General features: G+C 39.9%; 3 protein-coding genes across 5 annotated transcripts; 1 reads left to right on the top strand and 2 right to left on the bottom strand.

The window, feature by feature from the left end:
• Positions 1 to 2,890: 2,890 nt before the first annotated feature.
• On the top strand, positions 2,891 to 20,921 carry LOC121941055 (sex comb on midleg-like protein 2). Of its 3 annotated transcripts, none has more exons than XM_042483766.1 (15): positions 2,891 to 3,019; positions 6,519 to 6,616; positions 7,202 to 7,276; positions 7,780 to 7,850; positions 8,416 to 8,650; positions 9,615 to 9,703; positions 9,811 to 10,054; positions 15,012 to 15,277; positions 15,823 to 15,916; positions 16,014 to 16,217; positions 16,881 to 17,042; positions 17,172 to 17,300; positions 18,433 to 18,651; positions 18,737 to 18,894; positions 19,585 to 20,921. In XM_042483766.1, exons 2-15 carry the CDS (start codon positions 6,595 to 6,597, stop codon positions 19,708 to 19,710), a joined length of 2,094 nt encoding a protein of 697 aa, XP_042339700.1. In that variant the 5' UTR covers positions 2,891 to 3,019; positions 6,519 to 6,594; the 3' UTR covers positions 19,711 to 20,921. The 3 variants fall into 3 exon arrangements, with proteins under 3 accessions (XP_042339700.1, XP_042339699.1, XP_042339698.1); XM_042483765.1 differs by having other exon boundaries at positions 2,892 to 3,019; positions 18,430 to 18,651; positions 18,740 to 18,894; XM_042483764.1 differs by having other exon boundaries at positions 2,892 to 3,019; positions 18,430 to 18,651.
• Positions 20,922 to 27,291: 6,370 nt separating this feature from the next.
• On the bottom strand, positions 27,292 to 42,360 carry LOC121941107 (retinoic acid-induced protein 2-like). The gene is made up of 2 exons (XM_042483827.1): positions 42,237 to 42,360; positions 27,292 to 29,406 (listed from the first exon to the last, which is right to left on the bottom strand). The coding sequence occupies exon 2, from the start codon at positions 29,327 to 29,329 to the stop codon at positions 27,704 to 27,706; it is 1,626 nt and encodes a 541-aa protein (XP_042339761.1). The 5' UTR covers positions 29,330 to 29,406; positions 42,237 to 42,360; the 3' UTR covers positions 27,292 to 27,703.
• Positions 42,361 to 52,899: 10,539 nt separating this feature from the next.
• nhsa (Nance-Horan syndrome a (congenital cataracts and dental anomalies)) lies at positions 52,900 to 138,141 on the bottom strand. The gene is given in 10 exon segments (XM_042483697.1): positions 52,900 to 54,377; positions 55,579 to 55,699; positions 57,254 to 60,046; positions 61,756 to 61,887; positions 64,032 to 64,224; positions 67,809 to 67,871; positions 68,816 to 68,949; positions 70,348 to 70,357; positions 70,359 to 70,501; positions 137,719 to 138,141. Coding segments are annotated over 10 exon segments (4,488 nt in total). The 5' UTR covers positions 137,999 to 138,141; the 3' UTR covers positions 52,900 to 53,758.
• Positions 138,142 to 144,179: the final 6,038 nt, after the last annotated feature.

Below are 144,179 nucleotides of genomic sequence, written 5' to 3'. Positions count from 1 at the left end.
TGTATGTACAAGAAAACAGTACAAAATTTGTGCTTTGTCTAAAGAAAACATGAGCAATAAAATAAGAAATTAAGAGCCTGATAACAAGCTGAATCCAATAAACATTTAATAATCACACAAAATAAAACTGCAGACTGCCGTAAATAAATTGATTTTCTTCAGTTATTAAATTTTAATTTATTTTAAAAGAGGTCACACAGCTCAAATAATGAAAAATGAACTGTTTTGGGGCTTTTTGGCGAACAAAAATCGACTCATTTAAATGCCAAAAGAGGATGAAAAACCTTGTATACAGTACATTTTTGGGAAGATGACTAATCATATCTTTCCCGCGTCATCATAAAAAGGTTGGGTGATTTCTGAGGAGTACAAAGCAAAAAGTAGACAGCTGTAAGGGTCCTGTGTGTATTTTTATCCATGACCTCATTCAGACCAAATCTGAGCTATTGACATTTAAAACACTGTGTAGGATCTCTGAAGATTTTTCCATAAACGTGGTATCACATCACATGAAACCATGCTGCCACCCACAGGATGAATCTAAAACTTTGTCCATTTGTGTATCTGAATAGTCTGTAATGTTTACTAGGCCCCCAAATTAGTGCTAAAGTTTATTTCAGTATTTAGTTAATTTTCTTATTGATCATAGGCATGTGTTGTTTAATGTAAGGTCATACTTTTTATCAACCAAAGTATTGTTAACACATCTATATCATAGTCATCACAGTCATCACCTTAATTATATGTTTTAGTAACGGGGTTTTTGTTTTTTTTTTGAATGATAATGAATGAGATAAAAATATCCCAGAGCAGTTATTGCAGCTTAAACGCTCATTAGTGTGCCAGCATGGGGTGAAGTAAATTCTCTCTGTGAAGATGTCATCGTCTCATCAGAAAGCAGCGATGGAGAGTTTTATCTTAAAATAACGAGGATGACTTTGTAAAGAAGATGAGTGGTCAGAGCATTTCATGCAGACTGACTTTATGAGCCAAATGACTCGATTTTTCAACCAATTTTAAGAATGTGACAAAGGTTTTCTGTTATATTTGCTCCATCATAGGTCAGGTATTTAGGTATGTTAGAGCAGTGAGGTTGACATAAAGTAACAAATTTGGACTAATTGCTTTGTAAAAATTAACAGGCATTTTTCCACATTTTATTTGGAGTTCAATGTCAAGTATTTGTGAAACTGAATATATATAATAAATATAATGATGTTGTGTTTTGTTATGTTTCTTTGTGGATGATTGATTTAGATATTGCAGTTTTGAAACTGGTAATGGATTTGCTATGTAAAGCTCAATTGCCTTGTTCTTTTTATCCCTTTGAAACCTGGATGGGCATGACTTTACCTTTCTTCTATTTTCAAACATAAATAAAAAAAAAAAAAAGTTTGTTAGACTTGGTAAGAAGTGTTCTACAAATTGCAAGAAATTAGTTGATTTAGAAAGTTGTTTTGTTTTTTAAACAAAAACTGGGTGAAAATGCTCAAAAAACTATATTTATGATTCTTTTTAATTAACAATTTTTTCAATTTTTTTAAGCAGATTTTTTCCAGGTAATTTCCTTTTCTGTTTGTTTTTACTCTTTTCTTCTTTTGTTTTGTTTTTTTTTAAATTTTTTGCTAATTGTTAGGTAAATTTCTTGTGCTTTTTTTGTTTGTTTGTTTGCTTTTTAAATTTTGGGTATTTTCTTCCCAAGCTGCTAACTGCCATCTACAAAGTTTCTGATCTGTGTGTCTGTGTGCGTGCAAGTGTGTGGAAGAGGGTATTGTTTTACTGTATTAGGAACTTTGTTACAATTTTGTTTGTATGAAAAGTGTGTGATGAAGTGTGTGAACTGATGTATTAAGCTGTAAACAGTAGGCTACTTTACATTCCTAGTTTGTAGTCTCGTAGTTAAGATGGGGCTATTTGAAATCATTTTCATTTAATTTGGTTCTTTAGTTCATTAAATGCCTCATACTATATGTCTGGGTGACACTATAAAGGATAGGTATACCCTATTTCTGAATTGCAATAATTCCAAGATTAAACTACAATAATTACAAGAATAAATCAGAAATTAGTGCAGAATTTGCTTTATTATTGCAGCTACTTCGGGAGTTTCCAAAGTGTGCTGACACCTGCTTTAACGCTGGCACTGACGACTTCCGTTTGATTTGTTGAGAATAATGTAGATTTTAGAGGAAAATTGTGGGCGGGGGAAAACACACGTGTCTGAAAGTGACATGGGACAGTGAGTCTGAGTCATGCTCTGCTATCGTGATGACGCACTTCTCTACTAATTTTCTGCTGGCATACAAAGAAACGTCCCTAACTTGAATAGAAATTGAATGGTTTCATGTGGCCTTTTTTCCGATTATCTTACACTTAATTCTCCAAATTTTATAATCAATAGTAATTTAATAGCTACTGCTTCTTCCTCCCCCCCTCTTTTGAACAGTGCCACATTCGCTTTAGTCTTTTCTATCTGGCAAAAACAGTTATTTTGTTTAATAATATTTGTTTAAGTATTACTTTACTTATTTAATTGTATTTTTTCTCCTTCACTTTATTTTTTTTTAAATAGCAGCCTTTGTCTTGAGCTGTTATTGAACACGGTGTCAGAGTTTCAGTGGTATCGTTGGAATTCAGTGAACATTATTTTTTATCAGTTTTTAACCACAGCAGATTCATCAGAAAAGACCCTGCAAAGAGGGGAAAAACTGAAGACCGATCACTCCTTTCACTTTCTGGAATCTTAAACGACAGATCGATTATCGCAGACGGCGATTGGTTAAAATCTGTGAGCTTTTATCTGATTGGCTGTGAGGGTGAGTGTCATGACAGTTCATTGGACTTCTGCTCTGAACCTCCGGGCCTCTTACTTTTCTTCGAGTCTGTCTTCTTCCAACACAATACAGTCTTTGGCATAAATTACATGCGTGTAAGCAGCATACACTACATTCGTGAAAAAATGGCAGCTGACGATTAGGGAGAAGTGTGTGGATCTTCACTCGGAAAAAAGACGGCACTTGTAAGTTTTTTCTTTTCTCTAATTAATACAGAGTTTCGGAAAAATGTTAGATGAAGCCACACGACCCCGTTTATGTGTAATTCTCCTTGATAATGTGGAAGAAACTGCTCTGAGAGGGTTAACGCTAAGGTTAGCCAACGTAGTTATTAGCCAGCAGTGGTTGTCAACATTGGGCCCTGACTATTACCTGGAACCGTATAACGTTAGTATTACACATCAAATACGTAGTACAAGAGCTAGTACGCAATATTTAACATAATAACCGCTTAATTCAACTGTCATAAAGAAAATTAATTAGCGTTTTAGCTGTCTCGATATTTAGCTAGCTGTTACTAGCTAAGTTAACATTAGATGTGACATAATCAGCCAGCTAACAGTTAACGTTCATAGGTAGGGTTAGCTTCAGGACGCGAGGAAAAACACGGGAAAGTGTGCAAATATAAGGCACATTTTTCGTTAAGTTATAATGTTAGTTATTGTAACGTTAGCTAATAACAATAGCGTAAATATAAGATTAATTCGGCTAATACAGCGGTAACGTTAGTTTCATTAAAACAGTAATAACGTTGGCAGATATCTAATTTTAGCGGTATTTTTAAGAAGTTAACCAGTATTTTTTACCGTTATCAGCCATCTGACTTTCCTTATTTTTCACCCTCAAGATGTGGGACGGCTGGTTACATTGCCTTGTTACCAAACTACTCTCATTTAATTTTATTTTTTTTCTTCTTGTTAGTTTGTTTGTTGCTTGTTTTCTGATAGTTATATTATACATTATTGTGTATTGCACTGTTTTATTTTCTATTTTTCGGACCCCTTGAAAACGATGTTGTGGTGTAATGTTGCAAAGTAGTTTAAAGTATTTTTAGGGGAGTATCTGTACTTGACTTAAGATTTAATATTTGTGACAACTTTCACTTTTACTTCACCACATTTCTAGTGACATTTAACATTTTAGCAGTTTTCTTTTAGTATACTTATAATGTATTATATTATAGTCTTTATACTGTATATTCTATGAATATTCTTCACATATTATGGACAGGGCCAATAAACAGCATAATATCGCAATATTTTATGAGGCTTTATTGTATTTATACACAAAATACCACGCATAATTTTTTAGTTATATACATTATTAATGTTGAAAATATAAATTAAACCTTTGTCAGCCTACTAAAATAATAAATAACTGGCTATTCCATCAAGAAGATACATTTTGCTTCATTATAACAGTAATTATGTTGTAATGTAACATTAATTTAGTGATAACAAAGTATTATATTACTAAAATAAAAGTATTATTAGCGATTTTACAATACTTTGTTACAGTAGTTAAGTATTATTTGGGGAGTATCTGCACTTAAATTTAGATTTTATATTTGTGGCAACTACATTTCTAGTAATTTTTAACATTTAAGTATTTGTCTTTCAGCGTATTTATAGAGTATTATAATATAGTCTTTATGGTGGATATTCTACATATATTCTAGAGATATTTGGGGCTGGGGCAGTAAACAGCAAACGGCATAATATAGCAATATTTTGCGCTGCAATATTGTATCATACACAAAATACCAAGTATCAGTAACTAACCCTAACAGTAATAACGTTGCATAACCCTCAGTATTAGTGTTATATGTTATAAGTCTTGTTATTTGATTTAATTGTTTTGTTATTGTAGTGTTGAATGTTATGTATTGCACTTCCATTTTTTTTAAAAAAAACTTTTCCATCACTTTTCAAGGACCCATATTAACTTTTTTTTCTTGTCCCATTAGCGCAGCATTTTTCTAGCGTTAATAACATACTGATATAAAGAAAGAATTTCCCAACTCAGGATCAGTCAAGTGCATTTATCTATCTATCTATCTGCCCATCTATCCACATCAAGTACAGTGTCACATGGGCAGTCCCAGTACAACATAGGCCTGTCGTTTACCTAAAAAAAACTCCCTGTTTCAGGCTTCCTGTCTCTGTGGGAGTGTCCATTACTGAAAAAACACGCTTGTGTATTTTATGGAAGAAAAAAAAAAGGGTAATTTTTTTTCTTTGTTAACAGCAGCAACATGTAATTTTCCCTCGTGTTCCCTGTGAGAGTTTATTTTCAATGATACTTATCTTTTTGCTTCCAAAGGGAATCAAATTATCATTTCATCACTATTGATGCATTTTGGACGTTTGTCAGGACTAAAAAAAAATGCAACTTAAAGACTTCATTTTGAACTCTCAAAAAAAAGTTTTTTTGTTTGTTTGTTTTAGATTTTATTTGTTAAGGGACTGTTCATTACTTATGAGAGGGGAGAGTGTGATTCAAAACACAGGGGGCACATCAGATAATTTAATTTTTTTAAGCGGTGTGAAAGGAATTGTGTTTTTTAATTTGGCTTGGGGAGGGATATTACACTTTTAGTGGTTACATTTTGTTTTTTTTAAATACTATCAGGACCCTTAAACCTGCAGGTGGGTTTTATTGGCGTGTTTCTTTAAATAATAATCAAATCACACCATTTATCATAAACAGAAACTGTGAAAATGGTTATTTTTGGTGGAGGGAGAGTCATGCATTTTCCTCCAGTCACTCAGGGAGGCCCATGGAAAAATATTTCATGATAGGGTCATGATAGATTAAAAAACAATGTCACACCCTAGACATCCCCCCTACTTTGATTAATAGTTAGGATTTAGGATTAATAAGTACAGTTTCTTATTGATAATAATTCAGAGATTAATTTGAAAAAAACAATAACTGCAGCTCAAGTATGTACTGTAACTAGGGATGTTCCCAACGACTATTTTCCCAGAAGTTTACACGTGGACAAGTCGACTAGTCTAAACACAACAGAACACTCAGAAAACAGTCAAATTTAGCACAGTTTAGTCTATAAGATTAACCATTGTCCAAGAGCCGTTTCAAAATGCCAGTAAAATATGTGGCACTGTGCAAATTGCAGATTATCCCACAAAACATGACAGCAACTCACTACAAGTTAAATAACATTGAAAACAATATTCTTTAGGGAAATAAATATTTAGCAAATATACCTGATTATTACAATGACATTTTCACAGGGTGAACACAGTCACAAAGAATAATAATAATTTTAATGAGTTAAACTGACTAGTATTGTTTCTGGTGCTGACAACAACGTTTAATCAACTAGTTGACTAATCACGCACATCCCTAACTGTAACTGCTTCAAATGTGGCTCGGCATGGTGATTCCTATTGTGAAGTTATGAAAATAACTATTTTAAAAGGCAGCCAGCTGGTGTCTGCATATTTCACCACAGGCAGCTGTATTCATATACAAACAGTAATGATTTCTACTCACTTCCTCAAATGTTGCATGCACTGAACATCAAAACCCTTGTATTTAATAGTGTGAGGCAAATGAATGATATTTTAATTATTCTTTAGATTAATGAACTAATGACTCCATTTCAAAGTGCTTTGTGTGTCGTGCATTTCATATTTTTCACCTTTTTTTTTTTTTCAGAATAAAACTACACCAGCACAGAAGCCTTACCTGGTCATCATCGTCGTAAAAGTGTTACCATTGGTCATTAGTCACCATGGGAAAGACGCCGCTAAAAGGCAAGAAGACGTCACATTACTATGCTTTTAAAGACAGTGTTCATGATTTTGCAGTTATTGTTTTTTTTTTTTTTTGAGGAGTGCTTCAATCAAGCGCATTAAGTGAAACACCTCTGTGGGTACACAATAGGACTGCAGGGACTTCATAATGTGACAGCATACAGCTTCATTTGTGTCGTTATGATTGCAGGCTACTGAAAGCACTTCAGAGCTGTTAATTAGATATTTTTTGTGTCATCGGCTATGATGACTCTCTTAAGGCTTCAGCACAATATTTTACAAATGGGCTCACATTTTAGTATTTTATTCAAGGTCTGACATTAACTCAGCTAGAAATTCATATTTAGTACCAGTTTTCAGGCTATTATTCTTTGACTCATGTAAAACTATGTAAATGAGGGAAGTTATTACATGGTAATTATAATTTTTCACATTAGAAAAATGTTCATTGTTGAGAAGCGCTAAGTTCAGAGTAGGAGCTTGTCAGGCAGGACATGATGAGATTTTTGAGGAGATCCATTAAAGCTGCATATTACTATTAAGATTTGTTAAAACCATGTTTCTATTTTTTTAAATCATTTTTAGATCAGAAAGAAGGCAAAAAGGAGAAATCAGGAAGAATGGTTCCACTAACAGGTACACCCCCTACAACAACTAAAGGTAATTTTTAAAAACTTTTTCCTTGATTTTTATTCCCTAAAATTACTTTGACTGAACACAAAAAAAAGAGCTGTATGAGTGTTTACTTTACCAGAAGATCCTTATAGTTATTAAATGTTGTGATGGTAACTTTTTAAATCAAATGCAATTTCTAGAGAGAGCCAATTTCACCCTTTCAAGCAATTCCCTAAACACTACTTGCAATGGCACAAAAAGATTGTCGTTGATATTTTTGGTCTCTCTGAACAGCTCAAACATGACACTAAGAGTTGTGTGTATTTTAAACTACAAGAGACTATATTGTACTACAACTTCGGCTGTCTATACTAAAGAGTTTAACTTTGAAATTCAGGTTGTAGTTAGCAGTTAATAGTGTGACATTCTGCTCAAACACTTACTGGATTACTTTATCTTTAATCTTTTTTTAAGCAAAATATTTAAACTGTTGCATTTAACAACCATTGTTGCTGTCAAAACATTTGTGCATGTGTTTCTTTTTTTAGATGCTTTCAGCTGGGAAGAATATCTAAAAGAAACATCTGCTGTACCGGCTCCACCAGTCTGTTTTCGTCAGGTATGTCGAAAGATAGACCCAGGACAAAGATAGACCCAGTGTTAATATTTGTAGATTTAAAGTTATTTGGTAAGAATTTGCTGAAATGTAGCCTTGGATAAAATAGTGCCTATTTGTTAATCTTCCTTTTTTTTTTTTTAGAAAGGTCTGCTTTACACTTCCAAATAGTTCAAACTGAATCTGTTTGTGGTTGACAACAATTAGCAAATAGGAGAAGTTTGACACCTCAATTGAAGTTGTACTGAAAGTCTGCTCTGCAAAAACAGACTTTAGTGAAACAACCATGGCTCTGTGAGTTGCTGCAAGTATCATAAACTGGTTTTGTCCATCCTCCAAAAGTTTTATCATTATAACTCTGCCGAAAATATACCAACACACAAAAGCATACCACTTTTCTCCCCTGCACAGTTACACAACATTTTACCAAATTCTTTGGCACATAACTAACAGTCTGGTGGCATTATCTGCATCTGTCTGCAGCACTGGAACAATTAAATAATAATGTGTGCAGTGTATTTGATTTGTGCTTACAGTATCAGAATTTTCATTTTTTTTGTACCTGCAGGCAAGAGTCCCACCCTCCAACGACTTCAAGGTGGGGATGAAGCTTGAAGCCCACGACCCGCGAAACTCCACCTCCGTTTGTATCGCCACCGTGATGGGTTTGACTGGGGTTCGTCTGCGTCTCCGTCTAGACGGAAGTGACAACAGCAATGACTTCTGGAGGCTGGTGGACTCCTCTGATATCCAGCCCATTGGCACTTGTGAGAAGAATGGAGACATGCTGCAGCCACCACTGGGTAAGAGAGTCAGGAGAGAAGCACGTTGTTGTTAATTATAAAAACTTCAAGACAGTTAGGGGAAAATCTTTGCAACTCTCTGCTGAACATAGTGGCAGAGTTATAAAACGTGTCCAACAAGAAAAGAAGAAATGTTAGACTGATATAATTGAACTGAAAATGATTGCCCTTTGAGAAAATGTCACTCTGACTCTTATGTGGAAGTGAAAGAAAGTTTCCCTGCAGGCATCAATTTTTATGATGATTATCATTTTTATGTCTTAAAAGAATCCAAAGTTGACAGAAAGTTGAGGAATGTGCTGTTTATGTTGTCTCAAAGAGGAACTCTTTTTCCTATGTACTGTTTCTAAGTGACCACAGAAAACAATTATTTTTTTCTTTCAAGTATTGAAAAGACTGCTGCAGCTAGCAGCAGCAAAACAGGCTAAAATGTAACCACTCAGTGCAGGTGTGGCCTGTCAGGTTAAAGTGCTTGTTTTCTGCTACTGACAGGCTCAGATTGTTATTATTATGAGAGTCTGACAACAACAAGGAAAGAATCCCTACTGAAAAATGAAACGTCTTTGTGTACCTTTCGACTGTGTGGACATATCCTGAGTGGTTACACTGCAGCCTGTTTTGCCACTGCTGGCTGCAGCACACTATCTCACTACTTAACCAATTTAAAAAAAAAGTTGTTCCCATGAGTCACTGAGACGCAATAACGTGGGAAAATAGAGCCCACGTTTCCCTTTAAACACAGTTGTGTTCACATAGATGCAACATTAAACTGTCCACAGTTTAAATTCATTGAAATCTTTGAACTTTTATAGCTTTGATAGAAATCTGAAAAACAACATTGTAGTGGTCACTAAATAAGGAATAAGGAAAATTACCCACAGGAAACACACAGTATGTAAATAATTCTTAATTTGTGTGTCCTGAATTAGCCTTTGTTTCTAAATTTCTTTAACTTCCTCCCAAGGATTTCGGATGAACGCCTCCTCATGGCCCATGTTTCTGTTAAGAACCCTAAATGGAGCTGAGATGGCACCAGGAACAGCCTTTAAAAAGGTATGTGTCACTTAAGAAAGCTTTGAAAATTGTTTTCATTTAAACATTTTGGCATCATCTTATTGGCAGTGTTGGTGTTTAAAATGAGGATGTTGCACTGATTTCAGGAGCCTCTGAGGCCCTCCCAGAACAACTTTAAGCCAGGCATGAAGCTGGAGGCCGTGGACAAGAAGAACCCGTACCTCATCTGTCCTGCCACCATCGGAGAAGTGAAGGGCGAGGAGGTATTTATCATGTTCGACGGATGGCGGGGCGCCTTTGATTACTGGTGCAAGTACGACTCCCGGGACATCTTCCCTGTGGGCTGGTGCTCCCTCACGAAGCACAGCCTCCAGCCACCAGGCAACAGTGGTGAGTGTCCTCCTCTAGGTGGCAGCAAGTCTGCAAAAACAATGAGATATGAAGCAGATGCTGTTGTTTGTAATCAATATTTCCTTCATGCGCATTTAGTTGCGGTGGTTCCCCCACACAGTCGGTAAATTACACCCACAGCCAGAATAATATAAACACAGCTATCATAAATCATCTGGTCTTGGTGCTTAGTCTGGCAGAGAAAAATATACACAGTCTAATCTTTAGCAGGTGCTGGACTTACAGAAAAGAGAGTGTGAATAACGCCTCTTTATGTAAGTGTGATCTAATAACACAACAGTAACACATCTCTCAGAGGAGGTCTAAATAGCCTTTTTGCAATCATGTGATGATTATGACCCGCAAACTTCAGATGGAGGGCAGGAAGTGATAAATCTATACGCTGCATGAATTTGAAACAGCGGAACATGACTACATAAAAGAGCAAGATGAACCTGCAGGCAGCATGTATCGTCAGCAAATTGAGACAATACAAAATAAAGAAAAGATATTTTTCCACAACTTCTGGATCTGCTCCAGACTTTATCACAATACTATCATTACGCAGCAAGCCGATGAAAGCGTACGAGAGTTTAGTGGACTGTAACTGTTTTTTGTGCAGTTTGATACATGACTGAAATGACCACCGTGTTGTTTTTCGTGAGTACATGTGCTTGAGTATAACTTTTTTTTAGTTTGTTCCTTGCACCACTGTCAGGCTAATGTCTAGTGACAGGGTTCTCACACATGTTCATGGACAGCATTTCAAAACTTTTCCACGACTTTTCAGGGACCAATAATACATATGTATATATATATTTGCAACAATTTACCATTTTTCAAATCTATCAGAATGAAATATAATTTCAGCAAGCTGCCATACATGAAAGAGAGAGACAAAACGAGGGGAGAAAATGAAGAAACAAAATTTCACACACAAATTAGAGTTACGTTACGTCAATCATTACAGTAAATAAATTTGTGTTCATTCTACATTAAATGTAAGGTTATGAACAGAAGATCATCAAAGTTTTACGACACAACAACATTTCTTGACTTTTCCTAGACTTTCAATGATTTTTACAGATTTCATGACTTTTTCAGTCCTGGAAAACATGACTGTTAAATTCCATGACTTGTCCAGGTTTGTCCAACTTGTGTCTCGTTTAACACAAAGTTTTAACGTTAGTATTTGACATTAGTTGACCCTGCTCATCCAGACTGAAGAGGACGGTTTTGAGCCACATCTGCTGCTATCTAATTTGTTGGTTTGGTTTTTTTTTTACTTCTCCCCTTTACATCCTACTATTTTTGGGACTTAAATGGGCTTTTTTGTCTTATTTTTTTTGATTGGACCAGTCATAAACAATGCAAATCACAGGCATTTGTTCAGTGTTAGTTTTTGGGTCCAGTTTCCTGTCCTCCATCTAGACAGCACACAGATGTATGATGTCATATGCAAAGAAGCTATGGAAATGTTTTTGAATTTACAAGGACATGGACGCAGAACTACAGTTTAAATGAATGAATGATCACGTGGTCGTGGTTTGCAGAGGTTTGTGATGATTCTGCAGCACGGTTGGTAGTTGTTCAAGTGACAGCATCTTCACATTTTCACTACACTGTCGGTAAACTTCATAAATGATGATGTATGGAAATTAATAATTGTCGTTGAATCAGGAAAACTCAGTCAAGCTCTGCTGTTGGACAGTCTTGAGATATTGATATTTTCCTTGTTAGTAAAACTTTCCAAAGCTCTTTTTCATGTTGTGTGTTCTCACACAAAACATGGATTTCTTTTCTCTGTGCTCCTGAGTCGCCACAGTGTCTGCACTTTGAAGAAAGTTTGGTTGCTTAGGAACAAGTTTAGTGTCGCGCTTTAAACACGGTCCTCTTGATAAATTGGGGCTACATTAAAAAATGGGAGGGTCACGAGCACTGAGCCAGCGGTCGTAGGAGACGTGCTGTGTATTGCATGTGAAACACTGCAGATACACTGTGGAGCTCTGCTGGTGTGTCACTGTGTTTGAGGTGGGGGGGCAGAATAACAGGAGATGAAGAATGAGGATTTATGTTCTTTACATCATACCTGTTTACATGGAAAAAATACGCACACATAAAAGCTGCTCAGTCCAGTCTCTGATTTCTGCTTAACTTCGTTTGTGATTAAGACTCTGGATGGAGATTACCGACTACAAAACACAAAAGTAACTCACACACAGGCAGGTGGTGTAACGGTACAAATGTCACTGTTCAGTTCATTCCTGTATAGGAGTTATGGTTTGTTGTGAGATTGATACAGCGCAAAAAAAAAGTCAATTGCACAAGAACATTTTTCTTTTCATTTTGAAAGAGACAGTTTAAATAATATATTATAATATAATAAAATAATATTTTGTATGAAGTGAAATAACACTTCCTCAAAAGGCAACAGCTCACGGCAGGCTATAAAACTGAGAAGCATCTGTTATGCTGCTATGCTTAAATTTAAAATACAAAGTAAATAGAGTAATAAAAAATACAGCTAGTGCATAAGAAGGAGCGTTTGAATTTGTTCCATTTTTGGCTATCTTTAAAAATTTAAAGGACCCAAACATTTATCATCCCACTGATCTGCACATCTGGGAGATGCTGTCAGAATATGCATTAGTGTGTTTGATGTGTTTATATATTCAAAGACCCTACAACGGCAAAGCTGCTGGATATTGGAGACACTCGCAGATGAGCTGACCATGGTGCTGATAAGATCGCCTCCAGAAACTGAAACTATTTAAACGAGTAACCACTATCATGTTCACTTTCTGATGTTAATGACGAAACAAAGTTTCATGAAAACCAGTACAGAATTAAGCCAGTTACAGTCAATTTTGCAGTGAAATCTGCATCTCTCAATACACAAGGATTTGTAAACCCTCCCAATATAGCGCGGGCACAGACGCATTGCGGCAAGCTTAGAGCAGCAACCAATGAGGTTTCTACGTTTCTATATCTATGTTTGTACTAACCTCAGAACATGTTGCTAACGACGTACTTCTAAAAGTGCATTAATTTACATATTGTTTATTCTGCGTGAGCCCCATACTGTGATGGTTTAGTAGATATAAACAAACATTACAGCCCTTCAAACTTGTTGCTTTTTTAATGTACTCGTAACTGCTCATGTAAGGTTCAGCGTGGATCTGACTCTTCGCCTACCACCCCTGTCTCTCCACACCCCCACCATCTAACCCTGATCAGTCTGCTTCATCCGACTCCTCCGTCAGCGTGGGCTTTGTTTTGAGCTTATGCTGCGTTTTGGAGTTCAATTTATTATTTGACTCTGTGTGTGTGGGTTTTGTGAGGGGATCTACAGAAACAGCAAAAAAATATTTACTAGCTAGTAAATGTTGGTGGTGTTTTGTGTGGGTACGTGTTGGCACAAATGTTTTCCCTTTCAGCACATTGTGAGTTACACTTTTACTCTGCTTCTGGTTTTGGCTGTAGGTGCTGCTGTTATTTGTGGACAGTCAGGTTAACTAGCTGGTGTTATAATGTGGCTTTAACCCTTTAACACCTGGATCGATGTCAGTTTTCTGGTGCTGCATTAAGATGCCTTTCATTAGCATTTAAACCTCTGAAACTGGAGAAAATTGGTTTGATTTCTTTCAAAAACACAGGAAAAAAACATAACGAGCAACTTAAAAAAGAAATGTCCTGCAAACTGCAAAAAAGAAGAAAAAATACAGAAAAAGTGGGAACAAGGTATTAATTTTTTTAGCACTTTCTTGTGGTCATTTTCATTTTTGATTGTTTTTTACTTCTTTTTTGTCTTCTTTTTAGGAAATTTTCTCTTAACTTTGTACTGATTTCTTGCTTATTTTTGGGCCATTTCTTGTTAAGTTACCCGTCACCCTCTTCAGATGTTTTTGAAAGAAATTAAGCTATCTTTCTCAACTTCAAAGGGTTAATACTACATATGAAGTTATTATTATCAGTTTGATGTATAGTCATGCCAGTTATTACGTCAGAACACTAATTGAAGCTGTGTAACATAAACTGGAGCACTTCCCCTGCTGTTTGCAGTAATAAGATGCCCCTGTCCAAACCCAGATTGGCAGCAGTGTCTCTTTACTTTGACTTTAATCCCAGACACCAACAGCAGCTCAGCGCACTGCGGTGGTCACTGGGTCAAGACAAAATGACACATAATTAGTCTTTCCTAATTAGCCAGGAGAGACTCTACATTCAGGTTGCAAACTGTCCTTCATTTTTATAATCCTCTCTCTTGTGACGTCAGCGTAGTCCATCCGAAACCTATAGAGCCAGCCCGCCACTGTTAATGTTGTATCGAGACGACTTTTCTTCCTCTTTTCTCTGTTACGCTGATTACGCTTATTTTTTGCATATCAGTGTTCATGTTTTTTTAATTTATTTTTTTTTAGCCCTAATTTGTCAAATACTATGTGTGTGATCTGTACTTAGTCAGACGACAGATGCCACTTTTAAACTGAAAGTGTCTGCCCAGTGCAGCAGCAGCAGAGTTGCAGGGCAGACCCAGCTGGCAGCGGATGTCAGTGTAATGTCAGAAAGACATCGGACTCTTACGTTAGACAGATCTTAACTTTTGGTTTGAATGATAATCGGATTGACGATATCTAAAATGTCCAACAACGTTAGTATTTCTTGACTTATGTTTGTAAACAGTATGATGTTTTGCAGAAGTTGGGTTTTGTTCTTCATAATTTACAGCTAAATGTCAGTGTTGTACATCAAGACCACATTGGCATGAGACAATTATAAGACTTTGGGTTTTTGTTGCTTAACGACACAATTAAAAACCAACAAAACATCGTCATCAATTGTCAGTATTCCACATCAATTTTACGTTGGCATACACATGCACATTAAAAGATTTGGTGAGCTTCTAGTGTTGTAGCTTTGCTTTTTGATACTAATTTGTTGCATGTTGTCGTTACAGTTACCCTGCCAAAGAACCTGCAGATTCTCCCAGCGTCTCCCTCCAAGCCCAGCAGGCGCTCCATGCATTCCCCCTACAGACTCCCCAACCCCCTGCCCCCTTTGCCCGTCAGGAAAGGGGTAAGAGGCCGTCGGCCCAAGAGTGAGACCATCGCTCTGCTCAAAGCCGTGGCAGAAGCAGCTGCCGCCCAAAACGAGCCTGTACCTGAGAACACAGAGCTTGTGTCCCGGCCCCACAAGAAGAGAGGCCCCAAGCCTGGAAGCAAGGTGAGACCCTGCTGGACAAACACAAACTCCTCGGTGAAGACTTTTTACTGCCATATTCCTCATGTTAACCCCTTATACCCTGAGCAAATTGGTTTGAGTTCTTTCAAAACATGGGGAAAAAAGGCAATAAGCAACATGGCAAGAGATGTCCCACAAAATGCAAGAAATTGAATAAAGGTGATAAAGATAATGACCTTAGAATGAGTTTTAAAAGAGGCATAGACTTACTAGTAAATTATCAAAAACAAGGGGAAAATGTCAAGAAAAATATATTATAATCAGAATAATTCTATATTTAAAATTATGTTACAGGGAAAAAAAATATTTTCTGCAATTTTTTCTGGTCATTTTCTTTTGTGTTTTGTTTTTTACTTGTCTTATTTTCAGGTAATTTCTTGTAACATTTTACTGATTGCTTGATTTTGCTTTTTTCAGGCCATGTGTTGTGAAGCTGCTCATTGCCTTCTCCCCATGTTTTTGAAAGAAATAATTTTGCTTGGGTTTCAAAGGGTTAAAGTGCATCTGCAAATGAATGTGTTTTTCAGAGAAAGTCCAAAATTCTCCAAAGCCCAGCACAGCTGCCCAGCATCCAGGTTCCACAAGAGAGCCCTCCCAGCCTCAACTCAGTCGTTTCTACAGGTACGAATTAATGTTCGTTTGCCTTCCATAATCAGCTGTTGAATTAAAGCCGTCAGTAGAACGTCTCATTTGCTCACTGTGTCTCGTGTCCTTCCAGTGTGTGTCTATGTGAACAAGCACGGAAACTGTGGTGCCCACCTGGACAGGAAGCAGATGCAGCATCTGCCAGACCACTTTGGCCCGGGGCCAGTGAACGCTGTGCTGCAGCAGGTGGTCCAGTCATGTATAGACTGCGCATACCAGCCTAAAGTCCTTCTCAGTGCTCTGCAGACTCACTCAGGAGGAGGAGAGGTGGTCAGAGGTAAAGACACACACAGACAAGACGTCATCAGTCGCTGCGTTATTGAAAGTATCTTTCCTTTGATATAATTATTTAAATAAGGGCTAGGAGATATGGCTTTAAAATACTGCAATATTCTAGGGCTATATAGCGATATACGACATATATATCCATATTTTTAAATGTTTGTTAAACTAATGTTGACTACTAAAATACAAAATAATTGAGTGAACTGCAGTTACAATAAAGTTAAAAAAGTAGCTACTGCCATAAAATTAAGTTGAATAGATATTTTATAAAATACGGTTATAAGGAAGTTGAATTAAGTTCTTATATGAGTATTGTTGTAAATAAATAGTCAAAGCGGGACCCATGGTGCTTTTAATTTGAAGTGCTGATGTTTTTGCTGTGGACTTGAAGTTTTGGCAGAGAGCTGTAGGAGAGAGTGTGAGAACCAAGACGCTGATGGCTTATAAAAACAACGTGAAAATTTATACTCGATGTTTGCGTTATAGTCATTTTATATATCGAACATGGAGCAAGCCGCGATACCCCGAGAATATTAGATGTATCGCCCACCCCTAATTGAATCAGTAGTTTAATGTTTTTTTTCGATGGCTTCACAAGTAGCCAAACCCTTAAAGTGGCAAACAGACCAGTAAATCATGTTGTCTTTCATCCCAGTGAGAACAGACGGGGGAGTTCGTGTGGTCAAACTACCTTCAGCCTCCAGTGCTTCCTTTGTACTGCGGTTCTTGGAGACTATGTGTCGTCACCTGCAATGTGACAACCTGTTCAGCAGCCAGCCGTTCAGCCACTACACCGCTTATGACAGGACCAAGTCAGGTAAACCATCGCTGCTCTGTCAGGGGAAAAGCCCCTTTTGAATTATAGTTCTCATGATAAACTGAAACATACTAAAACCAAGGAGGTCAATAGTTACTTATAGAGCCTGTCCTTGTTTCTGTGTTTCAGTGAAAGAGGAGGCGTTGGACGCTCCGTCTCTGGCTCGGGGGAGTAAACGGAGTCTCTCTGGAGTCTCCCCACCATACGCAGCTCCTCTGTCACCTAAACATTTACGTACTGAAGCCCACCCTTCAGAAGGTAAAGCTCACTTTGCACATGCTTTTACGCTTGCAAATTTTTTATACTGACTGAAACTGTTTCCTTGCTGACCTTGATAGTGCTCCCTCCTCTAAGTTGTATCGATTTTACTGTATGTATGTTCCTACACATGAAAGCAAAGCAGCTTAAAACACCACTAAATCCCATCAGATGTTTTCTTGTCGCTGAATTTGAATTGTCTGTAGCGCTTGTCTCTTTGGCTGTTCGATCAAATAAAGTACATAAAAGCCCTCCAAAAATTACCTTAACATGAAAAAATTTAAAAATAAAAACAATTTGCTGTCTCCGTCATAGGGCAGTTGATCTTGACTTCTCCCTGGAGGTAAAGGAGACATTTTCAGTTGCTGTTCTTCTTTGAGCTAGCTGCTAACAACTGCTGGCTGCTTTTCAAATCCTCCAGCAGTGGTTTGCACAAAAGTTGTCAAACCTTCACACCACCCTGTCCTGCCGACTGTCCTTTTTAAACAGGAGTCAGTCCCATTCTGGTGCTACCTCCGCTGCCGGCCTGAAGGCGAGAAACAATGCTCAGCCGTTTTGTGTTCATACCTTCTACACAAAACACTGACGCAGAAAAGCCGCACAACATTCCTGCCTTGAACAGGCAGTTTAAAAAGGAGCTTATAAATCGAAGTTTTGGTATTTAACCCTTTGATTCTTCAATCGACATCACTTCTCGTCTGCTTGTTCAGTTCCCTTCACAAGTATTAAATCTTTGAACCCTGAGGAAGTTTGTTTTATTTTAATTTTTTTATTTATATTTGAAAAAATGGGGGGGGAGATAATGAGCGTCTTGTAAAGAAATGTTCTTCATACTGCAAGAAACTGAAAAAAAAGATACAAAATATGTCTAGAAAACTTTTTTTTGATAATTTTCTGGCAATTTTCTTGTACATTTTATCAATTTATTGCTTAGTTCATTATTGCCTTCTTCCTATGTTTTAAAAGAAATAAAGCCAATTTGCTCAGATTTCAAATGATTAACATAATAACATTCATATCACATGTATTCTGTATGTTGGACAATGTCCCCACAGAGGCAGATGACAAGTGTTTACAGAAGCATTAAAAGCACAACATTTGAATGCAAGTTGCGTTTTTCTCTCTCCAGCAGAGACTCTGCCTCATGAAGAGAACGGCCTAATAAAAGAGCAGCGCTACATGGACTCAGCCTCAAACTCCATGAACCCTCGGCCCCAAACAGTGCGCAGTACATCCGAGTACCACCCTCAGGCCAGCAGCCACTACCGCACAGGAAACGGCACAGCCATGAGACGCCACTCCTCCAACCCTGCAGAGCTCAGCTCCTCACAGCCGCTCAGACGAGTAGAAGGTATGGTAACAATCTGAGGAAGTATTCATTGATATATGATCGTGTCTGCTGCCTCACATGCTCAGTGTGTGTTCTGCTTTGGTAGCAGCCAGCTCCACCACAGGTCCTGAGGCTGCAGCGTCTGAGCGGGAGAGTCTGCCCAGTAAAAACCCCTCCTCCTGGTCCATTGAAGAGGTGATGCAATTTGTGAGAGATGCTGACCCTACAGCATTAGCTCCACATGCTGAACTATTCAGAAAACATGTAAGTTCAACTCTACTGAAAAATGTTGCCTTTTTCCCACAAAAAAACACCTGCAAACATCTGGCCTTAATGTAATGGGAACGGTTACAACTGACAATCAAATGACTTTGCTGTAGTCACAAGTATTGATTGATGGAACCAAAACAACCATGTGAACATGCTAATTTTAGCCCCTTAACCAGCGAGATACAATGACACAAAATACTGTCTGTCAACACCCAAGCAGCACTCAAACATCAATCCAAACCAGTCTACACTGAGTTTTAAAGAGAGAATGAATAAGTAAGAGATATTTAAAAATAATTAACCACTGTAAGGTTTTCACAAGCCTCTATCCATTCTGCTTTCCACTGTTTACTAAGCTGTTTTTTGACCTTGGAGGTCAAAAAACAGCTTAGTAAACAAGACGCAAATCCAAGACGCATACAGAAAGGCACGCTCGTCTGCTGCAGAGAACACAGCTCTGGTCTGCTGGCAATTGGAAAGCACATATTCTGTTTCTGAGTGCCATCTAGTTTCATTATATTTGAGATAATACATATTTTATTGGATGATATCTCACACCAAAACAATCTAGACTGATAAGTAGCACTGCAGGTAGGAGGAAAAATATGCATTTTTTTATTGGATGAACAGTCCCTTTAAGTCAAAAAGAATATACAATATGACTCCTATTCTTTGCATCCACAGGAGATTGATGGGAAAGCTCTGATGCTGCTACGGAGCGACATGATCATGAAGTACATGGGTCTAAAACTGGGTCCTGCACTGAAGTTATGCCATCACATAGAGAGGCTGAAACAAGGCAAACTGTAAGAGGAGTCAGGGCAGCCCTGTCCCTGCCAGACCCATGAGCAATAAGCCCTGAAGGAGCCAGCTTTTGGATACTGACTCATGGGGCCCGCAGGGGCTACATGTTACTCTAGACTCCACCTTGAGGGACTGAACCGACATTACAACTTCACCCGGCTTCCAGAGTGGAGAAAAAGTGTGCCGTGCATTGCTGACACATTACCTCATCCCCTCATCAGTGAACGAAAAGCTGTTCGAGTCTAAGAAGACGCCATTTGACTTTATGAAATCCCAAAGGAAAAGAATCCCTGTAGTGTTTACATTGCATAGCACACGTGCACACGTGGACACGTTTTTTTACGGAGATGAAATCTTTTGATCCTGGTTTTGGATCCCCAAAGATGGAGAATGTTTCTTCTATATAATGTTTTTATTCTTGTTGAATTTCCAGTTAATAAGGAAGGGTTGGTATACTGAAAAATCCATCAGACGTTCTTCCCCGTGCTCAACGAGAGAATTTGGATGCTCTCTCGTCTGTGCTGTTGTATAGCCGTTCTCACTTTTCACATGTATGCCTCAAGTATGGGTTTATCCGCCTGCCCGAAGAATGCTAACGTCAGTGCATTCCATTTCGCTCACACAATTTTAGACGGACGTTTTGATTTGCTTGAACATTGTCAGTATCATGTAGGGATCATGTTGTATTCTGACAGTTTCAATTACCTTTTTCACGAGAGTCCTGCAGGTTCATCATCTGCTGTGTGGCATGACGTACTGTTGTGTCTTAGCGAGCCCTTTGCTGCCTCTTACAGATCTCCACACAGCTCTTATCAAACCGCCAGGGTTCCCACGGTCATGGAAAACCTGTAAAAGTCATGAAATAAGAAAATATCACTTAAAGTTTTGGAAAAGTCGTGAATTTTTGTGTGTAATAAAATTAATTGTTACAGTAATTATCCAGGGATAACCTTTTACATTATGTCAGAAAATGGCAAATTTAATTTCTCTGAGTTAGCTGTTGATATAACATCGTTTTAAAGTGAGCAGATGTAGGGCTACACAATATATCACTTCAGCATCAACACTGCAATGCGAAATAGTCGCATCAAACGATGTGCAATGCCGAGTAAGGCAAATGAACTTATACAACTTATCTGAAAAAAACTCCCCTTGTAACCCTTTAAAAACCTGAGCAAATTGGCCTGATTTCATTTAAAAAGATGGGAGGAAGGTAATGAGCAACCTGAGAAGAAATAACCCAAAAATTAGCAAGAAATTTGTAAAAAAGTACAAGAAAAGAACATTAACTGAAAATTTGCACGCAAAAAAGAAAAGTGAAAAACAAAAACAAGGAAATTCCTTTTTAAAAAGTGATTAAAATTCTAATCATTCTGTGACATAATTTTCAATATAGAATTAGGATTTTTATAAATAAAATTTTCTAGACATTTTCTATAGTTTTTTTTTTTTTTTTTAAACAATTTTATAAATTTCTTGCACTTTGCAGGACAATTCTTGCCAAGTTGCTTTGCCTTTTCCCCATGTTTTTGTTTCAAAGATTTTAGTACTTGTGTCCGAGAGTAGCACAGGACAAGTGATGTCGATCAGACAGAAAACGTGTATATGTGACGTAGCGTGGCGGCATTTGTTATGGGCAGCGACACTCCAGCATGTGTGCATGTTTAAGTACTGTAACTGTGGAAACAACACAGAAATTAATCATGGGTCTTTAAAAAGTCATGGAAAAGTTTTGAAATTTGGTCCATGAAAATGTGTGGGAACCCTGAAGCGTTTGCATCCCAAACTCTGACACAGCTTAGAATTAATGAGTTTATCAATTTCAATTTCACAAGGAAGACATTTCTAAGGGCTTTTTTTGTTTAGTTTTGCTGTTTTTATCATAAACATGTAAGCTCGTCGGTCCGCCTGCGGCCTCAGTGTTGTCACTTTTGACCGTTACAATCACTGTTAGCAATGAAAACAGATGTGTACAGTTTTATGGGTTTAACCATGAATATCAGCGACAGAATGTACATTTTGTAGAAACGTAATATTTTAAGGAGATCATATACATAAGTTAGAAAATGTGAAGATAAAGGGGGATGGGGATGTTGGTGAATATTTCACAGTGGGATTCCATTCTGCTTTTTAATACTTAACACAGCGCTTTTAGTTCAAATACTCCCAGTAATAGACTCTGCCTTGCTTTACCTACGACATTTCTCAGGTTTATGTGGTCTTTGTTAGTACAAGCTTTTTGTAGCATACTGTTTATAATATACTTAACAGAATTTTCCTGTTATTCCCTTCCTCGATTTTAAGAAGACTTGTGCCATATGATATTCAACACAGGATTGAAGTGCTGTTGATTTCCCTCTCTTGCATCTTCTTTAAACTACTTGAAAAATATGTGTTGCAAAAAGTCACTTGTCCATAATGTCACACCGGATAAACAATATGTGTTTATGATGTTGTGTATTTCCTTTTTATAAACCTATCGAAAACAAAAGGATGTGCGTGCGTGTTGTTACTGACTCCTTGTTATCTAGACCGAGGGTGCTTTTTCAGAGGGGAATAAAGTTGCTGAATTATTTATTTTACTCTCTTGTATGATCAACAAAAACATGTAATTCACTTGATTTAGAAAATTGAGCATTTGTCCAATTCATATAAACTGAAAGCTTTTAACCACAATAGACGACAAAGATCAAGCAGTCTCATCATTACTGACAGTTCAACCTAAAATTACATATTTTCTTCCTAGCTGTACTGCTATTTACAAATCTAGATTATTGGTATGAGTTGCTGAGGGGTGAAGATAACATGGATATGTCTGCCTTCTCTTGCACATAAGGGATATGGGATATCATTTTTTTTTAATTGCCAAAATCATGCAAATTGATATACAGACACTGTAAAAACAGACATTTTCAGCATATTTTAAAATTTTCTACAGTCCTTAAACAAATTACGTAGGACAAAAATTAACAAATCAAGGCTTAAAATTGTTATTTTCACCAAAATCACTTTAGTTTGTCTCATTTCAAATTTTGCCAAAAATGAACTGCTTTCACTAACTAACCAGCATGCACAATAAGAGTGAGGCTTTATTCAACACCAGGATTTTTCTTTAACTTTTCACTTTCAAACATCAAAGTTTTTAATATCTAACAGCCGATTTACGCTGTAGGGAGGGTTGTGCATATTCTACCAGTAACTTAATGACACTCGACAAAAAAGCTACAGACAAGTTCAAAATAAATAAAAAACTAAAATAAAAAACACAGTCTCACCCCAGCTGTCCTCTGGTAAATACAGAACAGTGCCTTATGCAACTATGTGGTGCTCAAAGCACCAAATAAGTCATTTAAAAAACTTAACAGCAATGTTTCTTTTAAGAACCCATGACCTGGTTACTGAAGATAATCCACAGACCTTGTTGTGAACAGTTTCTTGAGGGAACTATTTTCTTTCTACTGAACTACATCCGCCAACCGTATCACTGCGCAGAAAGTGCCGCTCACCGCGATGAAGGACGCCATTAATGTTTACATTTTATTCGCTTTTCTTCCGTCAGTAGATAAACACTTCCTTCGTCTGTGTTGTCTTTTTTTTAGCCTAACGTGTCTTGAAAACATATTTCAGTCAACTGTTAAGCTACTTAGCTCTAACACGAAACACCGTGAAAAAGACGTTAGCGCCACTGTGTAAAGTTAAAAGAAGTTAATAATACTGATATTAAACGACAAAACCAGTCGTTTCAGTGGAGCTGGTTAAAATTAAGCATGATTTACAAATATAAGCCAAGATTTTGTTGGTGCTCTGCCTTTTTATTGACTAAAATGTTTCAAGAAACATATTTGAGCTTACCTTTTCATTCTTGATCGTTTGTCACCTGCCCACCGCCATGTTGTTTTCTGCGGACCGGAACTGAAGGCAGCGGGAGCGTAGTGTTCTGGTAATTGTAGTTTTTTTTGCCCCTTGAGCAAACGAAAACGTCACTTTTTTTTTTCCATTTGAAAACATTGGCTAAAAGGAAATGAGCAACTTCGCAAGAAATGTCCTACAACTTGCCAGAAGTTATGAAAAGGTGACAAGAAAATGAAAATTAGTTTTCAAAGAGAAGGGGTTATTGATAAAAAGTTAATTAAAAACAAATTTTTTTATTTTTTTTATGTTTTTCAGGTCATTTTTTATTTTCATATTTAAAAAATAAATAAAAAAGGGGAAATATATAATAAATAGCCTACATATATAATATATTATATATATATAATGGATTTATCAATTTATTTCTATGTATATATTTATTTTCTCCTATTTTTTTAACTAAATATGAAAATAGAAAATGACCTGAAAATATGTTCAACAAAATATATTTTTGTTGTTTTTTGTTGTTGTTTTTGTTTTTTAAAGAAAACTATATAATAATCATTTATTATTTTTTATTTACATTTTTTTTTTTTTTTTGCCTAAATATCAGGTAATTTTCTTGTAACTTTTTTTTTTTTTTAAGAAGCCAAGCCAAACCGAAAATGAGCAAAACAGGTCCCCTAATGTAAGTCTGTTCTGCCATTTTCCCTGATGTCAATCCTGTTTCATCGACAAAAACTGACATATTAATGATAAAAATAGACTGTCCTTAAGAAAAAAGGCAGACACAAATAGAGACATTGGAGATTTTTAGTTCACTTCCATATAAAAAGCACACATAACTGTACAGTAAGCAAACATTTAACTGCCAGCACATTTCAACTGTTGTTTCTTCACTGACATCTCGTCTTTAAAATAACAATTCTACGAAGCAGAAAGTGCTTCAGGAGACTGACAGTTACAAAGTAAGCAGTTCTTTTTTTATATCCAGTCACACACAGTCTCCAAACTGACCATCCAGTATATATACAGCTTGTATAAATAAAAGTTGTACAAAGAATAAATTAGGGTCAAATCCTGTACAACCAAAGTCATCAGAGGAGCTCCCTGTTGAATGGACCGCAGAGTTAAAGTGAAATGTACTGGGATTGCTAAAGTACATCAATATAAATAAAAACAGGTAAAAAGTAGAGCTTTCCATCCTTTCTTTGTTCACCCAGACAGTCTGCATATGGCTGCTATAATTCACAGATTTCATAAATGCTATAATCACAAAGGGGCGACACAGTTTTTAATAGAGTAGGATGGACACCCTGTAACATTTTTTTTCCAACTAAACTATGACAAAGTGCACTCGATAGGATAAATTAACTGACGCACAACAATAGTCTCACATTCACAACTCTGATCATAATCATGGGGGAGAAAAAACACCATGCTGCACGAAAAAAAAAGACACTGAACTACATGGAACTAATGTTTTACACTTGATAAAGGGGTCTCAACAATAGGCTACTGATTCTAATAACACACTTAAACATACCAACAGCTTTTTCTCTCACTGAAGCCAAAAATTGTCACTATTTCTTTTTTTTATCTGGCTGTTCTTCACTTAGCCCATCCTTAATACTCAAACCAATTTAAAGCTGGGATAGGCAGAAATCTGGAAAAGGAAGAAAATATTGAAAATTCACCCTCCTCCTGCAGCTCGTACTTCTCTGTCTTAAGCCCCTCCCACCGGACGACCACTGATATTTGCCCATGCGTCATACAATGACCCAAATACGTTGGCGTATTTACTTTTTTATTTCATTGTAAAGTTGCACACAGCACATTTGCTCAGCTGCTCCTTGCCTCAGGCTCTCTGTTTCTCAGATAAATAAATAAATAAAAAATAAATGCTGTTATTGAGAAAGAGTTTAACGAGTTGTTTGTGTGGGTTGTGAAGCTCAAAAAATCTATCCACTGATAAAGAATCCGAAAAAGGAAGATAGGCTTATCAAAAAGAGTCTAAGGCAAAAAAAATAGTAAAAATGTTATAAGAAAATCACCAGAAAATAAGCAAGTTAAAAAAAAATCCCAAAAATAATCTAAAACGGTGATGAAAAAAATACATTTATTTAAAAAAAAAAATTCGGTAAAATAATTTTAAATATAGACATTTTCCAATTATAAATATAGTGTCTGGGACATAAATGCTGTTATTGAAAAAAGAGTGTAACAAGTTGTTTGCGTGGGTTGTGAAGCTCAAAAAAATCTATTCACTGATAAACAAATGTCTTTTTTGCCACGTACGTCAATGAGAAAAAGTCGTTTTGGGCCACAGGGCATCATGTGACGGTGTAATTACACTGTTAGGCCACTATGACTTCCTTGGGGCCTGCCTTAAACGCTTTTTGATGAGCCAGTCTTCCTTTTTTGGGTTGTTTTGCAGTGTGGGCAGTTGTTACCAATGGTAGTACAGCAAATTTTTCACCAGTTTTCACCATCTAAAAAGACGTGCACGCACATCTGCATTTGTATAATAACCATTAGGTATGTCCTCGCTGAGAAAGTGAACTGTGATTGACTTAAGTGTCCTTTCCCGGCTTCGATTTTCTGTTTTCAGAAGTTTGAAAACGGAGCCACAAGGAGGTGCAGAGGTGTAGTATTCTCTCAAAACACTTAAATTTCAATATTCTGGGTTTATTATGGGAGTTTTGCCCAATGAAGCCCATATTCGACTGCCTACCACAGCTTTAACTGCTGAAATACATATTACAACTTCCACCTAGATTCATTTCATAAGTCTGTTAGTGGAAACAGCAGGGGGCTCTGGTGTTTGACGCTCTTGCTGTGAGGTGTTTTGTCAGCTTTTATTTTGAAGCCGGATCAAAAACTGCTAATTCAGTCAGCAACCTAAACAGCTCTTTTCCAGAAATACTTTCCTTATACTTAGACAGGCCCAGACAAAGTTCTGTTTATATGTGAGGACGATTAAGACGTCCCTTTTTTTTCCCTGCCGTAAAACGAAATAAAATGTATTTAGTCACGACTGAAGGCTGGTGCCAACATTCATGTGAATGAAATTGTGGCTCTGGGTTTTGCCAAGTCCTTATTAGCCTGTCATGCTAGACCCCGACCAATCAGACGGGAATGAATCGCTCCAGTGAGCTACTGATGACTATGGGAATTTCCGATGGTGGGACATGTTTTAACAGTCACGTCCTGCCAGTACACACTGCTCCGCTCTGAACAGTGAGAACCTCAACAACAGTTTTTTTTTTTTAAGGTCTTCAGTGCACTCAAATAAAAATTACACACGGAAACAAACCATGATCCCACATGGAAAAATGGAACCCATGTGCCTTCGCTGTAATTATAAAGTCAAAAATGTTTCTCAACATCTCTGATCTATAAAGACAATTTCCAAAAGCCACACGGAGAGCCCATTAACCCTTTAAAACCTGAGCAATTGCTTTGATTTTTTTCAAAAACATGGTGAGAAGGCAACAAGCAAACTTAACAAAACACGTCCCAAACATTAGCCAAAAATTAGTTTAAAAAAGTTACAAGAAAATCACCATAAAATAAGATACAACAAAAAAAATAAAAAGAAAGAAAAAAAATCACAAAAATAACCTAAAGCAGTGATTAAAAAAAGCATTTATTTAACATATTTTTTCTCTAAAATCATTTTAAATATAATTTTTTTATAACTATAAATTTTAGACATTTAGACATTTTTAGGGGGTTAACTTTCTAATAATCCTACCCTCATGTTTAAAATTAATTTTTAATGACCTTTTACTAATTTCTTGCAAGTTTCTTGCCCATTTTATTGCCTTTTTTCCATGTTTTTGAAAAATCCAGGTTTCAAGGGGTTAAGCAGCCAAACAAAAACATTTCTGGTTTAGTATAACACTGAAAACTAGTGCATTATTTAAAAAAAAAAACACAGAAAAACTCTGATGGAAAGCATTTCTGTAACAGTGTCACACTCAGACATCCACAAACCTCAGCAGTCTCTATGAGCCAAACTCTGATTGGACATGTAAATGTATGAGTTTGATTACAGAACGTCCCCACATGTGTTTTATGTTACACGCTCTGGAAGGATTACCCGAGAGCGGTCCGGCAATTAATCCCCCTCTGCTGTGCACTTTCACTTCCTGGGGAGCAGCGCTGCGAGTCTCTGCTTCTTCATGGGCAGAAAATGGATCTCCTGTGAGTTGACCTTCTTCAATTTGATCGCCCTGTTCTTCGGGACCTTTTTATGCGGGTTGTTTGGGTCGTGCTGCTCGCCGTGTGATGCGGACGGCACCGCGTAGAGCTGCTGCAGAGACGCCCCCTGGCTGCCGTCCCGTTTGATGGAAAAGTTCTTGGTGGAGACTCCTGAGAGGCCTTTAATCTTCCCGCAGAGGATGGCGGGGATGGCGTCCTTCACCGAGACGATGACCTTGGCTGTTTGCGAAGCGCTGACTATCTCGAGGTTTCCGGGTCCGCTCAGAGACGCCTGCTGAGAACTGGACCCACCAGAGCTGCTGTCAACCACCCACTTATGCTGCCGGCTGAACTCCAGCGAAGCCAGACTTCCCAGGAGTTTGGAATCTAAACTCTGAGTGCATTCGACGCCCAGAGACAAAGACGTCCCGCTTGTTTCCTGACCAGAGTGAAAAGCTACTTCTCTGTCTGACTGAACGCACTTTTTCCTCACAGCAGGCACCGACAAGTCGAGCACACTGTCCTGCTGCGGACTGGGGTACTCCTGTTTTAGTTCAACCGGACACGCTCTGACAGAAAGGTCTAGAGCTTGTCCTTCGTCTAGAGGAAGCGAGGATGCATTTTGTGGCTGGAATGACGGCGTGCATTTGCGTGAAGACAATGATGGAGAGGTAGTATCTTTTGGAGAAGTCTGAGTGCTTTTGCTCACAGTGCAAACTGGTTTTGGCATGTTCCCCTTCGAGTCCTCGGTCTGAGGGACGGGGATGGGGATGGGCAGAGGGACGGGCAGAGGCACTGGCAGGGGGATGATGACCGGGTAGGGGACTAAGAGCGTAGCAGGAGGGACTAGTGGCGCCAGAGGGGAGGTGTAGGGAGGTGTGAGGGGAGGAAGAGGGAAGAAGGTGGAGCCTGGTGACTGGCAGGTGGATGAACCCGCCTGGGACGGGAAGAGATCCTGCAGGATGGCTGCAAACGCTGGATTCTGCAGCAGAGAGAGCAGATTGGCTTCCTGCGTCTGTCCTGCTGTCTTCTGATCGACGGCCGGAGGTAAACCAAACGTCAAAGGGTTCTGACACAGGACGTTGTTAGCGGTCTGAGGAATCACAGAGGGGCTCATGTGCTGGATGACCTGCTGATCCAACACCAGAGGAAGAGAAACCGGGCTTTGGCTTGTTATCAAGTACGGTGCTGCCCCCATTTGGCCGAGCTGAGAGCCGGCTGCTCCGGCCATCTGGAGGTGGATGGGCAGCATCAGCGGGCTGTCTCCCAGGCACACCGGGTGCAGCACAGTTGTGGCGACTTTGAGCGCCACGCCTCCCGGAGTTTCAGCGGTGGGACTCACCACTGACGGCGCAGGAGGCTCCACCAGGTTCGACAGCGCTCCTTTGCTCAGTCCAGGCGCGCTGCTGCCGCAGGAATCCGCAGGAGCGAGGGGAGTTACTCCTTCCTCCACCTTACTGGGGATTTCTCCTCCTCCTCCTCCTCCTCCTCCTCCTCCCACCTCCGCGCTGCACACATCCGTCTGGGACTGCGTCATGTTTACAGACACATCGTCGCTGCCCTCCATACTTCAGTTTGAGGAGTCAATCGAAATCTTCAGCAAGTGCTAGTGACAGGTTTCATCCATTATTCTTCTCGGCAGCCCTGAAACAGGAAACAGGATGTTTAATGATGTGCAGGAGTTTCAAACATTTGCTATAATGTGGAAAATCTTACACGTGTACTGAAAACTGTACACAGAGCTGTAGAACGGTCTGGAGTTTGTCCTCTGAGCGATGACATTTGAACGACGCGCTCTGTGTTGCGTCTGTTACAGCTCAAGAAGAACGAGTGTTGGATGTTTTTCTTTATACAGCACTGTGACTTATGAGTTAAACAGCAAAATATTCCATAAAATTATGATTAATATATCGTACTGTGCATGCATATTTATTTCTCAGTGGTCTCATTACTAAAATACATCATACAAGAAATACGTATACAGTAATAAAAACAAATATTTTAGAATAAAAAAACTTCGACTGGCTAAGTATTTAGCGTGACCTCCCTCTTCACTTCACATTTCTTGAACTCTCTTGGGCAGAAAATATGAGATTTACAAAACTAATCTCCAGAGATCAAGACAGATGAAGTTTTTAGAGCTTTAGCCCTAAAAGTCTGAGCTTGTAAGAGACACAGGTCTTTTAGCGCACGGTCACTCTTCCTGGTAGTAAAATCATCGGAATAAATACCCAAGCTGCTTTGACGCTTTATTCTGTTCAGAGAATATATGTTTTGTGGCTGATGGTGACGTTTTGAAGTAAGAAACAGCCTACAGGCTACTCACATCACAGATCATAAACTATACAGAGTCTGTATTAACACCACAGTTTTAATTATTGACATATTCAGTGACACAAAGACATGTGGTTTGTGTGATTTGAGGAATAACATCAGTGCAGATGTGAAGCCTTGACTATAGGCCATCTGACTAATCTTTAATGAGAGCTGTAGTCTTGTTTTTTTCCTCTGTGTTTGACTGTTAGGCTGATATTTTTCATTTATTTATGTAGTTTAAGGATGACAGGTCTGCTCAGCTGATTTATATACGGCAGCAAACTGATATGTTGCTCTTTTTCATGAGAATTTGTGTAAAATGGAAGTTTGTTTATTAAGATCCCCATTAGCTTCTGGTTTAAACAGCAGCTACTCATCCTGTGGACTTTTTATTGACAATTTTTCATTAGCAAGATTATATAAATACACAACATTTATACTCACAGTCTGACTAAACACATTACAACACACAACAATCAACACAAACTCAAAGACCGACTAATATAAACAGTCGCTCCACAGAATGATAAAATACCTGGAAATTTATCTTTTATATCAGAAGAAAAACGAGACAGAGACCATTAAAAGTAAACATCATATAAAGTGTGCGTCACTATTTCTTGTGTACGTAAATACAATCTTAACTTTTCGTGAAAACATATTTATATTACTTTCAGAAATCCAAAAACATAATGCACTGTTCTCTGTATGTCTTCAGAAAATGACTGTTAACTGCTGAGAAGCTGAACCACAAAAAGAAATCACAGATCGCCTGTGAAGCATTTTAATAGGCGACTGTGTCACAATTGGAGACTGCAGACAAACTGATATATGGGTCCGATAACATTTTAATGAATCAGATCTGACAGGATGCGAGTGTTTCTGTGACTTCCTGCACAGTCTAAATGCTGCTGGAGAAGTCAAAAATCTGTCTGACTTGATCGCAGCTTTTTGTCACCGCCTCCTGCTGCGGCCGCCTGCTCTCGTCCGCTTTCCAAGCGTCTCGAACGAGCCCAAAGACACAAAATTTATCCCAACCCTTAGTCTCAAAATATATAAAGTACAGCTCCAAAAGACATCCTGCAGTTCCCATAATGCACCCCTTCCTGCCAAGTAAACACTCACATCTTTGAAATCGCACACCTCCGTTTGTCACACAACCTTTCTGTTACAAAATCTGTCATTTTCCAACCATCTCTGAGATAACCCCGATGACATCACCATGACATCATCAAGCTCACCTTCTCAGGCTTGAAAAAGCTCCACCTGAGCTGCGGCGGAGATTATCCTACAGTTTTCACAGGCTGAGGAGATCTGTAAACGGACACTGACAGCCTGTGTAAAATTAGCAAAGCGTCCCTTTAAATAAAGTTTCAATTGGCCCAGTTCCTACATATTGTGGCTGTAGCCTGATAGAAAATCTCTCCCACTGAGGGAAAAACTCAACATACAATTAAAATGCATCATCCAGAGCACAAGTCATCCCATAAAACAATGATCATAATCATCATAAATCATCACAACTGACCACGTAGGAGCCGAGAAGATGTAATATAAAACAGGAAATTGAGAGTGGGCACATGACCGAGGCGGTCTGTTGTACGTCCCAGCCCTGTTATCTCCAGCTGTTACTGTGATTAAAAATTAAAAGGTAAACAGAGACTGGCCCAACATGAAGCTGGTGACAGCGCGGCTGTTGTGTGTCTGATGTAAAGCACTTTGTTGGCTCCTTCAGGTGCACAAATAAACCGTATGTATGTGGTTTTTGTGCCCAAACGTAACCGCATGATATCCATAGCCTGTTATTAAAATGCAGAAATAGTAAAGTTTCAGTGTTTCGGCCATAAAATAATGCAATGTATCCATGTTTTACCCTGTTTTTGGTGACTAGGTTGGGGAAATTAAATATTGTACAGCGCTAGTGCAACAACAGTGGCAGTAAAGTTTGGCATCGAAATATAAAATTCGGCATTGAATAAGGAAACAATAGAACTGAAAATCCACTGAAAAATAAAACAAACATTGTATTTCATTCTGATTTTTTTGCACTTTTTTCTACAACAGTGTATTAGGGCCAGATAAAAAAAAAAACTGAGGGCATCATTTCAATAAAAAAGTCCGACCTTTCCAAGATTAATGTTGCAAATTTGTGAGAAAAATTGACATTTCTGAGAAAAAAAGTCTTATATTCACATCTGTGAAGAAAAAAAGACAGATACGTTTTTTTGTGTTTGGGGGGATCAAAGCACCACATCATTTCACTTTGTATCAACCTCATCACACACACGCTGCCAAAGCATGTCTTTAAAATCAGTATGTGCTTTTCATCTGATAGGCCCAGTTCACCTTAATGTCTCTTCACAGTCCAGATGCTGATGAGAATCTGGTGATTTCGGGCTAAAGAAATAAGTATTTCCTTATTGCTAAATCCAATTGCAAAGTATAATTTGATAAGTTTCTCCACTGCAGGCATAAAACAGCAGCGTCTGCGTGTTGAGGTTAATCTAAAGTGAAGTGATGTGGTGCTTTGATCCCAAGAAACACTATTTTTCTGAATTTTTTCTCACAAATTTGCAACTTTATGAACTCAGAGAAGATCCTATTTTTTCTTTTCAAATTTGCAACATTACTCTTGGAAATTCTGAGTTTTTTTCTCAAAATATTACCTTCCGTTTTTTAACATTTTTTTAACCCAGCGGCCTTGATAAGCCATCGTAGAAAAGAGAGTGACATGAAGGAAAACAAAAAAACAAAAGATTGTTAAAGAAAAACATCAGAATGCAAAAAATATCAAAATAAAAATGTTTAAAGCCTGTTTTATTTTTCAGTGGATTATTCTTAGTGCCAGTGTTTTTGAAGGCCAAATTTTATTTTTAATTCTCTATACTCTATGCCGCCAACAAAGATAAACACAAAAACAGATCATCTGCTTCCTGATCATAAAAAAAAATGGCCTTTATGCAGTGAAACACACTCCTCACTCCATTATGCTGCTTGTGTTTTCCTCATTAGAGACAGAATTAACAGTCTTTAATTTTCCCATCATTCCCTTGTTCCCCTCCCCCACTTTGGTTAAGGTTAAGCCCGAGGTTAGAAGACATACGCAGCTGAAGAGGGAGAAGTCTTAAATTCACACCCCCGAGCTTCAATAAGCCGATATAGACGAGGTTTTACTGGAATAAAAGTTCATAATTGATCCATCTCAGGACCTTTCTGTCTCTCCAGGACAGCATCTCCGTTGTTATCATGCTTTTATAATCCCACTGCGTGTTGGCTTTCCTCCTCACTACATGACACTTCCACACGACACATGTCCTGCCTGCACTGGCTGTCAGCCCTCATCCATCTGCACTGATAAAACATCCCCTGGGTGCCTGCGGACACAATGCATCCGATGTCAGCCAGGTCAATTATTCATACTGATGGGAGCACCGAGGATAATACGTTCACTTTTAACAACCTGAAATCCAACAACAAAGACTCCCATACCTTTTAAATTAACAGCTCAATTAAATGCACACATGCAGTTCCAATTTTCCTGCAAAAGCGTGACACTTTTTTCTGAACAGCCTTCATGTGGTGTTGGGTTGCCTCAGAGAGCAGCGAGGAGGAGCGCTCGATCCCCCCAGGCCGTGCTTTACATTGTGCTGTAGCATAGATGAGACATTGTAACACGGCTCTGATGGATTACACGCAGGATTCTGCAGCCAGACGGTCGGCCGATAACCTCGTCGCCGTTTCACGCATGAGAGAGGTCCGGGAAGCGTGTGCACCTCGGGAATACTACCACACGCTTTAACACACCCTGTAAGACCCCAATAAAAGCTTTCGTGCATTTATGGCTTGAGGCTTCTGTGCTTGTTCCAACACAGTCTGGAGTCGAAGGGCATTTTAAGGGAAAACTCGCCACCTTTTATATGAATGTTTGATCATTGTTGATGCTAATGTAGAGAATATAAATTCTTCAGTGCGTGCTATATTGACGGTAGGCGGGTTTCCATTACAGATTTGTGCAAAACGTACGCGATATTTTTAAAGTGTCCATAAAACAACATTATGAGATGACTGTGTTTCCATTGAATGATGTTATGTGACGTCTCCTCTCATGATAACATTTCGAGAAGCATGATGATGGATGTTCAAAACATGAACAGGTTTATTCCTATTGCAGCCACCACACTAGCCGCCATTATTTCCAATCTAAGGCGACGTAGGCGTGTCATGCAAGCGATAATGGAAAGACAAGCTCCTTACACATGGGAGGGATTTCTAGGAGGTGATAGTACACAATTTCAGAGGAATTGTGGATTCAACATTTCTGGATGATCCGCTCAACTTCTCAAGAGTTATGTGATGCAATAACAACTCTTGTAAGCGCCTGCTGCATCATGTTCCCACTGACAAGCGCATAGCCATAGCTGTTTATAAACTGGCTTCCTGTGCAGAGTGACCTATAAAAGCCAAAAAAGTGTTTCCATTGCAGTTTTACGAAGCATGGCTTTTTCAAATTGCCTGAAATACCACCTCATGCAAGCATAAAAACTTTCAACAATATCAGATAGCACAATTTGAGGGTTCATGGAAACCCACCTAGTGATGAATTTGGATGCTGGAAGAGCTACAGGCTGGATTTCACCTCCGGCTGCAGGGGGGCGTGCTCTACACGCCCCTCGACAATCGAGCTTCTCTTTGACTGTATCAAACTGTCCGCGGCTGCCGTTGAATAATCATAAAAAATCTCTTCTCTTACCACTTTTCCTTGACCTCGAAAAATGTCATGGGGTCAAGGAAAAATGCAAAGGAGATTCTATAAAGATTTAAATGACCACTGCAGTGCTAAAGGCCCAGACACACCAAACCGACATCTGAGCGGTGACGAAAGCCCCCTGCTGCGTAGCTCACGCTGCTTTGTCGCAGCCAAAAAGTTGCACGTGAACACACCAAACCGACGGCCAGCCAGCATGTGTGTTCTGCACCTGCGTGAGAGGAAATACTCCTCTACACCAGCAAAGAGCTCATCTGTATTCATAATATCGTTAATATCATCATGATCATTACTTTGTTTCACAAGGATCTAAAAATGGGAGAAAAACCCTTTGTTCAATCTGCCTCACAGATTTTTCACAAACTTTTTCTTTATAATACTTCCCTGTTTACTCCCATCAGAACGTTGGTTACGTGATTGCAACCGTCCCTATTACATGGAATATACGCAAATTACTGCCTCATGATTATGTGGGTTATATATGAATTTTGGTACATAACCTCTCATGTTAAATATATGAACAGCACATGAGAACATCTGGAGAAATACAGGCTATACTTATAACTTTTAAACCTCAGCTACAACATGTTTTGGCCAACAAAGTCATAGCTATAGTGGGTCACGTGCGATGCATCCTGTGCAATGCACGGCTCAGCAAGCAGGAGAACTCAGTCAGTATAGCACGCACTGAGGGATTTATTGCTTCATTCGACTATATTTACCATCAACACTGATTGGAGATTCACATAAAAGGTGGCGGATTTTCCCTCTGAGGGTTCAAAGAGGAAGGCAGCAGTTCTTTTATAGGCCAGAGTATCATGGCTGTCTACATGCATGTAATAGACATAAAAAACACATCCTGCTTTGTCATCGTGAAAACTCATTCTGCAAGTCATGGGACCACAGGCCACACAAAAAAGGCAGTTTGTAGACATGAGAATCCAAGTAAAAGTACGGGAATACATCCATCTCAGGCCCAATCCACAAATACTTGGGCGTTTAAAATTCCTCTGTGCATGTTCGCTCTTCATCCATACAGCTGTGTTTTTGGTCACTGAAAGCAAACTTTTTAGAAAACTCTGTTCAGGGTGAATATACATAGAGACTATATTTTCAGTTTTGACATGTAGACAGAAAAAAATCTAAGAGTTTTTGGCTCGTGATGTCGCAGTGAGAGTTGTTGTCTTTTCTGAGGCTTCCCAAATGACGCGACATTTTGTGCAAACGTACAGGAGGCCAAAATAGTGACTGCTATAACGCTGCTAACAGGACTTTTGCTGCATCCATGTGTCATAAAGAAGTCGTAGTTTGGGAATTGGGAATTCGTTCTTCGTTGTGTTTGTTTGCTTTGAGGTCGTAAAGTGGGAAGAACATGAAGGCTACAAAGAAGATGGGTTGCATTTTAATGGTAAGAGAGGTTTCCAGTTTCTTTATATTTTTATAAATTATTTTATTTTTTATACATTTTATATATATTATATTTTTATATTTAATCTAGGTCACTCTACATGGACAGCAGTTAGTTTAAACACCATATTACATTTTACATGTGATCAAAAACTGATATTTAATACGTGAATTAATTAAAAAAAGTTTATTACCACTAACCAAACATTGACTTTTGCCCGCCATGTTTATGCATTTATGACAACAAGTCGGCAACTCGTGTTATAAAATAATGTTTAATCAATCATGCTTTATAATTAAAAGTTTGCTTTCTTGCTACTGATAGCTACTGGGAACAAAATAACAAAATGTATAATTTTTTACTGTCATTTGTTGACACTTCTGTTGTTTTCCGCCATTTTTAAGCTGCCCCGAAACATCATGTAAATGTCACAACTCGGGAACTCGGGTATCATTGAAATTTCCTAATTTACTTCATATTTCATAACGCAAACATACTTCATATTTACAACTTTGGAGGGCTGTTGATGTGCTAGTAACTCACAAATAAAATAAGGCAAATATGCATGTGTATAAATGTACAGTTACTCTTTTATTATATTGAGGAACGAAGGCATCAAAGTGCACTATGATGCACTAATGCAACCCTTCACTGATGACCTTTTTCCAGGCTTCTGATTGGCCAACGTCATCTTTTTCTGTGCGTCGCTGCCTGTTGGTTTGGTAGGCTGTTGATAGCACTTTATGGATTTTGATTTTGGACTTTTTTTTCGAGGATGAAGGAGGAAATTTTTCAAAAATATCCCATATACTTGTGGATTAAACCTCACGCACATAATGTCTGCATGCCTGTACCTCGCTTTTATTTTCTTAAGTCTCCTAAGTCTCTATAATAAAATAAACAAGGAAAACTGGACTTTATATTCTAAATTAAGAACCAAAGTAGGAAATAAGGATGTATTCTATTTTTCCATTTTCTGATACTATGGCCTCACTCGCCTTCCAGGAAGTTTGTGGCAAGACATTTCCTGCTTGATAACGTGGTCATGAGATCTGTGACACGATAAAGCCTCGCTGACCAAAGAAGTCTTTCTTTGTTAAAACTCCCCTACTGTCTCAGGCTGTGATGATTCGGCCTGACTGTGCACAAAGCCAGAAAAATATAACCCAGATTATACACTCGGTCTAACTGCTCCTCTTTACTCAGCTTCAAGGGTGAAATAACTTTTTATGCTCCAGCTTTTTGTTGTATGAGAAGACATTTTTTAAAAAAAGTGAGCATTACTCTGAGCCCTCAGATCAGGTGACCTGATGCTAATCAGTAATCACCTCACGCAGCAGCTCGCAGCTCGACTCGCTCCTCGACGAATCATGTGAGAACGATGTCAAACGCTGCAGACGAGCAGCAGAAGAGGGAAGTTTCACCAGCGGAGAGGAGAGTGAGCCAAAGTACACAGAGATCATCTTTGTTTTTTCCCCCCGTTACAGTATCGGACTGTGACTTTGCTTTGTCTCCGTATTATCACAGAGAGAGAAGGTCACAGAAAGATGTCACACATCAATAAACAACTTGCTGATATTCCACAAGTCAGCTAAATCTACTCTTTTAGATCCCGAGTTAAAGGGCCAGTGTGCAGCATTTAGAGGGATATATTGGCACAAGTGGAATATGATATAATGAGTATGTTTTTTTATAGTGAATAATCACCTGAAATTAAGAATGACTGTTTTTGTTATTATATCTACACAGGAAACAGGTCCTCATTCCCAGAGATCACAATATTGAAGTCCATGTTTCTACAGTAGCCCAGAACAGACAAACTTAAGACTAACGCTTTTTACAGAGAGATCACTCAATAGAGCCGCTACGAAGTCCCGTCTTCATACCACCTTTGCATTATATATATATACATATACAGTACTGTGCAGAGGTCTTAGGCCAACAAAGATTTGATTTTTTTTAGCAAAGCTATAATGTTGATATGTATCAATTCATTACTCAGTCTCTTTATTAAGATATAAACAAAGAATACAGACAAACACCAAAAAAGTCAGAACAAATTTGAGTTTTTGGACTCAATATTTAGTGTGAATCATGGAATCGTACAACATTAACAAAAGGTAGCTAAAACAATCAATATTAGGCTTCGGACGTGTCTTGAATGCAACCTGATGTGAATAAACCAGAAGTTTAGTGTTGTAAATCTCAAAATGTCTGCCCAACTTCACCCTGCTGAAGTAATTTTATTCTGAAATATTTGTGTTTTTAATGCTGAATACAGATTTCCTTTATGTTGTGGTTATATTTTTGTAACAAGACTACTGGGAAATAAATATTTATAACTGTTGTAACCTTGCAAAATAAAGTTTAAGATGGCCTAATACTTTTACACAGTACTGTATATAGATTTATATATATATATATATATATATATATATAGAGAGAGAGAGAGAGAGAGAGAGAGAGAGAGCGAGAGAGACAGAGACAGTTGTGTTGTGTTATTCACTGTCAAGTCTCTATTTGATCACGTGTTTACAGGATAAGATCATAGGTTAGTTATTTTATAAAGACACACATGGGCTCTTCATAACTTTGTAAACGCCTTACGCCACTGGAACTGTATCACCTCCAGCTAAATCTAACACCTCTTAAACAGCATCTGTCAACCCGTAATCACACAAAAATTCAGATTGCAAGGTCTGCGATCTGTCAGAAAATTAATTACAACCTTGTGTACAAAAATAGCTTTGGGGTTAAACATATTAATCTTCCAAAGACCGGCTTGTAAACAGAGTCAGAGTTTTCCATTTCCACATGATGATACAGTTTGTAGATTAGGCTGTTAAAAATAGCATCAGTGTTTCCATTAAATATGAGCTAATGCAAGAAACGCGCAACGCAAACAAACCTGCAATCTTGTGTCTTTAAGTACTGATAAGAGCAGCAACGCGCCGAGCGCCGTTTGCAGCTCTCATCTGTAAGAGGTTTGTGTTCACCAGCCAGTAACAGCTAATTGAGTAAATAGAAACGTAACAGGGAGCCAAATGAAATCCCTCCCCTGTCCCCGTTACTGTAATGATTTCCACATTTCCTTTTTTCCTTTCCTTGCGTAAGTCAATAGCAGAGAGAAAACAACAACGCCTTCAACTCAATTGCATTAAACTGCACTGCAGTCCAAATACATTACAAGAACGACTCACTTTCTTTGCCCCGGTAATATTTCCTTATTCTGGGTTTGATTTGCAGACCACGGGGAACAAAGCACCGGGGACGCACCGAGCACGGCTGATGATCTAAAGGTCATCGCCCTCAACACCCCTCCGCTCCGATAGCCAATTACATCTCATTAGAGAGACACATGGAGCCTCATCATGAGCTTCACGTCCTCAGAGTGCTCCCACATCAGGACAGATTTTCTTTTATTCTGCTGGTTGTCCTCCAGCTGTTCTCCTAAATGCCGCCGTAATAGTCAAATCTGATGAATAATTCAACACGACTAATGCATACAATGGGAATAGTGATCATTGTGTCACAGTTTTACCCGTTTTGCTGCTGAGAAATCCTTATCAAATGGAGAAATGGAAACAATATTTAACCAATTAGCCAAATTTAAATACATTTATACAGAGGGCTTACACCGCTGGGTCAAGTGTTGTTATGTATATGAACCATACTGCGCTCATTAGCAAACGGGTGGCTGCACAAGACCAAAGGATGTGAATAATCAGAGACTGGACCTCCCAGTTTCCACAACATTTTTGTTTTTAAACCACAAATTTCATGCTTAATACTTTGTATGGCCATCTGTCAATTTCTGGCTGAAAGTGGATTTGAGCTGGTGATTTTGCTCTGATAAACGGAAAAAATGACTAAGAGGAGTCGCATATTTAGACTTTAAAGACATGCTACACACATGGTATCTTGGTAAGATTCTCTACAATTCGATCATTCAATTAATTTTACTGAAACCACGAGCACCAAAGAAGACGGTATTACAGACATAGTAAACAAGAGAGAAGAAAATATCTCATAATAATAAGTTGTTTTTTTTTCAGTTCATGTAGTAACGTCTTAGTGCCTTTTCTTTGTTTGTATTACTTTTGTTTGTTTCTTTGCTTGTTTGGGTTGTTTGGCAGATTTTCAGGTAATTTTTTTGTACTTTCCACACATTTCTTGCTTACTTCTGGGTCGGTTCCTTTTTTTGTTGCTCATTACCGTTTTTCCATGTTTTTGAAAAGAATCAGTTAAGCCAACAATGAGGCTTAGCACTAAAATCAGGATAAATTGTGCCATCTGCACAAAAAAGGTAGTAATATCACATACTGTGGTGTCGAGATGTATGAGGAAATGCAGGAAATGGGAATCAAATCAAATTTTCTTCATGAAGGAGGACCCCCCTTTTACTGTGCCCCCGTCCTCTAAAAAGCAAAGCAACGCCCCTGTTTAGAGATAATAGTAAGAAATCATTTCCCACTAAAGAAACTGAACATTACAAATTACAAAGTGGACTAGAAACATTAGAAATTAAAATGGGCACAATGTTTTCCTGCTTCAAGTGTATAGAAGCCCAAAATAAGACTATTTATGAAAGTGTTTCTGCAAAAGCTGCTAAAATGCACCACTTTCTGGTAGCAGATCTATGATTGCACGAGATGATGGGACACCAGTGTAATGCACACTCAATGACCTGGCCATGCTCCACCTGCCCAACTAACGCCAAACACAGGCATCATCAGCCCCGAAAAATTCTCACTTTGAGTGATCAGTGTCACTAAAGCAAGATGCTCCACTTACCTACACATATTTCTGGGATTTAACTACATTTACTGGATTTTTCTCAGATTTTAGGAAATTTCTAGGATTTAAAGACATTTCTGGGATTTTAGGGCGCATCTCAGATTTTAGGACATTTCTTGGATTGCAGGACATTTCTTAGATTTTAAGACATAACAAAGATTTCAGATATTTCAAGGATTTTAAGACATTTCTTGCATTTTAGGACATTTCTAGGATTTTAGGACATTAATGTCTTAGGACCTCTGTTGGGAGGTGCAGGGAATTCTCCATTGGCATTTTTTTTTTCATAAACAAGCTTTATTTTGATGCTGTTTTATGCACTCTGGCATCTAATGTATACTAACAGCACAAAAACAATTCCCAGAGTGAATTGCTTTATTATTATAGTAAATTAGAAAATGGTTGGGGGGCCACCTGGCACCCTATAGGGGGCCTGATCTGAATTACTCATATTACCCACTAACATCTTGTTTTGCACCCCCATTCAAAGCAGTGCAGAACCGGGCCTGATGCACACAGTCTATTGAATCCAGTGTTACTGAGACAGGCCCTGAGTGTGACACCGCCGGGTTCATCTGAGGATATTTTCATTATTTCCTCCATGGTGACATTTTTAACCCCCCACAGACAGCATTTACCGTCCTCCCGGACAGAGAGGCGGATCCTGAGGCCGGTCTCCGGTGTGTCTGGTCCCTCAGAGAGCCGACGGTTCGCCATGAAAATCAGGAGGCTGTGCGCCGTGTGTGCGCACATCTCCACACATCACACGGCTGCAACATGAAGGGCTGAGGGCGCGTGACGCTCCGCTGCCATTTAACACGTTAATATACGGCAGCGAGAGGGTCCTCGTGCTTAATCACAACACGTTATTTTTAAAGTTTCAGTACAGCTGGCGCATTTTTAAATAAACGAGCTCGCGCTGACAGGCAGTACGCGTTTCACGGTGCAAGCTAGCTGCGCAAATCACCTCTAAATGTGGAAAAAAACGGCTTTAAAACGTTTTAAAACCGAGCGCGTGCCACGAGTTTAATAATTCCCAGTTAATCCACGTGCTAATGTTCAAACGAATTAATGTTTCAACGACGTACACATGAGAGGAGCCTGAGCTCACCCTGTTTCATCTCCTGCCCTTTAATCTAATTCTGCCATTAAAATCCAGTTTTACCGCAAACATCAACATTCACTCACCCAACAAGCAGACGAGCGCGTGAGCAGCTCCCCAAACCAGCTGCCGTCTCTCACTTATCAATGAATGAGACCCGGAATACTTTCAAATAAATAGATAAGCTTCTATTTATCTCTTCATTGCGGTCTCGTCGTAGCGACTCCAGACTGAAGCTGCGCACGCAGCTCCGTCAGCGGGTCCTCCTCCTCCTCCTCCTCCTCCTCCTCCTCTTTACCCTGCACCCAGGGACACAGAGGCTTAAGAAAATTAATTAATAAATACATTTCAAAAAAGGAAAAAAAGTGGAGACGTAATATTTGAAACAACAGTATATCTCACAGGGCAACAAAAGACAAAAATAAATACTCACATTAAATCATCCATATAGTTGCATAAATAAATGTATACTTAAATAAATAAATGTGCCATACTTGGAAAACTACATTTAAAAAAAAAAAGTCTTCCATATAGATTAAACACTAAAATAAACAAACTTAAAGTCATCCACATAGCTGCAATAAATAATCAAATTTAAACTTAAAAATCCATATAGCTGCAAAATAAAAAAAATAAAAAAATAATTGCACAAACTCAAACTTAAAAATCACCAATATAATTGCAATAAATAAATAAATGCACTAACTTCAATTTTAAATAGTCATACATATAGTTGCAATATTAAATAAACAAGCTTAACTTAGTCATTCATATAGTTGCAATAAATGAACCAATTTACTTCCAAAAATATCAGTATAGTTGCAAAAAAATAAATGCACAAACTCAAACATCCATTTAATTGCAATAAATAAAAAAATGCACTAACTTAACCATAAAAAAACTGTCCATAGGGCTGTGATAAATAAATATGCACACCTAAAGAAAATCATCCATATTGTTGCAAAACAAATAAATGTACAAACCTAATCTTAAAAACTGTAGGATTTTGTATAGTTACAAAAATAATTACAAACTTAACATTTCAATACTCCCCCATATATTTGAAATAAATAATGAATGCACAAAGAACATCATCTAGAGTTAAGATAAATAAATACACAAACTTAATTTTAAAAAAATCATCCGTAAAGTTGCCATAAATGAACAGATATACAAACCTAACAAAAAAATCATTCATGATGTGTAAACACAACAAAAATACAAATAAAAATAAAACACTATATTTTATTTACACCAGATACTTTTCTATAATAAATTAATGAATTATTAAGATTTATTTGGGTTTAAATGGATAATTTATTTTAATTGCACCCTTATGTCCTCTAGAAATTATTCCCAAATAGTGCCAAGCAACAGATCTGTGAAATCAAGTATAGTGTGGAAGTAATTCTTATCATATCCACAAAAAAAAGCCCAAAACCCTCAGGGGAATGGACTGAGACTTAATCAGAAGGCTTCAGTGGATTTTAATGAAAATAAAGTCCCACACATTGATAGAGTTTAGGAAACAGGAATCATTTCTGAATGCTGGAGAGGTTTTTTCACTGTACTTTATTCCTTCATTTCATACTCCGGGCAGTATTAGGCTGGTGAGCTGATGACAGCAGCAGAGCTGTATGGAGTTTGGCAGCTGCAGATGAAAGTCTGGTAGTGACAGGCCCGGGTGAGCTCGATCCCCTGGGTCTCCATATCAGTCCCAGCCAGCCTCGGGCTCTGCCTCGGGGCCCCGGGGCCTCTCATTGTTCCGCAGGGAGGCTGTTTAATGCACTATAATGAGCCTCACAATATACCCTGGTGGTCTGATGGTGACTTTGGTGTGGTTACCTCCTCGGTGCTCCTCCCCCACCCCGTCTACACTTACTATTACTCACATGTGGAGATGCAGCAGATCAGGGCTCAACGTGCTGCTGTCAGGATGCACAACCAAAAATTCTTAACCAAACCGTGAATTTCAGACTGTCTTCCAGCTATAGTGTAGTCGAAATATGTCTTGCAGGTGCTGTCATGTAAGATAATTGGTTGGCCTGTATTGTGTGTTTTAACTCCAGTCTGTTTTTGGTATATTTATGGCACACATGCTGTTAAAATGAGTGAAATAAAAAATATAAATAAATCCCAGAAATGATAGCTGAACAGTCATAAATGTTATACACGTATCCCTTCAAAAAGATTGGAGCATCTACAGTACAATTGTAATTAAACGAGGTCCCTGAAGGTCATTTGAGCTCTCTTTGCATTTAGGGACAGTACACAAATTACTTAAGATAGGGCGGGGTGCTTAATTTCCTATATTATTTTATTTATTAAAAAGCAATAACCTCCCAAGCTTTATATTATATATGTGGATCTCATCCCTGACTGCAAATACAAAAAATATAAATTTGATACATTATACTTATCCCACCTTATAATATTTTGCTGCTTTGACAGAGGCCCTGAGACGTTATTTATATGATGTTGGGGGCAGCTGTTTGGATGTACACTCAGAGCATTTGCACAATGCTGAGTTTTTGTGTTAGTCTGACTAAAACTGGACGTTTATAATAAATGTAAACGTGTAAGTCCGACTGAAATTGGACTAAATCAAATTTCTCAAAATCAGACTAACACACACAGATCGTTTGATTGGTAGTCGAGCTAATCAATCATGTAAACACCTCAGTCAGACTTTAACTAAACTGAGGAAGGAATAGGAAAAGGGACTGTTCGTTACTTATGAGGGTGGAGGGGGTGCTGCAAAACGGGTAAGGCATTTTTATTTTAAAAAAACACTGAAATGGGACTTAATTTTGGTTTAGAAGACGGACATACAACTTAAAAATGGTATTTTATATTTATTTTAAATTTAAAAAGTCACGCAAAAGTGTAGTCCCACAACACCGGCACAGAAGCTAAGCAACAGCGCTGCAGCAAAACATGTAATAATTTTCCCACAGTCCCTTACATCTAGTGAACGCTGAGTGTTTCTTTTGAAGGTCTCTGCGCGTCTTTGTCCACGTTCATCAGACGATGATAAAAAGTCACGTTGGGCTGACGTTTGCTTTTAAGGCCTATTCAATATCTACTGTACTGTCTGCAGAGCCAGAGGGCAAATAAAGACATAAAGCCTGCTGTACAGCACAAAGACAAACACAGACAGACAGAAAGAAAGAAAGAAAGAAAGAAAGAAAGAAAGAAAGAAAGAAATCTCTTAGTCAAACAACATCAAAGCTTGTACAGTTTCTCATGACTGGCTGCAGTAGAGACTACTTTACTAATTAGTATTTATGTTTATCTATTAACAATTGAGTTTAAGTTAGTTTGTTTTTTTAATTCATTTTATAATTTAGTCTTTTATTCCGTCTTGATCATGTTTGATTCTATTATTATTACTAACATTTCCATGTTTACTGCTTTTATTCTTTGAATTGTATTTACTCTTATAATCTTTATTTATTTTCTAATTGTTTCTTATTTGTTTAATTGTACTATAAATTTTGTCTGGCCTTAGTTCGGCATTATTGTTTGGCTCTTATTTTTAAGTTGCCTCTGCAGGAATTATTATTATTATTATTGTTATTAATTGAATTATTATTGTTATTATTGAATTATTATTGTTATTATTATTATTATTATTATTATTATTATTATCATTATTATTATCATTATTATTATTATGTAATAACCATATTCTCGGTTCTGATGTAATTATTCACATTACTATTGTGATACATATTTCCCTTGTGAATGAAAATACTCGATTTCTGTACTACGTGCCATCCTGCCGAGCCATGCTGTCTCCAATGTTAATTGAGGTCAGAGTTCACGGTCAGTGTGCCCCTCTATGGGTACCCACTCAGGATGCCAAACAGTCCCCAGCTTTGTTTACCTTTTTTTCTTCTCTTACAATCTCAGATCACTTGACACACACTGCCTGAGAACAAGGCGTTTTTGTCCGTTTGACATGAGACAGAGCGGCAAAGAGAATTCACACTGACTGCGGAGCTCGACCGTGAAAATATGCAGAGATGACGCGTTTATACGTCTGCAGCTGAGACTTGAGTCTGTAGTGCAGAGAGGAACCGGTGCAGACTTGTTAAGACTGAAGATTATTTTTTTCAATAAAATAAAATAACAGCTGTGTTATTTCTGTGGTCGGGACACAAAGAGGCCTAATTTAAATTTACACCCAATTTGCATTAAATTACCCAGAATTCTCTTGTGGATTCAGCTGAGAGACACCCTCTAGTGTTCGTCTCAAACTAGTGAATTAAATAAAAAGAAAAAAAATCAAAATATGGTGGCTAGGGTGTTAATTTCACAGCCTGGTAAAAAACAAAAAAAACATAAAAATATAACACAAAAAATTATATGTTCTTAAAGTCATGACCGTCTTTTAAAAAAATATAAAAAGAAAAGAAAAGAAAGAAACACACAGTTTAGATATGAATCTATGAGACAGCATTGTAGTGCTTTTTAGTCCTAATTTAACATGTTTTTTATATCATCATTTTTTATTGTTTTATCGCAATTCTACCATCCTTTGAAGACAAACGTCTCTATGGTGTTGTTTTGTTGTTAGGTTTGGCGCCATCTCCTGAACACAAAGCCGACACTGCAGTCCAATAAAGAAGCTAAACTCTGTTTTTGTGACTGAATTTTAACCTCATGTGAGGACAGTTTGTATCATAACAAGACAAAAAAAGCCACATAATTCCCGTGTTTAATCTATGAAAATCATACTCACTTTAAATATTTTACTTGAAATGAAAACATTTTTGAAAATGTTCACTAAGTACACAAGTATTATCTGCAAAATGTGCTGAAGGTACCAAAATAAAGTCCTTAATAAAGCAAAATGACTCCTGTGAGTGTTAACATAAGAAGAATAGAAAGGTGCTACCTGCAGTTTGAAGAAGTTGATCTGAAGTCCAAAAGAAATGAACCTAGAGATGAAAAAAAAGAGGTTCGACTTGATAGATTTGCAAAGATTAAAAATAAATCTTTTAATGACGGGTTTAGCTCCTGTGTGTTTTACTCACAGTCTTCATCAGGGCAGGTAAAAACACACGGCAGCTCTCAGACAGGTGAGGCAATCAGAGGAGCGCTGGATGATTGTCACAGGTTTAATCGATGAGTGCGAGTGCACACAATCAGGTCAACTCCAACAAAGCGCCAACATCTTCAAGATCAGCAGATTCATCATAAATAATTTAAACATTGCCTTAGAAAAGCTTTAGATCTTTAACTCAAACCTGTGAAAAACGGGAACAAAAATACGCGTTTTGATTTTTGTTCAGTGTAGATTTAGTTAATCTGAATGATATTATTAATGATTGTTTATTACCTGGTCCCTGGCCTTCTCTTTCTAGTAATGTCCTAAAATCCTTGAAATGTCCTGAAATCCTGGAAATGTGCTTAAATCCTATAAATATCCCAAAACTCTGGAAATGTCCTAAAATCCTAGAAATATCCCAAAACCCTAGAAAAGTCCCTAAATCCAAGAAATGTCCTGAAATCCTAGAAACATGTATGGGGCTGCTGCGTTTGGCCCCTGGCCCCAAGGCAATGCAAGGTGAATATATCTGATGTTGAGAAATGGCCTCTGTAGAGTGATTTTTTAAAAATTATTTTTTAGTAAAATCTTAAAATGAAAAGTAACTAGTAACTCTGGCTGTCAAATAAATACTGCAGAACAAAAGTATAAAATAATATGTCAAATTCAGGGTTCTCACACATTTTCATGGACAAAGTTTGAAAAGTTTTCCATGACTTTTCAAGGACCCGTAATATTTCATTTTCTTGTCAAATTTGCCCAGCATGTTTTGTAAAAATGACAGAACTTTTTCTAGCTTGCTTTTAAAAAAAAGAAGAAATGTACATGATTGTAAACAAAATGTCGACACAATTATAAAACTACGTTACCTCGACAATCACAGATAAACGATTTACAGCTACATTACATGAGCGGTTATGCACGAAAGATTAGTTTAACAATTTTAATTACACAAAACAAAATTCCATGACTTTTCCAAAACTTTCCAGGCTTGGAATATATGATTTTTATATCCTAATAATTTTCCAGGTCATCAGAACCCCATAAATTTACTTACTTACTTTACATTAACCTTGTTATGCGGCTGAATATAAGAGTCAAATTTTTAATTTTAAACAACTTAAAAACAGGAAAAATGAACATCACCAGTGACCAAAGAGTCATTTTCAAGGCAGTCACATTTATTTGTCTTCTTATACACATTTGCTAAGCAGCCTGATGTGCTAGCACTTGGCTTTGATAGGATTTACTATGGGATTTCCACAATGCTTACTAAAAAATAAATACAAGACAAAGTGTTCCACAGCTCAAAAATATACAAAGGTTTGAAATCAATGTAAACTTTTTTTTTTTTACATAAGAAACAATTCAACAACCTTTGTGACAATTCCAAAAGTTATTGTATTTACAAGTTTGTACAAAAAAAAATACAAAGCTGATACCTACATTATGCAGAGGTCGATCTGAAGTCTAAGTGAAATGCATCTAGTACCATAAGTTACGCTGCTCTTTAGTATCGGTTCTGTTTCTGTCAAGTAAACGAGAAGAGATAAACAGTTTGATGCCACTAACGTGTGCACGTTCTAGCCTTTGGCAGAAGCGTCTACTCCACTCCTAAAAGCGTACTCAGAGTGTGGATATTATTCAAGGAAAGTCAAACAGCTCCATGTAAAGGTCTATAAATATCTCCAGGTACAGTAAGAGACAGATGAAACTTCACAAACATCACTTTATCAGTGCACAAAAAAGTAATAAAAGAAAAAAAAGTTGGAATGAAGGCTCACAGACGTAACCCTTTGTGTACCCTGTTATATGACATTGCATCAGTACGGAGTATCATTAAGGCCAAACTGAAGTTGGTATTTACAGTGTACCTGTAGGGAAGAACAGTCCTCCATAGGGAAATATGGCTACATAGATATTTTTGCATAATGGTTGAGTACCATCACTGCATCCATTTACTTATATATTTATGAATATGTGGGAGAAAGAGTGCTAGGGTTACACCTAAAACCTCACTGGTGTGAAGCTAGAACAGTGACAGTAAGTTTTGGCATTGAAAATAAAATGTGGCATTTAATTATGAAACATTGGCACAATAAATCAAAAATCAATTTTTTTTTAAATCTTATTGAAATTTTTTTTAATGTATTTTGATGTGTATTTCAAATACAATCTTCTGATTTCTTACTCACGTCACTCTTTTTTCAGTGTCAGTTTTCTTTGGCAATTACTTTTTTAAAAAAATCCAGAATTACCGCAAAGCTGTTGTCAAGTTACAGGAACAGTTAACATCCATGTCTGTCCACTCATATGTGAACCACAGTGACCTTGACCTTTAACCATCAATATCTAATATGTTCATTGTCAAGTCCAAATCAACGTTAGTGCCAAATTTGATATTGCATTCATAAGAGTCAGATGGATGCAAGGTCACAATGACCTTGACCTTTGACGTATGACCTCCAAAATCCAATCAGTTCATCCTTGGGTCTAAGTGGATGTTTGTGCCATATTTGAGGAAATTCAAAGGTCTTTTTGAGATACCACATTCGTGAGAATAACACAGATAAGGTCATTGTGACCTTAATTTTTCACCAACAAAATCGGATCAGATCATTGTTACATTTAAGTGACCGTTTCCCTGAAGGCCCTCTTGTGATATTGCATTTATGAGAATGAGACGAATATCACACTCGAAGTGGACGTTTGTGCAAAATTTAAAGATTTTCATTCAAGGCCTTTTTGAGATAGCATGTTCATGTTCGTGAGACAGACATGAGGTCATCGTGACCTTGACCTTTGACCACCAAAATCATATATTTCATCGTTGAGTCCGAGTGGATGTTTGTGCCAAAACTGAAGAGATTCCATGAAGGTGACACAGCAACACATGAAGCAGTATTATCATTAAAGATTATCATTGAAAAACACATCAGTATGCTACATATATAGAAAATTAAAATCAAAATAAACTTTAATTGTAATGCCCGTGTTTACATTTCAATTGGATGTTTTCAGCACCAATGTTTCCTTTTAATAACGAATTTTATTTTTCCGAACCAAAACGTACTGTCGCTGTTCGAGCTCCACACACTTGTAGCTTATGACTGCTTTTGCCATCTTCTAATGACATTAACGAGTTGCTTTCCTATTTGTCTCTGCAACCAGTGTGAAATACATTTTAAAATGTGTCTCTTATAAACAAAATAACTATCTGAATAAAATATGTTATTTCAGCGATTCATTGCATTGAAAGATTTCAGTTATCTAAACGTGTAAAACCATCCAGGGAGTGCACGGAGATTCTCTGTGTCATTTACAAAAATAAATACATTTAGATTGTTGTGACACAGAAAATATGAAAATATGGCAGGTTATACTTTTGATGGGGAATAAAAGAGAACAGCCCGACCGATATATCGATATTAACTTATCGCTAATATATTGGCATCAACGTATATATAGTCTGATATGCACCAATATGATTTTTTTTGTTGTTGCATTTTTCATAATGCAGAAAAAGATGCTTGACGTAATTTATAACAATTAAATTCCTAATTAAGTTTACTGTTTCAGTGCACTGATGCCATTTTTGACAATAAAGTTTCATATTTTAGGTATAAATGCATAAATATTGGCATTGGCCCCAAAGGTCCAGTATTGGTCGGGCTCTATAAAACAGCAAATACTACTTCTCTAAATCCAGAACTTTATTTAAGATGATAACCTGGCTCCATATTTAACCAAACATCCTCCATCAAAATTGAAAAATCTCACAAAAACACTCCACTTGCTGAGGCCCACGCTGCTTCGTCACTTACTGTCTCTTGTTGAGGTTAAAATAAGGCATATTTGATCCTCCTGAACACTTTCCACTTGCCCCTTTCAACGATTCGTAAACACACCGAGTCAGCAAACCAGAAATGACCATTATCATGTTTTTTAAAAAAAACACATGACCTCCTTTTTTCTTTTACAGATCTCCTTTTTTCACCACCTCTGACTTTTTTAAAATCACTTTTTCTTCTCCCATGTTAACACCTGCTCCCTTCTTGTCTCCTAGGATTGTCGAGTGAGTGCTTGGCTTTGACGTTTCCTGTCTCACCTCTTATTATCAATCATCTTATTGCGTGAGAGATGTAAAAAGTTGTAATAGTAAGCTATCTTTGATATAATTTACACTTTAAAAGGACTGAGTAAAATATACAAACACATCGTCAATATGAAGAGATGCTTTGAGGCTTCACATTTTTTTTTTCACTGCTGTTTCTCACACAGTGTTCGTCCTGATGATCAGTTGGGGAGTTAGAAAAATTATTAGTTTAAGAAGAAATGTAAAAACGTGTGTCTAGTTGCATAGGTATTCACAGAATACATACAGTTAATCCAATATATTTCTCTATTTTTACAAGATAAAAATGTGTGAGTTGGTTTTTAGATTTTGGAGAAATCTGAGAGCAAAGATTTAAAATTAAAGGGATAATTCAGATTTTTTTGAAGTGGTGTTGCATGACGTACTCATCCGTAGTCAGCGTATCGTAGATGGCAGTCGGCCCCCTGATTCAAGAACCAGGCAGAACAACAAATTCTCACTCCAACTTGTTAAATACAGATATTTGGGCGGTGGCACGTCAGTTTCAGACGTTCAGGGACGAACATCTCTTTTCAAAATAAACTTTAGGAAACATGCAGTTTTTGCTTGATAAATGTTGTCTTTTTCAAAATAAACTTATAATGTAGGTAAAATAACCTCATTTTTAATTTTACTTTCTTAAATCTAGACAACAAGAGAACAGGGGTTTTGAAAAATCATCATGGTTTGGCTTAAAATAACTACGTTTGCTATGAACGTAACATGAGTGACATACGTCATGTGACGTATGTCACTTCCACAGTATGCTACACATACCTGCACATTAAATGGTTATTAAAGGATTGACTTTTGGTTTCACATGGGACACGAACACAGTCTACCGGGTGAAAGTCTGGAGTTTGTTTGACCAGTTCATCTCCCCTCCTGTCTGCCCCATGCTGACTTCCTCACTCTTCATACTAATGTAGTTTCCCCCAAAACCAAAAAAGAAATGCGGCTGCCTCGGGTATCTAATACCACCACTAGAGGGGGCCTCCGTCCAGCAAAACCTATTTTAGCCACCTAAAAAAATCACGTATATGCATTGTTTAGAATATTTTCAGCACTTAACCTTAACGTCAGTGATTTTTTTGGGGAACTTTAGCTTCTATATCGCCTCTCTTTACAGCCAGACTCCATTTTAATTAACATGTTTGGTGTTTTAAAAGGTTAGTTCAGGTTCACTAAAGTGACACAATAACACAAAGTAGCTGATTGAGGCAGCAGTAGACAAACACCTCCTGTATTCAGCGTTATCAAATTATTGTTTTTCTCAAAGGAGTCTGGCGGCTTTGACGAAACTGACGCCATGAACAGATTCCCCATCGGACATTGTTGTCTGGCAGTAAGGAAAAACGGTGAAAATATTTAAAATATAGTGCACACTTTCACCGATATTGATCTTTTTAGGTGGCTAAAATATGTTTTGTTGCATCTTGACTTCTTTTAAACCACTTATTAAAACCATTTTTATAGACTTGCTTTTACGTGATGTCGTCTATTTTAATTTTATTTTAATTGGTGTATTTTATTCATTATCTATTTATTTATTTTTATCATTTAATTTATCTATTTTTTATTCTGCCCCGGCCATGTTTAAATTATTACTAACACTATTATTTCTGTGTTTCTCTGTTTTGTCTGGCTTTAGTTCGTATTACTTTTTGGCTCTTTTTGTCATGTTCTTCTGCGAGAAACTCCTCTCGCTTCTGCTTTGTTTTGTTTGTCAAAGCACTTTGTAAACTCTGTTTTTAAAGGTTCTATATAAATAAATTTATTATTATTATTATTATTATTATTATTATTATTATTATTATTATTATTATCATACTCCTCCCACAGCGGTGCATTGATCATCTTTTGTCTCAGACTCTGCTTCTCCAAACTGGGGACGACTGTCATCTCCTCGCTATGGATAATTATCTCCACTTCAAAAAAAAAAATCAAAACTATTCTTTTAATACAGTGTAGTGTGGCTGAAAGAAGGCAACCGGTTGGGTGTACATGGCTTCAGGTAATGTGCCATAATCTAACCAAATAATATTTTTTGTTTTCTGTAGGATGTTTTTCTCATTTCTGTTCATCAATTATAATTTCCTACAGAATGCAGATATTTCTCATCTTCAGAGTTCATATCACGAGGATATTTTTTTAGACAAACTGTGTGTATAAAACATTTTTTAACACAAGTAAAACAGTTTTAAGTATCCACAGAATAACCAAAAGTAAACATCTATAAAACTCATCCACAATTAGTAAAATTTATCATTATTTTTTAAAAACAAAATCCCTAAAGTTCTGCATACATTACATTAACCTCACCACATCTCTTATATATATTATAACTCATTCTGGTCCGTTTTGTTTTTTCACTGTAAACTAACAAAATAATTTCATACCTTCTGACACTCGGTTTTCTACGTGGAGCCCTGTGATGAGCGGTCGTCGTGAGGACTCCCGTCTGAGTTCTCCGTCTCGCCCTCTGAGATGGCCTGCATGGGTGCCGAGTACAGTCTGCTACGCATGCCATATCGGCTGCTGTTGGCGGGCGGGGGGATTCTGGAGCGGCCCTGCCTGGAAGAAGACGTGGGGAAGGATTTTGGGGAGAAGCAGTCAGCGTTGGCTTTGGGGTACGGGCTGGGGAGCTGATCTGGTCCTGATTGTTGTTGCAGTGGAGAGGCGGGGTCCTCGGGCTGTCTGGGCGACTCCATCAGGGAGTCTCCAGGAGATTTAGGAGCGATGGGGCTCTTGAGGATCTCTGTCGCTGACATGCGGTAACTTGACTCTGAGCGGCTGCCCTTTTTGAGCAGCAGCAGTTTGAACTCCTCGTTGGAGGTGCTGGACTTCTTTGCGTTCCTGTAGATGGGCCCCGAGACTCTGTGCAGGCCGGGTGGCGTCACAGCGGAGGAGGGGGACGCCAGTGAGACCGGGGAGCTCCCAGTGCTGCTGGGCGGCGTGTTCCCCGATGCAGCGCCGAGCCGGTTCCTCACATTCAACTCAGTTGAATCCTTCCTGCCCAACACTTTCCTTTTGGACCTGAAGAAACGCATTTAACCCTTTAACACCTGGATCAGCATCAGCATTTAAACCTCTGAAATCTGAGAAAATTGGTTTGATTTCTTTCAAAATTACAGGAAAAACATAAAGAGCAACTTGGCATGAAATGTCCTGCAAACTGCAAACTTAAAAAAAAAAATCCTACAAGGTGACAAGGAAATGATCTAAAAAAAATGTCCAGATAACTATATTTATAATTCTCTTCATTATGTATTTAAACTTATGTCACAAAAAAGAAACACAAAAAGATTTTTTTAAAAAAATAAGATTTTCTTGAGGTAACCTTTTTTTTATCTCTCTTTTTTTTTTTTTTTTTACCCTATTTTCAGGTAATTTTCTTGTAACTTTCTTACTAATATCTTCTTACTTATTGCCCTCTTCTCATGATTTCGAAAGAAATTAAGCCAGTTTGGTCAGGTATCAGAGGGTTAAGATACACACACAAGAAGACTTTTAAATGACTAAAGTCTGGCTCCCTCTCAAATCTAAATAAAATGTGAGTTTTTAGTCACACACTATAATATTTATCATTTTTCTGGGGATCTTGCAGGGTCTCTATTTAAAAACTACAACTAAATTCCTATTAGAGATTATTTCCCAACCTGCTCCTGGTGAAAAATATAATGCCAAACTCCCTTTAAGAAAAATGACATTATTATTCAATCTTTGTTTCTGCAAAATCACATAACTCTAGAAGCACGAGACAAAAGGCGTCATGTGTCGACATCACTCCTGTCAATTCGGCATCAATATGATATCCTCCTTTTCCACAGAGAAAGAAAACCCAGACCTGTTCCTCCATGTTTCCTGTCTACCCCGTTTGCTGCTTTTGGTTTATTGCTGGAGAGAGCGCAGCTATTGGCTGTTAACAATGTTCATTTATCACGTGAGTAAAATTGCTGGAGTAGTTGTTTGGTTTGAGGCTGGCATTAGATTTCTACAATCTGACATTTAGGGCATTATCCACTTGGTAATGCCCTAAATTTTAAGGGTTTGGCAGGAGGTATGTGACACCCTATCAAGAATTCAGGTTGCCTTTCCATACGTGGTAACTTTACAAACTTCAGCCTTAAAAATAGCCACGCTCTAACTCACAGACATGTTGATGGCCCTTACTAAAAAATGAATTCAGGTTAAAACGTAAATCAGACGTCCCTCTCCGCAGCTCTTATCCGCTCACCTGTGTATCATGGCGAACAGATCCTCCGTGGTCCGGGACTTGGTGGGTGACAGAAACACATCATCCTCCGGCCTCGACTCGTCACTCTGAGGGGACGCTGCACTATCACTGGGTGTAGAGTCTGATAACAGAAATCAACTTATAATATAGTGCGTACAGTGTTTCTTTAATGTTTCCCCTTAACAGGGAGCAACAGTCACAAGGGCCTCAGGAACCCGAGGCAGTTAATAAATTACACAGAAAAGTCTAAAAATATTTCAAATTCTGTGTTTTGGCCAACAAACACTCAGAAAACCAGAAGACATTAAATCAAAACTAAAACACAGAAATGCAGCATTTCATTGCAGCTGGAAGCCAATAAAGTTTAGTTTAGTTTATTTAATAATGACTTTAAAGGCCCTAAAATGTTCATTCCTGAAGCGGCTTCTTAACTTTGATTGACAGGATCCTTCACAAACACTAGTTTATGCAAAAATTAGAACTGTTTATCATAAGACCATTTCACATGAGCTATTTCTGTATTTTTTTTTTATTAGCTGTGAGCAGCAAACTGCCGATCAGCGTCAGTCGATCCACAAAAATGTTCCCCCTTTTTGTACACGTTTTTCTTAATATGCATTTGTATATAATCAATATCATTTAACTCGTTATCTGTGGGAGGTTTCTGCATTTCACCACAATCATCATTTGACCAGAGCATGTGTATTTGAAGATGGCGTCTGAAGAGGAGCATCACTTATGACACATTTCACCTACGGGAGCTACAATGTGCAGACATTTCTCCAGTTTTTATTCCCCCTCTTTGGAGACTTTTTTTGCACTCGGGTCAAATTTGGTGTGGAGGTTGCAAAATTTAGTGTTGCAGAAATAGATGTTTTAACTTTTTTCAGTCCTGTTAATCACCGTGTAACCCTTCAGATACTTCATGCTCTCCACATTTTACAAAATCTGTGATTCTCTACATCAGGGGTTCCCAGACTTTTTTTTTTTTTTTTTTTTTACACCTCGGATCGTTTCACATCGACATTTTCATTGCGGACTGGTTGGCTGTTCGCAAATACACCTTGATACTGACTTTGACATTGATTAACTGACAGAGAGAGGCAGACAGAAACAGCAAAAACTAAAAGAAAAGAGAGAAAATATAATGAAACAAAAAAAACAAACCTAGTGCCACATGAGATTTCCTAATACCTCATTTCTAGATCATCTTTTGCCATACGCTGTTGATTAAAGTCAGAGGACAAAGCACTTCATTTTTAAGTTTGCTGTCATTGTCCATATTTTAATTTATTATTATTATTTCTTTAACTTTCTTCTTTTTCCTTTTCCTTTTGTAACATGATATTTTTTACTTTAACCATGTTTTTACAGTCATATTTTACCTCTATATGTTATTTTACATCAAATGTCCATTTCCGTGTTTCGTGTATGTGCAGAGTGGAGTATAGACGGTCTGACTGATTCTGCCTTTTAACTGCTGCTGTGTATAAACACAACGGATCTGATGTGAAAATAATTAAAATTTAATAAGAAAGAAGAAATGTAAGAAAAGAAAATATAAGAAAACTGGCAAATGCTCTGAGTGACACTCAGTGTGCTTTATATGATGATCCCTAAATGTCAGGAGTCATAAACACAACATGCATCAGTGATACAGACGGCGAAGGTCTACCTTTACTGAAGTAATCCTCCGTCTCTGCTGTGGACTCGTCCTTGCCGTCCTGGGAGGCACTCTCGGCCGAAGCACCTGATGACTCATGCTCCACCTCCTGACCACCTTCATCACTGACTGAACTCTCTTGCAACACCTCCGATTGGCCGTCGGCAGCAGGCACTTCATCGAGACCGTCGGATCTCTGCGGTGAAAAATCCTGAACCCAGAGAGCCGGGTCGTCTTCTTCTGTCCACTCAGTCCTCTGCTGATCTAACGGCTCCCACTGCGAGCAAATACCTGTTTCTTCCAACACTCTGCACGTCTCTCCTTCATGTCCTGCCGTCCTCTCAGGGACGTCTAACGATTTCTCTGACTGCAGCGTGAACGCTGTCATGCTCTCCAGAGGAGCCTCTCTGTTCCTCGTTTCGCTCTGACATGCTGCCTCTCCATCTGCCAGCTCTTCGTTTGAGGTAAACACGGACTCGCACGACCCTTTCGGCGGCGTGTGATGCGAGTTGTGTAACAGGGGGCTCTTGAGCTCTACAGATTTGTTACAGGAGAGTGTGCTTGTTAGGCTCACAGTGGGACATTTGGCAGATGTTTTGTCCTCGTGGCTTCCTTCATGTTCCTTACTGACGGGTCGGAGCTGCACTGAGTGCAGCACTGTGGGTGTGATGGTCATGGGATGGGCGTTGAATACCTCTGAGGTCGGTGGCGCTGCAGGTTTGGCTGCAGATTTCGGTTTGTTTTGGTGAAGGAGTTGGATCTGGGTTCTGTAAGCTGAAGCCTTGTTGCCGACGCTGTGAAGGGCACTTAAGTCGAGGTGGGAGGGAGGGATGACGGGCAGCTCCAGGTCTCTCTTCGAGGCATCCTTGCAGGAGAGCGACTGCAGCGACAGCGACGACAGAGACGACTTCCTCTCCGGGACTTTGGGCTTCCTCTTGCCGCTGGATGGCGACAGCGGACCGGGAAAGAAGGCGGAGGGGAACGAGGAGGTGGGTGTTTCTGACTGACTGGAGTAGCCGCTGGATGGGCTGGCGAGGCCTGCCAGCTTCTCTGGAGACTTCAGCTTAAACTCTCCCTCCGCTGATGGCAGTGACGGGGTGGTGGCTCTGGAGTCGGACTGAGACGTCTGAGACTCGGAACTTTCCTGCGACTTGATACACTCGATGACAGTTGTGCCTGTCGCCGTGCTAGAGTTTGACAAAGATCGATACGGATCGCTGGATTTTAAATCGTTCAGGAGCCACAAATCTGCATAGTCTGACTGCACGACCCCCTCATCTTTAAACGAATGTGCATCCGTGGAGCTAAACACGCCTAAATCAGGCAGATCCGCTGATTCCCCCCAGACCACGAGGGGCTCTCGGACTAGTGAGGAGTTTTCTACGTGACTTTGAGAGCCGGACAAAACCAGCTGCAGTTTCCTCTCCTTGGAAGACGGTGGAAGTTGCTGCCCGCATGAAATCTTTGGTTCTTTATTGTCGGGGATGTGTCCCTCACTGCATATTTTTCTTAAGGATGAACTCCTTTTAGGCGGACACGGCTTCGCCTTTGGTTTTCTTAAAGAGAGGCAGCGCCTCCCTAAAGTCATGTGACCACTTAAATCAGACAGGCCACAGTCGGAGCCCGAGGCTGCATAGTTATAAGTGAAGCTTCTGCTGCCTTTTATCCCACAGTCAAAGTGCATTGAGGTGTAGTAGCCTTCAGTGTCTACCGAGTAGTGCGAGACGGTGTCGGCTTTCTCCGACGGCAGCTTGTCGGAGTAGCTGCTCTCACACGTGGCCATGCTGGTGAAGCTGGGGCAGCCCAGGCTGCTCTCGGCCTCTCTGCTCGGCTCAGGGCTGAAGTCCTGCGAGCGTGGAGGGTCCGAGTGGGTGTAACTCCACTCCCCCTCGATGGGAGTGCTGGACCCTGCTTCCTCTAATATGTCCATAGCTGTGGAGGAGAAGGAGCCGGCCCGCTGGGTCCTGAGGCCCGGGTAGTGGTCCAGCATGAAGCCCGTCTGGTCGTCGTTGACGTGAGTGGCGGCGTTGAGTGAGAGCTCAGAGTCGCAGTGTGAGGAGCCCGTCAGAGGCGGGGAGGCAGCGGGGGGGATTGTCTCTGAGGTCTGTGAGGGGCAAGTGGAGCTGCTGCCGCTCCAGTTCCCACTTGAGGACTGGTGGTCCTCCTTATGGTCCATCTGTCCTCCCAGCACCCCTGCGGCTGAGACGGAGTGGACGGGGCTGCTGAAGGTGTCCGAGCTGGAGGAGATCTCACAGCTGCCCATGTCGACCTTCCTGGGCAGCTGGGATCTGGTCCGCTCCATCCAGCTGCGCTCCGGACTCTCTGACAGCTGCTTGTACTTCAGACCCAGCGGGTGCTCGGACACGGCCTGGTCGTCCGTGCTCTCCTCCTCATCCTTCAGAATCAGCTCTCCAGGACCAGGCAGGTAGTCCTCAGTGTTAAAGGGGGACAGCTCCTCCTCATCGTCGCTGTCATTGTGCCTGTTGTCTATCATCCGGCTGCTGTCTCGGGGCAGACTCCGGGAGCGCAGGTGCGCGCCCACGGAGGCGGAGAACATGGCGTCCGCGCTGTCCGACAGACACAAGATGTTGCCTGCAGAGTAGGAAAGGGAGAGGGCGACTCCCTGGCCTCTCTGGGCCCTGATCCTCCTCCGAGACGGCGCTCCTGAGATCAAAAAGTCTTCTGTCTGACAACCTGAGTCTCTGGTGCTGAGATGGCTCGCCAGCTCCTCGTTGGAGGGAGTGATGCTGGAGCTGGCGTGAACGATCACCGTCCGCTCTCTGGAACCAGGAGAGTCGTCAGAATCTGAAGGGAAGGAACATAAACATTAGAAAACCGCATCAAAAGACTCAGAAACAACGACCCGTTCTCATCACAACTCGTCACACGGTGCCGCTCTGTCAGTGACCTTCTGATGTTTTTAGGATTCCTTCTGCGTCAGCTGTTTACACTCCAGCATGCCGTTACCGTGATGTCAACGAATGCACATGGCATCCAATGCGGACTGTCAAGATGGTCTGGATTAAGCAACAAAGTCACTTAGGTTTTGGCAAAAGAGGTGCATGGTAAGGTGTAAAAAAAAAACCTCCGGACTCCGGCATGAAACTCGGTTGTTTATGGAAACCATCCAGCTAAGATCAACACACTTTATTGCTCTTCATACTTTGTTCCTTGAAGGGATAGTTTGGATTTTTTGAGGCGGGTTAGTAAAATACATTTTGTTTCTGTTCCAGTCCACAGCAGCACATAGCTTATTCGACTCGTCTGTTTCGACCAGCATCTACTGTGGATGAGTACCTCATTCAACCTCACTTCAAAAAAATCCAGACTTTCCCTTTGCATTTATATCTGTGTTTTTTAGTATCTATTTAGTATCTATTCCCAGCTGGGACTGTTGGTGGATGTCATTTCCCTCTTCTCCCTCCCCTCACTTCCTGTCATCTTTCTACTGTCGTCTGGCTAATAAAAGCATGAAATGACCCAAAAATATCTTAAAAAAGAACAAACTAAAACTGAAAAGACGCCTCTTATCACAAGTTGATCTCACTCATATTTATGTTGACGTATTATAAAGATGATCATTCTGCTTTTCTTCTACAGTTTAGTGACGTGAATAAGATAAAATGACATAAATGTACTGAACTTTATTGTATTATTATTAGTAAATGCACTTGCGCTTGTATGGCGCCTTTTGAGTTGTACGATAACTCGTGCCAGTTCAATCTGACACTACTTGCCACGTTCACTACTCAGTGTTTTAAACATTCATACAAAAAGCCACCAGGAGCAATTTGGGGTTCAGTATCTTTCTGAACTTCTGATTAGTGGTGTTAAGGGTCGATTAAGACCCTTAACACCAGGTTGTCTGCAGGTATAAAGAAGTTACATTTAAGACTTTTAAAGACCTTTTTATGACCACTTTAAATGAAATTTAAGAACAAACTTGCGATACAAGTGCACACTAAATATTAACATATACTTTATCAAGTACACATACTGATATCAGAACAAAATGAACAGTGAGGTAAAATGACCCTGATGATGCTTTCTGCGCCTGCAGGCCTTAGTTTAAAGACGCAGACTCATTGTGTGACCGAAAAGAAATGTGTGAAAAATGTGTTTCCTGTCGTGTTTGACAGCCAATTAAAGTGCTTGATACACAAAGACTTGATTGAATTTATTTGAAAAAAAAATGAAATCTGTCTTCTGTCAAAGAGTTTTTCTCGTCTGTTAAAATGATGCTTCCTGTGGCGCCAACGCATGAAATTCTCACAGTGACGTGACTAAAAAACATTTAAGACCCATTCAATCTGAATCTTAGACAAGTTAATACTTTTAAGGGCCTTTTGTTAGTAAATGTTTATTAAAGACATTTTAAGTGACACCTTGTATAAAGCAGCAGCACAAATATTATAAAAAATACTTTTATTTTACTTTAATAAGAGCAGTTTAAAGTTATTTTTTTAAATCCTCGTGACTGACTGAGAGTGTGGTGATGATGATGAGCGACATACCTAAATCCTGCTGCACCTGTCGGGGGACGCCGGCGACAGTCCTCCGTCTCCTCAGCTTCCTCCTCCTCTGAAGCACAGACTGCGAGTGGACGAGCGAGCAGCGCACACTAGCATCTCTGTCAAAGCCAACGCCTGCAACAGAGACGGGACATCTGAGGAATCTTTGATGAGTGGCTTCTGCAGCGACTCTTCCTTTAACTCTCACGTGTCTCGTAAAAAAAAAAAAAAAAAACTGTAACACTTGGCTGAACTAAATTAGATCTTCCACAAAAATAGCAGGAGAAGAGGACAGCTCTCTGATGGAGCTTAAAGCTGCAGTAAGAGGCTGCTCTGGTGAGAGTGTGGAGTTATTTACAAATTAATGTCATGTTTATGTTGACCAAAACATGCAAATAAATTATAAAACACAAATGATAAAGCCAGCATGTTTATGGCTTTCCAAACCCAAAGAAAAATCCTGCTTTCTGCTTCAGATCTGTTGTGTTTTCCCTCTCTTGTCCTCCCTCTCTTGACGTTATGACCGTCATGTGATGGCAGGTCAGGCCTTTCAGCGCCATAGCAATCGCTGGACTTTGCTTACAATGTGCATTTTTCCTCTAAACTGTGTCTGACTCAGCCAGTGTTGGCGTACAACTCGTCTTTTGAGTCGATGTGAGCGAGAGTAAATTACATCGGGGGCAGGCCTTTTCAACAGTTTGGACAGAACTAATTGGCATTCATGTCACAGCATCTCGCCTCGCAATCACAGGCACAAAGCGCTGAAGCATGAGAAAGAAAGTTAACACAGCTCAAAGCATGACTTGCGCATGGAGACTGATTCTCTGCGGTAACACGAAGGCTTTTCAAAGTGATGAGGTTTCAGACTCCCAAATTTCTTGCAAATATTTCGTTTTTTTGTAATGTGGGGAAAGTAGACTCCACACATATTAATAAGGACAACAGTAAATGCTGAACGAATTGTGACACATTTTGGGAAATTTGCTTTTTTTGCAAACAGTCGAGAGGACTGATAACACTCATGTCTGTGGCAGTTAGCTTAGCTTAGCATAAAGACTGGAAACAGAGGGAAACAGCTAGCCTGGCTTTGTCACATGTTTTATCTGGGTTTTTTTAAATACAATGTACAAAAAATATAACATCACTAGGGCAATATTGTTGAAACTGATATCAAAATGTTATATGTGTGAGATATGGAAGCCCATTTACACCAGTGTGATTAATAAAATTTTAAAAAAAATTAAAAAAGAACCTGTATGTTATTATAAGGAAAAACTCATTATCTCAAAAGAGAAAATAATAAAAAACTTTCTAAAAAATAATGAGTTAATATTTAATGATGGGAATCATTCCCAAAATAATGAGTTAGTTTCTCAAAATAATAAGAAATGTTGTTAAATAATGACCTAATACATAAAAATAATGTGAAAAAATCTAAAAATAACGAGTTAATGTCTCAAAATAATTAGAGACTTTGTTAAAATAATCAGTTAATATTTCAAAATAATGCCAATCTTTCCCAAACTGAGATAGTGTCTGAAAAAAATAAATAAAAAATGTAAAAACATTCTCAAAATAATGAGTTAATATTTCAAAATAACATTAATCTTTTTTTTTTTAAATAATCAGAAACTCAAAATATTGAGTTAATATTTCAAATTTTAAAAAAAATCTTTATCAAAGTATTGAGAAAGTTTCTCAAAATAGCAAGTAAATACTCAAAATAATGAGAAAATGTCTCATAATAGCTAGTTAGTTTCTACAAATACTGATGACCCTTATTAAAGATAGTTAGTTTAGTATTGTTATTATTTTGAAATACTGAGTGACTATTTTGAGAAGATTTTTTTTGACATTTTGGGAAATATGCTTACTGGTTTTCTTGTCAAGAGTTAGATTTGACGATTAAAAGCACTCTTGTGTCTATGTACTGAATAATTAACCAGGAGACATTTAGCTTAACAAGAGACTGGATGCAGAAGGAAACAATCACAAAACACACATAACAGCATCTCTTAAGCTCTATATTACACTCCTCGTTTTATCTGTGGTCTTTACACGAAGCTGAGATAAAAGTCTTCTGGCTGCAGCCTCGTATTTAACAGACAGACGGGAGAGTGCCATCAATCTTTTTATCTAACGCCGAGCAAGAAAGCAAGTTTCATTTCCCAAAATGTCAAACTCCTCCGGCATCGCTGAGGGACATGACGACTCTACACCACAGCTCGGTCCCGTCATAACCAACAGATTCAGATATAAAAACAGTGCTTTAAATTTACCGGTCACATTAATGGGGATGACACATGAGGTGATGACTTGTGAATTGGTTTTCATTCTTTCCTCTGGGGTGGGCAGCGGCAGCGCTTTAGACCAGTTAGTCTGCTTGTCCAGGGTGGAGGGGATGTTAGGGATAGGAAACTTAGGCCGGTGACCTAAAGCCACCCCGTCAGTGTCGGGGTCAGAGGGCGCAGCCTGCAACAGATGGATATTTGCATGGTTAGGTTTGTTCAGGTTAGGTGAGAAATGGTACGGCAGAGTTAAAAAGTGATCAAACTCAGCTTCAGGAAGGAGGATGTGTCGATAACAGCGCTTAAAGTCTGAGGTTATACTGTTAAAAGTGTTTATGTGGGAAAAAGCTGACGGCCAGATGTAGAGATTAGAGTCTTATTAATCTGCTGCAAAGACTTTTTACTGTCAGAGCAGAAAAAAAATCAATACACACATCCTTTCCAAGAGCTGAGTTTCACTGCACCCACAGAATGATCACATGTATATTATTTATTCACCGTGTGTTACCTTAAATTTGTAAAGAAAACTATGAACAAGGAATCCCAAAAGTTAAAAATATTCTTGAGTTATTTAAGTTGTAGTTGTCTGTGATTCCAGCAATTTAAGAGTGATTTATCCAGTCGTATGCTCAGTGCCTCTCAAACAGGCAGCTCTTTCAGACCGAGAAATGGACTAAATGTGAGACTTATTTATGCTCTCTTCAAAGCCAGATTCCCGTCACCAAAAACAGTAATTTTACGTCACTGAACACAGGAGCTGCTGGTCTACTGCTGCCGCGAACAGTAGTTTGTTTGTTCCTTCTTTACACGGCCTGTTATTAAGCAGCATTAATTAAATGAACAGTAAATTATTTTTAGTGCCATTATTGTTCAGGAGAGCGCTGCCAGCGAGTATGTTATAAGTCACACTAGAGGCTGACGTTGTTGTGTTTTAAACGCCTCTTTTGCTTCAGCATGCCGTCTATAATCACAAACTGGAGCGGACAGATGAAGCAGATGCTTGTTTCTGTGTAAAAATGCATGCAGACATAAAGAAGGAACCTCAGCGTGGCCCCTTAGTGTCATCGCTGTGTAAAAATGGCTTAAGTGTGACTTTGCTGAATCTGAACGAACTATTTAAAACACCGAAGTCACGAAATAACACAAACTAAGCAGCGGTAGACCAGCAGCTCCCGTGTTCAGTGACGTAAAATTACTATTTTTATCAATGGGGTCTGGCTTTGAAGAGGGCAAAAATAAGTTTGACTTACAGATAAGATAAGTTAAGTTATGGGCTGTCTATGAAGTACTGAGCATGCGACTGGATAAATGAGACTCAGGTGATATTGCATGAGCTGTGTGAGAGTTTGTAAATTGATGTATTGACTCCAATATATCAAGAATTTTCTCCATTTTTGGATTCTTCATTCAAAGTGGATACACGCAACAGGAGCAAATATTTCTTCACAAATTCAGCGTGACACTGGGTGAGAAACTGACATACAAATGATCATTTTGTGGGTGAAGTTTTCCTTTAAGTTACGGAAATAAAAGCATGCTTTAGAAAGAGACAGAAATGGAAAGAACAAGAATCAATCAAAAGTCTACTCAGTAGGTACATGCAAAAATAAAAAATAAAGTATGTGTTAAAACCAGGAGACATCGTTACACCTGTAAAAAAAAGTTAAAAGCGCTGACTGTATCCAAGCTTGCAAAAATGTCAGACCAATAAAACGTCTGGCACACGCTGTGCAGCACATGTCGTGATAAACACTAATTCTTCTGCACAGAAATGTGACAAACAGTCATTTCCACTCACAACATGCTGCTCTGGGAACTCTTAGCTCATGCTCCGACTATCTGTGGCACCTAAAGTGACTCCCCCTGCGTAATAACGAGCCTCCGGAAATATTTGAGAGGAAATACTTGGCGGCAGCATTCCTCTGAGCAGCAGCTTCAGTATCAATCACTGCACAGTCCTCCTCCAGAACTCCAGATCCTTTTTCCACAGGCCTCGGCAGACTTTTAAACACTGTAGATCCCCTCCTATTTTAGACTTTAATGATAAATCAATTTAAGCTATTGAGTTCTTACCTTCAGATTCCTACATGTGAAACTGGGAGTGATTCTCAGGCTCAACTGGTTCCCACCTCCACAACCCGACAACCTCCCACCCCCATTTAAAGGCAGCTCTTGAGCCTTTGTGCTCTCTGTTCCCAGCAGACCAATGAGACCCCGACAAAAACCCCCGGCACAAAAGAAACCGGTTTCCTTGGAAACTTCTCCCAACTAGTCGAAAAAAAATCAAAAGGAGAGCATTTACAGCTGATTTGTCTCAAGAACAGAGAGGCGTTTTTTAGGAGAGGAAGGATGAAAGAAAGAGACGTTGCAGGAAAGGGAGGACGAGTGGACACGTACGGGATGAGAGGGGAAAAAAAGGAGTGGCAGTGTTTGGTGTTTGGGTTCCTTTTTGCTCTCACAGCGGGCATCAAGCACGATATATTTGGTGAAAAAAAGGGAACATGAGGATGTCAGCCCTCTCAGGGATGGGTGCAGTGAGGAAACCACAGCACAGAGGGATCATGGGTAATCACAGGCGCAAGCTTCGAGAAGTCGACCCTATCATTAGAGAAACCCCGGCTGCCGGGCGGCCGTGACTGCGGCCCTCACACACACATTCCTCACATAGTGCACAGCCCGGACCTTCACATCAACGACTGTCTGAGTGTGTACATGTGTGACGTGTCAGTGAGGATCAAACTTTAAAGTCTCCTCCAGTTTCCAGGATTCATACACATTTTTACCAATAAATTTCCAGGACTTTCCATGACTTTAAGGCAAATTTTAAAGACCTATATTCTCTGAAACAACCATTGATTGTCCTTATCGGTTCTTTTTCATCACCACATAATAGTTTTTTTAAATATATAATATTTTTAAAAGTAATGAACTCAGAACAGGATTAGAACTGATTTTTTAAATATAACTTAGGGACTGTTTGTTATTTATGAACGAAGAGGGGGTGGTGCAAAAAAGGGGAGCCATGTCAAATCATTTTTAAGCACTGGGGAGGGAAATATGGTTTTATTTTGGCTTTAGGAGAGGGGCATACAAATTTGAATGGCTGTATTTTGTATTTATTTTATTTTTAGTCATTTTTAATTTTATTTATTAATTATTTATTTTATATGAATGTATAATTCATATTCCTTTTTTTTTTATTTTGTATTATATTATTATTATAAACACTGCTTCCATATTTTCTTTTTTTTGTTTTTTGTAGTAGTATTTTTCAAGAAAAATATTGGGCATATTTGAAATATTTGGTAATTTTTAAAGAAAATAAATGCAGGATTTCATTAAAAATCACCAAAAAATTTACACCATTTATCAAACTGTAAAAACAGAAATTATGAATTGATTTTCAACTTTCAAAAATTGATCCTTGAATACATTGTGTTTATTTTACAGATTCGTGAAACAAATCCCATGACTTTTCCAAAACTTTCAGGGTATATGTAGTTTTCCAAAACTTTTCCAGGCCTGGAAAAAATGACTTTTTCAGGTTTTTCATGACCGTACGAACACTGAGTTTCGTGTTCCTAACTGGTTGGAGCAGGATGCAAACGACTGCCGGAGAAAAGCTGCGTTAAGATGGCATGCATTAGAAAGAGACTAGTTATGTTAATTAAGAGTGAAACAAACACGAACAGGTAAGAAGTTGTGAAATAAAGTTTTAGAAGGAGCACGCAGGAGCCGGGAGGGGGGGAGGGAGGGAGGAACCACTACCTTTCTGCTCCAGGGAGAGAATCGGCAACATTCGGTGGGGGAGGAGGAGCGGGTGGATTCAAACTGAAGTACGGGACAAAAACAAAACAGGACAACAAGCAAATGACATGAGTGAACATGGACATATTCAACAAAACAAACACGTGGACACAGAAAGGACAATAATACCGGGATAAACTTGGAGAGGTCGATGAGATGAGAACAAAAAAACATCCTTATTCTCAAGGTGATAAAACATAAATATAAATTCAGGGCTGTAAAATGAGACACAGACCACATGACACACACTGGAGACACGGTCTGTTGTGTTTACCTGTGTTTGTGCTAACTGTGTTGTTGCATCTCCAGCAAGTCTCTCTGGCTGCTTGGTAGGAGGAAAAAATATGATTTTTACTTCAAAAATTTAAGATAAAAAAAAAAAAAACCTATAAAAAACATACACACTCACAAAATGCAGTTATAGTGTTAAATAGCATGAATTTTATTATGTGCTTGACTGGCAAAATAACATCTCAAAGGAGGAACTGTGTGCCATGTTTTGACAATTTGATTATTGTAAATTATAATTTAATATGGTCACAAATAACTAAATGTTGATTTAATAATGAAATGTCAGTCTGTTGATTCAGTGCGGTAAAAGATTAAATGCCTGTTGATCTTTTCATTGTACTGACTGATTCCCTGACTTCCTAAAAATAGGATTAAAGGGAACCTAATATGCAAAATTACATGTTCATTCTTGCATCAAAGACTGATTTCAGGACATATTTACATCAGACTGCTCTCATGCACTTTTCATATGTTCTCAAACAAAAAGTAATGCTCTAAAATTTGTTCATATAGTGTAACCATGAGGCAGTACTTCATGTAAAAACCCACATATATGTAACTGTATTCCCGTTCTAATTTTATTTTTTAATTTATCTTTTAACTAAATATTTTAACTAAATATGAACATCTGAAACTGTAACTTTAACGCTCCTCTTGACTAATATGAGTCGTCTCACCGTTGTCAGATTGGAGCTCCTCGTTTCTTTCCTCTGGGCGATATTTGGGGAGGGGTACATGGGCATGGGGGGCACCGCAGAGATCGAGATGGTTACTCTCCGCTCCCTGCTGCCGGATCGTCTCCTCAGGTGATCTGCAACAAGAATCCACGTGTTTGCAAACTTCCCACTTTCTTAATTAAAAATTAATTAAAAATAATTTAGTGATTATTGTGAATATTATTTAACAAAAAGAGTGTGAACATTATGTAAAATGAGCATAAATATTATTTAAAACAAAGCACAAATATTTAAAAATTGTTGAAAATGTGGCACAGCATGATTAAATTGAATATGATATTCAACATGATTAAATAATGTCCCCGTTTAATTATTTGATTGAAATCAAGTGATGTGTTTAAGACACAGATTGGCTGATGTACTTGACATGATTTATGATATTAAAGAGCTGATTTTTTTGACTGAACCAGATTTGTTTTTCTATTTTTTTTCTTTCTACGCTCGTACTTAAACAATCATAATTTCAATAAACTGAGTTGTCCTGCGTTTTTCTGCACTCTGGCGTCGCCAAACAGTTTGGAATTACAAAAATTGGATATGACCAGAAAGTTGAGACTCTTGTGGATTTAATGAATTTTTATCATTTGTAAATATTTTTGATCCCATCTTAGCCATTTCATTTTAGTGAGAGCATTTTTTAAAAAACTTGAACTATATATATATATATAGTGACCTTTAGGATAATGTGATAAAACTTTTTGGAGGGATTTCTGACAAATTTTCTTGATTCTAATTTTATGCGCTTTTAAATTTTAGCTTTATTTGTATAAATATTATCTGAATGGATTTTATATTACAGCTTTTTTCATGCATTTTATTTTTATCCCTATTTTTATCAAACTTTTACTAGTATTATCGAGTGGGTTTTATCCGTGTGAAGATGCATTTCATGTATTTTATTCTGATCTCATCTTTTTTTTTAAAAAATCTATTTTTACATGCAGGTTCATTGTGTTGTCATGCCTTCTATGTCTTTTAATTTGAAGCACTTGGTGCACATCTTTCTTTCTTTGTTGGGCTGCATTTCTTGTATAAAAGGTGCTGGTAAAAAAAAAAATGCAGCAAAGGTAACAGCCCAAAAATTGCTGCAACAACTTATGAACCATAATTAAGCATGGGAATGACCATCATACACTTCCATCACGACTGCAGCTGTACTTGATAAACAAATATTCACACATTATGTCATCTAACTGTTCACACTGTTCACTTCAGCTCTTTCCACCAGGGTGCAGTTGCAGAAAAATGTCCACTAGGCGGCAGAGCAACACAAGAATAATAATAAGAGGCATCCTTTGTGGTGGGAACATGACTCCTAGAGGAGGCTCTTAAAATAACACAAGAAAACAAGAACATGTTTTTAAATGACATGTCGAATAAAAAATGAGAGTGGATTAATCGGTAAGGACAGACAGGGAGCGAAAGCTTGGAGCAGCTGTTTGTGGTCAGACTGAGCGTCACAGGGGCCTCACCTCGGTGCAGGGGCCCACAGGCTGAGGTTGGCTTGCCTGTGGAGGTCGACTACACATGCTGGCCGTGTGGAGGGGTGGAACACGTTCCTCTGCTGGTGCCAGGGAGCTTGGTAATGTGCCGTCAGCTTACTCTCCACATCCAGGTTTGATACCGCTGTCAGAGAGAGACGCAGCAGGTCAGACAACAAAGCTGCAGGGGAGTCAGGTCACATTTTTAACTAATAACTACCACCAAGAAACTACCCAAGATTATTGTTATTATTATTATTATTTATTATTATTATTATTATTATTATTATTATTATTTTTGCATTACAGGTATCGTATAGTTAAATATGCACAATTTGCACACATTCACAGAAAAAAAATTCTCTAAAAAAAGGTCTAAAATTCTTTTTTTTTTTTTTTTTTTAATTTTGCTTACATACATTTCAAAGGTTTCACAGACAGAATTTCGGGTATCTTTTATATCACTGCATAAATCGCCAAATTTTCAGGGGTAAAAGTTTCTATAAATGCAGCTGTGAACGATTTATGAACAAACCAGGATACACGATGAAAATAGATGGGAATAAAACTGGATAATTTTGTGTTATGTTAGAGCTACTGAAGTGATTTCTGGCTCAGAGTATAAGAAAAAAAACTAATTTTGAGAAAATGGCCTTTAAAGATATGTATTATAAATTCCATATGACAAAAAATAAAACATTCAGGTAAAAATTTACTGACAGATGTTTTCAAGAAACTTCCCCTGTTGATTACTTACAGTAAAACAATTACTTATTGTATTGCGAGTATTCTGAAACATTATATTTATGAAGACAAATGAAGCATTTTCCAGTGAAATTTGTGCTTTTTGCATAAAAATTAAAAACTTAACTGGAGTAAACCTAACCTGCTGTTTTCTGTTAGTTCACAGGGCTCCTCTTCTGTCTTTGTTGTAGCTGTTGTTGTTGTCTTTATGGTGTCCTGCTGTTTTTTTGTTTTTTTAATTTTATATTTTTTAGGTTTATAATTTTTTACAGTTATATATAATATATATATATATATATATATATTCTTAGTTTTTTAGACCATTTTTGTTGGCACATTGTAATTTTATTTTATTTATGTTACTGTTTTTGCACCTTTTTAATTTTTTTTATCATACTTGGCACCTTGTTTTTTGTTATCTAACACTTTAATAATTGTATATTTGTATTTTTTTTTTACTATTGTATTGTTCTTTTGCTGCTTATACTTCCTTGTACGTCGTAGCTGCTGTAACACTATGAATTTCCCCACTGTGCGACTAATAAAGGATTATCTTATCTTATCTAATATTTAACTCACACTTTGCTCCTCAGGAAATGTAATGTATAATGTAACCAGCCGGCGTCTGATGATCAGGGGAAACACTCACAGACCGAGCTCACGCGTGTGTCAGTGCAGATGTGTGTGTGTGTGTGTGTGTGTGTGTGTGTGTGTGTGTTAATGAATGTAGTGGAAACACACTGCCTCCATCGCAGTGCCGCCTGCTGAGCTCAGCACAGGAGACTTTAAAAGTCCCACTGTGACATTTTTGCGGTGATCCGTCATTAAGGTGAATTCAGACAAACGAGCTTTCCATGACGGTAATAATGTGGCGCCACGAGACGTTTGAGGATCTGAGGTGGATCTGAATCATTAGAGCCGAAACATGAGAAAGAAAAGCAGAATAATCCGACTGAATGTTAACGGGACAAAAGCCTGTTTACTAATGCAGCGCTATTACCTGCAGCCAAACAGCCAAACAATGGGTGTCAATGCAACCTGATGCTGTGAGACACACACACACACACACACACACACACACTTACACACACACACACACACACACACACACACACACACACACACACACACACACACACACACACACACACACACACACACACACACACACACACACACACACAGGACCTCCTCAGGTGACAGAGGACACACACACACACAGGACCTCCTCGCTGACAGCTCAGCTCTCAAATTGCATGTCAGACACGGATGAGGGGGAAAGTTTAAAAGTAGCTGTACACGTGTGAAATATTGCATTTTTTATGTAAATAAATGTCTGTTAACATTTAAAATCTGGATTGAGATCATTGACAGTGTAACATTCGGATGCCTTTCATAAGCCTTTAAACTTCTGAAACTGAAGCAAATTTGATTTATTTTGGAAACGTGGCTTTAAAGGTAATGAGCAGCTTTGCAAAAGGTGTCCTGAAAATTGCAAGAAATTTGGAAAAGCTAACAAGAAAATGAACTGAAATTTAGCAAAGAGGGGAAAAAATGAAAAAAGAGAGGAAATATTAGAAAATCATTATTAGAAGATAATTATAACATATATTAAAGTTAATTACCTTTATATTTTTAGCACTTTCCCCCAACCATTTTATTTTTTCTTATTGTTATTACTATTATTTCTCTATCTCACCTTTTTTTTTTTTTAACCATTTTTCTTCTTTACTTTTTTTTTTTTTTTTTTTTTTTTTACCATTTTTATTCTTTTTTGTTGTACTAATTTCAGGTCATTTTCTTTTAAAGTTGTTCAATGCCTCCCTCCCATTTTTTTCAAAGAGATATATCATTTTGTTCAGGTGATTTTTATTTAAAAATTTGTAAATCATTTAGTAATTAATTTGACCTTTTATAACTTAAATCTTTATCTTTTTTATTTTAAATCTGTAGTCTTTATTGTGTTTTATTTGCTTTATATTTTATTACATTTTTTGTGTTTTGTTTTATTTATTTTTTTAATATATATTTTTAAAGCTGCCTTGTCTATATTTACTAAAGAAATTGTGAATTTATTTGGATGATTTTACATAAAACACAACATTTCAGAGTGAGAACAATTTCATTTATGAACTCTATGACTTTTCCAGGATTTCCATGACTGTGGGAACCCTGTAGAAATTAAACACATGCCCTACTCTCCCACACTCAGGTACACACACACACACACACACACACACACACACACACACACACACACACACACACACACACACACACACACACACACTTCCTCTTGTCTCCATTAACTCGAAGCACATGGGCGGACCGATCAAGGTCAGAATCTCTGCTGAAATACTGAAGCATCACAAATTCATCAGCCCAAATCTGCGTTAAGTCTTTCAGAATAAGAAATGACAGCATAAAAACAACAGTGTGGTCAGATGATAAACTGCATGAAGAAAGACTCAGTTGGCGTGAGATAAAATCTTACGCATCTGTAGGAGAATCCAAAGAAAACCTACAGGATTAACACAAAGCCTTTGCTTTGGCAGACAAACACATCTGTCAGTCTTCTGCTACCTGGCGGACATTTCTGCGCTCGTCCTTGACCCGGCTGCTTAACTGAAACACACTCTGTCTGACCTGCATGTCAGCCAGAAAACAGCTTTGGCTGAGCACGCTCCAAGTTTGCTTTGTAGTGCAGCCAGAAGCCAACTTCAGTCTGTTTCACTCAAATAAGACATAGCTCAACTGCTGATGGCAGCAGCCAAAGGTCAGGAGCGCCGCACCGCTGCTCATCTAACTGCTTCACATGTTGAGCGTTTGTTTTTAGCGGCACAAGTCCCCCAGGAGAGTCGGTATGTTTATCTGTTACTCAGAGACAACTTGACGTTTTCCATAAAAACACCCCGGAGTGATGTGAAAGCCCTCCGTGGCGACCCTGCTGACCTGAAAACAGGCTCTGTGCTCCGTCTCCTGCTCGATCCGATGCTGAAGGTGAACTCGTCACGGAGTAGATTTACTCGCTGCTTTATAAGGAAAAATGTTTCACTGCATGCAAATGTTTTTGTGCTGTGAAAAGGCAACAAATCTGTCAATGTTTACTGATTCTCAGCAAAACTGTTTTATGGTAAATGAGCATATCGTCACCTTTTTACAAAGTTATGTTAAAGGAAGAGTTCACCCCCAAAATGAACATTCATATATCAATTACTCACTCTGTGTGACGTTTTATTGTGCAGAAAACTTTTCTCACATGCCTGAATGAAGAAAGCAAAAAACAGAGACAATTCTCGATGAATTAAAGTCATACGAGTCCAAATTTAACTATAGCAAAACTATATCAAAGCATCTGTTTACAAACTCTCACACGACTCTCAGTTATTCAGTCGTATGCTTAGTGCTTCCCAAACAGACAGCCCTTTATGACGGGACAAACCTGAGCAAAAAGTCGGACTCACACTAAACAATTTTGAAAAAAAATTTGGGAATATTCTGACTGATATTGCAATCGCTATGTGTGACGGCGATATGGCAGGGAAAGATAATGTTTAGATAATTATTCACATTTTCTTTAAAAAACATCTATAGAATATGATGTCTAAGATGCCAGGACATCTCTGCAGCACAACAACATCTAATCTAAAATAGTATTTTGACACTTATTTCGCCTCCTGCAGTTTGAAAAATGCAGTGAGCCATACTGCAACTTCGATAAAATTTCAATTCATTTTTCAGCCCAAAGTGAAACTTATCTGTGCTCTCTCAAAGCCAGACTCTGACGAAAACAGTAATTTCACGCTGCTGGTCTGCCGCAGCCTCGATTAGTTAATTTGTTTGTGTTATTGTGTGATTTTAATGATTTAAACGGTTAGTTCGGATCCACCAAAGTCACACAATGACACAAACGAAGTTAGAGGAAGTAGCAGACCAGAAGATACCGTCTTCAAGTTAAAATGACTTTTTTGTCCATGGACTCGACTTTGAAGGGACAATATGGAAATTTCACTGTGAGTTTAGTTTTTAGTTTTCTTTTAGGAAGTTAAAATCGCTGGACTGGATAGAGAGACCTGGATTAAACTGCATGAGTTATGTAAGAGTTTGTAAATTGGTGTTTTAATGGTTAACGTGGACCCCAATGACTTCAATTCATCAATAATTTTCTTCATTTTTGGATTCTTCATTCACAGTGAAGGCACAGAGAAAAACTAAGTTTTCTCCTTTAATTCAGTGTAAAATGGTGAGAATAACCGATAAACAGATTTTTATTTTGTAGGTGAAGAATTCCTTAAAATGAATGCATAAAATCAGCATGTTTTTGCCCCCGAAGTTTGGGTGATAATAACTGAGGATATTTGGTCCTCTGTTTACAATACTCATGACGCATCAACAAGGCATCGTGTTATTTTTCTGTCAGCTAGAAAGAAACATTTTAATAGTTCATTTCAAATCACAACAGCCGACATTTTTACATGTTTGTTTTTGGATTCTTCGTTCAGAGAGAAAAACAGTGATCTTTCTTTATCAATAAAACATGGGGTGATTGACTGATAAATGGTCAGTTGGGGGGTGAAGTATTCCTTCAATGTTAGTTATAATTAATTACAGTAAACTGTAATTAAAAATGTATTGTGTTAGGAAAACATTGTTATTAAAGGAATAGTGCATCATTTTTGGAAGGAAGCTTTTTGCAGATTTAAATCACTGATGTTTGGGAGCTAATTATGTAACTAGAACCAGGAGATAGTTCTGTAAAATTCATTTAGCTTTAAGACTGAAAACCAAACACAAACAGCTACTCTGACTGTGAGCAAAGTTTGGAAATGTGCCTGATAAGCCTTAAAACAAACAAAGCCAAGTTTCACTAACCGCTGCGTATCTACATAATTAGCTCAGAGCGATCTCAATCTACCGTCTTTCATTTCATTCACTGGGTGTTTCCTCTGATTCATGACCCGAATGTGTGTGTGTTTAATATGTGTGTGGCAATAAACAATGCAACACAGTCCTACATTATTCAGCATGACAGATTTCGGTGAATTTCTGCTGTGAACTGTGGTGAGACGAGTGAGTGACCAGCGACGTGTTGGGAGAAATGAGCCCTCTGACGCTGTTAGTCCGCCTCTGCCCCCCAGCCTCCCTGCTGAGATATGAACTGTTGGCCCCGGGCCGACGCCTGCAACGTCACCCGAAAACTAAAAACCCATTTGACAACAATAACAACAACTAGGACACAGACTGTGCCAAACTCCATTTCACTTTCCCTGTTTTTGTCTTCAAGCGGCTTAAAAACACATCAGCTCTTCACAAAGAAATCTGCAACTTTCAGTCCGGTGAGGCTGCACATGAACGTCAAAGCATCCGCAGCTTTTAACCCTTTAACAGGCGCACTAAGAAACAGCCCACATTTGCAAAAAAAATGTTTTAAAATTATGTTCCTGACTCCACATTTAGCAGATTTTAGGTTGTTTTTCAGTGACCCAGTGACCTCAGGCAGCGGATACACAACTCAACCAGCCGGTCGAGTTGCCCAGTTTGGGTAATTATAACATGAACTAACAAATTTTTTTTCTAATTTGTGTGACAAAAGTTGCATTTTCCTTTATAGAAAAACACTTCAACATTAGAATATCTTAACTAAGTGCATCAGATTATTAAGAAAACAAATCTCTCCATATAATTCCTTTTTAAAATTGCAAAAGTTTATTTAATATAATAGAAATCTTTTTTTAAAAAAAGTAACTTCATAAAATAAATAAATAAAGAAAAACTAAATACATACAAATAATAAACCAAGTAACAAAATCTGTATAAAATGTGGTAAAAATACAGATAGTCAAGTTTACTTTTCTAAATAAATTCAATTTTTCAATTTAATTCAAAACTTAATCAAGGTTCAGAGAAAGGTCCACAGAAAACAAAATGAAATAATATTATTAAAATCTGATAAAATGAAATAAAATGAAATAAAATAAAATCCGCCAAAATGAAATGAAATAAAATGAAATAAAATGAAATAAAACAAAACAAAACAAAACAAAACAAAACCAAACCATCCCTTTCGGTAAAGTGTAAATGGCTTTATATACTGCCAAACAAATATAACTAAATGTAGACGGAAATGAGCAATTAGTATTACATTATGATCTCTTGGTAAAGTAAAGACAGCGTCAGCTTCTGTTTATCATATTTGGGCAACTCAACCAAGCGGTCACACACCTTTTCCCAGGTAAAATAAGAATACATCATACTATCAAGTTTGCATCATTCAACAAAAATTAAATCATTAGAGGATGAAAATAATGAAATTATTTTTTTTTCTGGTTTCAACTTTCAATGTCATTTAAAGTCGAGAGAAGAAGAGCAACTTTCCATCAGCAGCATCTGAACATCGATATCTGAATTTAATCATCATACACACTCAAATCAATGAGGGAAAATAGCCAAAATAGCTTTAGCTAAATTTTTGGTGCAGCAGTCTGATCACAAAAAAACATGTCAAGCGTGTGGTTACAATGCCTGTTAAAGGGTTAAAGAGGTTTTCGGGGGGTCAGAAGTCCAGATGGGGAAACCCTTTAACGGGGGAGAAGTGGTCAGCTGTTACCGCACACGAGGGCAAAAGAAAACACATCAGCTTTTAGTCGTTTCATTGACCTCTTGGCAGCTTTTTCTTTCTTTCACATGCAGCTGAGCGATCTTCACACTGAGCCAAATGAGCCACACGGCCTCAGGTGAGAAGAAAAACAAAACTTTTTGCAAAAACTCTAACAAAGTCTGACACTTTTCTAGATTTTTCTATGTTCTTTTCCTCTGTAGAGTCTTTATTCTCCGTCGTCTTCACTTATTTTCACCCAGAATCATCCTGTGAACTTTCCCGGAAAGACGAGATCCAGCACTATATCACCCTGACACAGCCTATCAATCTCTCCTCCCCCTCTTCATCTGCAGCGGGATCATCTCCCAGTAACCTCAGCGCTATCAGCCGAGCCAGCAGGCCTGCAGGCCAAGAGCAGGGGGGATGAAAGCCTCCATCCTCAGACTCCCTCTGCCTTGTAATTTACTCAGCACTGGCCCAGACAGGATCCAAGACAAACCTCCTCACACCCGCACTCACACTCTCACACACCTACAATTTGCCAGCGGCCTGGGAAAACACAGCCGTCAGTCGCTGATTAGGTCACGCTTTGATAAGACAAACCTTTCCTGAACTTCACAGACAGGAAGACAGGTGAGTGCGCTCAGTCTGCTGCGAGACGTGAGTTATTGTGTTAGATTAAAGGAACAGCGTGCAAGATTCAGGGAGATTTAGTGGCATCTAGCAGTGAGGATTTGCAGATTTGAAACAGTTAAAACTTTGGTTTTGAATTCCTTCAGTTCATCGTTCAGGAAATTTTCACCAGGAGCCAAATTATCCAGAGAGGTCTCTTCCTCTCCACAACAAACAGACCAGGTGATCAAAAAAGCTAAAAACACTGAATAAAGCAGCTTAAAGTTACAAATCGGTGTTTTTCCAATGCTGTTTGGCATGTCAGACACAGGCCGTTAGCCCAGCACCTGCTAATGTTTGCTCACCTTTTTTCTCTGATAAATGAAGATCCAGACATTCAGGTAGTTTTTACCAAAAGCCGAATTATCAGCAGAGTTCTCTTTCTCTCCAAAACAGACCCAGTGATTCTGCATTTTCACAGTGTGTGATTTTAGACAGCATGCCGGCACTGCAGAACCAAAAGAGGTGATAGCCATGATGTCTAACATAACAGTTTCTGCCTCTAGTGTGACATATAACACACATTAGCAGCACTTTATAAACAATAACAACATAACATGCCAGTAAACACTCATTTACAGCCCCTGTTCTGTGGCAGCTGATCTAACTCTCTGCTCAGAAGGTAAGGAGCTCCAAAACCCATAGTTTTTTCCAATTTTTAGGCATTTTCGGCTTCCTCTTTGACTTAACCACTAACTGCTGCTAGCTGCTTTTTTAAATCTCCTGCGGTGAGTCACACGTATAACACATCGTCAAAACATCACACCTGTCCCAGCCGTTGTCCCTTTTACACAGACGTCGATTCAGCACTGGTCTGTCCTCCCTTTCCACAATTGTGTTCAAGTGTTTTTGAACTCTGCTCATGACGGAGGGGCTGCTAACTACGAGGTCGAACACGAAAACTACTGTAGAAACATGCTGGTGCAACATAGCAATCTGCACATGCAAAGACCTGCTCCCTAAGTAGATATAAACAGCCCATTTTAAGATGACGAAAAACACAACAATTCTCATTGTCAGGTGATTATACACTAAAGAAAACATACTTGTTATATTCAATTTCTGCAAATACATCTCCCAAATCCTACACAGTGGACTTTTATTTTTCAAGACTTGCACAAAAATTATTTTTCTGGAAAGGTGGAACAAAAATCAAAAGTCTTGAGCACCGAACTTTCCTCCAGAACAAACGATGCAGCAACAAATTGGTGTCAGAACCTGTTGTGTTGTGTTCACACTCGGTAACACCGGTTACACTAACCGAGCGAAACAACCGAGCAAACGCCTCCAACACGAGCTGAGAAGAAGAACACTTTCATCTCTTACATCTTGTAACAACACTTGAACAAAGTGCAGACATGTTTGTCTCACCACTGTGGTCGAAAGTTGTAAGTTGTGCATGCAGAGCAAAGAGAAATGGGACGTGGCTGCAGCTCAATCAAAGCCCCAGTAAATAATACAGTACCTCGGGATGGGAGCACAAGGCAGCATCCAAGAGCCATAACAGAGCTGCGTGGTTTTAACTCTGAGCATCAGAAAGCCCTCATGTCTCTGCAGCGACGTCCCTCGGCTCCACTGCCACACTGACCCACAGCTCCACTGCAACATCTGCTCACACTCCTCCCCCATGTCCCCTTCCCCACCCCGCCAGCGCTGGGTACAGATGGTCCGGCCAGGCCCTGACTTGGGCGACCACTAATCTGTTTATGGTCTGCTACAGGAGAGTCGGAGTGTTAATCCAAACCGCTGAAACAACACTGACCGCTTAACCCGCAATGCAGGATCATGGAGGGTGCAGAGGAATGCCAAAGGATGCAGGATGCTCGATACTTGAAGCTATAACTCAAGTATTAGGTGTCAAAAATCAAGTATCAGCGTCTAATTGTCAATTAAGTTTTTGGATAATTCGCCCCGATCAATTCCAATTTAGTATTGTGATCTTAACTGTAAATTAATCATCCATTTACATGCACAAGAAATGTAAAATTATCATTTCTCATTAAACCTTTGACACCTGGAGCAACATCAGGTCACTTGTGGTGCATTTATACGCCTTTCACAAGCATTTAAACCTCTGAAACCTGAGAAAACTGGTTAAATTCCCTTCAAAAACAGGAAAAAACATGACAAGCAACTTAGCAAGAAATGTCCTGCAAAATGCAAAAAAAAAGAAATTCCCTGAAAATTATCAAAAAAAAAACAAAACAAAAAAACAAGGAAGAAATGTCCAGAAAACTGTATGTAAATGTTCTCAATTATATATTTAAAATTATTTTACAGAGAAAAAAAGTATTTTATTTTTTGAGCACTTCCCTTGGATCATTTTCTTCTTGCTTACTTTCAGATAAATTTTATTTTGTAATTTTTATTATAACTTTTTGGGCCATTTCTTGATGTTGCTTGTCGCCTTTTTTCCATATTTTTTCAAAACTTATAATAAAAGAAAATCTGCGCCAGGTGTGACAGGGTTTAAAATCTATATGCATTTTAGTACACACTGCAGTACAAATGAGAAAATAAAAACTACTAACCTGAATCAGGCAAGAAACGACATGTAACAGATACTCATCAAATAGCTGAGAGAATTATCCGCGTCTCTCCTGTTGCCACAAATGTAAAAAATTAAAATCTGCTTGCTGTCACTGAGGAACGGCCCTAAAAACAGTGTCCCTCTGTGTGTCGGCACTCAGCTGCTGGTGAAAGTCCCCTCTGAGGTCTGATTAGTAAAGCACAAAGAGTCAAGTCCCGATGCCAGTGGGCGCAGAATAATACCCGTCTCCCCGGTAATCCGCTCTGAGCCCACATCCTCCCAGCTGATGGTGATGTCGCTGCTGCTGACCCGCTGCAGCAGGTGGGGCACAAGACTGTTTACATTCAGAGAAGAGACGAGGCTGAGGCCTGCAGACCTGCTGAGACGCTCTCTGAGCACAACAACTGCAACAACTCTGCTGGGATGCGAGTTGTTGAAATGATAACTAAAGCACTGATAAGCAGGAACATGTGTAACAAGGTCAGAGGTTAAAATAGTGTAAAAATAATCAAAATGTTTGCTAATAGCTGACAGAAAAAATAGGGCATGTCAATAAGGATCATATTGCGATTATTTTGACAGACGCGAGAAGTAGTAATAGTAGTAGTAGGAGTAGTAATTTCAGTGGAAATCTTAATTTCTGCATTTTATTTTCACAGTAAAAAAAATACAAAAATTATGATGTTGTGATTAAATATATATATATATATATATATATATATATATATATATATCCTTATTGCCATGTTTCCATTTTGAAAATATTTCCATCAGTTGTGCAGCCTTCCATGATGCCGTATTGATACACAATTGAAATCCAACTATTACTGATATTTTTCATAAAGAGCCAAATACTTGTTTCCAGAACTGTACTGTTTATGTTTATTTTGTCAGGTGGGTGCATCCTGGATATTAAGGAATATTTCACCCTCAAAAGGACAATTTTTATATCAATTACTTAACAAATGTTATATTAAATTCAAGGAGAAAACTTTGTTGTTCTCACATGCCTTCGGTTAATGAAGAATCCAAAAACGGAGAAAAATCTTAATGCGTCAAACTCACAGGGGTCTGCGTGTTACTGTGTGACTTTGGTGTTTTAAAGGGTTAGTTTAAATTCACCAAAGTTACACAATAACACAGACAAATCAGCTGATCGAGGCAGTTATTAGACCAGCAGCTCGTGTGCTCAGTGAGATGAAATTATTGTTTTTGTCAGTGGAGTCTGGCTTTGAAGAGAGCAGAGATTACTTTCACTTTCAGTTCAGTTCCCCGTCAGAAAGGGACGTCTGTTTGCGAAGTACTGAGCATTCGGCTGGACGTGATCAATGTGATCGCCTATGACTTGGATTCATCAAGAATTTTCTCTGGAGACATGCGAAAAAAGCAACGTTTTTTTTTTGCAAAGTCAACAGAACAACCTGGAGTATAAATGCTCATTTGGAGGGCGAAGAATTCCTTGGGGAATCTCACCTGCCCTCAGGTGCAAATGCACTTTTTAGCATGCAAAGGCTAATTATAGATACAGCTACTTTTACTGCACGAGACTCAAACTCTCTTCCTGTAAACCGTGTATCTGCGGCACCACGCCTTCTTCAAATGAGCCTCCCTCACCTCACCTGGAGCTTTGATGTGGGGCGGCAGGTGGGCCCTGTGACCCCTGATAGGAATGTGATGCTGGGAACCAGGAGGCCCACGGGGGGGCTAAATGAGCCATTGTTGCAGCCCGGTGCTGCTCTCAGAAGCCTGCAGAGACCACGGCAAAGAGCCGCTGCGCTGTAATCAAACCATCCTCAAGAGTTTTACTGTCTTCAAAACCAGTTGTTTAATTACCTGCTTTAGAAATGAAAAACAGCCTCCAATTACGATTCTACTCATAGTCTCGTAGACTGTGTGACATATTCAGTGTCTGATACATTATTTAAAGGTTCAGTGTGTGAGATTTAGGAGGATTTAGTGGCATCTAGTGGTGAGGATTGCAGATTACAACCAGCTGAAACTGCTCCCGGTTAAAATTCCCTCAGTGTTTATTGTTTAGGAGGTTTTTAGAGCGGAAGTATACGTAGAGGTCTCTTCCTATCCAAAACAAACAAATATAAACACATAAAAACACAGAATAAAGCAGTTTTACGTTAAAACGTTATTGATTTTCCTCCATTGATCCTTGCAGATGGGCCTTTGGCTGTGGTGGTCGACATGAAAACACAAAAACAAAAACACAAAAAATGCAAACAGCCCAATCTGGAGCTACTATTTAGTTTGTCCGCCCTGGGCTACTGTAGAAATATTGTGGTGCAACATGACAGAGTCCGCGGACGAGGATCCGCTCCCTATGTAGATATGAATGGCAAATTCTCAGGTTACGAAAACACAGAAATTCTTAGTCTCAGGTGATTAAACTTGGTTTAAAAAATGACCAATAAATCTACCTTTTGCCTTCTATTATACACAAAAAACAACATACTGATTACAATATATTCTAATTCTGCCAATATATCCTCCTACATCCTGCACGCTGGACCTGACGCAGTGAAATGTGTGTGAGGAGATGACATCACAGCTGCAGCAGGAGTAATGCAGGTGTTTGAAATTGCTTGTGTTTAATTGCAGCGCTCTTGTGTTTCCTGACTTGAGGTCACGGCGTCAGCACGCGTTGGCAGTGCCGCAAGCCCACACACGAAAAACTCGTCTGGTGGTGAAATTAAATCACGCTCGTGCTTCAGGAGACGTTGCTATTCGCTCAGATGTTGGATCAGCGCCTGGACCGCCAAACTGTCTGCCTGCTTGTGAGCCGGGAGGTACAGCGAGGGTGGAAACGAGGAAGGAGCGAGACGGGGAATCCCATCTGATATCACAGTTTCCATCATCTTTACCTCTGAAGAGACACACGCTGCTGATGGCCAATAACGAGATAAATGTGACGGGATGCATCTGAACCCCAACGTGGCGACGTAGAAACACATTAACCTTTCTACAAACAGTTTGGGGAGTCAAAAAAAAATATTTCGACAGCCCAAACCCACATCACTTACAAGCTGAACCTCAAAGCTTCCCTCTTGTGACACACATCCCAAAAGAGCTCTAAAATTTGAATGTTTATCCATTTCCCAAACACACACGCACAGTTCTTAAACAACTCTGACAAAGAATTATTTTTGGATAATATCTGAAACCATGCTGCCGCACATGGGACATTTCCTGACATCGAAATCCTCCCGAAGCTGAAGAAGACGAGCGCTGTAACGACCGAGGGCCTGTTTTCTCAGCTGCTTCAAATTACCACTACAAAGTCCAACAGCGGGCTGCGGTGACTTTGAAATACTTTCCATTTTCAAACCTCCAGAGTGGTACACACTGCCGGGCGGGCGCGGTGCCAACCGGAGGATCTGTCGCTCTGACCAGAGAGCGCGCAGATTCTGGAGGTTCAGCAAAGACGAAGGATGTGTTAAGTGACGGTAAAAATGTCTGACATGCTCAGAAACATTTCCTTTGTAAAGATTTAATGACACATGGACGTTCATGAGAGCGTGCGGTGTGTTTTATAGCTCAGTAACGAGCGGGGAATTTTGTTAGAGCGTCACAGCATTTTTATGTGACGCTGACATTAATTTCGGCAGTGTTTCTGAGCAGAGGGCAAGAGTTTGTACGTTTGATAAATAGGACTGGAGAGACAGGGAGTTCAGGAGGGAAGAAAATCAAAAGCAGATTTGGACTGTAATTATACTGCAACATAAATCTGCTGGTTTCTGATCCACAACGTATTTAAAGTTGCATTAATAATAATGTTTGTATTATTGGTAAATCAAACGACTGTGCTTCATATAAATGGGGTCATTCATAGTGATAAACCTACAATTAATCATCACTGACTCTGCAGTTACCCGCGGATAATTTCAGTGTCTTTCAGCTTTTTGTTTTGGTTTTTCGGCAGCATTTTCACTGTTCAGGTAAACACAAAAAAAACTTTGTAATTATATTGTTTGTCAATGTTTTGATGTCTGATGTGAATCTTAATCATCTGCACAAACGCAGCGATCACATGAAAAAGTTTGACAAATGATTAGTTATTACTGATACAAATACCTGAACTTTGGTATCGGGCAATATTGAGCCAATCAGATATCAATATTAAATGATTAAACGGTGCGCCTCACTGAGTTGAAGTGACCTGGGATCATTCTTTGATGTGTCAGGTAAAATGTTCCCCCACAGCACCTGTACACTATACTTAATATGTATTTTTGACTGTTCATCTGATGTTGTTTAATTGTTGAACAGTTAATTATAACAACCCCTTGTTTACACTATTCACCAAAAGCAAAGATTACTCTAAAAAGGGCAAAGCTAACTTCCACTGTAATGATAATGTTATTCTGAGAGCTATTTAAGGTTACATCAATAATTAGAGCTGTAAGTAATGATTACTTTCTTTATTAATGAATCTGCTGATCACAATTAAATTAATCTTTCAGTGTACAAAGTTTCAAAAAATTGAAAAATTAAAAAAAGACCATGACAATTTCTCACAGCCTGTGATGACGTCTTCAATTTAATCCAAACAACAGTCCAAAATCCAAACATGCTCTGCGAGCACTGATGCAAAAACAAACGAAAAACAGCAGATGGTCACAATGGAAGAGCTGGAAGAAGTCAGTTTTTATCATTTTAAAACGATTACTCGGTTATCAAAATACTTGCCAATTAACTTTCTGTCATTCAGCTACTCATTTAATTGCTTTAGCTCAGCCAACAACAGCAGAATAACACACGGCAGATAGTTAAAAAAAACTGCAGCGGTCAGGATCAGCACGCAGGGAGAATGGAGCTCTCTCTCTAAATTACGCAATACAATTAATCATAAATCACGCTGAGCAGCTCACACGTGGGGTTTTCCACTGTAACTTCAGACTTTACTGTAATGAAATCTTGATTTAGGAGTGAAAACAGCGATGAAATCACCTGGAATTTACTGTAAGCAGATCTGCCCCGATTAAAATCTCTCACACCGACTTCACTTCTGAATAATCTCTCTGCTTGTCTGCACACAAATATTTGTTCCCCGTCCACACGATGCAACCTGACCTGCTGTTTACCTGCATCTGCACTTGCTGAGCAGCGAAAAGGAAAGCATGACAAAAACTGTGAGCTCTCAGCAAACAGGGACAGTCACCTCGTGTCTCTGTCCTTTCGTGCACACTCAGCGAGGTCAGCAGAGGTCAGGGCCCGCATTCAGTAACCCTTTACCTCCTGACCTCGAGACACCTCGTTATTGGGTCTGCACACAGACTGGGAGGTCAGCTCACATCAGTAAACACTAGAGTAAATTACCAGCTCATTGGCCACTCAGCCTGGCTTTCTGAATGCTACAGACAATGGGTTTTATAGTGCTTTAGTAGTCTAATTTAAAGGGACAGTTTGCCCCAAATACAAAAATACACATTTTTCCTCTTACCTGCAGTGCTGTTTATCAGTCTGTATTGTTTTGGTTTGAAATGCCGAGAGTTGGAGATTTCGGCCACAGAGATGTCTGACTTCTCTCCAATATAATGAAACTAGATGGCACTCGGCTTGTGGTGCTCAAGTGAATAAATGCATTTGAAATAATGACCCGGTCCCTCAAGATAATCCACACACCTTGTTGTGAGCAGCTTCATGTAGGAACTGGGTTTGGATGGTATAACGGTATTATAGGGTTTTTAAAAATCCCCAAGGTACGTGTTTTAATATCGTCATAAAGACAGGCGCTTCTCTTTCTACTAAACTCAGTGTATGTAGTGCACAGCACGCACCACCAGAGCTCAGTCTCTGGTCTCTACTGATGGAGCGGGCAGCTGAGATGTTGTTAGCGTGTGTCCCGTTTTTATCATTTTGTTTTACCTCTTTACCTCATTTGAATGGTTTTGTGGGTCCGTGAATTCAGCACAGGGGGAACTAAATTTCTTTTTTCCTTAAGCAGCAGTTTGAGTCGTGGGGTGGATAATTGATCTGTCGATCTCGTCAAATCGATGGATGAGAGGATCAGCAGCAGTTTGTGAGTGAAAGCAAACTCTTGCACCCAGCAAAATGAACTGTTAAGTTTCACTTTCACTGCGTTGGACGTTCTGCTGCTCCATCTGTGCCCAGATTATACACTGAGGTCATTGTAATTAGTAATAAATAACCAAACAGTATATATATTTCAAAAGCACTCCTGATGAACAGTACAGCTCCAAAAGGATAAAATCAATATGTGGTGGCCGATGTTTTAATCGTGGTGGGCCGCCACAAATAAATGCTCATGTGGAAAATCCTGGACATTGCTGTTGAGTTTTTCAAATGTATTTTTTGTCGCTTTGTGCACCACAAGCCAAGTTTCATCTAGCTCCATTATATTGGCGAGAAGGCCGATATTTCAAACACTTTGCAACTCACATCAAAAAATCCAGATTAATAAGCAGGTAAGAGTAAAATTATGTATAGTTTTATCATGAACCGTCCCTTTAATCTTGATTTTAGCAATAATAACTGTATTTTGATGTTGGGTAAAAACAAAAACAATGTTTTTTTGCAATTAATGTTCTGTGAAAATACACTAGAGACAAGAAAGCCCCCCCTGGCGTTGGTACATGTTGGAATAACAGAACAAATGACTGTCCAAAAAAAGGAGAAAAAAACCCTTTTCTCCCCCGAAGTACACTTAAAATTCCTTTTTCCCTTAAATCAGCACGGAGTTCATTTTACAGCTCTGCCGTCCTGATTCGCTGTAGAGGCCTCTGGGAGGCTGCAGCACACCCTCTCATATCACATCATTTAACGGTCTTTGAGGTCACAGCTGACTCCTATTGGGCTGTAATGGCTCTCCCGCTGAGCTTGGCCCGGGTCCCTGCTTTCGCTAGACCTTTGAAGTGCTCACACACACTAACGCCCAGCCTCGGCAGAGGAGGAAGGGGTGTGTCTGGGCTGGTCCCAGCTCAAAAAGCTCTCTGGGTTTCCGTAGCCTCCAGGTACACCTGGCCTATTAGTCTCACAAATGAAAATGCGTGCCCTTTGACCTCCTGCTTTTGTTCAGCCTGCGCTCCCGTCTCGCAGGCGTCTCAAAAAAGGCGGGAACTCTCGACAGGAGCGTAAAAAGAGAAAGAGTTCCTGGCTTTACTGGAAGTGAGGGGAGTGTTAGCCACGAGGTGAAGGATAATGAAAAACGTTGAAGTCAGAACAAGGGAAGAAGTAATGTGAGCAGCGCTCTGCACGGTCAGCTCTGTCAACACGAGCCCGAGTGCTTACGGGAATATGGCTGCATTTAAAAAGGTGAAACAAAAGCGTTTTCTCCGTGGCCAGACAGGATGAGCGGCCCGGGAGTGAATTTACCTTTCCACGAGCACAAAGCCAAGAAAAACAAGAAAAGAATAGCAATGGAGATTAATCTTTCATCAGCCCGTTTCTCTGCCAAACCAACACACTTCACTGAGCTTTTTCTTCCTGCATCTCTCTCCTGTAACAGAGTGAGAGCATCGTCCTGCAGCTATACTGTAGACGTTATGTAATTTCAAAACAATACCATGTGCATGACACTGTAACATTACACATGAAGGTGTGTTTAATTTCAGGCCTGTTATTACATCAGAGAAATCCTTCAGGCACTTTTAAAGGGAAAAACTGAAGGGAAAAACATGTTTTTACATGCACAGGTCAGTTTTGAGATTTTGGGGCTTCAGTAACAACTCTTCTTTCAGAATAGTGGTAAGAAAAAGTCCAAAACACTAATTAACATTTGTATTTTACATCAGATGTCTGCTCTGGAAATGTATGCAAAAGGTGCATATTTAATTAGGTAATGTCTAATTTTCATATTTAAACATAAAATTTCAGGAAACTTAAACTAGACAAACAGAATTAACTAAATATAATTGTAAGTAATCAACTGGGAAACTTTAGTGGTTGTATCTATTAGTTAAAGTTGTAATCCTTTTTACCTGTAGTGTCTTCCCTTAACCCTTTGAAAGTTGATCATATTGGCTTGATTTCTTTCAAAAACATATAAAGACAGGCAATGAGCGATTGAGGAAGAAATGACCAAAAAAAAAAGCAAAAAAAGTGTAAAAGTACAAGAAATATACCTAACAATTTGCAAAAAAACACAAAATAAATAAAATGAAATAAAAATAAAAATAAAGAAGAGTGAAAAATCAAAGAAATGAACTGAAAAATAAAAGTATCTGTAAAATACTTCTAAAAATATAATTAAAATAATTACAGATGTTGTTATTTGGACATTTTTTCTCTAACTTCTTGTCTAAATGTGGCCTTTAGAGGAAACTCTGAGAGTTAAAAAGTGCAAATATAGCAAAGCGAAACACCAATCGCACAAAGCCTGGAAATAAAGAAATAAAAGTTCTTTGTTACGGCTCATGAAACTAGGAAACTGCATGATGTTGTTTCATCCTTTTTTTGTTGATGCTAAAAAGCTGGGCAGAATGAGGCGAGTCAATAAGAGACAGACGTGATTCACACACTCGGACAAAGACATCAATAAAAGTCTGTACAAACGTGTTGAGACGTCATTTAAAGCTCTGTGGACTGACTGACTCCATGATAGCAGTGAGAGAGCGCGGCCACCAAACAGCTTCGGTCTCAACACACAACCGACTCAACAACAGAAGCACGTTCGGTGTTTTGTGCAGCCGCTCATTCATCAAATTGTAATTCGGAGTGTGACAGGCGGAGGGGTCAGAGGGCAGGAGTGTGTGCGGCGCTCCGGTCTCGGGTCAAAAACTGAGCCACAGAGGTTATGGAAACTGTTGGCGTGCCGGTGAACATACACACATGTGTGAGTGCACGCGTGTGTGTGTGTGTGTGTGCACAGAAAGGAGGATCTTCACACATTTTGGACAATGGCTCTGTAACCTGGCTGAAGGTACACAGGAGTATGCAGACTGTTATATAAGTGTCTGAGCAGCTTAATCACAGACGGTTTTCTGCACAGTTTCCTGTGTAAACACTGGGCTGTGTGAGCCCCAGACTCTGGTTTCAGCAGTTTACTGGCATCTCTCCGCGCTCACACGGAGCACAATAAGCAGAACAGACAGACTGCGAAGGCAGAGAAACACGACGAGGGGAAAAAGCAAACCCAGAACGCAGACAAGGGGGAAGGTGTGGTTTGGAAACAGACAACGAGGGCAGAAAATGCGCCGGGCGATTGCAATGGAAACCTCTCTTTAACTGACAATATGGTCAGACTGAGGTCAGATTCACGGGCCTGTGACCTGTGTGCGTCTGTGGGAAAGTCATCAGGAGGGAGTGGCATTAGGGCCGAGCCGAGCCGAGCCTTGGCCCTCCCTCACACATGTCCGCCTGATGGGATTCAGCTCAGCGAGAGAATAAACTGAAGGCTGGTTCAACACAAACCGTTTGCTGGCAGGAAGGATGGATATGCAGAGAGCAAACCCAGCAGCTTTGAGTGGAAACAATGGAGAGGATCAAGCCGCACCAGTTCCCAGTGGCTTCCACCACCACACCCAAACACACACACTGTCCACCGGGAGAAAATACAACTAAAAGATTTGTTTTAAAGGAACAGTGTATGAAATTTAAAAAGGATTGGTGGCATCGGGCTTAAAAGATTAAAGATTGCAACCAGCTAAAAAATCCTCCCGGTAAGAATTCCTTCAGTGTTTATCGTTGAGGAGGTTTTTTACCGGGACACAAATTATTCAAAGAGGTCTCCAAAAAAAAACTGATCAGGTGATTAAAACCAGCTAAAACACCAAAAAAGCAGTTTCATGTCACAAATCAGTGCTTCGCTAATGCTGCAGACGGACTTCTAACAACAGTGGTCGACGCAAAAACACGAAAAACTCGAATGCTCCTATCTAGGGTTGGGCATCGTTTGGGGTTTTTTTAATTGTGGTGCCAATCTATGAAAAGAAAAAATGACTGCTTGCTCCGTAGACTAGAATCAAACGTAGATCACAAACCAACAGTATCTAACAGGAGGGAAATCCAGGACCTCCAAACGTGTGAAAAACGAGGAGGAACTACATTAAAAAGCCTTTATTAAAGTTGCTAAATCATTAAAAAAGCCAACATGTCTCTACCAATACCCGTCTTTAAAACATCAACAAACATGAGTGTTGCCGAACTACTTACTACTCTGCACTGGTGCCTCAACATTACCTGAACCGAAACTTTTCTCCAAAATAAAGCACACATATGACAGCAAACAACATGAAAGAAAGGCTTTTTTTGTTTGTTGAAGACCCAAATTTGAACTTGAAATTGAATATGTTACTTCTTAACAGCTTTAAATACACTGAAATAAATAAATATGAATTTACCTAATGTGGAACACCACAAATTCAAAACCCGAACCAACAACAATCATTTAACACGTAATACAGCACTCAGCAGCCAGAGATTCCTCCGTTATCTATTTTAGGAGCAGCTGAGATTGTCACTACTATGAGAACAGCTTGTCCACCTTAACAGTCCACCTTAAGAGAGCCTGGTCAGTTTTCAGTGTGAGGCTAACTTCTGGGCTAACCGCCTTTGCTTTAATTGGCAGGTGGCACGTAAAACACAGGAACGCTTGGGTCTAGAGCCATGGCTCCCAACTGGTGGGTTGAGGTCCAAAAGTGGGTCATGGGTCCACTCTGAATGGACCACAAGTGACTCATAAATGCGTCAATCTTACAGTGAATTTTTGGCTTTTATTTTGAAGTGCCGTTTCTGTTTAATCTTTTCTCTTATTTCTTTGAGTTCTAGGCCAACATGCTGTTCACATTGTGTGAAATAAAATTGAAAGTGTGCTATTTTTTCCAATGTATGGACCATGAACTGATGATTTGGGAGAAACCTGGACCCCGTGAATGGACCAGTTGACCACTGGTCTGGAGGAGAAAGTCTAAACCGTTCACACGCTGCACTGCGGCGCTTCCCTTCACACATGCACCATTTCTCTCTCTTTCCGCCACAAACTCGCTACACACACAATCTGGCACCGAAATGAGGCAACAGAATCATGATTCGGTCCAGTAGGTACCGCTTATGTAGGCAAAAAGCCATATTGGCACTGGTTTCAGTACCCAATGCTATTTAAGGTCTGTGTTTGGTTTGTCCTTTCTGGGCTACTGTAGAAACATGGCGATCTCTGACGAGGACCCTCTCTCTTTGTAAATATAAACATCTTATTCTGAGGTAACAAAAACACAAAAATCTCATTTTCAGGTGATAATACACTAAAGAAAACCTACCTTTCATATTATATTCCATTTCTGAAACACACCTCCCTAAATCCTACACTCGGGATCTTTAATCGTCGTGGGAAGATTTACCATAAAAAGGTCAGAAAGGAGAATATGTCACCGCGGCGACACAAACAAACCAGGAAACAGCTGCTCAAAATCAGTGTGACCGCCTCTCTTTTCCCAGGACGCACTGGGAGTGTACCTTTCTATTGTTAGCCTCCCTGAGTCAGCACAATGCTGCGATACAAATATTCAATCACACTCTGTTGGAGATGATTCTGCTAAAGTGGTGACCTGCTGTGTAACTGCCACTGTGTGTGTGTGTGTGTGTGTGTGTGTGTGTGTGTGAGCCTGAAACAGAGGGGTGTGTGTTTACTCGTTAGCACAGCAGAGAGCATCAATAAGCCAGAGTGCACGAGCTGAGCGAGCTGTTAGCGCCACGCTGACTCCTCACAGTAACTCACGCCAGCTAATGACAAAAAGGACGCCACTGTCGGTTTTAGTTTAAACTGTGTCGCCATGGAAATGGACACATATGCGCAGAGACATGTGCACCAGAGAGGGTGTGCACTTTCACAGTTCATCATACCTCAGCTGTGGAAAGAAAACTCGAGTGAAGCCCTGCAGTGAACCATGAGTCCCCTGCAGATGTGAGTCTGAGCAACGCTGGGAAGACTAACGACCAAAATGTCCAAAAAAATATGTGTTTGTTTACCCTTTAAAAGCTCAAAAAAGATGGGGAGAAGGCAATGAGCAACTTATCAAAACACGGCTCAAAAATTTGCAGGATTTTATTTTTTTAATTAAAAAAAAGTTACAAGAAGGTAAACTGAAAATAAATTTAAAAAAAAAGGTAAGTAATTTTTTTTTAAAAAAGGCAAAAAAAAAACCCCTAAAAATTAAACAAAAACAATTAAGAAAATTTATATTTCAAATTTTAAAAGAAATCCTGTAATATAATTTTAAAAAAATCCCTGGAAAAATATTTTCTATTTCTATATTATCGCTCGATAGATCAATGGACGGAAAGAAAGAAACAGATATATAGATATAGATCTTTTTTTAAACTAATTTGAGGTCATTTTCTTGTCACCTTTTTCTAATTTATTTCTAATTTTGTGGGGTATTTCATTGCCAAGTTGGTCATTCCCTTTCCCTCCCATTAAACCAATTTGCTCATGTTTTAAATGGCGAAATTTAAAGGCATATTGGCTCCAGATGTACTGCAAATATAAATGTAATAATACTCACCTATTGATCATAAGCAGAAATCAGCAGGACGTCAGAGGTGGACATGAAAAAGAAGAAAGAAAACACATTATGAGTTGATTGCAGCATGTGATCAGAAAAAAACATCTTGTTATGATTAAAAGCTGTTTTTTTAATCACTGATGAATCTCTGGAGAGCGCGCTCGCTGGAAAGCAGGAGGTTGTTTTTCGTTGCTTTAGGAGCAGTTTTGCTGCACGGCTCCTCAGAGAAAAACTCTTATCACGCGCCATATGTTGTGAGTCTGTCCCCCATCAGGAACCAAACATCTTCACCTCGCTCTGATGTCCCTGGAGTGTTTCTCACTGACTTTACAGATGCCAGACTCGCCGTCTGACGGGGCACAGCTCACGTGTCGGCCGCCGCGCTCTGAATGCGGCTCTGTCCCCAGGGAGCTCGCTGAGAAATAAATAAAGAATCAGTCCTGGGACAGAAAGTAGGCCTGGCTCCTGAATGGCCCCAGCCCCTGGAGGGCTCTCTCGCGTAAGTGCCTCATGAATGGACATCCTGAGGACTGGACGCCGATAAACAGCGAGAGCATGGCGGTCGCTGGTTATTGTGCTGCGAGGGACAGACTGAAAGAGCAAATATTCTTTGTGGCGATAAAGCTAAATAGCAGCAATGCCCCCTAGATTTTATTCCTCATTCCCGTACACTGCTCCTGTCTTTTTCTCATGTCCCCCTGTCCCTCTGACGTCCCAGCTCTGTGCACAACTCGACCCGGCACTAAATTGCAGTAGCAGCAGTTCAGTAATGATGGGTCCTCTTGTTATGGCACGATGTAAAATTAGTGGGTGCAGACGATGACGCGGCATCCACGACACACTCGGCTGGGTGTGTGGTGACAGTTTTACGCAAGTCGGAGCCCACGGGAATGCAGGCCAAACTTCTCCCTCTCTCTCTGACACAGGAGGACGTCTCCAGCAAAGACGGAGAAAATGTCTCACCAAATACAGAATATTAACCCTTTGAGACCTGGATTTACATCAGTTTTCTTGTGCAGCATTCAGACGCCTTTAATAAGCTATTTAACTGAACTAAAATCCGAGTAAATTGGTTTGATTTCTTTGGAAATACCTCATGCAAACATAACATTGTTTTGCAAGAAATTGGATTTTTTCCTGAAATTGAAGTGTTTCCATTAGATGTATTTTATATTCGCAATTTGCACAGTTGGAGGGTTAATGGAAACCCACCTGCTGAGGGCATTTCAAGCAGAAATTCTGCAAATTAAATGAGTTTTTTTCAGAGAGACATTGAAATTCAGTAGAGATTGTGCTCCAAAATTGGGTGCTTTTATAGAAGACTTAGCCACTAAATTCTAGGTGTTTTTAGACAGACAGCAGTGACACTTACAGCCACGATTGTGCCACCAAAAGTGGGTATTAAAGATCTTTTCCTAATCACGTTAACCCTTTGAAACCTGGATCGCCAACAGTTTTGTTGTGCTGGATTGAGACCCCTTTTACAAGCATTTAAAACCTCTGAAACTTGGATTTTTAAAAAAAATATAGGGAAAAAGGCAGTCAGCATTTTGGCAAAAAAAAAAAAAAAAACTGTAAAATGAATGCAAGACATTTGGAAAAGGCGAAAATAAAGAGGGACAGAAAATTATTAGGATTTTTTTTAAAAAACGGGTTATATAGTTATAATTATCATTATTATATTTTTTAAATTATGTTACATAAAGAATACATAAAAAGATTTATTATTATTATTATTATTATCATTATGTTTTTCCCAGGTCATTTCCTTGTTTATTTTCATTTATAACTTTTTATTTTTGTTATTCTTTAAGTAATTTTCTTACTTACTTTTCTTGCTCGTTTTTGGGTCATTTCTTGTTAAGTTGCTCATTGTCAATTTTCTCAAGTTTCAAGGGGCGTTGTAAAAAGTTTCAACATATTTCCTACATTAATAACGTATATATCCGTGGTTTGTGGAAAGGTATAACTCCAGTATTTATTCTGGTGCCGGGGATGGCTTAACTGTCACTGGACTGTTGCTGTTATGGTCATGGCTGTTTCCTCTTCAGCCCCCAGACCCTTAAATAAACATGCCAGAGGCTTAAACAAAATCATTTCACAGAGGACAACCTGGGGAAACGTACAGCGATGTTTCAGCTCGGTCTGAAAGATTGATGTGAATGAAAATCCCACAGATCAGTGCAAAAATCAACTTGAGTGACATAAGAAAACAGACCGCTTACCAAAGCAAACACGGAGAAACGGGCAAACATAATTTAAAAGCACTTTATAAAACCTACAAACCCCTCACCTGACAACATCACCGGAGGAAATTAAATACACCGCACACGCACAGTCACATAAATCAGGCAAATGACTCTGAAGTTTATCTGCTAACCACTTTACAAAGACGCTTTGCTGCTGGTACGACCACCACGTTTTAAACAGCCGGTATGACCTCAAATAATATGACCAAAAAAGTAAACAGACATGTCTTTATTTATGTGGATTGAAGCATGTTTTCTTTTCCCATTCAGAGTTTTGGGCGTGTGCTCTGCAGCCACTTTGGGTGGCTGCATACATGAGACCACCGGCACACAGCAGAGGTGGTAGAGGGAAAAGTTATCTTCATCCAGTCAAGCTGTTTCTAATGTGTCCAAATTCCACCAGATGGCTTTTCTCAGCAGATTGCAGTCAGAGGCGACCACAGGACGAGTCAGACGGAGGCTAAAACCGCCTCTTACAAATCCCGAGATCACACCCAGAACAAATTTCTGCTTCACTTTCTACAACAGCTCGTATCTACTTCAGATCCACTCGCAGCTCTGCAAAGTCAGCGCGAAAGCTATATGATTACATTTTCCAGCACAGAAACTGTGTGAGCTGAGTGTGTGCAGTAAAGATAATAAATGACCCTGAGTCAGGCCGAGCTGTTATCACCGATTCTGGAGTCTCTCAGTGGAAACTCTTGAGAATATTTCCTGTAATTTTACACAGCTTGACCAAAAACACAACCAAAACAAAAAAAGAAAAAACAGGCTCGTTTTCAGGAAGAGTAGGGCCATAATAATAACAAGCAAGTTGGGCTCTTTCCCCTAAAGCACCTGTGGGAGCTGCAGCCAAGTAATAAAAACACACAAGCCCTTAAATCTGCTCTGCATCGCTCCCGAGGTCCCAACATCGACGAGCAAATCAGGGCTGAAAAAATACAACATCTGTTTGCTGTATGTTGTTGCCATCGGTGCCTCGGACCCCGGAGAGGTTTCTGCGAAACTATGGAATTTAAGTTCCCCACTCCTCCGCTGAAAGACGAGGAGGATCCCCTCTGCAGCTGAACAAACAGCTCCGCGGCATATAGTGGTTCGGTTTGGGAGGGCGTATCCGTGTGTGTGTGTGTGTGTGTGTGTGTGTGTGTGTGTGTGTGTGTGTGGCGGTGAGCCTCAACCTGACCTTCTGCACTTCAGCATACCAGCACCACTGATAACACAAAAGTATTGCACAGAAACAAGCAGACACACACGTCATAAAGGGAGAATAAAAATACATCGAGTGTAATAAACAGACTTTTCATTTCTCAGTGAGGGAATTAAACACGCTCCAGGTCAAAGCTGCTCGTGACTCACCCAATTTAGACCGGGTAGTAATATTTCAGATTTCGAATCAGGTTGATTTTTCTCTTCTTTTTTTTTACTTTACTTTTTATTTGTGACTTTTATAAGCTCATCTTCAAATATACTGACTTTTCCCCCCAATACTTACAATTACAATGACTGTGTAAAGCAGGTATATGTAATTTACAGGTAAATTGCATTTCTTTCTTTTCTCTACTTTGGTTTCTTATTTCCTTGTTGTTTTTGTTACAAATAAAGGCAAATATATGATACTTTCATATCCACATATGCTCACATACTTACACATATATGTACACTCAAGCTCTGGCAGTAAACTTAACTTTATACACTGGAACTGAGGAAGAGGAGAGGAAGCTGAAACAGTAGTGGGGTCATACAGAGTCTGCTCGTAGTGGGGATATAAATTAATGAGTGTTGAGTTTGAATATTTGAGTATTTACAGCTGCAGGACGGAGTGTGGGACTGACTAAAATAAACTACAGTGTTTGTGTTCAAGTTAATGAGGGAACATGTAGCCGAGAGCAACAGTGTGGCTCGTATTTGTGTTTTTATGTTTTTGGATGACAGTGAAGCTGTGTGACACAGATATATATGATATATCACACACACATAATGCTTGTTTGTAGGATCAATTTCTTCTGTTTGTTTTTCATACAATTCTTTGACAACAAGAAAAGTATCTGAATACCGTCACTATACTTCTGTCCTTTTAATATAAACAAACACATTTTTGAGGCTAATGCTGTTTCAAATATCAACAATAAAACAGTAATTAATCCAACTAAAAACTAAATTTAAGACGATTCATTTGATTCATCTTTCCAAGGAGCGCTCATCAACTATTGAGCGAGATATAAATCAGAGCCAACACTGGAACTACTGCATGTTTATGACTAACACGGATACCACATTAATCACACTGATTAATGAGCTATCCGGCTGATGGAGGGTTTACACAGATATTAAAAAGCTGAATGTTATATAAATCCGCCCTCGAGGAACATGTGATGGGCCACCTGCCAGCTTCACGCTGTTGTAAATACTTCTCACATGCATCAGAGAAGGTGTGGACCCATAAAAGCTACACAGCTGACTGTCATCAAATCTGCAAATCAAATCAGATGAGAAGCTCCCGTTACTGAAATTCCTACGCTCTGCACGCTGCAGCTACATGTTTCAGCCGTACGCATTTCCACCGAGCTGCTGAGGCAGCGACTTTGGATCCATCAAGGCCTCCGGTGTTTGAGAGTGACGCTGTCAGTCTGTCATACGGAGAAACCGAATCCCTCCCACAAACAACCGGGTTTCTTTTCAGCATGGCCCGCGGCATCCTGGCTGCCTAAATATCAGAAGTCATCCCTGAAGTCTGAGATTCGAGTCGTCCTGAAGCGGTGAACCTTATCTGAGCAGCTGCATTGTACTTTATAGAGAGAGCTTATAGAGTTTCCAGAGGTGGCTATTCCCATAGGGGTCGTGTTTCACTCGGAGTTAAAATTTTCCGGCTTCTTCTTTACAACAAGCTGAGCTACTTCTAATCACATGCATGTTTGAGGGACACGCCTGCCTTCCTCACTGGGAAAGACATTTGTTTAGCCTGTATTGATTGCGGTGAAAGCCACGCAGACTCTGACAGGCAGCATCAATTTCTAAATCCTTCAGCTGAAGTGGAAAGTCCTTCCTCATCCACTTACAGTCTATCTGACCCATTATCATCAAATTAACAGCATGAATGTTGTGTTAGCGGTAATCAAGTAAAGAACTGGCTGATTTTTGCCCACTACAGGTCCGCAGAGCAACATGTAAACATAAAGTTGACACATTGTAACTGATGCCCCTTTTTAAAAAAACATTTGTGTGTGCACACAGGTTTTTTAACCACAGCTAAACCTGCTAAATTTGAGCAATTGGCTGAAAGCCGCTGGAGATCAAGTCGGCCTTTCTGTCAGCTGATGTTTGTGTTGTCTTGTTGGTGTGTCTGTGCAATGTCACAGACACACAGGAGGAGACAGGACAGGCAGGAGAACAGTTTAACAGCAGAAAGCAGCAGGATCAGAGGTCTTTGAAAACTTTTCAGTGGTTTCTTCTCTTTATTCATCTCTTACCAATTAAGTCTCAGTGCAGACTAACTTGAAACAATGTTTTAGCTGCTTAGGAGGAGATGGACGGTAATTAGTGACGGTGCATCACTGCATCTTGCCGCATGTTTACTTTGCATGTAAGACCCTAAATGACATATTAAGAAAGTTTTTGGTGATTTGGGTTCCAGGAACTTTTAAAGCTGAGATAGGGTTGTGTCTGTTCATCACTATGAGTTACACTTTTCACATCCTCGTAGATGTGTTTCATTGCAAATATAAAATACTGAGAGCAGCTTTAAATCCAGACAATCATTTTAAGCTTGTTCTATCACGCCAGAGAGGGACACGAGGAAATGAGCTTTTTTTTTAATGAATCACTCAGCTCAGTACAGCATTGAAGTGTGACTAATCTGAAGTTAAAAGGAAAGAAAAAGTTTGCCTTGAACACATCGCCATGGGGATGACGGCTGTTATCTGAGAGTCGACTCATTCAGCTGCATGTTATTGGACAGCCAGTTTTCATGGGGACCAATAAAAGAGGGAGAGTGTGTGTGAATGAAATGTGTGCATGTGAGTGTTCGGGTGACTGAAGCTGTGTATGACAGGAAAAACAGAAGCTGAAAGTGATTCGTCTGTGTAGGTCAGTCGATGCACGATGGTCTTTCATGCAGAGTGAAGGCGGCGGACAGGAGAGCATCTGTGGACGTGCACATCAAAGGTGGCCGTCGTGTTTATGTTTCATTTTTCTTTTATCTGCCGATCAGTCGCTCCCTCTCTCTCTGTGATCTGGGCCTTTTTTTTTACCTTATATAGATAGTCCTCTCAGAGCTCGCCTTCACATGAGCCGAGGCTTGGCGGACGCTCCCAGGAGTCCTGCCCGTCGCTTCCCATAACATGCGGATGAAGCAGGCACAGGGGGCCAGTAAAAGGGGGAGGGAGGGCATCGACAAAAGGCAGAGAAGTGAAGGGATCAGCAGGGAGAGTGGAATTTCTTCATTACTTTTTCCAACTTCTTAAGCTCTGCTCGGCATTATCTCTCTGCTCAAAGAAAGTCGCCACACTCGTCCGACCTCTCTGACTTTTCAGTGGCTGAACGTGCGGGCGGCTCTGTGTACACTTCACACATTCACCAAAACCTGTAAACCATCACTTAAGCCACTATAAATTCACATCTCGAGCATTTTGTTGACAAACAGCTGAATTCCCGTAAAACACACACTCTGTTATAATGAATTCCTTGGCTCTGGATTTAGCGCCAACTGGGCAGAGCCTGCACCGCTCAGCAGCAGTCTGACCGCAGGTTTCTGCAGCGCAGGCCCAGCCAAAGGGCAAATCATGACTGAAAGGAAGCCACAAGATTTCTAGAAGCTATGTCACAGTATTGAGCTATTCTCACTCATCGTCCAAGATGTTCAGCTCAGAGACGGGCAGTTTTATAAACAACACCAGAGACCACAGAAACGGTCTCTCTGAGGAAGATATGAGCAGAGTTTACCCTCCGACTGTGCCTCAGGTTGAACTGTGCTGATGTTCGACTTTTCCCAGATGGTTTCTGTTTTATCCTCGCCGGTCCACGTCCGGCCAAGGAAACAAAGATGTGACCTCTCCCCGGTGATCTCTCTGATCACAGACTATTCCAGTTGTTACTGGAACAGAGCAAACAAGGGGACAGCGCTGCAGCCAGGAAACAACACAATTACACAATCACTGTGTACTTTGTGTCCCTTTAAAACAAATCCACATGTCAACACAGTCCTCGTCATTTTACTGTGACTGTGTTTCAATGAGCGAACACTTTGTCTCCGAGGTATCATAAGGTGGGTTTCCACTACAGATTCACGCAAAACTTCAGCGATATTTTTGAAATTTCGCCAAAACACAATTGTGAGATGACACTGATGATGTTATGCGACTTCTACTCGCGATACAGTTCCAAGAAGGATACAGATGGATGTTCAAAACATGAGCAGGTTTATTTCTATTGCAGCCACCGCACTAGCCGTTATTATTTCCAGTCGAAGGCGGCATAATAATAGGCGGCAATAACAGCTCTTGTAGCTCCTGCTGCATCATGAGGGAGCCAGTTCTGACTGACAAGCATAAAACCATAGCATCAACTAACCTATAAAAGCCAAAATATTGTTTCCATTGCAGTTTTGCAAAATCTGGCTTTTCTGAAATACATAATCATGCAAGCGTAACAATTTTTTCTGCAATAAATTTGCATTTTTTCAAAACTGATGTGTTTCCATTAGGCATATTTTATATTTGCAATTTTAATTTTTGCAATTTGAAGGTTAATGGAAACCCACCTGCAGTCCATTTGAGATTATACCATTAATAATGAGCAATGAAATCCCCCTAAAAAGCAGTATTCAAAAATTCCCTCGCACATCTTTTCCACAACATGGAACAGATTCTGTTTACATTCCTGTACCTCATTTTGAATCAATGGAGGATTAATGATCAATGGGGAAAGGTCACATCCATGTGACTGTTCAATGAATTTCACCCTAAAATAAATTAGTTCAGAACCCGTAAAGTTTCAGCTTGGCGGGTGTCTCGCCTAGGTGTCACTCCACCCACCATCTCCAGATGACAAAGTCATCTTACATAACATGTCACTTTAAAAATCATACGGTACATATGAAATGTACAAACGAAACGTATTTGTGGTTTGCAGAAACGTACAATGGCAACTTTTTCTACTAGCGACCTGGCTACACGGAAACCTTTTTTTTTTCCCACATTGCACTTCTTTGTGAATCAGACTGAAAACTGAGCCCAGCTGATAAAAATGCATCAGATGGGAGCAGAACATGACCATGACCTGCATTTGCTCACTTTCACATGAACTTTGGAGCTTTGCACGGACAAGTCATGCACTTTTTTTACCCCCAGGCCAAAGATGACTCTGCTCTGCCTTTAGGCGCTGCACCTCGCTCTGTTTCTCGCTTGTAAAGGATTACGTGCATTCTTCAACGCTATGAGGTTACTAAAAAAATAGATTAGGGTTATGTTCATCAATTAGGGGGATATTTTCTTAACAAGCTTGTGCTCGGCAGCTCTTATGTTTCAAACACATGAACAACTTCCCAGAAAAGACCTCAGAAGTGGACACTCTCTGCCAAGACACGATGAAGTCATCGCGGGCCGTGCCTCGACTGACGTGCTCACGTTATGTAACAGAAAGCCGGAGTAAAACTCACATGACATCAGCCCGGATGTGCGCCGGAGTTTAAACATCCAAACAACACTTGGGTCTCTGTGCTGCTCTCCCTATGAGATGTCAGCAGGTTATCAATAACAAGCTGATGGCTCATTATCAGCTGATTGATCGCCTGCAACAGAATAATGGACTGAGATTAGGTTTCCTGCAGTTAAAAGCCCATTTTAGTGGGAGGAAAAAGACTGATTGGTTATTTTAACAAGACCGCATTGATTATATTTGAAACTGCAGCTTCACACGTGCACGTTTCCAACTGCAGGACTCCCGCTTCACTCAAGTTCAAATAAAAACACTCTGAATAGGTAATCACTCTCTCTGGGATACAAATACAGTATCATCTCTGCACGCTACTATTGGCCAGAAGTGCGTGGTCTGCTAGCCAATGGCATCGCTCTGCATTGTTACTAGTGTGTGTGTGTTCAGTGCTGCTTGTCCCTCTGCTGTGGGGTGTGTGTGTGTGCGTGTGTGTGTGTGTGTGTGTGTGGAGGGGGGGGAGCAGGAGGGGTTGTTCAAAACAGAGCCGACCTCTATACTGGAGCCAACCAAGCAAGATGATTTCATTGTGTTCTCCTTTCATTGCCCTTCCCCATTTAGGGACATAATTTGTTAAGTAAACAGCTTCTACAGTGACACGTCACACGAGCACTTTCACTTCTAAAACTGACTCCTTTTCTGCATAAAGTGAAGGACACACAAGCGCCGAGCACCATAAACAGATAATATCACAAATACACACCATGCAAATCAGCACATTTTGCTCACATCTCTACTTTTTGTCTTATTCATGCAAAGCAGTCTGCGAAAGAAAGCATCAGCGTTCATGTTTCAGTCTATCTGTAGTTACAGATTGAGCCCCAGAATAAATACAAGCAGGCAGCTTTAGCTCTACTTGCCTGGCAACACAGCTCTGAGGATTTGCTCACTCCGGTCCAGAAATCACGTGGACCCTGACCGGAGTTTCCTTCTCTCCTCTCCCTCATGAAATGTCCTGCAACTTGTGTGAGGGAGCAACCTTACAGACTAAACTAAAGGCAGGTTCTGCAAAGTAGCAGCTCGGGCAATCTGGGTACAATTACACCCACCTTAATTTCAAAATGAGTGTTTTTTACGTACAGCTGTAATTTTGACTGACCCTCCAGCTCGATATGATTGCTAGCCTCTGCTGGGATCCTATTGAGTGTTTATCCACTGTAAAATCTAGTGTTTAAACTCATCTGGATGGATCACGTTACAGTTTTGTCCTAGTTTCTCTGCGATTTGTTCCACGCCCTTCGATTCAAATCGTACTCTGTGAAATTCGTCTGGCACCGACGTGGTCACATGTAAGATATAGTGACACAGCTTCAACAGGAACAGCTCAATCCATCCCTGAAATATGACTCACTGACTGCAGCACTGGAAACTTAACATTTTTCACCATTTCCTGTCACTTCATAGTCCAAACGATGCTTTATTTATCTCCAAAGTAATCACAAGTTGCAGCCCTATTTTGCAGAGATATAATATCTTTCAAATACTTCGACCTCCTGTGAATGTTGATGCTCTTTCTTAGATCGGTAAATATAAAAGAATATTTCAAACAACAACAAAACACAACTTGTGTGATGGTGAATCTGTAAAGATAACTGTTTTTCTCGCATGCCTCCACAGTGACCAAACAATCCGAAAATGGAGAAAATTCTCATGAACTGAGGTCATTGGGGTCCACCTTTAACAACAGTAACACTAGATCAAAACATCAGTTTAACTTTCACACAACTCGTGCAGAATAATCCAAGTCTCGTTTATCCAGTCACACTCATTACTTCTTTAACATACAGCACTTTACAGAACCAAAGGTTAAACTTATCTCTGCTCTCTTCAAAGCCAGACTCCATTGACAAAAACAATAATTTTACCTCTCTGAACACAGGAGCTGCTGGTTGCAGGCTGCTCACATGCACTGTTTGTTTGCTTTCTTATAAAAAAGTTATGCACCAAAATTCACATGTGACCATGAGTCTGTAATTCACGTATAGGCAATGAATCTGAGATGGCTGTGATTACAGGATCAATGAGCTGATGGGGGGTAAGAGGACAGCGGCCCCATAAGGAATAATTGGTTGGGTGTTCAGAACTGTGTTAATTGTGGGTAAACTTTGAGTCATTTTAGGTTATGTTCTAATATGTTTCTTTTGCTAAACCTAACCTACGTAAGTCGATGTGCAGAACACAACGCCATTCATGAGGCACTTATTCATATAAAATCATACAAACTGTTGTATGAGAGTGTGTTCGGTGAATCAGAACTAACGCTAAAAGTCACACAATAACACAAACAAACAAACAAACTGATTCAGGCAGCAGTAGACCAGCAGCTCCTGTGTTCAGCAGTGTAAAATTACGAGCATACGGTAACACGACTGGATGAATGACATGTAGATTATACTGTATACGTTATGTAAGAGTTTGTAAAAGGCTGCTTTTAAAGTTTTGCTGTTGTCGTTGCTTTAACATCAGCTCATCAAGACTTTTCTCAATTTTTGCATTTTGTGTTCACCGTGGAGGAACACAAGAAAAATTATGTTTTCTTCATGAATTCAGCATGAAACAGGGCGAGTAACTGATAATGGTCATTGGGGATGTGAAGCATTCCTTAAAACTTTAATTACCAACATAAGACAGTGTGTAAGCACTTCCAGGAATCTGAAGTATTTGGAGGGTATTAAATCTCTGCAGCTTGAATGGAAGGTCATATAGGGCTGCAACTAGGGATTATTTTCTGGATAAATAAAGAAATATTTTGACTATTATGAGAAAGAAAATGGTAAAAAATGTCCATCACAGTTCACAGTTCAGCGGTCAGTGAGTCACATTTCATGGATGGATTGAGATTGTGTGCTTCGTTAAGATAATTGTGACATATTCGCATGTATTGTTGCAGTATCATCAAATCTAAAACAACTCTCTTTGTGCCACAACATGTTTTTGTTTGGGCCAAATGAGGCCGAGTGACTCAAAACTTTCCATTGAATCTGTAACTGCGTAACTCGGTTTAGGGAAGCAGCAGCTACAGTGTGTTGCTGCAGACTCTGGGGAAAGACTGATTTAAGAAAGGATCGACCAAACCCGAGGATTAGGCTTTTTTCTGAAGTAGCAGAGGGAGAAATGTGTATATGGTGTGAGAATGTGGGTGTGTGTGGGGGTAGGGCTGGGCTGGGAGGGGTTAAAGATGTCCTTTCTCCACATGTGAAAGACCCCAGACTCAGCAGCCGCCACTCAGTTATGCGTGACCACCAATCCCTCCCATTAAATGAGCCTTTATCTTGTGACAGGACTCATTGGTTTGTTTGTGTGGTCGATTTTGTCTTCGAAATCTGAGCTCTCAACTTCACTAATCAGTAACTGTAAATTAAACTCCAATTCCTCGGTTTCCGAGAGTTTAAAGATTGTCAGACGTTCATTAATCTGCTTCCTGATGTCTCGGTTTTTTACACTCTGCCAACACGCAAACACCAGAATAACTGTGCACAGAGTAAATATTTGATAACTGGCTGCGTCTCTCCTCGACTGCTCTGCGTTAGCCTTCTTGTGTGGTCAGGAGGCTGCTCAAGAGAGCTGCAAGAATGCGAGCGGAGAGCAAAGCCAACAATGCTTTCAGAGCCACCAAAATCTTGTACACAAGCCACTTGTGTAGTTCCTGTGGTTCCCTGTGTGCAGAATAAGCTCCCTTTGAAGAAGAGGCACAATAAGATAAAGGATTTTAATTGGCACACGGCCGGGTCAAGCCCCTGTGAGGGGAAAAACAGCAAAGAAAAGATGGACCGCACCAGAGATACTTCACTTGCTTGACTTTGGGGCCACTTTTAAATAATGAGGCCAAGGGACAGTCACAGCAGCCCCATACATGTTTCCAGGATTTTAGGACATTTCTAGGATTTTTGGATATTACTAGGATTTTAGGATATTTCTAGGATTTTGGGATGTTTCTCTGAAATATGACATTTCTAGGATTTTAGGAAATTTCTTGCATTTTAGGACATTTCTTAGACTTTCGGATATTTCTAGGATTTTAGGACGTTTTAAGGATTTTAGGACATTAAGGGCTCAGGTAGGACCTCTGTGGGGGGGTGAAAGGGATCTTTTTGCAGGGATTTTTTTGATTTCTTTATTTTGATGCTGCTTTACGCACTCTGGCACCTTATATATACTAAAAGTACAAAAACAATTCCCAGTATCACTCACTTTAGTTTTATTGTGAATTAGAAACTGGTTGGGGGACAATCCAGCACCCTATCGGTGGCCAGATTTGGCCCGCAGGCCGCAAGTTTAGTATCAGTGGGCTACTCTGAAGAAGAAGAAAAAAATTTAACCGAACTTTGACGTAAAGCAAGAAGCACAATATCTTTTTTTCTCCTTCTCTGACTAAGCAGTAGAGACAATCCCATGTCTAGCGAATGAATGGCTTACACAGTGTGGGAATGATCCTGGGAAGTGACTGTGATTAGTCTGGCTCCACTGGGCATGATATCACAGCAGGGTGAACCTGGCTCAACAGAAACACTCGCAGAGAGACGAGGAAGACGCAGGCAGAGAGAGAGAGAGGCCGAGGGAACATGCATGGTAATTTGGTCTCCACAGTCTGACAGTGATTTCTGGGATGGTAATCACATCAACTGTGTAGCTGAGGCAGAGTGACATCACTGCGAGCTGCAAGTTTATCCCGCCCTGGCAGGCCTTAGTGGAAATCCAACAGCAACGAAAAAATCTGCGGGTCCAAAGCTTCGCTGCAGCTCTGCAGACCCTCTAATCATGAACAAGAGGATTCGGTGATATGAAGTAAGACGCTGAAGACGTTAAACAGCAGCTCGCTTAGTGCTAACAGATCATAACATCACTGCTGACACCCCCCACGTTATTAAGTTATCCCTTACAGTAAGTCTGAAATCATAGTATGACCATACACTGGAGGAATAATCTTCTTTAATGTTTAAGAAATAGTTAAATATTTTGCTAAATATACTTATTCACTTTCTTGCTGATCCTCGAATCTGAATCGAGCGACAACCACAGGGTCTGAAAAATGAAGCCAAAACTTCCAAAAACTGCAGTTCCTCTAACAGCCACTTGAGGCTGGCTCCAGAAGCGAGTCATAGACCTCCGTGTTAAAATGTCCAACTTTACAGGAGAAATAAACATGTTTACAGCCTGGTACAAAAATGGTTTTGGTCTCTATAGCTAATTTCAACATTCATGAGAATTGCACAGCAGCTGAAATTTTATACAACTCACCCATTTACATTTTTAAGGCTTAATTTTACGAATGTATTGGGCTGCTGCTTTAGTTAACACTCACTTTCATCGGGCTTTTTATTGTGATGGGAATGTGTAAAATGTACACAAAATTGTGATGTCAAACATGACACACACACACAGAAAAGCACACTTGTCTGCTGCAGAGCAGTGTACACACCTCTGCTGTACTGGCGATGGAAAAGCAGTCTACAGCTTATTTACAGCGGGTCTGTCCGTGTTTTAAAAAAAAAAAAACACATGCACGTGCTTATTTTGGTGGGAAAGGCGTAAACGGTAACAAAATCCCACTACCAGCATCTCTTACAAGGGTTTTGTGTGGAACAATGTCCTGGCCTGTCAGAGACTTACATACGTGTCAACAGCCCCGGGCATGTAAATGAGACGGACTCGGGCTCAGAGGGAACAGAGGGGTGTTGTCAGAAAATGCCACAGCAAACAATCACGCCGTCTTGCTGACAGTATGACTTTACCAGCTGACTTTGCTGAGAGCTGATTGGCTGCTGAAACAGGTGACATGCCTTTCGCTCTAAAACCGGCAGATGACGACGTGACAAGCTGAGTCAAACGTGACTCCGCAGCTGGCTCGAGTCGAGCTGGGCCGGTTCACATGGCCGCAACTGCTTCCTGCAATGGTCTAAACCGGTTTTATCTTGTCATGAATCTGGCTTTACGGAAAATTTTGTTACATAGTTTTTAAAAAACAGGCTGGATATTTTGTTTCCAGTTTTTCTGCGATGCTAAGCGTTTAGGTTACAGGATGTAACTTTATTTCCACTATACAGACACAAGAGCGATAAAAAATACGCATATTTCCCAAAATGTTGATATATTCTTTTTGGAAAGATTGCTAAAAGCTACTGAGAAAGAACCACAGTTTTCTAGAGCTCAGAGGACTATATAATGATCATACTTTCCCTATACTATAATTCATACCTTTTAAGGTGGAACACATATTTAAATGTATTATTTGCAGTGAATTAAGGTACAAACAGGCCTGTGTTGGCAGATTTTTGAATAAAACGTGATTAAAGGTGGCTTGGGTCAGTGACATCCGCTCACGATGCACCAGATGTCACCCGCGCCTGTTTGGGAGGAGCCTGTGATTGAATATTAATGAGAAGAACGAAGGCTTTTCCACATGCTTTGTTTTTGCCCCAGTAAGGGTCACCAGCAGTGACACCAAACTTCACAGCGGACAGAAGTGTGTCACCTCACACGGGACCCCCTTTAACTGGGAGATTAGGGGCGCCCAGTGTCCCAGATTAAAGCGATCTGTCTGAGGTCAGGTAAATACCACATGTTTTTTGTCATTTATTGAAAAAGAATATTGTATACAAAAATGTTGCTGCAGTTTAGAGATGTCATATAATAGTTGGATACAGTTTCACACTCCAGGAGGGTGAATAAGGTTTGGATAAAGTTAGGATAAAGTTCAAATTCCTGTTGTCATTTTTGTGCATCTGCAAGCTGCTGCAAAAATAAGAATATAAGAGCCGGTTTTGAGTTTTGAGGCACAAGTTTGGAGAAATCTACTGTTTAAAAACAGATCAGTGAGCAAAAAGTGGTGATGAGACACTGCACTGAATCAACACCTCCTATAAGCCAAAAATGGCCCTCGGCCCAAAATCCTGATGAGCAACAGGAAGGAGTGAAGTGTTGTACGGAGCACGAGGCATCTGTAGACTGAGGTTAAATTCGGGGCTGCAGATGTTGCTGGAAAGAAGCAGCCTCGAGCCAAATGTGCAGAAAGCTTCTGCACTCATCTGCTTCACAAATGGCCACTTTGAAAGTTTATTCCAGAAATGTAAAGAGTGATGGAAAGTAAAATAGTCTAAAAATGTAGCCTTTCCCGACCTGATATTTTTGGCAATGTTCACTTTACAGGCCTTTTTTTGGGATGGGATAGGGTTGGATTGAATAAGGTTTATGTTTAGGGTTAAGACTTTGATAACATTGTCTGTTTTCTATTTGCTCTATTTACCACCTGCTTGTTTCAATAAAAACAATTCAAATTTAGACGTTCAGCGAGGTGGATGTCACCTGCTGCTCACGCAGGTGATGTGTCTCAGGCGCTACAGCTCCAGCAGTCTTCTTCTGTGGTTTCAACAGATCGCTCTGACACTGAATGGTGAGCGATCTGCGCCGCTGCAGTAAAGCACGGAGTGGAAAAACCACAGATGCATGGCAAAAACACGCATACAATCCAGTACGACCGTTATGCTGATAAATCTGTTACACGGCCAGTGATCACTGTATCAAGATATGATTGGAAAAAATTGGATTTCTGTGTCCACATCGCTCTGAAAATATCAGATCCGTGTCACATGAGTGCCAAAAAAAACTACATTTGGGCCACACTTGCTTGTAATGTGAGTGTAGCCTTTGATTAAAGCATTCGGGTAAAACTTTAAATGTACTGTATACAGTATTCAACCTGATCTGAAATGAAAACAGCAGTGAGACAATCAAAGGAAAATCACTTTAATTGGTTATTGCAGTGTTGGATCCGTTAAGCGCTTCCCTTATTCTCTGCATGTGAAGTGCGGCCTGCTGGGAACATTTGTAAAGAAAACATTTTAAGGTCAAATTGAGGCTCTGGTTCACCTTGTGTGACTCCTGACATCAGGTTTTTAGCTGGCCCTCATCAGCTGCGTGTGTGTTTGCATACTGAACTTCAAGTGCATTTAGGAACAGTGAGTAATCTGGATCTGGCAGGTCCCCCTGAGGCCCTCTACACTTTGTTTATGGAGGGAAATGAGGTCTCGCTGGATTGTGGTTTGGGCTTGTCGCTCTCTTTGGTGTGAAAACAGCGTATCCGTGTTGTGATATCTGCCAAGAAACATGAGCGAAATGACAGAACGGCACCTCCGGTTTCCTCCGTCAGTCAGCTCTGTGACCTCCTGAGAGTAAAAGTCCAGATGGACAGATCACATCTGTGCTCAGAGGAATGTCTCCTCCGTCAGCCCGATATTCCTCCACCCTGAGGGCTTCGGGAATGTCAGGACTTCGAGGTCGCTCTCCCCGATCCTTCAACTCCACATTCTGACTTTTTTGGACTCGCGCTGATGACCGTAACCAACGCGAGCCATGTGGTGTGACAGGAGCGATCTCTTTGAGCGACAACAAAAACGCCGCAGAGATTAGGAGCCAAACAGGGTGCATGACAAAGATGACACCAAAAAAACCCAAACAGGCCTACTTATTAGGATGAATCCCATGGCTTCACAAAAGACAGATTAAGAAAACATCATAATCCAGGGGATCAGGGGAATATGCAAATTCACTGCAGTGACTCATTTGTTTTGCTCTCTGTAAAATCTGACGAGGTAATTTTACCTAAAAAATCTAGATAAACCTTAAACATGTTCAAATAAAACTCAAAGATCTAAAACTTCACCACTTACGACTTGCAAACTTGCAAAATCCTCTTTGTCATGATCAAGTTAACCCTTTGAAACCTGAGCAACTCGGTTTGATTTCTTAGAGAAGGCACTGAGCTACTTAATAAGACCAAAGCTTAGCTCCAAAAATTTGTAAAAATAAGATACAAGAAAAAAAAAAGATTAAAGAACAAAAAAGCAATGACAAAAACGGACAAAAATTATGAATATAGTTTTCTGGACATTTTTCCAATTTTCCCCCTTAAAAAATTCAAACAATCTTCTTCCCAGCTTTTGCTAATTTTCCACAATTTGCATGTTTTTTCCTGTTTTTTTTTTAAGAAATCAAACCAAAGTTATCAGGTTTTAGAGGTTTAAATGCTTGTGAAGTCGCTAACACGTAGAAAGAACAAGGTAATTCTCTGTTTGTTGCAAAACTTCACAAAATCATGCAAATACAGCTAAATGTCAATTCAGTTTATCAAAAAATCAAACAGAAATTAAGATGAATAGTTAATCTTCCCTTTTTCAAGGCAATCAGTTTACCAGATTACATTAAGTAAAACCAACTTGACAGATTTTACAGTGCAGTAATTCCACCTTTACCTCGAACACACGATTATTGAATGAGGATTCACACTTTACAGACCATCCTCACATGTCCTGACTTTATGTCAAATTCCAGCGCCTGAGCCCTGACCTCTGACCTCCGGCCTGACATCTTATCATAAAACATCCCGTCTCCTCTGAAGGTCTGCTGAAAAGCTCCTTTGTGTCGGCGATCAGCGCCCCTCCCGCAGACATCCTTCCGTGTCAACATAAGCAACACGATTACAACACCCGCCACCGCCGATCCTCACTGTCACCACTCGCCAATTAAATCCACCAAAACACACCACAGCTAATGCACACTAATAACTCTCAGCCATGTTGAGTTTGCTGCACTCACACGCCCATCAACAGACAGACGCCGGCAAATATGAGTCAATAAACAGGAAAAAAAACTTTGCATGAAACAAGCTGCAGCTGCCAAACACAGCAGTTTTTATTCCATCTGAGGACGGCTGTATTTCTCCACATTGTGATGCAGCAAATGAGGCAATAAAAGCTGCTGTAAAGCCATTAACCATCACACAGTCAGCCAGAAAGCAATTTATCTGCAGCGCCCCCATAAATCAGGGCTTGTGTGAGTATGTGTGAACCGCGATAATCAATGGATCCACAAAGTCTGGGCACCCAAGTTCAGTTTGATGCTGCCATGGTAACGGACTTACCAAGCCAAGACACCTCCGATTGGACTGACTTCTGCTTTCGAACTTAAGTGTAAAATCAGAAGAGCCAAAACTGCACATGAAAGCACCTTAGAAACAAAAGACCAACTTATCCCCTTCAATTCTGCACAACTTTGCAATGTTGGGAGTCCCGACAGGCCCCGGTGCAGGATACTCTGAAGGGCCCTCCTGACAGATTTGGTGCCCAAACTAGCTACAGTTAAAAAAAAAACAAAAGCTGCAGCTCCTGTGATTTGGATATTGCAATTGGCCATATTGAGATTTCAATTATATCTCGACTGTAAAATGAGACATTTTATGCTGCAACAATTTAAAAAAAGCCTGTAAAATCCTGAGAGGAGCTAAGCAGAGACTTCAGTCCCTGTAGGCATCACGTCCACCGAAACACTGTTGTTACAAATCATTAATGAGTCCTGCTGTTTTTGTTATCCTCCTCATTAGCCATTACCCAGAAATTACTCAGTAGACCAAATCTATTTTCATTTATTTTGCAGCAGTCATTAAACACGACCTAAATGTCGTTTCAACTGTAAACTAGGTATCAGCATGATCAAATATTTTCCAAACGAGCTCAACCGGCTTTAGTTTGCTTAGACAAAAACTTTCTGCAAGAGCCCAAAAGCAAATAACCACGATGTGCTTAACGCGCCGCATCGACAACCAAGCAGCTGCTGTGTTTGAGCCGCCGCCTGATTACCGAAAATAAGCAACATGCTCTTGTGAAAGAGAAATGTAGGCAGTATGAAAACAGGCCGCATGCTGAACACGCCCTCTGCCCGAAACTCAAAACAAACAGACTGCTGATAACACATCTTTTTTCTTTTTTCATCTCAACCTCCATTTCCCCCTGAATCACTCCCGAGCTTCTTTCATAAAGCCGTCGGGATGACACCTGGTCCAAATTAAATTTCACTAAAATACAATGAGTGTGTATGTTGTCACAATGGGGCAGCCACGGTGGGATTCAAACCCCTGACCCCGGGTCAGTGCCATCGCCGCTGAGCAACAAAGGCCCACGCTGAACGTATACATTTCACAGATGGAGAACGAGGAAGCAGCTGCACGGTCGCCTTTCAAACACGACGCTCGACATACTTCTTACTTATGGCATGACTGGCTGCTCATGACATCATCGCGCAGCCATGTATCCCTGTGTGCTGCTATTAGGACGCATTGTTGTCCGCTGAGGAGCGTGATGCCTGAAGCCTTTAGCATAATAGAAGCACTGAGACGCGCCGAGTCGAGAACGCTGAAGATCGAATGAAACCCTGAATTAACTCTGAAATGTTAATGGCCCTTATAGTCTGAATTATGTCGGAGCTTTTATTGTCACAACTGTTCGGCGTGAAATCTGATTTGGCTTTGCAGGCGGTGCAAACGTGATATGATCAAAAGGCGGCGCAGAGCTAAGCGTTTCAGCCACATCCCAACATCTTGAAGAAATTTTCTGCAACCATTTATTACAGTTCAGATCGTTTGTTAATCTTGTTCTACGGGCAAAAACATAAATGAGGAATGAATCAGTGATCAAAGTTGATTTGTTATTACAGTAAAATGCTGTAATAATAACTCAGACATGCAGCTGAAGTGACGTATGACATGTGAGCCTTTGTTATTACGGTTTATAGCTTCAGTCATTTAGTGTCAAAGTCGCCCGCAGACATTTTCTGTTCCTCTCCCTCGCATGAAGTCATAAATAAAAAGGTGTTTCACGGATAGGAGGAGAAAGGTAAATCTTCCCTCCATCTCGGATCATTCCCAACATCTCAGATTTCTGAAGCATTCTGGTGGCAGAGGTCATGAAAACAAAAGCTGTGGGAACCAGTCAGGTGATTATTGTGCAATAAGTCTGTTCAAGCTGATGCTAAAAGACACTAACAGAACAATATCTGTTCTCCGTGATCACATTAACGGAGAGATTCATCTCAACGTCTGATAACAGTTTTTCTTCCCACCCGAGTACGGCAGCCTCCAAAGCCTTTTCCAAAATCCTCCTCTCTTCCCACTTCCACCATGTTTTTATATTTATGGAGAGGGTCCACAACATTAAGCGCCATCCTAAACCAACGAGTCAGAGTGGAAGTGGGTTAGAAAACCCTCCAACGGCGAGTCTGCATGCTTACCGACTGTGCGCAACATCACTTTGTGTTTGTCATGAAAGCCGTACTGGGGTTGGGGGATATGGCTTTAAAATACTGTTGCAATATTTTAAGAATATATTGTGATACATGATATATATCACAATATTTTTTTAAACGTCCTTTTAAACCAATGTAAATTACTAAAATACAAAATTATTGACTGAACTGCAGTTAAGTTAAATAAGGCAGCTAGTGTTTTAAAAAGCATTGTTGTAATTAAACTATGGTGCTTTTATTTTGAAGGGCCTGGACATGAGGAAGAAGCTAAGTAAATTCTGTAACTATGTACAAAAAAGTTGTTTTTTTTTTAAGATTATTTTTGGGGGTTTTGCCTTTACCATTTATAGGACAGCCCCTTCCTATAACCAAAGTTAAGAAAGACGAAGATGAGCATTTTATATTGTCATAGAGACAAAACCTTCTGCTGTATTTATCTCCTTCATCTAAACGAAGTGTGTTTTTTCAGCTTTGACGGTGACGGCAGAGTGACAGTGGACACAGACCGGTTTGGGGACGGTCCTCTGACTCAGCCTGATACTGTAAACTCTCACTAACCGGCCGACTCGTCCTTAATGAGATCAGGATCAGAGCTCCTTTAACTTGCAGACCCCCTGTGGAGTAAGAAGAGGAGGGTACATATGCACACATGCACGTGTGCGTATCTTCACTGTCGACTAATTCAGGTTTCCTACAGTTTGAGGCAAGTTAGATTTTACTTTTTAATGCCTGACTGAATAAAATTTAAGACAAATTTTAACAATAATAATACAAAAAAAAAACATAAAGTGGCATCAATTATTTTGGTTAGGACAGTTTTGCTCGAATATTTGTTGCAACATAAAGCATGACTCAACGATTTTGTGTTTCTCGATCTGTATTGCACAGTGGATCCTTTCAGCATCCTGCCCGAAATGGTATCCTGTCATGTGTGATATTAATGCCAGAGCCACTCAATAAATTTTTTTAAAAAAGACATAATGTTCCCAGATATTTTTAGATTTTACAATGCAACGTCCAAGAAAAAAAATTAAGACTTTTTAAGACTTTTGAAATAATGATTTAAGGCCTTGTTTTTAGATCATTTCAATGCATTTTATTGCTTTTTAAGAATTCACAGGAACCCTGTTAATTTCTTAACTTTTTTGTGGATTCATCGATTGGTTGTTTGGTCTATAAAATATCAGAAAATGGTGACTAAATATTGATCCAAAAGCCGACATGACATCCTTTAGTGTATTTCTTTGTCCTTAATATTTAATTTACTACAATAGGAGGGAAAAAAACAGAAAAAAAATCAGATCTGGACAAAAAAAAGGAGACATTACTCAATTTTTTTAAGTGACTATCAAATTAGTTGCAGACATATTTAATGGTTGACAATAATCAATTAATCAGAAGTGTGAAGGTACCTCTAAAAAAAGAGATTTGTTAACTAACTTAAAAAGTCTGTAAGACATAAATGGATTAAGTCGTCTCAACTCGATTTCCAAGCAGCTGTGTCAGTCGAACTTGATAACTTAATTAAAAAAAACTAATTCATTTACATGTTACCCATAGAAGCAATTATTTCAAGTTGGGTAACTATTCTCTTTTTTTAAGTGCACATAAAATGAATTTAGAGGAAGGTTCACTCCTTCGCTGCTTCCTCTGCAGACTCAGAGCGCTGCGTTTCACTCTGGCAGAGCTGCAGGTCGAGCTCACAGATCATTCTCTGGCCGAGCACCAACATCAACAACAATCAAGAAACAAGGAACACCAAATAGGGCGAGGAAACGTGTGGACGAGAGCGATGCTCGACTCAAAAATGAAGAAGCAAAAGAACCAAAAATTTCTTGACCTCTGTTAATGATTACCATTTTCTTGAATACACTCTTGTAACACAAAGCCGCCATAAAAAGACACAACAAAAGGCAGCACGAGTGCCATTGAAGGACAAATGGCCTTCAAACAAGACAAGCAACAATTCAGGCTCATAAACACGAGTTAAATCCGTCTCCGTCACTGTCAGCGACAGCGTGAATGACTCGGTCAGAGCCCCACACAGCCTGAGCGTCTTATAATTCCTTGATGTGGAAAAAACAACAGTGGTGTCATGCAAAGATCAGGGCGCTGCGCCCCTCCCCGTGTCCCGCAGTCCTCAGACTGTGTTTAAACCAAGAGATCAGACACCCGTAATCTCCATTGTCCCGTCCCGGGCAGCCGACAGGGTCCTACGGTGGCCCACTTTAACAAGCAGGGCCATCTGCAGAGTCACAGATGGTCCCGCCGATGTCTCACACAGGTTCCCACATTTAGAAGACCTGATCTGAGCCGCTTTAGATGAAAAATACACACACTCAGCAAACACAGAGCGAGGGCGAAGAAAAGCGGAGAAAACTGTTGCTGCTTTTGATAATTCGCCATAATCCGCCTCGGTATGCGGTTTATTATGTTTTTAAGTCCAGAATAACACAGCAGCTTTTTTTCACGCCGTCTCCACACACCTACATCACAGCTCTGCGTCTCCTGAAACACGCTGCATATGCGTTTGATTACAACGTGTTTTTCTCATCTGTCAGAACGAACCCGTCTTTGATCCACCTCTGTGCTCCCTGTAGCACCGCACCTCCAAAAACACACTCCCAAAATAAAACGCAGCTCCCCCACCGAAGGTACAACCTGTTCAAACTAACACGGAGGTTTGATGCAGAGATGCTAGACTTTCTTTGCTTGGGGGCCACTTTTGTAAAATGACAGGAGGCCAGGGGCCACTCCCGACAGATGCTTCTAGGATTTCATAACGTCTGATTTTAGGATGTTTCTATGATTTTAGGACGTTTCTAGAATTTCTGGACATTTCTTGGATTTTATAACATTTTTAGGATTTTTGGGACATTTCTAGGATCTCTTTTTTTTAAGATTATTTTTTGAGCTTTTTATGCTTTTATTGCATAGGACAGGTGAAGTGTGAAGGGGGGAGAGAGAGGAGATGACATGCAGCAAAGGGCTGAGGCGGGAATCGAACCCACGGCCGCTGCAGCAAGGACTTAGCCTCCATACATGGGGCAACTGCTCTACCCACCGAGCCACCCGTTTCTATGATTTTAGAACATTTTTAAGGGTTTTAGGACATTTTTCAGATTTTAGGATGTTTTCTCTATGATATTATTACATTTCTAGGATTTTAGATCATGTCCAGAATTTTAGGACATTTCTAGGATTAAAGGATGTTTTAGGCCCTTGGGAAGTTTCAAGGATTTTATGACGTTTCTAGGATTTTAGGACTATTATTTTGATGCTGTTTTATTCACTCTGGCACCTTATAAACACTAAAAATACATAAACAATTCCCAGTGTGACTCACTTTATTTTTACTGTGAATTAAAATATATATATATTGGGGTCCCCCCAGCACCCTATCTGCGGCCAGATTTGGCCTGCGGGCCGTAAGTTGAGTATCACTGGTTTAATGGCTAAATGCAAAAACAACGGCTTTATGACAGGAGTGAACAGACATCATCAAGGTGATAAATGAGGCGTTTTTGTCTCAAGCTGGTGCCACCGTGGCATTTAGTCTGACGGTGAACAAACAGCGAGGCAATAAAACAAGGACAGAGACTTTAGGGACACACGTAGTGAAAGAATTCAAATCAATGTCTCCTGCCAAACGGGTCCAACTGCAGCATTTCTTCCTTTAGACAAAGTGCTGCCGAGGTAACGGTCCAAACATTAAGTGAATGGAGAGACTTCCTCCTGACAGCCTTATTCAAACACGTCCCGTGACTGACATCTCTGTCTCTGATTGGCTGCTGGGCGCGATCCCAGCATGGGAGCCGTGACCTTGACCTAACGTCGAGGTGAAGACGGGAGGCTGGAGACTCTGATGGGCGAGTGTGGCCTTGCTTTGTGTACCTCAATGGAGAGGTAATGAGTCACACAAAACTTCCCAGCAGCCCGCCAGCTGGCATGCAGCTCGCCTGCACAAAGAGATCTGCGAGGCCTTCGCCCAACGCCGCTCTGTTTCAGCATGGCAGACGTTCAAGCCCGCTTTCCATTTTATTTACACAAGTGCTTTTATGTCTGGGTCCCAGTCAGACGCGTCTCTCTCCCTCTGTGTCTCTTCTGGAAGGATCGTTTGACCGCTTCCACTTTGCTCCTGTTTACTGTCTCAGTCTCTGGGGAGCTGGGTGGACTTTGGGGGATCCTGTTCATACTGGGACCTGAAACCAAACTCTGGTGTTGGAATCGCATGTGTGAGTGGAAGCACTGGGATGCAACTGGCCAATCCACATTTAGAGGTAGTGAGAGACACATTTGACCACACGTGTATCATGGTTTCGATGCAAATCCATCCCGACTGCTTTGACAGACTAGTCAAATCTGCAGCGTGAGAATAGCAGGACAAACCTCTCAGACAGATGGACGTGGGAGATTTGCTTATTACAAAGATCGGAAAAGGTTTTGAAGCTCGTATCAGAGCAAAGGCACCAAACAGCTACGATAACCCGCACAGGGTTTCACGTACTTAGATATCTGTGGCGGCCCGCCATCGTATCAACGTCTGCTGCATCGTACTGATTTGTTATTTTGGAGCTGGACCGTTCATTAGGAGCGTGGTTGGAATACACGTTTACAGTTCGGTTATTTAATGCACCACATTTTCGGAGTGCAGACTGCACAAAGATAGAGCAGCAGAACGGCAGAAATTAGAGCAGAAATTAGTTTTAAAATAAAAATCGGCCAAAATGCTGATTTCTGCCGATATCACAACAGATATTTTCTTTTTATTGACAAAGTGAACATTTACGAAACATAGTTTTCTTATTCTGCACGATGAATGAATATAACATACTGAAAGAATTGTATTTTATGTGTAACCACAATAAGAGTATGCAGACCATGATGTTAATTCCACTTCAGAGCAGACAGGATGATCACTAAAATTAGTGAGAAAAAAGTGGATATATCAATATCAGTATCAGTTTTTGGCCAAATTAGTTATATATCGGCATATTGTTACAAAATCCAATATTGTGCATCCTGAAGTGAAACTCAACTGTTGACTGCTGGGTGTAAAAGTTTCTGTCACATCTCTGCAGTAGCCGCTCCTCTCATTCATCCATCTGATCAGCTGACCGGATCAGCTGAATAATTATCCACCATGACTCAAACTCCAGAAAAAACTGCTAGAAGAAACGTGACCTCCGCCTGCACTGCATTCATGGACCTGCAAAACTGCCGAATTTAGAGAGGAGACACGGGCGGATACAAAAGGACACAAACAAAACAGAAAAAAGTTAGCTGATGGTCCGTTTATTCACTAACTCTGATCACTTTAACATTAAAAAGATACACTGACTTTTCAGCACGAAGACGTTTCTTTATCTTTTTTTTTCTTTTTTATTTTTTTTGGCTTTTCCGATCACATTTTTTAAAGCGCGAACTGAAAATGAACATAAAAACAGCTACCGATACAACCAGTGTCGTAGAAATCAGGCTCAAACTTTGTTGGGTTTGGTTCCTCAGGATCACTCTGGGATCAGTTAAACCTCACATGTGCTTTTTTTCTTTTTTTTGTAGGCAGGATTTTCCTAATCTTCTCTATTTTAGGATGAACAAAATTAGTCATGTAAAACACAAAGTCACACTGAGTGGAATTATTTAGGCAAGTTTGCCCTGAAATTGGAAAGAAAACTCATTTCACTAAAATATCTCCCACACAAGGAAAAAGTTACACAAACACACACACACACACACACACACACACACACACAGAAACACACGAACAAACCCTGCTGTCTGGTTACAGTTTAGCTGTGTATTCCTACAGGCACAGAGTTTAAATGAAAGTCCGTGTTTCTAATGAAAGACACCTTCCACAGCGCCACAGGCGGCGGGCTGACGGCCAACAGATGGGGCTTATCAGCCGGTTACAACACAGCAGCACCTTCAGGTACTTTCCCTCTTGCGCCGCGTCCAGCTACCATTTCAGAGACGGCCTGAGGGAGGGACGACTGTCTTCAGATAAACTGACGTGAACAGTCCGCAGCCGGCTGACTGTCTATTAGCTTTGTGATGCAACAGCGACCAACAGCCCTCGCATTTCCCACAAATGACTCGCAATAAAAGCTATTCCCAGGAACTATTCCTCCAGGGTCTGCCAGCGAAAACAAAACCACAAGTGTACTTACTGAAACGTGTTTCAATCAAAATGCTATTAATGTATGTACAAATACGGACACACCCAAAATGAGCAATACATGGGAAACTAGACTGCGAGGACAAATTTAGCAAACGCCTCCATGCCTCACACAAGGTCATGTTTTAGATGAAAACTGAAAGCTGCAGTGACCTTTGGCATCATCTGTTACACACCTTGTGCTGTGCCATCAAGGATTATTCACACACACACACACACACACACACACACACACACACACACACACTCCTGTCTGAAGTCACCTTTGTTCTCTGGCTGCGTTTAGACATTAGTTTCTGTTTTTTTTTAACTATCGCCCACGGCATTCATATCATTACCAAAATAACTGAGGAGGGAAAGCTTTCCAGTTTATTTTTTCCCATCACATACTTGTATTTATCATTTTTCCTCTTAAGTGCAGTCCCTTCGGTATGATCAGTTTGTCCTCCACAGAACAAAAACACATTTTTTAAAGCATGCAACTAACCTCCTTGATATGATTTCTGCTCTTTTAGCAAAAGTGGAAACCCAGAAGTAAAGGCATATTTGATTTATCTTATATTGAATGACTAAAAATGAAACTCTTAGAGTAAGTTGCTCTGTGATGGCTCGCTGCCTGCTGCAGAGCGGCTGCCAAAAACAGACCGGGCAACTCATCATAATAAGCCATAAAAACAGCAGCTATGATGGAGGATATAAAACTGGGTTTGTCCCGAATATTATTTCATTTCTCTCCTCCTTAACAAGCTCAGTGTTGAGTATGGACACACTGATCAGAGAATAAGGCCACACATCTACACTAATACGTTTTAAAATGGCATATTAAAATGACACACATGCAGATATAAACAGGAAGCAGATTGACTAGTTTGCAGTCAGTTGCTTAGTTACAGAAAACACTACAGAGATGGCAAAAAGTAACACCAAAGATTTCTTCATTTGGACCAACAATGAGCTGGAACTGTTACTGATCGCAGGTTACGACCTACAGTACATCCGTGAGCAAAATGTCGTCCATCTACGCCGCCTTAGTGGTGAGAGAAAAATGAAAACAGACATGAATGGAGCCGTCGATATATTGGGTTCATTTATGTGTGTGGACGCGGTCGTGATTGGGGAAAAAGAGGCAAACTTAACGGGCCTAATTGGCAACAAGAGCTCGAAGACAGTATTGGCATCTACTTGCATTTAGCGAAGTCACGCTGATTAGTGCGTCATTTCTTGCTGCATTTCTATTGGCTGGTTAGCAAACAAAGGTCGTAACAGCAGCCACACAGTGAGAGGAGGATCCCAAATCTCCGACACGGCCAGAATTTCAATCCTTGGCTGTCTTTGATTGCAAGACGGTGACAGAGAGCCGCTCTCTCACAGTCCGACGTAGCACATATCACCACACTTAAGCCTTAAATCGCACGTTGTGTAGCGGGCTTAAGACAGTTTCAGAGGGACAGGTGGAGTCGGGACGAGTTAACCAATTAAGCAACAACACAGCGTCTCACTCAGTACATGTTATCAGGACTCAGATGTCGGTGGAAGTCCCCTCCGAGTCAGATCTCCCCTGAGACAGCGACTTTCAGATTGGTAACTGGAGAATACATTGGCTGGAAACATGTGGGATAGATTGCTGGTAAACTGGGATTTCCTGTTTTTTCTCCATTATTAAAAATCTAATGGTGAGAGCTGGTTTAGTGGAGGTCTGATGAGATCAGTAACAATGGCCTTAATGGAAACCAAAAGGATTTAGACTGACATCTAATTGTCCCTGTTATTTCTTTTAAACTGAGTCAAGGGACATTTGATTACTCATTTGACTGCAGAGAAGTTTGGCAAACTCAGTGAACAAGAAAGCGCTCTCATTTACAAAAACTCACAGTGCGGTGAATCATATATTAGTACTCAGTATCAAATATTAATACAAGTACAAGGCATCAATTCTGAGCTGACTGGTGGTCAGAAAATGTTTAATTCAGAGAATTGACGACTAAAAAACAACATAATGGAGAGCAGGTCATCCATTTTTATGGCAAAGCACTTTTTTGCAGCTCTAGCAGGACGGTCTCTCCCCAGTGGGGCTGCTGGGAGCGGGACTGGCTGAATCTCAAAATAAGAAACTGGGATACGGAGATGAGTGAGAGCGGCTGAGAGAGAGAGACCCAGAAGCTCAGAGAAAGCAGTCAGAGGAGAAGAACAAAGTATACAAAATGCCTGAGGGAGCGGGCAGGCACAGAAATTACTGGCAAGCATAAAGGATGAATCCGGATGGCGAGGAAATATCCCAGAGGAGGACGGTATAAAGGAGGGAGGAACAAAAGCCGGCACAGGACGGGTGAACTTGCGCGTGCTTCGTAGCACAATGAGGCGGGCGAGGAGTCGTCTTTTCACGTTGACCTGTCCAGAAAAGCCCGTGCGGAGGCCTCAGGTCATTGTCAGCACCGTTTTCTGGAGCATTAAAATGATACATATTATTACCAACCTTACCAAGAGGTTTGTTTCTTTTCCTCAAAAAATATATTTTTAGTATCACTGAAGCCAATATGAATAATTATATATGTGTAGATATAAATATATATATATACACCAATCTTAATTCCAATAAAAAATTTAATTTCTGGCATGCAACCTTCACTAAATTTAGAAGTGGACAAAGTAGATTTCCCTTTCTGCAAATAAATCATTCATACTAGGTGAAGTTTGGTACTTTCCCTTATGTAAGACGAGATAGAAAAAGAAACATCCTGCGTCAAAAGTGACGCTGTTTGTTCGCGGAAAGGTGCTTAAGTGACGAGAAGCAGAGCACCGAAAAGCACAGTATCCAGGTCAGTGACGCTCGCCCACAAACACTCCACCAGCCGGCTACAAGGTGCCATCCACCACTTAGACTAAAAGTGTTTTTATCAGTGTGACAAGTGAGGGCCCACAGGACGGCGCACACAGCAGGAGGCCGATAAGAGCATGGAGAGGGAGGCTGGCCTGAAGGAAGCAATTACCACCAACAAGACAGAAATATAAAATTGAGGTAAATACTCTCATTTGTGGTTTTGCAAATATGAGAACAGTGAAATCACTCTCATCATCTGTCCTTTAGACGAGGCTACAGCCGGCAGCCGGTCGGGTTCTGGATGTAAAATCCATCAACTGATGCAGACTCTCACAAATGGTCCATGTATCATCCATTTGTACAATTATTCAATTCCATCGGGCAAACTGACAAACAAAATATGAGTGTTAATCTCATTTATTTGTTTTCTTTGTGTAGACCACATATCAAAAAAGACATTTGTTCTCTCATCTTCTGCTTGAAAGGAAATTGGATTGAATAACTGAATGAACTGATGACACATGGACCACACATGAACATGTTACATAATATCTTGTTTGCATCAAAACTGAAGCGTTAAAATTATATTTGGATTTACGTGAGGTTTTGTGCAGGACTATTTCTTGACCAGGTGCAATGACTTCTTCTGAACAGAGCCAGCCTTGCTGCTGTCGCTTGTTTCCAGTCATTATCAGGCCCTCCAGGATGCTGCAATCGCAACTTTTACCTCAAATTCAGGCCATGTTTAGATGAGAACGGCCCCACTAAAAACAGAAGTCTTTCCTTTACGCTTTTAGAAAAATCCGTGTTCATATGATAACATTGTGAAAAGATCTTCGTGTACACAGATCAGCAAAAACAACAGAAACACTGCAGTTTGCATGCCAGGCCAATAGTTGGCAGTGTAACTTTGTAATGACACACTATAGAAGAACACCAAACGTGTGCAAAGAGTCGCTGTTCTCACTGGATCCGTGCATTACCAGTTTACAAATAGGTGGCATTTTCGAAAGATTACACGCTGGAATCTGGCTTTAAAAATTTGCATTTTCAAGCCCCCAAAACGCTGTTGTCGTGTGAACGAAAAGCCAAACCGCAACAAAAAGGTTAACGTTTTATGCAAGAACCGTTGCCGTGTAAACTGCCCCTCAGCCAGTTCATTCGAATTCTGCACAACCTCCCAACTTCATCCAATTACAGCCACTTAAACACAAATTTGAACATTTTTAACAGGTAAAATCTAGAGCTGTGCAGCATATTGATCTGCTCAACCCCCCCTTGCATCTCTCTCTCTCTTTCTTCATATTTTAAAAGACAGACTGGTACTGCTCTTCTTAACTCACCCTCAATAAGAAAGCTAATTAAGCATATTTCACTAAATGTCAAACTATTCTTTTACAAGATCAATATCAAATCTCTAAATGTGAAGCGGTAGCTGCTGGGTTTCTTTAAATACCAGCTTATCACTGTTTGTTTGGACATTACTCAAACTTTTCCTCCAAACTGAAAAGAAAACCCGACACCAGAGATTTTACATGTGAAGAGAAATGTTAAAGCCAAACCTGATGAGCACGCCGTTTACACGCACCCTCATATCCACAGGTGCTTTTTTTTCTGCATCACTTGTGTGACGGTGAGACGAGTGATGAAAAGACTCTTTCAACTTTAAAGACTCAACCTGGCTGATCCGCTGGCTCGTACGCAGAGGCGAGGTGAGGGGAGTTCACATTCCTGTTAAATCCCAGTCTAAACACCTGCATGCAAAGACTACAAATTCACATGTGTTTCCTTCCTGTTAAAATACCAACTCATATTTAACTCACATTTTCCCACCATCCAGCATTTTTTACACCTCAGGTTTGTCTTTAACGTCACATGAGAATATCTTCATGAATTGTCCATTATAAAACACGGATTTGTATACAGTAATCGCCATTCACTGCAAATTTATAACCTCCTGCAGGCAGAATAGTATGAGAGGATTTAAAAGGCTCTTTTTATACAGCAGTGATTCACTCTCTTTATCACTTCCTACTAATCACTCACCAGATAGCGAGCCACAATTCACATGGAGCAAGGAGAGGAGAGTTCAGAGGAATTTTACTTGATTTTTTATCTTCTCTGCAAAGTTCCCGAGATGTGTCTTAACATTTCAGTAAGAATAATTCCATTGCATAACACTTAAGTCCGTCTTTGTGACGGAGGTGGCCTGTGGAGGAGCACAAAAGCCGAGCGGGAGATCATATCATTTAAAAGACAGCCTGGAAATCCACGCAGGTGGCCTGAAATGCTTCTGGCTATTGGCGGCAAGACAAAGACCAGCCGACAAAAGTTTTACGGCGGTGTGAGCTGTCAATATTTCTCCAGGTTGCCACGGAAAAGAACGTGGGCGAAGTGTTGTAAACTGCATGCTACAGTCAACTCAGTTTAAGTCAAAGTCCGATGTGTATTTATTTGATCTTTGGGGTAAAATCTTGTCGTCTCAGTGCTGAGAATAACAGCTACATGTGGGTTCAGACTGAAGATGAGCAGAAGTTAGAGAATATCTCTCTTGGATAAACAGAGGTGATCACACCTATTTTTTGTTTTGAAATTACTCCCATAACCTGCAGCTTTTGGTACGAAAACACTATTTTACAGGGAAGAGTTATAATAACTACAGTACAGAAGGCACTTTGGCATTGTACGTGACTCAAAGTTATGTATAGTTCAATTGTTAATTGCTTAAAGGAGTATTTCACCACTGGAAAAATTGTGTTTTCATAAAACTGGACTGTCTATGCACTAAAAAGGTACAAATACTTTGAAAATTTGTGCTACATGATCAGAGAAAAGTGAAAAAGTACCATTGCATTCAATTTTACTCGTTAAAACAACACAAACACCAGAATGCACTGCACTGCAGATGAAAGTTAATTTACCACAGCTACTGACGGACTAAAACTCACTGTTTTGATAAAAAGCTGGTTTAATATCGGCAAAGTATCCCTTTAAGGTGTGCTGATTGATTGACGGCATCAGTTTATGCATTGAGCAACATGAACGAAAACAGTCCACCTTAAAAAAGTGCCAGTATCTGCCGGCAGTAGCCTTTCATCAGCACAGTGAATCAAATTATTTTTTCTCAGATTATAGCTGCTGTTAACGAGTAAAGATGAAAAGGCAGCGAAACATCCTTTAATTGTATAATTATAGTTGAATGAATGTGAACTTGCCACCATAGGAACTCTGGTTACATAACCAGCAAAACAAGCCGAAACGTCTCGATGAGCGTTCACGCATGTGTGCTCCACTGCTTTGGCAAAGAGCACTGTGCCTTACAAATGCCAGAAAAAATTAAAAGTGATGAATGAAAATGAAATGCTATTCAATACGTCTTATTATCGTTTTAAAAAATGACCTGCATTTTTTATGCCCCGTCTGTCAACATGAACCAGAGTCTAATGCAACCTCTGCTTTAGACTGCAGGTTGCTGCAGCTTAATTGGTGATTTAAATCCACTGAAGGAGGTAAAGGATAATAAAACATTTCAAACTAACCATTCAGCTGTTCACGGCTCAGTTCTTCTGCAGCCACGAGTGACAACCTGCACAGAAGACTTCAGTTATTGAGTTGACTGTGACAGTTTAATCATCCCTCGCTGTGCTCTGGGTTTGCCGGTCCGCTGACCTGTGGCTATTCAGTATCATGTCAAACGTTAAATCCACTCTAATTGGCCGCTCAAGTCTTTAGAAGCAGAGTGATAAGCAAGATGGAGGCGGCTGTGTTTGCTCTTTTGTGTTTTGCAGGGGTGTGCAGAGGGGAGGGGGGCGTCGAGGTCAGTGAGCTTCTAAGGTCAGGGGGTAAATGACTTTGCCCCCCCACCTCCTCTACAGGAGAGGCCTGAATTGTCCTGCAGCCCCAAACTCCATAAAGAGAGCAGTGACTGCTGGGGAATGTAATTGAATAAGTTTGTGTATAAGAGACACCTCAGGGCTGATAGCTTATCATGGCGCTCGATTTCTGCAGCAGAAGAAACAACCCGCTCTCGCCAACAACAAACTCAAGCTCAACTTCCTCTGGAGGAACCTGACGTTACAAAAACATGCACACATTCCAGTGGAGAGATCTTAAACCTGTGATACTCAACATAAGGCCCGCGGGCCAAATCTGGCCTCTGATAGGGTGCCAGTTGGCCCCCAAAGTGATTCACACAGGGAGGTGTTTTTGTACTTTTGGTATTGAGGTGCCAGAGTGCATAAAACAGCCTCAAAAAAGAGCTTTTTTTATCATAAAAAGTGCCAGTGCAGGATCTGCACACCCCCAAAATATTATAGCTGAGCCCCTAATGTCCTAAAAATGTCCTTAAGTCCTCCATTTGTCCTAAAATTCTAGAAATTTCTTAAAATCAGATAAACATCCCAAAATACATGAAACTCCTGCAATCCTAGAAATGTTCTTTAATCCAGAAACAGACAGAAATCCAAAAATGTCCTGACATTCTAGAAATGTCCCAATTCAAAGAAATGTCTTTGAAATGTCCTAAAATCCTGCAAAATGTTCTTGAACCTCCTTAAATCCTTCACACATGTGGGGCTCCTGCGACTGGCCCCTGACCTCCTGTAATTTTGCAAAAGTGGCTCCAAAGCAAGTTAAGTATCGCTGCCATTAAACACTCAAAATAAATGTCCATACACCTGAAAATATACAAAGGACCAGCAGAGGGACTTTTGGTGAGTGTAAAGACGCCCGCACTCAGACGCACTTGCTCTCATGGAGGGTCCCACCGCAGGAATGTAAAGTGTAGTCCCCCACACGTTTTCCTTTAAGCAAACGTTCTTTTTAACAAAATGTCTCCTTTCATAAACAAACACAGCCTCAACCCCCGAACTCCACCCCCCCCCCCCCCAATCCCAGCAGCCATCCAGGCCAATTTAGGGAGCATGTGTGGGGTGCAAGGTCCCAGAAGTTCAGGCGAGCACTGCGGTTTCCTGGTCACTGGCTTTTTGGAATGCTTGACTTGACACAACGGTTCAGCAGAAACCACTTCAATCAGGGGCCGACCAAACCCACCGGGGGCCGAGGTGCTGAGACGCACACATGGTTAATGGAGTGAAGGGGGGAAACTTTCAGTTCAACTCGGTGCAAAGACCGCACTCCTCATTTCAATGTCAAACCACTCGGGTGTAAAAATAATTTGCTGACAATAACGTGATATACCACATTATCAAGTTACAACACTGAACAAAGCCATCGGTTTGTTCATAGTTTGGGACTTTCTGATCCCAAAAATGCAAAGTCAGAGTTTTGGATATAAGCTTGAGGAAGTGGAAAGGAATGAATGAATGACATCAGCTGAATGAAAACAGCAGGCTGTCTCGGTGCTCTGCGTGTGCGTCTGGGAGGAGGGGGACGGTGCAGGAATAAGAGTCTGAGCGAGTCTTTGAAAAGTGCTCTATAATTAGCCGGGGTACTATATCAACGGCAGGTTGTCTGGACCTGCAGAAATATGCTCACGGTCTGATAATGAAAGAGAAAAGAGTGGATGAGGTTCTCCATCCTGCTCTAAAATGTGATTCAAGATTCGCTGTAATTCTTTTCTTTGTCTGAATGACTTAAAGTCTTTGTTCGCTTTACGGGAAGAGATTTTCACATCTGTTCCCATCACATACGTTTAAACGCACTCAAAACAATGATAAACTTACAGGATGTTGTGACACAGCGTGTGATCGTGGGAGTTGTTAATCTGCTTTACATAACTTGGGCAGAAATTATGTTTATGAACGACTAAATGTATTAAAGTCATTTCAGTCGAATAAAATAGCCACGAGTAACTTAAACGAACGCAACAATGGCTCGCCAACTTCCCTCCTCACTCCCTGACGTACGTCATGGTGTTTCCCATGATTCCTGGATGTCAGAGCAGCTACAGAGGGTAAAGGGAATATGACAGCCAAAAAAATGAAACGCACCATTATTTGGTTTAAAATGACTGATTTTCTTAAGTTTGAAACAGTTGGAAACATTTGGAAATAATTATAATTATTAAGAACACAGCTCAACAAAACACAAAACACAGGTTAGGGTTTGTTTAAACCCTTTGAAACCTAAAGAAACTGCTTCAACATCTTTCAAAAACACTGGAATAAGGCAATGAGCAACGAAAGAGGAAATGACCCCAAAAACTCTCTCTGTCTCTCTCTCTGCACATACAGTAAGGGCAAACGGCCACGCAGGCTGCTGACGTTTTTGTTTCGCCTCATCGAAAATGTTTGATCTGAAATGAGATGAACTACGTGTTCACGTGCACATGATGGTTTGGGTATCCTGCATCCGTTTGGAGATTTGATTGTGCACATAATCAAAAAACTAACACAATGCATATGCAAGATGCAACGTGCAGCAGACAGAGTCATTGTTGGCATGATGAGACAAACATTCTCGTCACTGTCACAAAGCGCCTGATTCATACCATCTACTGTAGCGACGGCGTCACTTTTTCCTGCCATGATGTCAGAATTATGGTCAAAGATGCTTCTCGAGTGTTGCAACGTTCATTCTCCAGTAACACACGTAGTACACAGAAAAGTATTTGAGTAATTCTGTTTATGACACAGCTGGTTGTCTACACAAATGTTAAAGGCTAAAACGCAAGAATATCTCTGGCCTGACACTGACTGCTATTGACCTCGGACGTAGCGTGCACTGAATCACTTCTGCAGCCTCACTTAGTGAATCAAAGTCCCAGTAATGGCGAGACTGGGTCAATGAAATGCAGAAAGGAAGGACAGTCAGCTGGCTAATGTGGTTTTCTGGTCTGAGCTGCTCAGTAGTGGAGTTTATACTAGCGTAAATGTTGTGCTTCTGTCGTCAAAAGAAACTTTCATCCAGGACCGCGAGGCTCACAGAGCAGCATGGACGTCACTGAAGAGGAGGAGGAGGAGGAGGAGGAGGAGGAGCAGCAGCTCTGGGACAGAGAAACAGAGAGGATAGCAACTGCAGAGCATAAATACTCAGTGCTCAGTCTCACTCAAGGGGCTGTTAGAGCGGGAGGAAAAGTAGCACAGTGGAAAGCCTAAAGCACCGCTACGCACAGTCGTGATTAATTGTAACCGCTGCGAGCTCTTGTCTTTTCTTAAATGTTACGTAACACGTAGAGTGTGTCAGGCAGGGAACTGTACGAGCTGATTTCTTTGAGTTCAAACAGTGAAGCTGACTGCACTTGACAGTTACAAATGTACTACTACAATTTTAAAGCAAACTCAATAAGTCAGCTGGTTAATTCATGTGTATAATGTCAGAGAAAAATCTACAAATGTATGAGGCAACTGTGAGTTCTGCACACATGGTTGCACACTTATTTCTACTAACAGTAATATAAATGCTTATCTAAAAGATTAGATATTGACCCAAGCGGTTTTTCATGCGGGATCATTTCCAAACACTTTTTTCTTGGCGAGCATTAACTTTAAAGGGACAGAACCCAAAAATCAAAAGTGCATCCTGCTGCCGACCACACAGAACTCATTCACTCGAGCTCATTTGTTTTCTTCATATGTGGGAGAGTCGCATTGAACCAGAGCGTCTCAACGCAAACTCAAGCGCCGCTCAGCTGCTTTCTTTGGATTTAAAACCTGTTTCATTTTGTCCTGTGATTTCAATCACCCACACCGACTCACTCAGTCATACTTGTCTGTAGTACTCTGCTTGGCTCCATCTACTCTAACAGAATACTTCACATCCTGGAAATGAGTTAAAAGCTGCTACTTTCAGGAAAAATATGAGACAAAATATCAACCATGAAAACTGGAACAAGAATCTCATGCAGCAACAGCACTTTGAGGTAAATGTTAACATGCTAATGTTAAAGGAACTGTTTACCCCAAAAATCAAAACTACATACTTTTCTTCTTAGTGTTATTTATCCACCTGGACTGTTTTGGTGTGAGCTGTCAAGTTTTTGGAGATATCGACTGTAGAGATGTCTGCTTTCACTCCAATTTAATGGGACTAGATGGCACTCAGCTTGTGGTGCTCAAAGTGCCAAAAAAAACGTTTGAAAACTCAACGGTAATGTCTCTTTCCTGAAATCATGACCCGGTTACTCAAGATCATCCACAGAGCTTGTTTCATGTAGGAACTATTTTCTTTCTACGAATCACAACAGTGCGTCATAGACAGTTTCCTTTTGGATTGAAAAAGGTTTTCCTTATTTCATAACAATAAAATAAAGTAGAAAAGAATATTTAAAGATTTTTTGATGTGGGAACTATTTTCTGTCAGCGCAGCTACACCCACTAACAGTATCACAGCGCGGTAGAGGCGTACATCTACACCGAGCACCACCAAGCTAACGTTACGGCTCAGCCGAGGAGGACGCCATTAATGTTAACATTTCGTGCTGTCACGAGCAAAAACCTCTCGTCCATGAATAGATGCACACCTCCTTCTGTGTAGTGATTTAGTTGGTGGTTGTAGTTTTGATAGAAAAACGACAGGCTCCTGCTTGTGACAGTGTGAGTCATAAACATTAATGCATCAGTTGAGTTGTGACATTAGTCTACTCAGGTGAGCTAGCATGAGCCTCCCGTCCATGAGTAGATGCACTCTTCCTTCTGCACTGCGATACGTTTGGTGGGTGTAGTTTTGGAAATAAAATAGTTCCTACATAAAACTCACAACAAGGTCTGTGGATTGTCTTGAGCAACTGGGTTATGATTTCTAGAAATAGACATCGTTTTTGAGTTTTTAAAATTATGGTTTTTGGTGCTTTGAACACCACAAGCCAAGTGCCATCTAGTTCCACTATACTGGAGAGAATAAATATTATATTAGCTGATATCTGCAACACCATGCATGCTACTCACACCAAAATAGTTTTACACTAATAAATAGCACTAGAGGTAAAAGAAAAATACGTATTTTTGATTTTGAGGTGACCTGTCCCTTTAAATGTTCATGCATACAATTATCCTAATTATAGGCAGGTGTGAAATAAAACCTTTTGTTTTTGTTTAAAGACTTCAATCAGGAGATTACAGTTGTACAGAAGATTTATGTTCTAATACAATAACCAGCAACATTTTCACTTTCAGCGCAACACTTTAAAGTCACGAGATAATCTTGTAAGACTGCACACACAGTTTGCAGCACTAATGCATGATGGATTTAACGGGATCTCGGCCTTAATAAGCAGAGAGAGCCTGACGCGGAGCCAGAAATGAGAGTCATCTTGTGAGTTTTTCTTACTCGGTGGGTCTGAGAAGGCTGCTGCTTTCCTCTGTTTGGCACCGTGAGACAGTCTGCGGAGCGGCCTGTACGAGGAATGTGGTAAACTGCCAGCCATGTGCTCTTGGACCAGAAAAGCCAGAGGGCCACTTGCCGCCACAAAGTATTACAGCTCCCCCTCCAAACTGAGCCAGTGTAACTTAAAACCCAGCAGAGTGCTCTAACATGGGACTGCACTCCAGAGGCCGCTCTGGCTGAGGAGCTCTGAGGGTCCCGAAACGCAGACGTTGATGGGGTGTCACAGGAGAGCTGTCCAAACACAGAGCGGAGGGAGACGTGCCAGGCTCCTGGTGTGTATGTGTGTGTTTAAGTGTGTGTGTGAGGCAGAGGATAAGAGCGGGGGAAGACAAAGAACGGATTTGGATAAATAGATTACCCAATAGAGACTTCGACTTTTTTTTCATCTTCACAGAAACATTTTAAAGTGTGTCTAAAAGGATCTCTGGCATTATTTAGTTGGATTCCTCCGTATAAATAGCGATGCCAATCAATCACAAACAGCAGAAGCATCACTTAAGCGTCTATATATGGAGCTGCTGGCGGACTAAGTGCAGCTCTCGTACAGCTGGTGTTGTTGATAGAAAATAAAAGGCTCGATATGAGACGGAGCAAAGTGAAAGAGAGACACTGCGCTTCTAGCAAGTCATTTGACCTAAATGTGTCAGCACCGCGCCAAGCATTTAAAAATATACCTGCATACAAACATTACCACAGAGGAGCTTCGTTAACGGAGACAAAAAACTAAAGATTATTGCAAAATAAAATACTGCAAAATTGAAAGAAATAACCAGCCTCAAACACACGGAGTGGTCTCAGTCAGCTACAAAATTTAACATTTCCAGACTCGTTTTCTGACCTCTTTTATTCACATTCGAGCAGCCCTGAAATTATAAATCGCTCGAAGCCCACCTTCAGATTTGGATGCACAAGCTGCAGATTTTCAGAGTCAACGACCAGAAAATCACAGCTCGCACAAAAGTTGGTAACCACCTCTCAGCACACACAAATCTGTGTTTGTCTCCACTTTAAACTCAAAAAAACATCTTTTTCCAACGACAGCACTGCGTCACAGAGTCATATCATTCTTGATGTGACAAACTCTAAGACAGACTCTTAACTCGACTGTAGCTCCAGTGTCCTAAAAGCCCACAAAGGTTTTCGCTGCTCACTTTGGCTGACATCATAATCATATTCTCTACATTACGACACCAGCGCTTCTTGACTGATGCCCCAGACAAACTTCTTCTTCACCGGTTCTTTTTATGGGACAGAGCTTGTGACCAAAGGGTCAAAATCTGATTCTGCATAATCCAATATGGAGAATTAATCTGCAGCTGTGTCCTTCGGCGGAGACAAGTCACGGCCGCATCATATAAACGCCACCCACCCCCACCGCCCGAGCTTCCCGGTGCCTTGAACTGCTCCATTTACACTAATTGTCATTCAGATGAGAGGAGGAGGGGTGTGTGTGTGTGGGGGGGGGGGTCTGTTGTTTAAGGCTGCCCCTGACACACATTAATATGAAAAGCACAATTAAGAGTAATTAGGCTTTTCCAGGCAGAACGGAGTTATCTGGAGACTTGGCACGCAAGATTTCCTGTATGCCATGCAGCATCCCAGACGAGGGATGAATCACGCAGTAAATCATTGGACTTTAATGTGGGAGTTACACAGCAGCTTCATCGCAAACCGAGCTGCGAGTGCTTTATTCATAATGACACGGCTCTAATTAAAACACTGCTTTAATTACTTCATCAACGAGTTATCAAAGTAGACTCTCAGATGAATTTACAGAGTCTGGTTTGATACAGACAACTGCGATAAACTCATAAAGTGCCACTTATAATCATCCGTTAACACAATTTGCTGCGTGCCGGCTCAGAGAGCAGCAGATCTGAACTGAAGGAGCCTCTTTAGATCAGGCTCAAACTGCCCTCAGGACCAAACAGTACATCTGGTCGTCTTTGACCAACATCACGCCGGAGCTTTACAGATTTTTGCAAATGGTCAGATTACTGTGACTGTTGCCAGGTTTCCATTAACCTTCAAACTGCGCACATTGAAACATTGAAATTGCAAATATGAAATATGCCTAATGGTAACATGTCAATTTAGTAATAATTACCATTTAACGCAAAAAAGGTTTTTACGCTCACGTGAGGTGGTATTTCAGGCATATTTCAAAAAATTGCAATGGAAACCCTTTTTTTTTGGGCTTTTATAGGTCACATGATACTGCGGCTATGTGCTAAAAGAGGTGCTAATGCATCGTATAACTCTTCAAAAGTTTAGTGAATCATCCTGAAGTTTTGAATCCACAATTCCTCTGTGAAATCGTGAACTATCACCTCCCAGAAATCCCTCATATGTATCAATAATTGCTCACATAACACGCCTACGTCGCCTTAGATTGGAAATAATGACAGTTAGTGCCGTGGCTGCAATAGAAATAAACCTGCTAATGTTTTGAACATCCATCCTCATGCTTCTTGGAATGATTTCATGTGAGGTGAAGTCGCATCACATCACTCAGTGGAAACACAGTCATCTCGCAATTGAGTTTATCCACATTTCGGAAATATCCCTCAAGTTTTGCACAGATCTGTAACGGAAACCTGCCTCGTGTGCTTGTGAATGAGCAGTAAACCTGGTCATTTTTCCACCAACGAGATCTACAAACACTGGTGAAAAAGAAAAAAAACTCTGCAGACGTCTGGAGGTTTAAATCAGATTTAAGAGAGGTCAGATCTGTTTCTTTGGTGCAGCAGGCTGCAGATAAATACCTGCAGGCAAACTCACAGACCACAGGAAGCAGGGTCTGGGGGACATGTGAGGACTTGCTGAACCTCAACTAAAGCGGGGTAAATCCACTGGGGTATGTCCAAGCTGGAGGGGGACAACTGAGGGGGGCAGACAGGGGAGCACAGGTTTCCTAAGTGCTTCCTGGAGAGTTGGTTTATACATAAATACTCACACACTACTATCACCCCCCCAGTCACTCAGGTGGGGGACACAGAGATTAAAAGGGCCAGGGGGACGGACACATGCTGTGTTATCAGGGTCATGAATTGTAACTGCTGGGCAGGCAAAGTTCAACATATGAAGTAAGACAGGAGAGGACAGCAGAGGGACAAGCTGAGCTGCCAGTTAGCAGTGATGGAAAAGTACTCAAAACTGAGTAGCAATACCACAAAGAAGAAATAATCTGTTACGGGTAAAAGTCTTGCATTCAAAATGTAACTTAAGTAAAAGTACATCAGTGCAGGTATCAAGATATACAGTTTAAGTACTCTTTATGCAGAATGGCTCATTTCTTCATGATGTAGGCTGAAGTCTGAATATTTACAAGCGTACTTAATTAAATGTTGCAACTGGAAAAAAGTTTAATTAATTTATGTGCTCCTGCTGCGTTTATGTGATGTCGGAATAATCAGAATGACGACTTTCCTGCTGGGAACATTCACATAAACGGCCTCTTGTGTCGGAAAAACAACTGCAAGATAATTTTATAACACGAGTTGTTGGCTCGACTTCCCAAATGCTTAAACGTGGCAGGAAAATGTCATTTTTTTGAATTGATTCACATACTGAATATCAATTTTTAAAGATAGTACCCCCCCCCCCCCCCATATCACCTATTGCATAATAAGCAGCATTTTTCATTAATAAAGTGAATATCTTTGAAATAATAGCTCACTTCATCTGTTTCCTTTGCTTTTTGTTGTCATGAATGAAGTGGAAACAGCCATCACCCTCTTGTTTAAATGCTCTTAGCATTAAATGTAGCCCATCTTCTTCCGTGTTTTTTCCACTTTACGACCTCAAATCATATAAACAGAAAAACGTCCGACATTACATGAACGCAGCATTTATCAGCAGCCTTGTGAAATGTTGACTTTTTTCAGATAAATAAATCTCAAATTATGTAGTTGCTGATTGTTAATTTAGGCAAACAACTGAAAACTAATCAATTAATAATTGCAGCTCCTAAACCATTCGACATCTGCAAAGTAACTAGTAACTGAAGTATTCAAATATACGTAGTGGAGTAAAAAGTACAATATTTGCCTCTGAAGTGTAGAGGAGTAGAAGTGGAAAGTCGCAGAAAATGTGAATGCTCAGGTAAAGTACAAGTACCTCATACTTGTACGCAAGTAAGGAACTTGAGTAGCCTAAATGTACTTAGTTACATTACATTGCCATAGCCAAAAACTATAATAGTGGAAGTTATAATTGGATTTTCACATTTCTGATGGTTCTTGGACACACTATGCGCAAAAAAATGCTTCAGACAGAAAAAACAACCATATCAGAGCTTAAAATAACGATACTTCAAATCACTTTTTCATCTAAGATTTTGCTAAAAACAAAACGTTTGCTCTAACCAGCATGCAAGACAGGAGTGAAAAAACGAGGCTTTTTTCCAACTCCAGGATGTTATCCTCAACTTTTAACTTTCAAACATCAAACTTTTAAAAAATCGTATAACTAATTCATGCATTTCACTCAAGGAGAAATGCCTATAACTTTGGAGAGCATCCCCCCCCCAAAAAAGAAAAAAAAAGGCGCAGCACAAACAGCCCGCCCCCCTCTGATAAATAAGGAACAGTCCCTAAGTGGCTGCTACCATGAGCTCTGGACAGACAAGCTGACACACGCCCCTCAGCGTGGGAAGAGATGAAAACAGCAGCGCGTGTCCACAAATATGAACTAACAGACCAACTACAGTATGTAAAAACCAGTAAATTTAACTTAAATAATAGAGAAATAACATTTTCCGTCTTTAAAAACTGCTTTATCGCTACCTGGCGGCGCTAAATAAAGACTTTTTCGTACTTTCAGGTAGTTTTGTTAACTTGTGGCAAACTTAACTAACTTTATTTTTTGTCTGCGTCATTACTTTTGTCAAAATTCAGCCTGAAATTGTGTTAAAAGTAAAAAAAGAAGATGCTTCCTCGTGCGTTTTCCCCCCGTGCAGTTTTCTCTGGTAGCGTCGCGCGGACGGTGTGCACGCGGGCAGCTCCCTGTAAAGCACGTTATAAGAGCGGGTACTCACGCACTGCCTCCTGTTTGGGGTCCAGCTCGGAGCAGGTCTGCTGGAGCTGGCTGATCTTGCTCTGCAGACCCCGGACCCGCAGGCTGGTGGAGGTGAGGTCGCTCTCCAGCTCCTGGAATATGGAGCAGGCGTGTTTGGCCAGATCCGATAGCTGCCTCAGGGTCCGGGACAGAGCCACGTTACTGATGGAGACCAGATCCTCGAAGAGCAGACCGTCCTCGTTCGGGATCTGATGCCTGCAGAGTAACTGAGGCTCCACGACTCGTTTGGCAAACGGCATGTTGACCGCGGGATAAATCCAACAAAAGTGTCCCAAGAGTGAGCAGAAAGCGGGTCTCTCCCCTCGGCCCCTGATCCAGTTTGTGAAAACTCAGCTGCTGCTGATGCCCCCCATCCTTTCATTTGTTAGAGAGGACTGTTGTGCTCCTGGCTGCGGCGCCGGGTCATCTGCTGCCCCTAATGCTGGTGTGTTTTTCACTGCTCAAAGTAGAGGTGGTTTTTAAAAAAAGGCGGCGGTAAAACCTGGAGCGGAGTCCAAGCTGACCTGGATCAGGACTGTCTCAATGTGGAGCTGCTAATGTCCTGAAATACTTCCAGCAGGGAAACTGCATGAACGTCACACCAAACGTCTTATATGCAACTTAAAGTCTTATGATGAGAATGTAAAAAACAAAAAATATGTAAAAATAAAGTAAGCGCAGTTCAGATCTCTGTTAAAATACTGTAGTTTTTTTAACCAATGAGAAAATACCAAAGTCAGTGAGTAAAAACTTACGGATTTTTTTTTTTTTAAAATAAACGTTTTAAAAGTCCATTGTGAAGGATTTAGGGGTATATATTGGCAGAAATTGGAATACAATAATCAGTGAGTTTTTTAAATAAACGTTTTAAGGGTCCAGTGTGAAGGATTTAGGGGGATATTTTGTCAGAAATTTGAATATTATAGCCTATAATAAGCATGTTTTCTTTAGTGTGTAATCACCTGAAAAATAAGAATTGTGTGTTTTTGTTACATCAAAATGAGATGCTTATATATCTACAAATATATGGTATATGTGGTCCTCATCTATGGAGCTGATGCTGCAACGTCAAATTTCTACAGTATCCCAGAATAGACAAACCAAACTCTGGCTAGATGGGGCCATTTGCATTTTCACATTTGACTAATGGCAGCCCCTCCATTAGGAGAGAGTTGGAAAAATGTTGATTTTATAATGTGAAACTGTTTTATTCTGCGCTTTTACTGGTTAAAGTTTCGATTCAAATGTTCAGGAGGTTTTTACTGAGAGACGAATTATCCACAGAGGCCTCTTCCTCTCACAAAAAAACAAACAAGATCATTAAAACTGGTCGAAACCCTGAAATAGGCAGTTTTGTGTAAAATAAATAAAAAATAAATGTTTTTCTAATGCTCTTGTTGCAGAGGGGCCGCTAACTATGGTGGTAGATGCAAAAATATGAACAGGAGAACATGCAAATGACCCTATCTCATCTACAGCCAGTGTTTGGTTTGTCCATTCTGGGCTACTGTAGAAACACAGTGATGCAACATGGTGATCTCCGTAGACGAGGACCCGCTCACTATGTAGATATAAGCGGCTCATTTTAAGGTAACAAAAACACATTATTCTTATTTTCAGGTGATAAAATATTAAAGAAAACATACTTATTATGTTGCATTCAACTTCTGCCAATATATTCCCCAAATCCAACACATTGAACTTTTAACTTTCTTCTCTCTTATCCATTTGAAAAATACTGGAAGCATCTAAAAGGCTTCAGTCTGTAACAAGAACTCGTCTCGCTATCAAAGTTTGTCTTGAAATAGGAAAAAGGGCTCTTAGGTATGCTGCTCCTGCAGCTTGGACTCTGCGGCTGACTGATTTGGGTTTTTTACGTCTTAATGTTTTTTCAAAAGCAGACGGAAGAAGTTGGAGGAAGGTCCATCAGATTGTAAATGCTTTGACTAAATATTTGCCTGTATGTGATCCAGGAAATGTTCATCTGATGTCTTGGTTTGCTGTGACTCAGAAGCTTTTTGTTATTTTTCGGCAACTTTGTTTAATGTGCTGTTAACACTATTAAGGACAGCTTTAATCTCGATGTGGCCTTTCCTGATTAAATAAATGCTAAAAGGCAACTTTTCTTGACCTGTGTATGAAGCAGGCCTGTAACTAATCACACATAGTTCATCTTACATAATAGATGATAAAACAGACTGTTCTTGTTGTAAATGTTCTTGGACACGTCAGTGAGTGGAGATCCAAAGTGTATTTTGATATGTTTTTAACTGGAAGTGAAATAATTAGTTGATTAAATGGCTTCTTAAAATGTTGGAAAAGAAGCCTTTCCGTTTTCATCATTGCCATAAAGAAATATAACCTGCTTAGTTGGGAAAACCTCATCAAATACAAAAATGTCTGCCTCGTTTATAAGATTATGCATGGTTTAGCTCCCCCTCCTCTGTCCTGTTTCATCAACTTCAAATCTACCGCAAACAGAGCTACGAGAGGTGCAGCGAGGGGGGAGTGCAAAACACCACTACTGCACAGTCCCCCTCAGAAAAACTGCACTCAGCCGGGCTGTCTTTGACTTCAGAGCGTCACATCAATTTGGTAACACAATCAATTAGAAAGTCCACATCATAAAACTAAGTGTAATATTTTAAAAAATGGCTTATTGAGAACCAGAACTACCGCTTTTGTAGTTCTTTTTGTAGTCGTTTTTCTTCTCTTTGTAGTTGTTTTGCCCCTTTTTGTAGTAGTTGTGAATCTCATTTTGTCTCTTTGCAGCTGTTTTGCATCTCCTTTTCCGTCATTTTGCTGTTGTCATTTTGTGTCTCTTTGTAGTCATTGTATGCTGCGCTTTTAAATCTCTTTCTGTTTGTGTAAATTTGAGTGACACATTGCAAGTGATGCCCAGGGGGCCTCTGAAACTTTGGGCCCCTGGGCCTGTGCCCAGTTGGCCCATTTATTAATCCATAGGTGGCTTTGACAAAGATTTAAGTAAGATTAAAACAATTATTTTACATAATTTCAAATAGAATCAATGTTGGCAAACTGTAAGACTTACTATTTTTCTAATTCATTCCTTAATTTTTCTACGAAACTGTGAGAATTCCTGTTTAACTTAATAATTTCCCCCTCTGGGTTAATCTTTGCTTTCACCTCCGTGTGCAGACCTGACAGCCTGCGCCGAGCTTCATTCACATTTGCTGAATGAGTGTTAAACTAAATCCCACCAGCTGACGGGGCCAGAATGAGCAGAGGTGACAGCCTAAAAGCTCTTCCTGTGGCCTAACTAATGTCCACACCAGAAGTGCAACCTTTGCAAAGCCCGGCCTGGGACAAAGGAGAGACGAGAGAAACGGTGTATGCCGTCATCTTTGAGTAATGGTGCCGCAACAAAGGGGCTAACTTGAACAGACAAAAGCTGGTAATCTTTGTTGTGAGAAGGGTCAGCTTTAACTTTAAGCCACCGGGGGGATACGAGTTACTGAGAAGCCGTTGCACATTTACAGTGTATTTACACTGAACTTTAATAAGAACTCTACATAACTTTGTCAGTTCAGATATACTATGCAGGATTTTCCTTAAGAAGAAAAAAAAACACAATATTGACTCATACAGAAGTAATCCCTCTCAATTTAGGAGCCAAAAAAAGCATATGGTGGTGTATCTATCTGCAGAGACTCTGCTCTCTGCCTGTATTTCTTATATTCGTCTTATTTTCTGTGTTCAGGATATTTATGGAAGTGTACCCCCGCAGCGCTCATGTGAGATTGGATCTTTATGAAAAGGCAGTGACCCGGTGTCAGACTATAAGCAGCTGGCATTCAAGGGACACACACTGAAAAAAACACAACATAGTGAGGCGAAATGCCAAATGAGTGAATCTGGGTTTGGCTTTGACTTTCACTTTGGTTTGTTACATGGATGGAACGGACTATACTGGGCACAGACCCAGGGGCCCAAAGAGTAAAGGCTCACACAGATATACAAAGGGACTTCAAAGAGACACAAAATGACAAGAAAAAGGGCAAAACAACCCCAAGGAAATGCACAATGACCAAAAACGAAACAGAAATACTACAGAGACTCAAAATGACCTCAGACACAACACTACTAGAGACACAAAACTACTAGAAAGAGACACAAAACTAATAGAAAGCGATGTAAAAGAGACTGCAAAGAGACAAATTACAAAAAAGATTCACTACAACTACAAAAAGAGATGTAAAGGAACTGCAAGGAGACACAAAATGACTACAAAATGGAGCAGAAACTTAAAAAAACACACACAGATTGACCGAAAAAGGACACAGAATTAGCTCAAAGAGACGTAAAATTACCTCATAGAGACACAAAACCACTTAAACGAGACACAAAATCAAAAAAGATGCATTAGGATTACAAAGAGATGCATAGGAACTACAAAGACACAAATTTACTACAAAATCTGGCAAAACACGGACAAAGTAAAAAAAACAAGACAAAAATGACCACCCAATACACAAAATAAGTAATACAAAATTACCTAAAAGAGAAACACAACTACTAAAAAGAGACACAAAACTAACTCAGAAAGACACAAAACTAATACAGAACCACACAAAACTACTGTAAAAATATACAATATTACTACGAAGGGTGCAAAATAACCACAAAGGCACAAAAGGACAAAATTACCCACAAAAAAACACAAAACGATGCGTTACAACTACAAAGACACACAAAACGACACAACATATATGTTCCTATATAGAAGAGATGCGGCAGAAATTTACAGTTACCAACAATCCTGCATCGTGCACCTTTAAGTTACAGTTTCTGCTTTAATCCAGTGAACACTTTGTCATTGAGTGCCACCTTCTGTCACTGGGGATTTTTTTCTATTTGTGTCTGAGCTCTAAACGTCTCTGTCTCCAGCCAGACAAATCAATAGTAATAACCACATAGGTAATAATAATCCACTTGCTAAACCTGCGAGATAGCTAGATGTCAATTATAACAAACAGGCGTATACTTAGAGGCAGCACATGGCCGACACATATAGTTTCCTCGTCACGTGCAGCTGTCAACTTGAAATGCAAACTAATCACTTTTAAGTGGTATTTATAGTTCAGTTAAGAATGGCTCCCCCTTAAGCCGTCTGATTGAATGAATAAACACACTCCCCTCCTGATGCATCAGATGAAATAAAACCTGCAGAGTGGGATGAGATACTCTGTGTTGATGCAGCAGGTGCTGACGTGCCGCACTGTGCCAAATATCGGTTATGGCACGGCGGAGCTACGAGCGCCTTGTTGTCGTCTGGCATCGTGTGTGCGTCTCCCACTCTGAACTCATTCACTCAGGCTCATTCATTTTCTCGATTCGTTTTCTTCAGATGTGGGAGCGAGGCATTAAACCAGAATGCCTTAACGCAGGCTCAAACACCGCTCGGCTGTTTTCTTTGGATTTTAAGAACCTGTTTCATTTAGCTTTTTCTTAAAAAATGTCCTGTGATTTCAATCACCCACACTGACTCACTCAGTCATACTTGTCTTTGGTCCTCTGCTTGGCTCAATCTAGTCTTAGAGAATACTTCACATCCTGAAAACGAGTTACAGGCTGCTATTTCATTAAAAAATGAGAGGAAACATACGTCAACCATGCAAACTGCAAGAGTCTGCAGCCATACTATGGCTAACTTTATCACTCTAACACGCTCACCCGACAGTGCTAATGTGCTAATGTTAAAGGGATAGTTCCCTCCAAAATAAAAATGACATTTTTCCTCTTAACTGTAGTACTACTTATTCATCTAGATTGTTTTGGTGTGTTGGAGATATCAACCATAGAGATTTCTGCCATAATGTAACTAAATGGCACTCGGCTTGTGGTGCTCAAAGCACCAAAAAACGATACTAAAAAACCCAACAGCAATGTCTCTTTGCAGATATCATGACCCAAGATAATCTACAGACCTTGTTGTGAGCAGTGTCATGTATTTTCTTTGCACCGAACTACACCTGCTAAGACTTGGGATGTACTCATGGACAAGAGACTTGTGCGTGCGACAGTGCGAAATTCAAATATTACTAGCGTCCTTCTCGGCAGAGCTGTAGTATAAGCTAGCTCAGTGGCGCTAGGTGAGCTAGCAGTAGATGCACGCTTCCTTCTGATGCTTTTGGTGGATGAAGTTCGGTGTAAAGAAAATAGTTCCTACATGTTTTCTTTCCATGTCCACAAAAGCCTTTTTTTTACGGCATGATTGAATAGCTAACGCTCAGCACCTCGTCCCGGTGCTGGCATTTGTTGTGCAGCATGATGCTCCCATTGCGAAGGATAAATAACAACAAAAAAACCCTGAAGTTAAAAAAACAAAACACTTTGGTGGACACAGGCCTAAAAGTAAGGAGTTAATCAAAAACAATAGCATTCATCATCAGGGGATCATGAATATCTGTGCCTGTTTTG

This window comes from Plectropomus leopardus, chromosome 3 (genome assembly GCF_008729295.1).
Source record: "Plectropomus leopardus isolate mb chromosome 3, YSFRI_Pleo_2.0, whole genome shotgun sequence".
NCBI classification, from domain to species: domain Eukaryota; kingdom Metazoa; phylum Chordata; class Actinopteri; order Perciformes; family Serranidae; genus Plectropomus; species Plectropomus leopardus.
This window is presented reverse-complemented; position numbering and strand designations above follow the sequence as displayed.

What these genes read in the sequence shown, in the direction of transcription:
- LOC121941107 (XM_042483827.1), bottom strand. Translation starts at nt 29,329, where the DNA reads ATGGAGGGCAGCGACGATGTGTCTGTAAACATGACGCAGTCCCAGACG.
- LOC121941055 (XM_042483764.1), top strand. Translation starts at nt 6,595, where the DNA reads ATGGGAAAGACGCCGCTAAAAG. An exon ending in TTATGACAGGACCAAGTCAG is followed by an intron (nt 17,043 to 17,171) that starts GTAAACCATCGC and finishes TCTGTGTTTCAG; the next exon opens with TGAAAGAGGAGGCGTTGGAC. An exon ending in GCCGCTCAGACGAGTAGAAG is followed by an intron (nt 18,652 to 18,736) that starts GTATGGTAACAA and finishes CTGCTTTGGTAG; the next exon opens with CAGCCAGCTCCACCACAGGT.